This window comes from Dermochelys coriacea, chromosome 2 (assembly GCF_009764565.3).
Source record: "Dermochelys coriacea isolate rDerCor1 chromosome 2, rDerCor1.pri.v4, whole genome shotgun sequence".
NCBI lineage: Eukaryota > Metazoa > Chordata > Testudines > Dermochelyidae > Dermochelys > Dermochelys coriacea.
Genome location: NC_050069.1, coordinates 239,427,080 through 239,571,258, shown reverse-complemented (window position 1 = coordinate 239,571,258; position 144,179 = coordinate 239,427,080). Strand labels below are relative to the sequence as shown.

Below are 144,179 nucleotides of genomic sequence, written 5' to 3'. Positions count from 1 at the left end.
GATTCACCAAGGGAAGGTCATGCCTGACTAATCTAATCGCCTTTTATGATGAGATTACTGGTTCTGTGGATGAAGGGAAAGCAGTGGATGTATTGTTTCTTGACTTTAGCAAAGCTTTTGACACGGTCTCCCACAGCATTCTTGTCAGCAAGTTAAGGAAGTATGGGCTGGATGAATGCACTATAAGGTGGGTAGAAAGCTGGCTAGATTGTCGGGCTCAACGGGTAGTGATCAATGGCTCCATGTCTAGTTGGCAGCCGGTGTCAAGTGGAGTGCCCCAGGGGTCGGTCCTGGGGCCCGTTTTGTTCAATATCTTCATAAATGATCTGGAGGATGGTGTGGATTGCACTCTCAGCAAATTTGCGGATGATACTAAACTGGGAGGAGTGGTAGATACGCTGGAGGGGAGGGATAGGATACAGAAGGACCTAGACAAATTGGAAGATTGGGCCAAAAGAAATCTAATGAGGTTCAATAAGGATAAGTGCAGGGTCCTGCACTTAGGATGGAAGAATCCAATGCACCGCTACGGACTAGGGACCGAATGGCTCGGCAGCAGTTCTGCGGAAAAGGACCTAGGGGTGACAGTGGACGAGAAGCTGGATATGAGTCAGCAGTGTGCCCTTGTTGCCAAGAAGGCCAATGGCATTTTGGGATGTATAAGTAGGGGCATAGCGAGCAGATCGAGGGACGTGATCGTTCCCCTCTATTCGACACTGGTGAGGCCTCATCTGGAGTACTGTGTCCAGTTTTGGGCCCCACACTACAAGAAGGATGTGGATAAATTGGAAAGAGTACAGCGAAGGGCAACAAAAATGATTAGGGGTCTAGAGCACATGACTTATGAGGAGAGGCTGAGGGAGCTGGGATTGTTTAGTCTGCAGAAGAGAAGAATGAGGGGGGATTTGATAGCTGCTTTCAACTACCTGAAAGGGGGTTTCAAAGAGGATGGCTCTAGACTGTTCTCAATGGTAGCAGATGACAGAACGAGGAGTAATGGTCTCAAGTTGCAATGGGGGAGGTTTAGATTGGATATTAGGAAAAACTTTTTCACTAAGAGGGTGGTGAAACACTGGAATGCGTTACCTAGGGAGGTGGTAGAATCTCCTTCCTTAGAGGTTTTTAAGGTCAGGCTTGACAAAGCCCTGGCTAGGATGATTTAACTGGGACTTGGTCCTGCTTTGAGCAGGCGGTTGGACTAGATGACCTTCTGGGGTCCCTTCCAACCCTGATATTCTATGATTCTATGATTCTATGATGTCCAGCTCTGCCTCCATAGAATCATAAAATGTAACATGTCTGCTTTAGGAGGAAATAATCTGGGACAGGAGATCAGATGCCACCCAATAAGGCAATATTACGGCTCAAAGAAGGAAGAGGAACAGAGAAGCTGCTAACCCATGCAATACTTCCATTTCACACCCTTGTCTGCAGCAAAGTCCAGCTCCACTCAGCCTCCCCATTAGTAGGTTAAGTGGGGATAGAACACACAAATGGATTTACAACTATGCACAGTCCTGCTGCTGTTCCTTGCAGAGTTGGAGAGCCTGAACTAGCCACTTTAGAGTAAGTGCCCCTAGGGCTGCCTCAGATTGCTTCATTTCTTCCCCACAAAAATATCCTGTGCCAACCCTATCTACTAGAGCTTAGTGTGCAGGGCAGGATTTTGCCCTAGATATATATGACACACTCTGAGGAATTTGGAATTAGCGGAGACTCTGAGTGCGAGATGTGAATCAAAGAGCTGTCTTGTGATGCACGGACACTCTGCTGAATGGAGCGGCCCTTACGGTACCAGGAACTCTCAGAAGGCAGGGGCTTTTGTGTTGGTAGCTATACAGAGAAGGATGCGTGCAGCCCTATCTGTGTGAAGTTGCGAGGATCACCCTGTTATTAATCTCTGTGCATAGCACCAGGCCTCTATATATGAACTTTTGAATTTGCTTCCAGGACTCTAATTTTAAGCACCCTGTTCACTGATAGCTGCATCTCATTAACTCCCAGATTAGAATAAATGCTGAGTATCGGGTGTTGCCAACATCTGACAATTGTATCATGAGTCTCATGGTATTTTATGCTTTTATTAAAGCCCCAGATCCTGAAGGCAAGTGATTACTAGAGCTGAACGGTAATGGGGTTATCCACTCTGGGAAAAATTCCAAGTTTCTGATGTTGTTGCTGTTGTTCATGTTATTCTGTAGCAGCAGCAACTCAGCCAGAACTGGCAGCCTGCATAGCTGGCCAGGTGGGGAACTGGCCTTCCACAGTTCCCCAGGGAGCCAACAAGGTGGGAAATTGGCCACCTGGCTTCCTGGGAGTCCATAGGAGCCAGGAAGCTGGGGGCTTGCCTGGGGTGCTGCCCCAGAGTCTGGACCCTAGTAGCCCAAGCTGCTGTGTAGCCATGGCCCTGGGAGCTTGGGAGCCAGAACTCCCAGAGCTTCTGGGTTCCCCATTCCCCATCAGTCCACCGGGGGCCTGCAAAGGCCCTGGGCAGGCGAGCTGGCAGGAAAACAGGCTGGAAATTTTCCAAGCAGCTCTAGTAATTATGAGAATCTCAGCTTTCATTTATAAAAAAATAAGTTTCTAGCCATCATGGATGGTGAGAAAAAGCTTGAAAACAGGAACTGAAATGTGCCCAGAAAGCAAATGAAAAGTGCTTCCAGTTTTTAAAAAGCTCATGACTTGTATGCCAATTTCAAGATTTTTTATTTTATTTTATTTTTTAGGGTGGGTGAGTCATGATTTCTGAATTCTTTGGGTTGGCAATACTGTACTGGAAGTATCAGTGGGCCATGGACCATACTTGAGGAACCTCTGGCTTTAAGGAATTCATCATCTTCCTGTCTCACTTTAAGTTATAAATCAAACCTGTTTAGAACCATCTTTTCAAAGAACCATTGACCTGATACCCATAACTTAAATTTAAGAGTTAACAGTCAAATTAAAATCATACTGTTGTATGATGGCCCTTCAAATTGTATTAGAGATAGCAAATACCACTAACATTTTCTGCAGCGATTCGCATCAATAATATATTGTATTCACCTTGCTTGCCCTTGTATCCCTTTTTTGTTCACTTTGCACTAATATTTTAGCTAACAATACTCCTGGCAGGACTGCTTGTGGATACAGGGAATTTTGTTTTAAGAGAATATTGGAAATTATTGTGAAAAATTCTGATGTTGAGTATTTTCACCAGAGCAAGATGCTAATAGTATGTGCATGCACTCAGTAAACAGAAACATACAGTTCCCATTTTGAAATTCAGATGCTCACAATGACCTGCTCACAAGCAATCTGTACACAAGCCATTAGTCATAGAAATTATTTGTCAATAATTTAATACATCGAGAAAATCACAAGATGCTTTGCACCCAATTCAACAAGAGTGAAACTCAGGCCTGTGCAGTATGTTAGCAAAAGGCCTAAGTACCACTGAAATCCCAGTTAACTCCATCTGGAATTAAGTGTTGCATGTTCCTTGTGTTTGTTCCCAACAAAGAGATGAAGTTGGTCACACAAATTACCAACCACTCTCACACACACCCCAAATATATATACATTAAAATACTTTTAATCATCCTCTTTTCAGACATGTGTTGGCTTGAAAGCAATGCATGAACCAAATGCTTTATATTTATTTAATTGATTTACTGAGTATATTTATACAAGAAAAGTTCCTTGGGCTTTGGTAGCACAATTTTCAAAGAGACCCTGTGATTAAATCCCACCTGTAAATCCCCCTGCAGAAGTAATATTTGGGGAGTGTTAGGACAGGCAGATGTTCTGAAACAGGGGAACATTGTGCCTGTTTGAAAGCAATGTGAAATGTGCACTTAAGAATTCTTTTGGTGCAGAGTGTCATATCAAATGTAAGACATCTTATATTTTGGATTGACAAACATTGAGCATCCCTGGAGAACAGCAACATCTGAAAGTAGGAAGGCAAATAGTTAACAAGATCAATTTCCAGCATGGAGCAAAGATTATAAATTCTAAGTGGGAGAAAGGGAGAGGCCGAGGGAAAGCTCCACCAGAGAGAAGTTTTTGACACCATAATAATAGTACTTGGTACTTAACATGTTCAAAGGCTACTACAAATGTTAATTAATCCTCCACACCTCTGTAAGGTAGAAGGACACATACAGCTTTGTAGAAGGAGAAACTGAGACAGAGAGATCAAATGACTTGCTCATGGGCACATACTGAATCAGTCGCAGTGCCCTGGCTAGAACACAGCCAACAGTCCTCAGATTTTCGGCAAAGTCCTAAGGCCTGAGATACCCCCAAAAACCTGAGGCCAGGTCTACACTAGAAAAGGTCTGCCACTATAGCTATATTGGCAAACCCTCCTAGTGGAGACTCAGCTTACAGTGACCAAAAAGAGCTTTTGCTCCTATAGCTTATGCCAGTTCCAGAAACAAAATCAACTTAGGGTGACCAGATGTCAGACGTCCTGATAAAATCGGGACTGTCCCGATTTTTAGGTCTTTGTCCCAGGTCCCGACCAATGCACGGTCGGGACACCATTTATCCCGATATTGTAGCTTTGGCCGCTCCAGCGTTTTTGGGGTTTTTTTTGCTTCGGCAACTCCAGCCGTTTTGTTTTGGGTTTTTTTGCTTTCCCCATGCATCCCAATATTTTCTCTGTTACATCTGGTCACCCTAAAATCAACTAGGCTGGCAAAAGTGCTTTGGTGCTGATATAACTATGTCTACACAAGGGCTTTTACTGGTATAGAAATGTCACCAAAGTACCATACCCCAAACCGATGTGGCTATGCCAATAAAAGTTTCTAATGCAGACCTGGCCTGAATCTCCGGCCAAAAGCCTGACATTAGGCAGCTAGGGACCCTTTCTGCTTTGTTCCAATACACTACCAACTCTTGCAATTTTATCAGAATATTGATGTTTTTTTAGCCCTTTTTCCTGGAGTCATATTGTTAGATGAGAATCTCAGCTTGCATTAGAAAAAATTAAGTTTCTAGCACTCATGGTTACAGAGAAAGGCTTGAAAATGTGAATCCTAAGGACTCAAATCCCAGAGGCAAATAAAGATTCCAACATTTATTATTCTTAAAATCTCATGATTTTTAAGCCATTCCCGTGATTTCTTTGTGGCCTGCCTCATAATTTTTGAATGCTTGGGACTGGCAATACTGGGTAGGTTTCCTTCCACCAGGCTCCTCCGAGGATCCAGACTACTTTAGGCTGGTGATTCCAGCCTGACTAAAGAGAGCTTAGCCCCTTACCTTGGTTTAGCAAGGATCAAGACAGAAAATGCATGTGACAGGCAAAAGAGATATAAACAAACCCCAGCAGAGTAGGCTATCTGCGGTACTTATCTGGCCTCATCATCATTGTAGTACCTGAGCACCGCACAGTCTGATGTAGTTAGCCTCAAAACACCCCTGAAAGATAAAGAAATACTATTATCCCCATTTTAGACATGGGGCACAGAGAGTGACTTGCAGAGAAAGTCTGTAGAAGAGCAAAGAATTGTATCTAGGTTTCTCATGATCCATTGCTGGCACCCAAACCACTGGACCATCCCTCCTCATCTTTCTTTGATGGTGGTGTTTTTTTATGTAGGTGTATGTATATATATTTAAGTCATAACTTGGGAATTTATAGTACAGCAATGTAATGATATTGTGTGCTGAGGGTGAGGCTCACAATATATATATTCTGCATTATAAACACGTGTATCTGGCCTGAAAACCTACCCTGAGGTGCTGATACTAGACACCACATCAAACATTAGAGTGATCTGGTGCCAGCAGAAAATCACAGGAAAAGGAGATTCTAAAGCGAGGAGGAAGAGTTAGATAGCATGGCTGACTCTAATCTGACAGATCTGTTTCCACTGGATTTCAAGATGTATTTCATTCCCTGAGGTGTGCCTCAAGCCTCCTCCCTCGGGCTTGCTAATCAGAGTGGCTTCTTCCCCTTGCTCATATGGGTTGGGTCCTATGTATTTGTTGCAGCTTCTGGGGTCTCCACACAAGGTGGCTCCACTCTGTGCCTGGGACAGCTGGATTGCTGTCCCCTGGGAAGATGACTAATCTTACTATCACCGGGGTCTAATGGGGGTCACAGCTGTGAGTGCCAATATTAGCTCAGACTGTCCAAACTGGTGATATATTCTATAGTTAGATTTAACCAAACCAGCAATGTATGTGTGCTTCTGGATCTCTTTATTAGTTCACCATAAAGCCCCTTTGCGTTCCAGTCTGATTTACCATCTAGACCAACTGGACTACTCTGGGGAAAGGCTATTAAAACCAAAAGTCACCACACTAGGTTACTCCCAATCTCAAAGGACTGTTCACTCACCCCAGGTCACCAGATGCTCAGGATCTCACCAGAGATAACACTGCCAGCCAGTGACTTCAGTAACTAACTAAAGTTTATTAGCTAAGAAAGAAATTAGAGTTATTCATAGGTTTAAAGCAGGTAAGTTACACTACAAGTAAATTAAAGCTTGTAAATCCAAAATGTTAGCCGGGATGTTATATCTGCTTATTTTTATAAATCTCTCTGGATTTGCCCAAATAGCATTGCAGACCTCAGTCCTTTATTCAAACTTGTCCTTGTCAAAGTTTATCAGTTCAGAGATGAGGTATGAAAAGTAATCAGTTCTTGCCTTTTATATCTTGACCCCTTTTCTGGAAAAATCCTGACTATGCCCTCATTGTGTACATGTAGGGTTACACATATGGTTGCCACCCTCCAGGATTGTCCTGGAGTCTCCAGGAATTAAAGATTAATCTTTAATTAAAGCTAATGTCATGTGATGAAACCTCCAGAAATTCATCCAACCAAAGCTGGCAACTCTAGTTACATAGCTTCAAAGTCTGCATGGTTTTCCACCAGCCCTTCATTTGAACTGCAAATCTTTGCCTGCCTATTCTACATGGAACAGCGATGTAGCAAGGTGTCTCTGGGACTGACAAGCAGGAGCATTTGTTTATAGTTCTTTTGTTACTCCTGAAATGCTAACCTGTGGGCATTTCCCAGACTCACAATAGGTTTGAATTACAACCACATAGGAAAATTTCAAAACTCGATGTACTACGCTGATACACACATTACAATAATCCCTTGTGGGGATCAGAGACCCATAAACTGTTCTGCTTCTCTCAGCTCCAGACTCAAAAGTTCCAAAAGCAAAACTAAGCCTAGTTCCTGAGTCAGGCTGTCCTCCTCCACCAAGGGACTGAGCAAACCTGGCTCATATTGGACACACAAACTGCCAATATAAATCACCCTGTCACCCCGTCAGAACCCCCATCTCTACTGGCTGTTCTAGAAATTTCTAGTCTACTCTGTCTCTGCACCAAATTCTAGGCAGGCTGGGAAATGATGTATGGAGGCTCTGAAACTATAGTTGCTGTAGTCTATCGAGCAGGTCCCCTAGAAGCTCAGTCCAGCGTTCCAGGAACTGACAAACTCCACATGGGGTTACAAAGCAAAATAATGTATTTTTTCCCCATTTTTATAAATGTGATATAAGGGCACGAGAATACTTTGAGACACAAGCTTAAGTTTCAGCAGAGATTTTTTTTTTCATACAATTAAAATAAAAAGTCTGGAAGTAATTTACTGCCTTGAAACACAAAACAAGCTAAAGAAAAGCATCTCTATTGTAACAAGAAAGACAGACAGTCAACAATGTCTAGGTTCACATCAGAGTCAAGTAAGTGTATGCTCTGGTCATTAATTTCAATAGTTTGAGGACTGGGCTTTTTGAAATCTCTAAAAAAATACAAAAAAAATGTTTCTTAAAAAATATTTTCAGGAAGTGAATACAATATGGACATATTCTTCAGATTATCAGAGAGAGATGAGAACCTTTCTGGTTTTGATAAAAAAGCCCTGCTAGATTTTTTTCTGTATCAAAACTTTCAGCATAAACTAACCAGTTAGATAGAAATATAGAAAGATAGAAAGAAATCTGAAATTTATGCTGCAGCATCAATAATGCCAACAATGATTAATGTGCTAACTAATGTGGCATTTTTACATCTGCCCATGCTGGAAGCTCGATTCAGCATCATTCTACAGTGTCCAATGGATTGTTCTGTGGTAAGAAGAGTAGAACTGTTTCAGATTAACTGATTTTTAAGAACAGGTTAGACAAATGCTCATCAGGGATGGTCTAGTTATACTTAATCCTACCTCAGCACAGTGGGGATGGATAAAATGTTCTGTTGAAGTCCCTTCCAGCCCTATATTTCTATGATTCTATTACTCTCCTTTAATTCTTTATTAATCGAATCCTCTATCAGCCATTTCATTATTTTGCCTGGGATCAATGTCAGGATGACCTGGGTCATCCTGTTTACACTTTTAAAATATTGGCACATTAGCTTGCTTCCACTCTTCTGGAACTTTTCCTCAGCTTCAAGACCAATTAAAAATCAACATCAACAATCGAGAGAGAACCTCGGCCAGCTCTTTTAAAAGTTTCTGATGCAAGTTATCTGACCCTGCTGATTTAAAAATGTCTAACTTCAGTTACTTCTGTTTAACATCCTCCTGAATTATTGTTGGAATGAAAAGTATTTTATCATGGTATGATATGTCTATATAATCTAGCTTTTTGCCAAAAATCAGAACAGAACTATTTATGGAAAACATCTGCATTTGCTGCATTATTATTGACAATTCTGCCAATACCATTGCTAGGATTTTGTAAATACTTTAAAGAAGTATGAAAGTTTAACGTAAATGCTTTGAAAAAACTCCTGAAGACAGGCCGCGACTGGAACTAACACTCAGGACTCTAGGCACTGGGTAAGTCTGTGCAGGAAATGCCTCACTGAATTTTCCTGCCTCATTGGTTCCAGCCTGCATATTTCTCCAAATGGGAGGGGACAATCCTGCCTCTGGCTTCTGTGTATATAATTCTACTGGTTGTACATCCTTCCCTCCCCTATTTACTTTATGAAATAAAAATAAATAAATACGGAAAAAAATAAAATATATTCTGTCTATTTTATATATGCCTCTGTTTCTATATACATAGAGATACAACTACCAAGGAACACATTCCAGACCAGATCCTCTGCTACGGCTGGGGACTGCAGGGTGCTGGTGGGCATCAGAGAGTACCAAGGTAGCGTAAAGGTTCCCCATTGTACTGTCCTGATGCTGGAGCTGCCGTGTGCATGGCCAGTCCCCAGGGGGCCAAACAGCCAGAGGGTTCTTCTGACTTATACCGTCTGCTAACAGTGCCAAAGAGCTAAAACAGAACACAGGAATTAGCATTGAGAAGAGTCATCCCAGTCAAGTCCCCCTTTCTTAGGGCCACATTCTCCACACAGGCAGCAGGAAGGGGTCTGGTATAAGGCCCCTAGCTCATCTGTGCACCCTTGCACTAGGGTGATTGTCCTGGGGCAGAACAGGACAAAGATGGATATTGCTGGCAGCATGGCTATGCTGCATCCCAGAATGTAGCCCTTTGTGTGCCTGGGAAATATAAGAATTTGACCTACCATTAAAAAAAGTAAAATGTATTTCTGCCAGGCTGTGTTTAGCCCACAGACCACACACAATGACTCTTAAACCTGCGCAATTTGCAGGTAGCATTCCTATAAGATAGAACTTGCCTAGAGGCCAGCATGCAGACATCTACTGCAATCATGTATCATCTTTACTGTTAGAAATGCCCCTTCTCATTACACAGTCTCTAGAGGAACTTGACAGGGCCCAGGCTTATTCCTAAAGAGATAAAAGTTAAAAGGTCACACGTCTGGGTCACAGGTTAAAAGGCAGATAAAACATCCTGCCTTCAGAAGCAAAATCCAAGGTAAATCAAACCAGCTCCCAAGAAATCAAGTCAGGCTGAGCTCAAGCGACAGAACGCAAATGCCCTTATTTTGAAACTCCTTGTTTCTTTTTTTTTTCCCCTTCAATGTTTTATTTTATTTTTTTCCAACACTGGTTAAACAAAACAAATCTAAGCATACACAGATAAAAAACAAAGGGACATGGAACTCTGATTGCCTTCCGATGTCTGAAAAAAAACTGGATTTAAATCTGGAAAGATACAATTCTTTATAAAAATTATTACTGTAACCAGATAGGGACACAATTTTTCGACCAGATGGTAATTTTGAGGGGACTTGAAATAACAATGCAGGTAATGCCACTGGCTCACTTGCACCTAGTGGGCCAAAGGCTGAGAAAAGCACCTCCTGCTGAATTTGGACCACATATTTTTACACACAAGATATTGAATAGATAGTATTAGACTCAGTCTCCCAGATGGAATTTCTGCAAATGGAGTGGCAGAGAGATATACACAAACACAGGGCCCAATCTCTTGGCAAATACTACCATGAGGAGCATGCTTTCTTAGATCTTGTAAACCCACGCCCACATGAGCAGTCCCATTGAGTAAGGACTTCTTGGTGTGATTAAGGGTTTGCAGAATCAGCCTTCACTTTTCTCCAGTGTGATGCTATGAGCAACACAGAAATAATAGTGCATGGTATACCAGGAGCATGCCTCCCTGTGTTTGTGTCTAGCTCCTAAGGTGTTAAAAAATTAAGAACCATTCCATCTTCAGTTTCATGCATGGATCCAGCTCCTTTTCCCAGTGACAACCATGAGTGTTTTGCCATTTCAGTTGCTTCTTCGCTAGTACTGCCTCTGTACGCAGTTGAACCTTAAGGCCCCAAGCTTTTCAGCACATTACTGATATTAGGAATCAGCCAATTCTGACCTGAACATTATTGAACAGGCATATGGGAAAGAGTGAAAAGACCCAAATAACTCAAATAGGAATAAAAGAGGAATAAAATAGGAATTCTACAGGGATGCCACAGGGGGTCAGTTTGTTTCCATGTGTTGCTCTGCTGGAGAGCACCTAGAAGGGCAGGAAAAAAAGGTTCCTTAAAGGTGAAGCGTAAATGACATTTACACTTTTAATTTACTTCTGCAAACCCACATATGCTGACTGCTCCCTCTCATTAGACTGATGGTGGCATTCACCCAAATAATTAAGACTAACTTCTAAAACCACGTTGGCCAGCTCTGCTCATTGATTACTTCTTTATAGTGCTCCAGACTGGTTGCCAGCACCATAAGACTGGCATCAGGGATAGAATGGAAACCAACAAAATCTATCTACAGTATTTATATGGGCCTATTACAACAGTACCTGAAAATGCCTCACACTCTTTAAGGAGACAAAGTAGGTGAGGTATATCCTGGGATCAACTTGGCTACAACACCATGGCACATCACAGTCTTTAGTGTACGTATCTTCACAACACCCCTAGGAGGTAAGCATGTACTACTAGCCCCATTTTACAGAGGGGGAATTGGAGCACAGAGAGCCTAAGATCTGGATGTACAAAAGGAGCTAGGCATTGTGATGCTGAGCATTATAGCACCTAACCTAGAAAATCACTGGGCTTCACAAAACCTGAGTTAGGCACTCAGGTTCCCTCTACAATGAATGGGGAAATATAGGCGCCTTCTAAAGAGATCCACAAAAGCCACAATTCTAGGCAGGGAGCCACCTAAACTAATCAATGGGGTGTGGGCTAAGTCCCGCCCACTCACAAAGATAGGCACCTACCTAATCTAGGCTGCAGGGAGGAGCTTATTTTAGCAAGTAATCTTCAACTGTGAACTCTCTCCTGGAGTCAAGTACCTGTGCAGTTTTCGCACAAAGCCAAGAAAGGTTGGGGAGGAGGAGGACCTCCCTCAGAACTTTTAGCCCAGTGGATAGGGGACTGCCCTGGGATGTGGGTAAAGGGATTTAAACAGGGATCTAGCACATATCAAATGTGTGCTCTAACCACTGAGAAACAGCATATTCTGATGTGAGGCTCCCTTAGTCTCTCCTGCTGAGGGAGGGTGGTTAGAGAGAGAGAGAGAGAGAATGACTCTATAGCCTGGTAGTTCAAGCACTCACCCAGGAGGTGGGAGACCCAGAATCCAGTCCCCTTGCTCCAATGAATCTTTAATTATTTGTCCACAGCTTCACAGGAGACACTGGGGGAGGCCCTTCCCTACCTCAGAATATCTCATACCCCAGTGGTTACAGCACTCATCTGAGAGGTGAACTGAGGATCTCCCACTGAGTACCCTAACCACCGAGGTAAAAGTTATGAGGGAGGTTCTCCTCCTCCTTCCCACCCCACCCCCCTCCCCCAGCTGTTTTGTGTGAACTCTTATGGGGCTTGATCCAGTAAGCATGGGCAGAGGATTCCTACTGGATCAGGCCCCAAATGTTACTTAGGCAGCCAATGCCTCTCTTACTCTGGTTTGTGGATCATTCTGGGGCTTAGAAAGGAGATAGGCGCCTGGACACCTAGAGTGCGCATACCCAGAGGCACAAACATAGGCACCTAGGATCGTTTTACTGCAAAAACCTGGGCACCAAGTGAGTTTAGGCATCTACAGGTTCAGCGGAAGAATTATGCATTGCAGTGGAATGAAAACTGGGACTTAGGCATCTCACTCCTTTTGTGCATCTAGGCCTAATGACTTGCCCAAGGTCACACAGGAAGTCTATGGCAGAGCAGGGAGAGAGAGAGAGAGCTCCCAAGCCCCAGGCTACCAAACTACCCACCAGGTTATTTTTTTTCCCTAACAAAAGGAAGAAAAAAATATCTCAAGAGTTTTACAGAATAAGAGCAACGTAGGTTTGTTAAAACACAATACTTTCTACAAAATTAATTCTTCAGTATTTTAACATAAAAATAAGTTTTCTTTTCCAAATGTTTCCCTCACAAAGAGAGAAGCACCAGCCAGTCTGGGATGTTAAAAGAACATCTAACGTATAGATCTTCAAAAATAAGACTATATTTTGGCTCATGGTAAATGTCGATTAGAAGCAAAACCAACAAAATGATTAAAGTTTTTAATCTAGCAGCAGATATTGTGTCCTGGAAATCATTACTAGTACAGAACAAGCCCTTTGAGATTCATTTTTGGCTTAAAGATTATCATTAAGCACATTTTAAGACCCTTGAAGTTAGTCTGAAGTTAAATCAATATCTAGTTCGACTTGATTGCAGGCCTTTGTTTAAAATTTCCAAGGGATGCAGCCCAGTTTTCAAATGCCAGGAATTCTTGGGCTGGTTTTAACTAAAGAGTCTTCATTCTGAATTTTGGAATATTGGAATATTCTGGGAAAGCTCCAGAAATGATTCTGCCAGGAGTTGAACAAACAGTTACATAAAGCCCCTTCTAATCTCGGATGTTGACCTAGCTATTCATTCCTTGTTTGCTGTGGTGAGTTCTGTAAATCTAGTTTCCATGGCAGCCATAATCCATGAATAGAACTGGCTCCATCGGTGGTCAGTTACAACATGCTTTGTCCTTTCTGTGTCCTGTAACTGACTGAATTAAGAGACAGAAAACAAGTGCCTTCAGTAAACATGACCTAATGAGGTCCACAGCTTTCAGCTAATGGGGGCCTAATGGCTTGAAAGGGAATGTAGCTAAACTGCAATATGCTGGGACACTCATGTCTGCTGAAGTGTCATTTCCCACGGTATCACAAAGGTTTTTAGTCATTTATTTCGATTATTTTATTTCTACTAAACTTCCATTCACTTCCTGGATTTTTAGAGATACATTTATAATTGCGTAAATATGGTATAGTACAAAGGGAGGAATTGAAAGCATTGATTAGAGCTAAGTATAGTGTGTTCAAGTGCTATCCAGGATCCCCCCACAATTTTGCAACTCCCCTTTGTTATTGGAAGTTCTAAACCTCTACAGAACAGAAACTCACCAATTGTATGAAATTGTGCTATGGATCCTTGAGGGACTCTTTGATTCTTGAAAGATATCTTCAAGGGACTCAGATGAGAACCCCACATTTATGTTCATTTGTTAACCAATCAACAGCTGAACCCACTTCTCCAGAGGTCAAAAGAGCAGCATGTTAACTCATTGTTACTAAACTAGCCCCATGTTTCTAAAATCTATTAGCAAAAGGTTTCTGCTGATGATTTTCAAACAAAATTAAACTCTACAAAGAGAGAGAGAGAGATGTTCCATTACAAGCAACTTCTTTCATTTCATGCTGAACGATCACATCAATTCATTTCAGTATTAAAATGATTGCTTTATTTGTACTCTCTCATGGCACTTCACAACCGTTTAAGAGGATGAAGGCCAAACATTTCCAAAAGCATTTCAAGTCATTAAAACCCTTAGGAAAAAAGTGGCACTATATAAAATTCAATATGTGAAGTGCTTTAAAGTAGACATGTGAAGGGTACTTTGAGTATAAAAACTGGACGCTAAAATACTTTTTTAAAATACCACCTTTTCCCAAAAAGAAAAGGAGTACTTGTGGCACCTTAGAGACTAACAAATTTATGTGATGCTTTTGCCGGGGACAGAACAGGAATGGAGTTTTAGAACTTAGTAAGTAATCTAGCTAGATATGCGTTAGATTCTGATTTCTTTAAATGGCTGAGAAAATAAGCTGTGCTGAATGGAATGGATATTCCTGTTTTTGTGTCTTTTTGTATCTTAAGGTTTTGCCTAGAGGGATTCTCTATGTTTTGAATCTAATTACCCAGTAAGGTATTTACCATCCTGATTTTACAGAGGTGATTCTTTTTATTTTTTCTTTTATTAAAATTCTTCTTTTAAGAAATTGAATGCTTTTTCATTGTTCTTAAGATCCAAGGATTTGGGTCTGTGGTCACCTATGCAAATTTATGTGGATTTTTATCAAACCTTCCCCAGGAGAGGGGGTGTAAGATTTGGGAGGATTTTGGGGGGAAAGACGTTTCCAAACGGACTCATTCCCAGTAACTGGTGTTAGACGTTTGGTGGTGACAGCGAAAGTCCAAGGGCAAAAGGTAAAATAGTTTGTACCTTGGGGAAGTTTTAACCTAAGCTGGTAAAAGTAAGCTTAGGAGGTTTTCATGCAGGTCCCCACATCTGTAACCTAGAGTTCAGAGTGGTCTCTAAGGTGCCACAAGTACTCCTTTTCTTTTTGCGAATACAGACTAACATGGCTGCTACTCTGACACCTTTTCTCAGGACATCCAAGTCTATTTCCTTCTGATTTGAGGTTTTAAAGTCTTGCTGACCTTTTTCTTTTTCTTATATTAGATATGTTAGATACAATATACAGAAAAACATGCCGTACCGTGTATGAACATTTTGTGGAAACCCCATAAAGTCATTTATTTTGCCATTCAGAATAGAACTGATCCTGTGTTGGTGTTATTTCAATTTTGCAGATCTAACAGAATTCTGGATTGTCTTCATAATAAAGTGTCCTCCACAATGGAGATCTGATTAATAACTCCAAGACCTGCAAATAAAATGTGCAGTCTACGAATGGACAAATCCTGCAGTCCTTACTTAGGTAAAACTCTTACTGACTTTATGTAATAAATATTTTACCCACAATTAGCAGATACAGTAGATAGATTTATAGGAATTCCTCTAAAATGGAAAACACAGGCAGACTAATGGAATCTAAAAGGAAAGTAACTTTGGGCATGGCATGCTTCCCATAAACCCCTGACAGGGTAGCTAAAGGAACCTATGGCCCAAAGCCCGGTTGATTACCTTAATTTTAACCAAGAGGCAGCACTACTAAACACTCTACAAAAATGTTTCCAAACATTGCCATTGAAAAAAAAAAAAAGTCTTTAACCCTGCCTCCTCAGACACAGGTCTAGTCCTGGACAAATTGCATTATATATGGAGTAACATATAAACATAAAAGACATACCCTCCAGTGAAAAACTTGCACAACTTTCCAGAATGAGTAGAATTAATCATAAGGAATAATTATAGTTCTAAACAAGAATATTTATGACATTACATAAACCCCATTAAAACAAACTGAATGGCAATAATTTTTAGAAAGGGGAAAGGAGGAAGTGAGGCGGGAGAAAGAAAGCCAATCAAAGTTTATAGTCAAAAAGATAAAAGTCCCTGTGTGTCCGTCATCTTGGAAATCATTATTTCAACCAGCATTTGGGTCTTGTTTACCTCCCTTCCTCAAAACAGGGAGAAAAAGAATATTGCTTATAGAGCTGGTGAACACTTTTTTTTATTATTAAAAAGTGAGTTCCTTGTGGTGTTCAGAGCAAGACACCCATCAAATACATTCAGGTTGTCCTACCTCCTTTGTGTCCAGTCTGTACCCTCAGAGTTTCCAGTGCACCTCTAATAGTGAGAGACCTCAACCCACCCCTGACCCTGGCAGTAATGATATGGCCATGCCAGTTTTACCAGCGTACAGCACTAAGGGGAAGTATTTTCTAAAGAGGCCTCACAAAAGTACCTTGTACCAAAATGAATCAGTCTGTTTGGATGATGAGCCACAGGGTTCTAACTTGCTATTTTGCAGTCAAAAATACATTGTTGCTCTTGTGGGATGTCCCATTGCATCTTCTCTGGCCAGCGATCTGAGCAGGAGAATGATGGATCATATCTCGTGGAGGATATTACTTTGATCATCACTGAACTTTAGTTATTTAAGCTGACCCTCGAGACTCAAAGAATTTCCTAGCAGATAATCAAAGTGGGATTCGCTGCCCATTTGAAGCCAAGAATCAGAAACCAGCAAAGAGGGAGAAAATCCCCTTTAAACATCCCCTTTTTACAGAAGAGGCTGCTGAATGATGTAGGCCAGTTGTTTTTTGAGCAAACCACTGGCCAGAAGGTAGATATGGGACATTCATAAGCCAAAAAGAGAGATGAAGTCTTTACAAGGATAAGGTAGGACCTAATGGTAGGAAGAAGTCTTTTGCTTAGTTTTGTGATGTAGAAGACAGTGAAATACAGTGTGGAGTAATGTGAGCTACTAAGCAATGAGGATGGATATGGGGGACATCAAGTACTTTCATTCAGGGACAAGAAAATGAGATCTAACTTCTTAGAAATGGAATACTAGTGCTTAATAGGTGAACTTTACAGCATGTGACTCTGTAACAATACTGTGCTCCTTCGTGGCTGTGGGCAGGATGATAGCTATGAAGTCCAAAGCCAGATTTTCAGTTACATGCACACCAATTCTGTGTGTAGCTAACTGATGTGTGCAAACAGTAGATAACGTGCCGGCAAATCAGACACAATTACTGGGATCCATCACAGTATTCAATAAAAAAGTCGTACTTTCATGCTACAGAAGCCAGAAGAAAACCCAAAACAATTTTCCACTCTGCCACACAGACTCAGTCAGCCAGAAGCTTGTAAAAGTACACGGGACATCATAAACAGTTTGGATTTAGTTGAAAGCGTGTGCTACAAGCATCCATGAAATCCTACACAAGCTGCACCAGAATTCCTCTTCTGCAACACTGAAATGCTTCACTTTACAGATTAGTTAAATCTTCAATAAACTTCTGTTTAGAAAACCTTTTACCCTCTAGCCAGGCACATTCCACTCCTCTTTATGCACCCTGGAAACTAGAGAAAGTTGGGCCTCATGACCAAATATGGGCAGTCACATGGAAAATTGTTTGTTGCCCCTTCCTTTTTCATTTTCACCATACACCTAGTGGCAGGCGGCTGTGCACCGTGCTGGATACTTTTGTGCTGCACTGATTTACTCATCTAGGTGTCAGGGAGAGCTTTGCTTTACTAACTTCAGTAGTCAGGCAGTATTTCCTGAACCAGAATGATGGTTTAAGCGAGGTCCTTCCACTGACCTCCTCGTGACACTGTGCTCATGAATAACCAGGTCTGTTGCTACCCCTCACGCTTAATTTTCTCTGAGGAAATCTTCTGTTAAGGGGCAACAGTTTTCCATTTCAGTGTGAAGCACTACCCAGCTGCTTGTTATTTCACTTGGCTGAGCCTGACAAGCTAATGGTATGTTTGATTTGCACTACAAGTTCCTGCTATAGACATCATTACTTTTATTACAGACGTGGTTCTTGTTAGAGCCTCGGCTGTCCATACAAGAACAAAAATGCACATTTATTTCAGTCAACTTAATGTTTAACTCATTATTTGCAAGTACAGCTCTGGCATGGAGCACAGACTCGGCTTCATTTCTTTTCATTGTATTTCGCTGTCATTTGGGTGGCACACAAGGAAATCATTTTTGCGCCTCTTGGTAGCTGCTTAGGTACTCATTTCTTTAACCTGCCTAAATCCATTGAGAATGATCACATTCCTGATAGCTGGGACTCTCATTACAAGATACAGTATAATACAGCACAGCTAAACTTCACTAGATGGTTGATAAATAAAATCTTCTTGATATAGAAGAAGTAATGGCACCATATTTAACTGAACAGAGTTCAGGATGGACTTTTCCTGATGGTTTGCTTGCTCAGCAGGGGTAAAGGTATTGGATGCCAGACCTGAGAACATACATTTCTGCTGTCTTCTTGCATTGTCAAAAATAGCATCATATTTAAAACCAATATACAGAAAAAAAGGAAACGATTTTTAAAAGACCAAAAGATAATGTAGTCCTTTTAGTTGTTGAAATAGAAGATGGCAGTTTAAATGGCCTGCTGGCTAACCTGGGGCAAGTCACTTCACTGCTCTGTGCCACAGTTTCCCCATCTGTAAAATGGGGATATGTTACTGACCTCCTTTGTGAAGTGCTTTGACACCTATGAGTGAGAAGCACTACATCAGAGCTAGGAATTATTACTATTATTATTTGTATTTAAAAATTTGATTGAGCCACAACATCTGAGTGTACTCTTGAGTTCTATTCCTGGCTCTATATTCGATTCATTTTATGAACTTGGGCAAATCATTTGCCCCCACATTTTCAAATGTGCTTATTGATTTGGGGTGCCCAGTTTGACATACCTGCAATGTCTCACTTTGGACACCTCCAAATAGAAGTGCCCAAAATCAGGGATCACTTATGTTGGCCTTAGCTTCCCTCTGTCTCAGTTTTTTCATCTGTAAAATCGGTATAACACTTACCCACAGTATCACACAGGGGCTTTGGGACTTACTATGTAAAAAGTGCTTAGATAAAATTCAGCATAGAAAAGCAAAAAATAAAAAGGTAAATGTTGCCTAGTTTTCCTTTCAGATGGCTGTTGAACTGCTGGGGTGCAAGACGTTAATTCTCAATGTTAGCAAAAGACTGTTGATTTCTCATGCAGAATTTTCTTTAATAAGCATTTAAAGGCCATTGATCTCTTGATCCTGAATACAGCCAGTGTAGGGAGTGTTTCTGCCAGACTGGGTGCTTTGAAGTTCTAAAACTCATAAAGCTGGCCATTGCTGGTTGTAGGCTTGTTTTATTTCCATATCTCTCATCTCACTTTAGGACTAGACAGAAGATGACATTATTAATAGGCTGCTCACAAGCACCTAATAGTTTAGGGGAAGGCTTTATATTTCTTCTTTCAAGCAGAGATGAAAGATTGTTAAAAACTCTCTTTTTTTTCCTCAGGGAATTACAGCTCACAAAAGTTCTTGTAACTCTTCACAGCAGCTAGTTTACTACTGGAGGAGGATATTTACTGGGTCAGTTTCTTCCTGCAGCAGGCCTCGGCTTTAATAAACGGTGTCTGTGAGCTACTTTATGCTCTTCATACTTTATTTTGATCTAGCTGTGTGTTTAAGGAGCTGAGGAGAGTGTGTTTTGATGAACTACTTGCACCAGAATTCTGCTTTAGGCCAAAATGTAGACGGGGGTTGTTTTTCTGGTACACTGAAATTTGAAAAAGGGGCAACTTGCCAAGGGAGTCTGTTAGCTTCTGCTCATTCTGCATTCACATCTGTCTTCACTAAGTTGTTACTGGACTCCCTGGTATATTGCACAGAGCAAGCTCAGGAGAAATTTATAGAAGTCAGAGTTCCTAGCAAGGGGGTAAGGAGAGCCAAGAACCTACAGAACTAATAGCAGTTTGTTCAGTCAGATTAAGACAGCATCTTGTTCTGGAAATTTTTTTCACATATTTGTCAGCACTAATGCAAAGCTGCTAATAGACAAAGATGAAAAAAGAGAACCTGCCAAGAGGAACTTCAAAACGAATTCCACTGTGAAATCCACATCCCATTCAAGACGTGCCATAAAACATAGCACAGATTTTTCTTCTTCCAAACAAAAATTCAGAAACTATTTTAGTACATGATTTAAACTCAATCCACTCTTTTTTCTGTGAGGTCAATTAGCATGAAGCCTCTGTTGAGGTGTGCGATTCTTGCAGTGCAGAGCACAGTTTTAACACACACACAAATCGGCATTGGTGTGCATCTCCACGATGCAGTTTCATGGTGCTTAATCATAATCTTAGGGCCCACAAGTGAATCATTTTGTACACATATGTAGTCTCATTAATCTCAATGGGTGAAATTCATCCCACTACACACAGCTTGCACAAGATCTATGCATTAAGTCCTACATAAACCCCATTTGGAAAGCTTGCCTGGGACTTAAGTGGTGCACAGATCTTGTGCTAGCCTTCAGTAGAGAGGTGAGTTTTACACATTGAGACTATGGACTTGTCTACACTACCTGCCAGATCGGCAGGCAGCGATCGACCCAGCGGCAGTTGATTTATCATGTCTAATATAGATAGTATAGATAGGGCTCTTCCATCGACTCCGGTACTCCACCAGAACAAGAAGCACAAGCGGAGTCGACAGGAGAGCATCAGCTGTCGACTTACTGCAGTGAAGATACCACGGCAAGTAGATCTAAGTATGTCGACTTCAGCTACAATATTCACATATCTGAAGTTGCGTATCTTAGATCAACCTCACACGGTAGTGTAGACAAGCCTATGTGTTTGAATAAAGTTATTTGCACGTGTAAGTGATTGCAAAATCAAGAACCATATCTCATTCTGTAGTATATACAGGACTCACAATATCAGTGCTCAGCAAATAACTCCCCTTTGGAGGTGCCATTTTTAAATATACATCTTCACACCCTAGATGCAGATTCAGCTTTCCACAAATGGACAAATTTCTAATTCCTTCTTTGTGTGCTACCTGTGCTTGTATGCCCACTATAGAACCAGCAGTGCCCAGGTTTATGGGTTTATTAACTGTGACCAGACACAGGCTAAGTAAGTAAACAGATTAATATGTATTATACGGCATTTGTTCAAAGTTCAGAACTTGTACGCACACGTGAAAGTGGTATTTATCCAATGCTCCTACCATGGGAGCTGATTAAAAACAGGATCATACAAGGTAAGCAGGGCTGTAAAAGACAGCATTAAAGCTTTTTTTTTTCTGAAGTATCCTGAATAATTGTTACCGGATTTAATGGCTCAGCAACCCATAACTTGCACATAATCTTGAAGGGTTCGGTGGTTTTATGTTGCAACTTGTATTTTATGCTGCAAGAAATGTAAGTGCTTACAAAATTGTTTCTATATTGTATCCAAGACTAAGTATGGCAAGGAGAAGTCCTAGTGCACTGTCTATATAGTAAACAAATGAACAGCAAAGAGGTAATGGCAAGTTAATAATCACATTCTCATGAAGGAGTGTTCTCAAAACTAAGACTCTGATAGTCACTGAAAATATGACACCAGACATGAATTTTGTAGCTTGTAACCTATTTTCTATCTAAACATAGGGGACAGCACGCTATTTTATAATAGCAATATAAAGCTCCAGGTGTTTGTTAATACCATCAGACCTGCCAGTGTTAAGTACTACTGTAAGGACTGTCAGTTTACCACAGTCAAAGTGATGTCAAACAAATTATATTGGCACAGCTCTGTGGGGATCAAGAACAAGGACCCACCGTCACTGTGGGTCACATTTTAAAAAGAGCTGAGAGCCAGATTTCAGAGAACTCAGCATAGCTGGCAAGAAAATGAAAAGCCCTTCCTAAAAAAATATCCCTTCCACAGTTTTGACAAATTTTTCATTCTGAATCAGGATGAAAAGTTAAAAACATGAACATTGTCACAGAAAGGGTTTGGGGGGAACCCAAATGGAATTTTTGAGCTTGTTGACTGCCCAACCAGCAGGTTCTTGTCAATGTCACTTTCTCTGCTCAGTCTGAAAGTGACATTGACAAGAACATTGAAGGTTGGCTGCCAAAGACTGAGCACTCAGGCTCTCTGCCTCTCCTGCCCCCACCCCCATCCCACAGCTGTCTTTCCAGCTCTCTAACTGACCCACAGACCGGATTCATCTCTAGTAGCCAGGCTGAGGGGTGAGAGAGAGGTGGGGAGGCTGAGCTATAATTCTATAGGATGCTCCAAAAAGGCCAATACAAAAGTTATTACTTTCCATTAAATTCTCTACTCCTTTCCCATAAGGGTACAGTTTTAATTAAAATGAATACATTTGTTATTTTAAAGGCACATGTATTCTGTTAATAATATCTTAAACAGTGGTTGGTACTTTTCAGAACTAATTTCACCTTTAAAGTTTTGCATTAGTTTCAAACAGTTTCTCTGAACATGCTTAATGGAGCAGTAAATGTTCCTTTTCTTGAATCTCTTCCTTTTAAATAAAGAATCCATGACAGTAGCCACATTGCAAGCCATGACTTGCACAAACATGTAATGCTAAGTTGCTTTGTTTGCTTGTTTTCTTGCAGGACCACCATGCTTTTTAATAACAGTGCTGTGCCTCACCTCGGACTGATAGCTCACACGATATTCAAGTTCTGCGCCTTGTCTGAGTAGCAATTGTTGATCACACTGAGCTGTGAAAGTGAAAATGTGATGGAAGTTTGGCCGACGCTAAACACCCTAACTCCAGAAAAATTGCTTATGAGAATAGGCACTGAGATACCATGATGAGGAGCATGTGACAAACAAATGTGCTCCCCCAGCGACACGGTGCTTGCTATTAACCCACAGAAGCATAGATCCAATACACATTCAGAGAGAAGAGCAGTACCTACTGAACACTTCCTTTAAGCAGCTGGGCTTTCCTTGGAGATCTCCCATCCACTTACTGACCACTAGTCCCAGACCTTTTTAGACAGAGATCTGACACAAACACAGCCCAAGATGGAATGGCTGAATTGCCATCTGGAAATACCAAGCAGCATTTTGCAGTAACTCCATAAATGCCCTGTGACACCACTGTAGCTGCTTGGCTGTCACTTACAATTAAAACTATTGCAGGGTTTCCCAAGGGAAATATTAATCATTTAGAAAAGGAAATACTAACAAACACTAAATACACTCCAGCCCATCTGTTTAAATAGCTATCATTTCCAGTGGGGTCACACAATCCAGCTTTTTTTAGAATTTAAAAAAAAAGAAAGAAAAAAAGAAGGCAAAGCAGCTACACTGATGTCAAACCTTCCCCTCAAACACAATTTTATGTTTTTCTTTGACTTACCCTATAAATATTTTTACTACAACATTCAACGTTTATGAGATCGCTAAGACTTGTAAAAAGGTGAGTAACTGGAAACCAAAGGCTAATACCTACCACAGGGATGCAGGGATTTTTCTTTCTTTCTTTATTTTAAAACAACCCAGTTTATTCTATTAACATTAGCCAATTGTATTTTACCAGTGATCTATTAACAAAACTGGATATATATTTTTCCTTTTAATTTCACAACAAATGGCGACCAGAAATTGCATCCAAGCTATTTGTTGGTGCTGGTTCGGAGCACTGTTCTCAAATTAGAATACTGTGGCTTTTGCCCAGCAGCCAAGCTTGTACAGATTAAATACTATGGAGCCCAAGTCTGACTCAGGAGCTACAAATCACAGAATTACTGAATCACGGAAATTAGTGGAGCTGGGTAAATTATTTGTTGTGAATAGACTTGACAAGTTTAGTCCTTTTTCTTGTTTGTGACTCACTTGAAAACAGACTTTATCTTTACTAATTTATTCACCCTTCGTATTGTTTGTGCAATCGTTTATACATACAGACCTCAGCTTAGGAGTTGTTAAGGATATAAGAACGCCCATCCTGGGTCAGAGCAATGGTCTATCTAGCCCAGGATCATTCTTCCAACAGTGGCCAATGCCAAATGCTTCAGAGAGAACAGAACAGGCAATCAGCAAGTGATCCATTCCTTCCCAGCTTCTGGCAAACAGAGGCTAGTGACGCTCTGACCATGCAGTTGCATCCCTGACCATCTTGGCTAATAACCATTGATGGACCAATCCGCCATGTTCATTTCAACCTGATCCACACAACAAAGTGTTACAATGTCTAAACACAGTGGTTAACAGGCATGTCACCAGAGATGAGTCTAAACATAATATGACCAAGTCACCACTAGTGTGTTCAGCCTCATGTCTGCTATCACAGCTGTTAACCACTGTATGCCTTTGGTTAATTTGCTGTTCACTATGCTTGATGAGAAATTGGTCACTTAAGACACATGGGATTTTTCTGCTCTCTGATCAGATAACAAACTTTTTAATGAGTGATGAAAAGCTATTTCCCCAAAGATTGTACAAACAAAAAGCTTTCTGCACAAACATTCATGACTAACAAATAAAGAGATAACTTTGGTGCAACTGAACAGATATCCAGATTATTCACAAACATTGGTTTTAACATATGCAGCTGCTTCCGGAAAAGATCTATTAGCTCAAATCTACCTGCGTAAGATTGTGGTTCTCTGCAGTATATTTTCTAGTACCTTTTCCAGACTAGCTGTAAATGCTTAAAGTCATGGGAATTCCATCACTCCCTTCTAATCTTACGAGACTGCTCCACAGTCCAATAGCTCTCAGTGGCCCTGATCCAAAGGCCAATGAAGTCAGCGGGAGTCTTTCCACTGATTTCAGTTAGCTTGGGATGAAGTCCACTGTCTGGGAGATTATCCCCATATTCAGCTCAGATTTTCTTTCTTAATTTCACCCCATTAGGCCTAGGTACCTCGGAACACTCTCAAGAACCCCTTTCCATCTTTGCTGTTTATACCTTTGAAATATTGTAGAGAGAGCTCTGTCTCTTCACCCAACATTCTACATTTAGCCTCCTAAATCAATACCTCTAGATCTTTAATCAGATTAGTTGCTGGTCTCCAAACTCTCTGTAGTTTTAGATATTGAGGTGCCCAGAAATGAATGTAATGCATTATTTTTAAAATATGCTCTTTACCATCTCTCAGGGCACAAAATGCCTCTCCACATTAACTACCCAAGAGCAGAGGTTTGGGGGAGAGATCCATTTAGACGCCTTGCCACCCAGTGGTATCCACAGCCATAATTAATCACCCAGGCCCAAATCCACTGAATTCTCCGGAAGTTAGGAATCTAAATACCTGAGTGGCTCTGGGCCCCAGGATACCTATACAATGTGTGGTGAGAGTTGGGTGCCTAAGAATGGAATCCACCAAAGCCAGTACACTGAGCAGGGAGCTGCCTAGACTAGTCAATAGCAAATGCCAAGGGGGGGAGGGTGGCCTAAGCCCCACCCCCTCAGGGAATTGAGGGCCTGTCTCTGCTAAGGATTCTTCACTGTGAACCTTTTCCTGGAGTTATGTGCCCATGTTGTGGCAGTGGGGTTGCAAGAAATGCAGGAGGAGGCAGCCAAATCCCTTATAACCTTTAGCCCTGTAGTTAGGGCACACACCCAGATGATTGGAGACCCCAGTTCAATTCCCTCCTCTGTCTGATGTGTAGAAGGGATTTCAACATGGGTCTCTCCCCCAACCCAAGCATCCTGCTCTAGCCACTGGATGACAGAATCACTCTCACGGTGACTCTCTGACCCAATGCATATGTAATTATTTATACACTTTCAATAGGAGAGCATGAGAGAGACTTATCCCACAGTCCAGTGGTTAGGGCACTCACCTGAGAAAGGATGGGGAACAGAGCACAAATCACTGCTCTACATCAGCCAGAGAGGGGAATTGAACTACAGTCTCCCACCTACCAGGTGAGTACCATAGCCACTGGGCTAAAGATCATAAAGGAGGTTTCCTAATCACCCCCCTGGCCATTTAGGGTATGTTTACACTGCAATTAAAACCCCATGGCTGGCCCATGCCAGCTGACTCGCGCTCCAGCTAATGGGCTGTTTAACTGTGGTGGAGACATTCAGGCTCAGGCTAGAGCCTGGGCTTTATGTCCCTGCAAGGTGGGACGGTTCCAGAGCTCAGGTTGCAGCCTGAGCCCAAATGTCTACACTGCAATTAAACAGCCCCTTAGCCCGAGTCCCATGAGCCCGAGGCAGCTGGCACAGGCCAGCTGTGGGTGTCTAACTGCAGTGTAGTCAGACCCTTGGGGTGGGTTTAGGTGTGCTTGGAGAACCCCTCCCAGAGCAGACCCCACAGGTTGGGGGGAGGGGCAAGAAGACTAGCTTGAAAATCCCACTGGGGCTTAGGTGTGAGCAAGGTGCCCAGGCACCTAGACTGAGGTGGCTCACTGGTGCCTGGGGACTTTAATGGTGGAAACTCAATCACTGTGGGATTGTAGGGAATACCTGGCTTAGGTGGCAGCTGAGCAGGGAGTTGAAGGATTTCAGTAGAGCCCACACATTGGACTGAGGACCTAAAGTGGCAGGCGGGTGCCTACATTCTTTTGTGGATCGGGGTCTTGGGACTCTGGTAACACTATCTAGCTCACAGCACAAAATGTCCCTTCCTCGATCCCACATGCAGAAGCTGCATGAACTCTAACAACCTGCTGCCTTTATCTTTTGTAGCTTTTCTTTTTTCTGTTTGGTCTCATTAGATTTCCTTTGCAATGTGAAATATACAATTTACATTTTCAGCTACCACACTGGACTGAAGCTGCATGGCTCCCTTTAAAATCAGTGGGAGATGTCCCAGCAGAACTCTGCACAATTCCACAAGTAGAGTATGCTAACATATGCTAAGATGACTGTAAGCATGAATATGTAACTGTAAATAGATGCATTTATTCTCAATGGAACTTACAACATAGACAGTAGAGAGAAACCCCTGACATCACACTTACATTCCCCTTCACTCGTAGCATAGACCATATGTCCCGTTTTGGCTTGGACAGTCCCCTTTTTCAGCTCTGTCCCAGCCGTCCGTATTTTTTCACCAAAACTGCGCATTTATTCCAGCTGCAAGGCAAAGTGAAGAGCAGTGGCTGCTCCCCACGGGTTCAGCTGAAGGCAGCGCTGCCCGGCAGCAGGAGAGCGGAGAAATTTGCTGCTGGCAGGCAGTGCTGCCTTCACAGCTGACCCCCCCGGGTGGCGAGGTTAGCCCCAGCCCTGCTGCAGGCAGCACAGAGCTCGACAAGTCAACCTTAGCCCTAGCCCCATCCCCAGCTGTAGGCAGCACGGGGCTCCGGAACTCAGCCCCAGGTGTGGGTGGTGCAGGCTTTGGCAGGTCAGCCCCAGCCTGGGCGGCATGGAGCTCAGGGGGTCAGCCCCAGTCCTGGGTGGCTCTTGTGAACCCTGTGAAGGGGGTGGTGACTTGGGCGAGCCTCAGGCTGTCCCGTTTTTACTTTAAGAAATATGGTCACCCTAGCTAGAAGCCCATGAGCCTGTAAATAGAAGCGCTCTCAGTTTACACAGGAATGAAGCGTTCCCTTCAAGAGGTGTTGAATCAAGCCAAAAGGTGAATGACATTTTTATGTGTACCTCCTGCTGTTTCACCCTCCCTTCATTCAAATGCCATTGGGGAAAACAGGGAAGCCCCATTTTCTGGTTGAAATGCAAATCAGTATTCAAGGGATAGGAAAGGAAACAAGAAACTGACATCCACTATAAAACACCTACGTTAGAAAGAGTTACGTTGTGGAACTGGAAAAATCCATCTTGTTTTTCTGCATATTGACTCTAACAGTGGTACATTGATTTGGGGGAATGTTTCCTATGTACATCCCAGGGGAATATGGCTATGTCAAGAGAGGGTTCTCTGGTACTAGAGGAGAAAGGAGAGGTGCTGTTCCTCGCTTAGTTGCTCTAAGCAAGAAGCAGCCCTAACTGCCGTTATATTGAGAGAGAAACTTTGTTCAGCTGATGATATAAATAACATTTCCCATTTGGTAACACATGCATTGACCCTTCCTAGCAGCGCCTTTATCATAGTAGCTACTAGGCACATTTATTTATGAATTATTTATTTTGTGATTTTCTCTTTTCTGCTTTATCCTCAAAAGTTGGCTCCTACATGAGAACAAAAGAACAGCCATATTGGGTCAGACCAAAGGTCCATCTAGCCCAGTATCCTGTCTTCCGACAGTGGCCAATGCCAGGTGCTTCAGAGGAAATGAACAGAATAGGTAATCATCAAGTGATCCATCCTGTTGCCCATTCCCAGCTTCTGGCAAACAGAGGTTAGAGACACCATCCCTGCCCATCCTGGCTATTAGCCATTGATGGACCTATCCTCCATGAACTTATCTAGTTCTTTTTTGAACCCTGTTGTAGTCTTGGCCTTCACAACATCCTTTGGCAAGGAGTTCCATAGGTTGACTGTGAGTTGTGTGAAAAAATACTTCCTTTTGTTTGTTTTAAACCAGCTGCCTATTAATTTCATTTGGTGACCCCTAGTTCTTGTGTTATGCGAAGGAGTAAACAACACTTTCTTATTTACTTTCTCCCCACCAGTCATGATTTTATAGACCTCTCTCATATACCCCCTTAATTATCTCTTTTCCAAGCTGAAAAGTCACAGTCTTATTAATCTCTCCTCATATGGCAGCTGTTCCATACCCCTAATAATTTTTGTTGCCCTTTTCTGAACCTTTTCCAATTCCAATATATCTTTTTTGAGATGTATTGAATATATTGAATAGGACTGCTCCCAGTACAGACCCTCGGGGGACACCACTATTTACCTCTCTCCATTCTGAAAACTGACCATTTATTCCTACCCTTGTTTCCTATCTCTTAATCAGTTACCAGTCCATGAGAGGACCTTCCCTCTTATCCCATGACAGCTTACATAAGTCACTTTGTAATGGTTGTATTGACTATTGGAGGGGACTGTCAGTATCTGGGGCCATAGGGAGATATTAACTGAGTGATGATTTTTAAGCAGGAGATAGGTAACATTACAGACTAAGGAAATACAACCTAGATGGAGCTACTATAAAGTGGGTGCATAACTGGTTGGAAAACTGTTCCCAGAGAGTAGTTATCAGTGGTTCACAGTCAAACTGGAAGAGCATACTGAGTGGGATCCTGCAGGGATCAGTTCTGGGTCCAGTTCTGTTCAATATCTTCATCAATGATTTAGATAATGGCATAGCAAGTACACTTATAAAGTTTGCTGATGATACCAAGATGGGAGGGGTTGCAAGTACTTTGGAGGATAGGATTAAAATTCAAAATCATCTGGACAAACCAGAGAAATGGTCTGAAGTAAATAGGATGAAATTTAATAAAGATAAATGCAAAAAATGCAAACAGTTCTGGACAAGGACTGTGCCTGCATCTTGTAGGTGCAGAAAGGGAAGCCGGGCTTTACAGACTGAACTAATAAATTTCATTGTTTTTTATTAGTCAGCGTTATGTATAAGATTAACCAGATCTCAGAACCAGCCAAAAGTTATTCAGAGATGAGTGGTGGTTGCTGATACATGCAAGTGTAGACTGGCTGATGGGATGTACAGCATTGCTCATTGCTCCCCTAGTTTTAACAGAGGAACAGCAACCAATGAGCAGGGAAGAGGGAAAGAGAAGGAAGAACTAAAATAATCTTAATTATGGAAGGGCCTGATAAGGTCATGTGGCAAGTGGGGAATGTGAGCATCATTGGCCTGGCATTGTTAGACCTGCTGCTTGTTTGGGAGCATGTTACATCTGGCAAGATCGTAATGAGAACATCATGATCTGAAGGTGTGATCTCTCCATCTCTGAGGACATCAGTGTTGCCAACTCTCAGGATTTTATCATGAGTTTTGCAATATTTGGTGTTTTTCTTAAAGGCCCAGCTCACGAATTCAAGTGATTACATGAGAATCTCTGCTTTCATTTTAAAAAATAAAGTTTTCTAGCCTTCATGGCTGCAGAGAAAAGATTGAAGATGCAACCCAAGTGCACCCTAAAGACTCAAAAAGGAGAAGGCAAATAAAAAAGAAGCCGACATTTATTCTTTTATAAAATCTCATGATGTTTGAAAACATTGGGGTTGGGTAATGCTGCAGAAATAAACAGGAAAAGCTGGAATCTCAGCTTTCCATGGAAAGAAATGCATGCATAGGATCCATGGGATATTAGACCTTAAGCATGTCACCCTCCAATTAACAGTGCTTTTTGGCATTGGCCCAGAATTGAATATAGCAAATCCTGGACCTCAGACCTGTGGACATTTTCTGTCCTTGTTCCAACTTCTCTCTCTGCTCGCAGAACACAGCTTTCCTCAGAACAGTCCCTGTGGGTACGGTCAGAGGGTGTGCCCACACTGCCAAGGAAGAGGACCAGTTTCAGCTCCTCATTCTAATCTCTCGCCCTGCAGCTGAAAGTGTTGCAGAAGCAGTGCACTCAGCCACAGGAAGATCCAGTACCTTACGTCGCTCAACAGTGACCTCTGTACCCAGCCGAGGAATGGTACCAATTCGTTCCAAAGGCAACACCATCTAGTTCCACTCCTTGACTGCAGGAATGGTGGCTGCTTTGCAGAGACATGAGATGATGGCTAGAAAATTTGGTGGTTTTTTTGGAGCTCCTGAGCAATGTGATGGAATATCCACTCTGCCCCTCCCCGAAAATAAAGTTAATTTAACATTACTGACCCAGGGTGGAGGCTCGGTTAATACAATGTGGGATGATGACTTGTACGATGTTTCCAGAAAAGAGTAGTTCAGGATCACTCTTCATCAATTTAGTTCTTTTCCTGTCTTGTAGAAGGAAGACAATCCCCACTTAATGAAGTTGTTTTTACCATATGCTGAACAATAAACAATTCAAGGAGCAACTTCCAGCTGGGACAATGTTCGCACAGCTCCAACTACCTCACCCGGGAAAGGCTGAGTTTTGGCTCACTTGGCAAGAAATGATGCCTGTGGAACACAGGGTCCCATTTTGAGTCTGGAGTGTGGCAAGACCATATGAGGACACGAATGTTTAGCCCAGTGTTGGGAGGCAGGCAACTCCATTAAGTGACTTCGTGTCTGGACCCTACTTAAGAGACACAACCAGGTCAGCATCTCTCACTGGTTCCTTACAAATCAGAGTGGGCTAGTTTGGTGCTTCTTGGCTGGTTCCACGTCCTACGGTGCTGGATGTTTCCCTGTGCTCTTCCTGGAGTTCTTCTGATTCTCTTAATCTATTAGAGCTTACATGATGGCTAGTCAAATTAATAAAATTCACTGGACTTTCATCAGAATATATCCTTCCTTTGTCAGTTATTGTAGCTCATTGGGAACAATCTAATGCCAGAACGAGCCCTATGGCAGGTTGCAGTGACAGATGTCATCTCCACTTCTCCAGCAATCATAAATAACCACCTTGGGCAAGAAAGGCCATCTTGAAGTTTAGCAGGGGTAGGATGTGCGAAATGTACCAGCTGTCTTGTGTTTTCAGCAAGGCCATGTTAAATCTCCTCTCAACACAGTACTTGCCAAGTGTGGGGAAAATTCACCCCGGCACAAAGTCACCACTTACTTTTATATGCCCCGCGTTCATTCTGCATGGAGAGGATGGCTTGATCCAAGAAGCAGTGGATTCCTCACCCCATTCATGCCCCCTCCTATTTACCCCCTGGGCTGGGATTCCCAGCCAAGCTGAATTCTTTGCCCTTTCTTCCTAATCCTACCAGCTTGCATGGCAAAACCAAGTCTACAGAGGTAGGGAGCAACATTTATCCCTTAAATAATATAGTTAACAAGTGGTATAAAGAGATAGCCCCAAACCAAAGGCCTGCATCTGACCTTTCCAAAGCTTTGGGGAAGTTTGCTCCTGGATTTTGCAGGAAACCCCTATTGCTATAATGGGCTGAACCAGAAGCCTGTATTCAAACACCCTAGAGCTTTGGGAGATTTTGAATTTAGACCCAGTCTGTGCACATCATCAACTCAACTTGGAATGATGGTGCTGTAACCATGGCTGTTTAGTTAAGGTTGTGGCCAGCTCTATATTCTAAGCCTGAGTTCAAACACTGTCTAACCTTGCCACCAAGCATAAAAATCAAAAATCTACTTTCAGTTTGAAGTGCTTTATGCATAATCTGAGCCAAGGAGAATTTTTTTTTTGGAAGTTCAAAAAAAATCATTGGCAAATCATCCAAGTGAATGTGAAGTTAAAGGGCAGTTGAAACCAGACACATTTCTGACTTTCCTAAAAATACTGTTTCTAGAGAGGAGTGGATTTCAGCAGGTTCATGACAACCTCACCTGGAATACTGTGTGCAGTTCTGGTCTCCCATGTTTAAGAAGGATGAATTCAAATTGGAACCGGTACAGAGAAGGGCTACTAGGATGATGCAAGAAATGGAAAACCTGTCTTATGAAAGGAGACTCAAGGAGCTTGGCTTGTTTAGCCTAACTAAAAGAAGGTTAAGGGGAGATATGATTGCTCTCTATAAGTATATCAGAGGGATAAATACCGGAGAGGGAGAGGAATTATTTAAGCTCAGTACCAATGTGGACACAAGAACAAATGGATATAAACTAGTCATTGGGAAGTTCTGACTTGAAATTAGACAAAGGTTTCTAACCATCAGAGGAGTGAAGTTTTGGAATAGCCTTCCAAGCGAAGCAGTGGGGGCAAAAGACCTCTCTGGCTTTAAGATTAAACTTGATAAGTTTATGGAGGAGATGGTATGATGGGATAACATGATTTTAGTAATTAATCGATCTTTAAATATTCATGGTAAATAGGCCCAATGGCGTGTGATGGGATGTTATATGGGGTGGGATCTGAGTTACTACAGAAAATTCTTTCCTGGGTATCTGGCTGGTGAATCTTGCCCATATGCTCAGGGTTTAGCTGATCGCCATATTTGGGATCGGGAAGGAATTTTCTTCCAGGGCAGATTGGAAGAGGTAGTCGAGGTTTTTTGCCTTCCTCTGTAGCATGGGGCATGGGTCACTTGCTGGAGGATTCTCTGCTCCTTGAAGTCTTTAAACCATGATTTGAGGACTTCAATAGCTCAGACATAGGTGAGAGGTTTTTCGCAGGAGTGGGTGGGTGAGATTCTGTGGCCTGCATTGTGCAGGAGGTCGGACTAGATGATCATAACGGTCCCTTCTGACCTCAGTATCTATGAATCTATGAAATTCAGCGACCCTGTGAAGAGAACATCAAGTCTCAGAGGGAATATTTTAGGTTTTGATTTGTAAACAAGTTAGCTGTGCAATGAGACCCCTACTTTGCTCATATGGTCATCACATTTGGGCATGCAAATTGCTAACTGTGGTAATTTGCACACACATTTACTGGATATGTGCATATAGTCACAGTAATTATGTCTACAAATTAGGGGTGAACCTCTAAGCAAAGGGCATGCAAAATGCCTAGCCACCACTTATGTCCCACATCAGTCCTCAGAATAGAGCTTATGTGGGATTTGAAAGGGACAGTGGAGCCTATTCCAGCACTTCCTATGTAGTAAGGTTCTGCTTTATGTAAAACCTCTGCAGCTGGGTGAAACTCATAGCACCAAATCCTGTCCTCATTTACACCCATTAAAACCCACGGATTTAATTCTGTGCAACTAAGATCATAATTTGAACTATTACCTAAAACTACAGTAGGGTTTGGGTTCCATACAAGGCACAGAATACTCCATGCTATAGCAGTGGGTCCTCTGAACACCCTGGTTCAGAGTGACATGAAGTGATCATATTAGAAATGGATGAAATTTTTTCGCCAAAACTCTTTTCAGTGAAAAATGCAGATTTGGTGACACCAAAATATTACCCTAATTTCACTTTTGCCAAATTGTTTATTTGGGGGTGGTGGGGAATTAAAATCAAAACATTTCTCTTCAACATTTTTTAAATGAAACATTTCCATTCAAAACCACTTTTTGTTTCAAAATTTCCTTTAATTTTATGTTTTAAATATTCAAAACCATTAAAAATGGTTAAAATCAATATGAAACATTTAGTTTGACCTGAAATAAAATTGTTTTTCCACTTTTTGAAATTTCCAACTAACAAAAAATCCATAATTCTCCCCAGTGCTAGCTTAGTCCACATCAATATAGTATAAGATATGGTGGTTCATAAAAGAATACAGATTGCAAAGGAAAAATGAAAATTGAATTAGCCACTGATTTTGGTCCTGAATCCCACTCATCTACCCATTATGCAGGCCAGAAAAGCTTAATTAACCCTTTGAATGTTATATTCTCCCCTCTGTTGAATCCTCTTTGCATTGCCCGTGGCACCGATGTTACCCCAGAATGCATCATTCTGCTACATTATAAAACATTCTAGATTACACAGGTTGCTATGTAACTCTTGGGGTGCGTGAGGTCAAGTTCTGGGAGATCTTAGGCAAACCAGGAAATTTCAAGAGAATTTCACAGAGGGAAAGCTTGTTTCTGTGCTGTCTCCCTCACCTACACAGCCTGAGTAAAGAGGCGTTCAGTATACACACTTACACATCAATTTTTGGTTTTGCTTTCCAGTGCACAGTTAAAGATAAGCTCTCAACTACAGGCAAGATGATAAAAGATTAGTGCAAGAGCTTGAAGTACATGTTCATTGAACTTCTCTCAGATTGGCAAAAGCTTATATTTAGGCAACAACTCCTGACAAGCTTTTAGTATTTCATACAACTAACTCAGGCATTGTCTCTAATAGCAAATCATGTATTAGTATCCAGAACACGTTTCCAATTCCAATAGATATAAAATAGAGATTTGATCTGGTTTCCACTGAACTCAATGGCAAAATTCTTATTCACTTCAGTGGGAGGGGGATTGGGCCCTAAAGGAGTAAATAGCACCGCTAACGTAAAGCACAGAAATTATTAATCAGGAAATTTTCAATGTATTTAAAAACTAATTATGGCATAACATGAAAGGTGACCTTTGGGGGGGTTGTGCAATTGTAAATAGAAGCAGAATTTAGCCGTGTACGTACATTGCATTTACTACTATTCCAGAGGCAATATTTGTAACTATTTCAGTGTTAAACATAAGCATACTACAGGATGTCTAACATTTTAGATTGCGTCTTAAGAATTGGCGAGTGAAACTTGTTTTGCTATATTGAAATAATTCAGTTCCACAAGTCACCTTTGAAAACCCTGATTCTAACTTAGATTTTCCTAACCAAACGGAATTGGTTTATTTAATTTTTTAAACATGTGTAAAATCTACTTTACAAACTTAGTCATGCTGTTCTCCTGCAGCCACCTTGTTTGGAGGGGCACAAAACAATCTAGTGATATATTGAGTTTGGATACCGCACTGGAACACAACTTCTGTCTTTCAGAGAATGTTGTCCCTCAAGGCGGCAGTGAAGGGGTTACGGCTTTAGCTGACATTCTCAAAAGAAAATACATATGTTTCAAAACCAGATTTACATGATGGTTAAAATCCTGATCCCGCTGATACCCAGGGCCAAACTCCAATGGGGCCAGGATTTCACCTTCTGTCTTTAATGGGTCCCCATATTCTCAGGTGCTGCAGCACAGTGGGTTAATCAGGTAGGATTCGGTGAGTTCTGAAATAGCAGCACAGAACAGTGCGAGTTCCAGATGCAGTTTCTTCAGAGAGGGTGTGTGCGCTAGTGCCTAAACCAAGGAACTGGCACATCGGACTGGAGCTGCTCAGACCCTGCTGCAAGGTCTGGTTTGTGCTGGTATTCACAGACCAAACCTGGGGACTCGTTCTGTGAAGGGTGGCCATAAACTAGTCCCTTTGTGTTCTCTTGGAAGCAAAATTTCAACAAACCAAAAGAATTGGTCACTTTTTCCTGCCCCAACCCTTACGTGCCCTAGGTGCCTCAGATACCACATTACACATACTTAGAGGGCTCCCAAGTGCTAGAATGAGCCTCTATTTATTGTTGAGCCTCTACTGATTGTTGGTATTGTCAAGGGCAGGGTAGTGTCCTGTTTCTCTGTCTTCTATCTTGACAGTGCCAGACAGGGCCACTGTGCTTCCCAAATACCACAGGGTGTCCTGAAGGCCCTGATTCCTCCCTGCAACCACTTTAGTCAGAGGGAGAGACACTTCCACTACTGCCTCTAAGACTCTGTACCATGCAGCATGCCATAAAGCACAGTGGCAGGGAATCTTTAGTGGTTCCCTAGCAACTGCAGATTAAGCAGCAAAGCCCTATAATGTGTAACGCATATTATAGCTATGAGGGAACTCCTAGGCTATGGCTGCACTACGAGCAAGAGGTGTGATTGCCCTGCTGATGTATACATATTCATGCTACACATGCCATGGCTACACTGCTATTTATACTCACACTAGCTTGATGAGAGCTAGTGTGACTATATGTACATGAGGAAGGAAATCACATCCCTAGCTCGCAGTGTAGACATAGCCTTATTAGGAGCTTCCATAAGCCTCCAGAGGGGAAACCTGCTTTTACTATTACTTTTTTCCGGTTTGGTTTGTCTCACTGAAATCAAATGGTTTCTTTGCAATTATCTGAATGGGAAGCTATGAGGTTCTGTAATACTGTTCTTTCTCCACGGTGGATATGTAACAGATAAGCTGGTTGGGTAAGCTTCTGTTGGGAACTGTAAACCCTTAGCCACTTTCTGATCAATGAAAGTGTCAAGTTAAAAAGTGGAACAACATAGTAAGGAATAATATTTCCACCAAATCTTCTTGTACAGTTTGCACCGAAATCAGGTCAGTTTACTTCAGTAGATTTTGGATTCAAAAGTTTCTGCAAAATATTTTAAAAGTAATAATTGATACAACAACTAGCATAGCCTCTCCCTGTTAGTCCCATTGGGATTAGATGTAACAGGTCATGGCAGGCTAGACTGGCAGCTTTTATTTAAAATAAATATTGTTTAAAACTCCTATGTAAAACTCCAGAGAAGTGCACAGACCTGCTCCTACACTTGGGAAAGAGGTGAAGTCAGTACCCAACTTTAATAAGTGAAAGTGAAAGTGAAAGTACTTTGTTTAAAAAACTGAACATGCACTGATTTGGGGACCTAATTTGCAGTCAGTGATGACCATTATGTTGGGGGGGAGCAAATAACCATTCATACACATTCTTACTTATGTGGAGATTTGGTACCATGTGAAGATCTTGTATCACACAATTTACATATTCATTACATGAAAAGCTATTTTCAGATATTTGGAACCTTGCTCTCACTGCAAACAAGATCATTGGATATCTTGGACAAATTCATCTCTGTTGTTACTGCACCGTAGACCATGAAGTTATACTCTTATATCAGGTATTCTTTAAAAAGTCTGTATTTCATCCTATCAGGCAAATTCGCCTAGCATAATCCCAGTGGAGACAACAATATACTTTTTTTTAGCAGACCTTTTGCTTTTTTAGTAGGTGTATTTGCTTAAATGAGTCCACCTCATTTGTGGAATCTTCTCTTCAGTTCCTTAGGGTTTAACAGGTCATAGGAAATTGGACACTGACAAAAACAAATATCTCCTGGATAGTCATGCTGAGGGATGTAAAACCACATCCTAATGACAGATATACACTGAACACCAACGATACCAAAGGTGATCTCAAAAAGGCATTCAAGTAATAATTAGAATGAATGTCTGCCTACGCCAGAGTCCATTTCTAAGCCTGAAAATAATCAAGAAGGCCCATCTCCAATCACCTACCTTCTCAAATAACCTTTTGATAGCTGCTACTTGTTTTCAAAGGGTAACTAAATAGGAGTTATTGATATAATACTTCAAGATTTCATATGATTCTGTCATTAAAATGAGATCTGGCCCTGGGAAAAATGCCTCCTGCCAAGAACAGGACCATGAGGAGACAATGGCCATATCTGTGCAGTATATGTCAGCATGCTGCCTTGCCATTTGTCAAAGAAGAGAACATAACCAATTAGGCCCAAACAAAAAGGTGAAACTATAAGAGGCTCGTTCACCTGCGCATCTACCAATGTGATATATACCATTATGTGCCAGCAATGCCCCTCTGCCATGTACATTGGTCAAACTGGACAGTCTCTACGTAAAAGAATAAATGGACACAAATCAGACGTCAAGAATTATAACATTCAAAAACCAGTTGAAGAACACTTCAATCTCTCTGGTCACTCGATCACAGACCTAAGAGTGGCTATACTTCAACAAAAAACCTTCAAAAACAGACTCCAACGAGAGACTGCTGAATTGGAATTAATTTGCAAACTGGGTACAATTAACTTAGGCTTGAATAGAGACTGGGAGTGGATGGGTCATTACAGAAAGTAAAACTATTTCCCCATGTTATTTCCCCCCAGCCCCCACCCCTCACTGTTCCTCAGACGTTCTTGTCAACTGCTGGAAATGGCCCACCTTGATTATCACTACAAAAGGTTTTCTTCTCCCCCCCCCCGCCCCCTCCTGCTGGTAATAGCTCATCTTAAGTGATCACTCTCCTTACAGTGTGTATGATAACACCCATTGTTTCATGTTCTCTGTGGATATAAATCTCCCCACTGTATTTTCCACTGAATGCATCCGATGAAGTGAGCTGTAGCTCACGAAAGCTTATGCTCAAATAAATTTGTTAGTCTCTAAGATGCCACAAGTACTCCTTTTCTTTTTGTGTATTCAGAGTTAACTATAATAAACAGTCATAAAAAAAGAATAAAAATATAGATCCAAAGGTGTCAGAATCTCTTATTTAGTAAGATAGGGTTATGGGTCTGCTAGTACTTTGACTTCTTCCTCAAGCACATTGATTTACATTATATTGCTAGAAGTCTCTCACACACAAAGGCCTAATATTTATTGCCTGTGCCACATGCAGCTCACACACTGGTGCTCCAATGAATGCCAAGAGAAAACACAAATCTGAGCTGTCAAGGCTTAGCATTGGACAGTCTGGACACATGGATGCTGATCCAGCTGACAGCCTGCGGTCCAATCCAATCCTGTAACTCAGGCCCATTTGGACCCTGGGTCCTACGTGTAGCTATATACTACCACTCCTGAAGTTGTAAAACCCCCTTCCCTGGATACCAGGGAGGTGTCATCAGTGAAGCATTGCATGCACTCAGTTCTTCACTCAGGCGTCTTCCTCAGTCAGGAAGGGGATGATCTCAGCTGACAGTTCCAAAATGGAGCTGTTGCTTGGGAGAGGCAAATATTAACTCTGTGTGTCCTTTCCTTGTAATATAACAACCTATCACCCTCCCCCATCAGCTGTCTCACCTTCTTTTTCTACCCACCTCCTGACAGGGTTCTTTACACATTGGGGACATATCCTGGCCTTCCACCCATTCCTCACATAGTCATTTCATGGGGCTTATTGAGCCCCCAGGCAGCAGTAGCTGCAATGGTCCCTATGTGGCCAAGTGAGACCACTCTCTATGGAGTGGTGCTGGGGGCTGCTCAGGATATGAGGATCTATATTACATGAGGTCCCTGCTCCCTCAAGCAGTTCTGCAGGTCCCAACCATGAAATGGTCATCAAGGAACTACCTTCCCCTGGCACTCTGAGCCTGACTGATCTAATGTTTTAGGGTCTCACAGCATGTTACACAGACACCATATCCGGAGAAGATACATTATATTCTTTATGCAACAAAAGGAGTTGAAACCCTATTTTGAGTACAAAACAGAACCCAACCTGAACACAGAAGTACTACTGTGGCTCCATAATCTCACTGATATATAAAACTATAGAGTAAGTCTATTCATAGTTTGTCTACTCCAGACTTTTTTTTCCCCACCACTGAGGCTACTGGTTCTGCTCTAATAGTGGTAACAAAGGTGGAATCACCAGCAGCTTCCCATGTTTTCACCTAGACCTGCCCTGAACAGAACAGGGTGCTTAAAATGCCAGCAAATCCTTGGAGTTCTCGCTACACTTGTGCTTCCACTGTTGTTACCACCAGTAGAACTGAACCAGTGGTAGCAAGGGTGGGAAACTTGTAGCAAAAAAGCCTGGAGTAGACACAACCTGTGAATGTATAGCTGTAAACAGATCATCTCATATTTCTGAAATCCTCTTCATTGATTTTATCTATTGTAAGAAAACCTTTGTCTCTCGAGCCATCATATCAAAAGCCTTTCTGTTTCCATGAAAACAGACTTGTGTTTTCTGTTGTCTTTGGGTGATAAGATCAGGCTTTGAACTTAGATACTCTGATGTATAGCAATGTCTGGTAATTCCCTGTTCTAAAAGGAATAAGGGGCACAATAAGAAACGCAGCATTAGTTTTGCCTACATTTGCTTCCTCTGTGTCTCGTCAGGTGCAAAGGAGCAAGGACCTAAATATGGACCTCAATGGACCCATATTCCATCTGTAAGGGGTAAGTGTGAACTGCAAGCCAAATTCATTTAGTTCCCTTTACATAATTGTCAGCTTCACTCAAAGCAGTTTCTTCTCCTTGATTGCAAGGGAAGACAGTCAATTGTACTATTCACTTCGTCACATAAACACATTTGACAGGCATGACAGCAACTGCTTGCTAATTATGAAGCAAAATTTGCAGTGCAAGGTTTGTTGTGTCAACGTTCCCCGGAACAATCCTGTGATTGTTTTATGAGAAGATTGGGCAGTCAGGGTTGAGCACTTTCACTTCAATTATCCCCATTTGCTGTCATGGCTTGGAGCTGTTCTAGTGGAATGAAGAGAACAAAATAATGAGCTCTGCTCCTACCCCTGGGAGCAGTATCTGAACCCTGAAGAACTTGGCTGGTCGTATCTTTGCTAGCCACTATTCAAAATATTATTAGAGTGGTGCCCAGTAGCAGTATTGAAGCTAACGATCTGTTAGCACTTCCATGTTATTTCCAGGGTCTTATAACTCAGCTGCAAAGATTTGTGCCAGGGTGAAATTTGACATAAAATCTCAGTCTGGGAAGAGTTCTATTTATTTTACAAAGGATCAAGTAATCTAAAAATAACAATGTGGAGATTACTAGTTGGTTCATCTGTTTGTTCAAGAATTGCATTTTTTCTAATTATTCTTTCAGGCTATTAAGATAAAATAATTTCTCACACTTGGGAGGAGAAAAAAACCAAGGACAGAATTATTTCATTTAGAAAACAAGATAATTTGAATGTGTGTTTGGTACACCAGAAGGATGTTCTTGTCGCTAAAGCAGAGGACTGGGACTCAGGAGATTAATAGGTTTTTAAGGTCAGAAGAGATCATCATGATCCTCTAGTCTGACCTGTATATCACAAGCCATAGAATTTTATCAACTGATTCCTGCCTCAAGCCCATAGTTTCTGCTTTAGCTAGAGCATATCTCATTGAGACATGCAGTCTTGATTTAGTTTCTTCAAGTGATGTAGATTCCACTACTTCCCCAGGTAAATTGTTCCAATGATTAATAACCCTTAATTTAAAAAGTGAACCTTATATCAGATCTCCATTCATCTGTCTTCAGCTTCCAACTCGTTTTGCCTTTGTCTGATCAATTAGACCCCCCTACTATCAGATATTTTCTTACCAATTCCAGAGATCTTGGTTCTATTCCCAGCTCTGCCAAAGGCTTCCTGAGTGACATTGGACAAGCCACGCTAATCTCTATGCCTCAATTCCCTCCTCTCTAAAATGGGGATTATAATATTTCCTCGCTTCACAGTGATTTTGGGAGACTAAACCCACTATGGGCCCAATTCTGTAAACGGCTGCGTGCTAAATTCCCATTAGAGTTACCACCTCAGAGGACTGGGCCATGTGTGGGCCTTGGCAATCCTCAAATGGAAGTTCAAAGCATTATTGTTTTCTGCTCACATCTCATGAAGATTTTCAGTATGTGGACTGAGTGCACTCATTTTGCTGCTGTCCTGGCATAGCAACTCAGAGTATATTGAAACAGCTAAACTCTCCCCAAGTGCACTCTGACAGCACTAGAAACACCGTAGTCTTTTCTCCCTCTGTACAGAATCTATGCAGATGTACAGATTTACAAGGTAGATAACTACACTGCAGGAAGCGGGGTATGTCAATAGTCCACATAAATTACCTGAAGTCCCCTCACTGCACTTGGATATTCTAAAATAGATATTAGTGACAAGTACCCATGTCCATGATAGTCTATAAAGACTTTATTGTCAGTGATTCATGTACTGAGGTATATTCTAAGTGCTCATTGACAGATTGTGTCTTTTCTCCTTCCACAGAGATTGTGGGAGCTTTGACTGAAAAAACTCTTAGGTTTATAGATGGGAGGAGACCTAGGGAAAACATGAGGTTTTTCCAAAGCTCTAGAATATCTAAGCGAGTTCTGTTTATTTTGCATGAACATTTCAGAAGGTTTTTCCCCCCAAAAAATAAAAAAAAATTTCTTTCCCCCCTCATCCTTGCTCTACACCGGGGTCAGCAAGCTTTCAGAAGAGGTGTGCCGAGTCTTTGTTTATTCACTTTAAAATAAGGTTTCGTGTGCCAATACTACATTTTAACGTTTTTTAGAAGGTCTCTCTCTATAAGTCTATATATTATATAACTAAACTATTGTTGTCCGTAAACAAGGTTTTCAGAATGTTTAAGAACCTTCATTTAAAATTCAATTAAAATGCTGACCTTACGCCGCCAGCCCGCTCAGCCCGCTGCCAGCCTGGGGTTCCATTCACCTAGGCTGGCAGCAGGCTGAGCGCGGCCTGTGGCCAGGACCCCAGCTGGCAAGGAGCTGGCAGCCAGAACCCCAGACCGGCAGTGGGCGGAGCGGGGCCTGCGGCCGGGACCCCAAACCAGCAGTGGGCTGAGAGGCTCAGCCCGCTGCCGTTCTGGGGTTCCGTCTGCCAGCTCTTGCCAGGCAGGGTCCTGGCTGCCGGCCCCGCTCAGCCCACTGCCAGTCTGGGATCCCAGCCAGTGGTGAGCTGGAGCCGGTTATTTAACCAGCCAAAAGTGGTGCCTTAGGTGCTGATTCCATGGGTGCTCCAGCCCTGGAGCACCCAAGGGGAAAATTTGGTGGGTGCAGAGCACCCACAGGCAGCTCCCCTACCCGATCCACCGCCGGCCCCAGCCCCAGCCCTGGCCCCAGCTCACCTCCACCTCCTCCCCTGAATGCGCCGCCCCGCTCTGCTTCTCTGCCCCCCCACCCCAGGCTTCCCACGAATCAGCTGTTCATGCGGGAAGCCAGGGTGGGCTGAGAAGCAGGCCGCGGCTTCCCGCTCAGGCCCAGGGAGGCGGAGGTGAGCTGGGGCAGAGGGGGCGCGAGGATGGCCACCCGTGCCACAGCAGGTAACCCGGGGGGGTGGGGACGCACAGGGGAACCGCTCCCCATCCCAGCTCACTTCCACCACCCTGGGCCTGAGCGGGAAGGCGCCACCTGCTTCTCAGTCCTCCCCGGCTTCCCGCCAAAGAGCTGATTCGCGGGAAGCCAGGGGGCAGAGAAGCAGAGTGGGGTGGTGTGTTCAGGGGAGGAGGCGGAGCGGATGTGAGGTGAGCTGGGACCAGGCGCGGGGCGGGGAGCTGCCAGTGGATGCTCTGCATCCACCAAATTTTCCCTGTGGGTGCTCCAGCCCCAGAGCACCCAGGGAGTCAGTGCCTAAGGCGTCACTTTTGATGTGATCAGCTCCCCTCCAGCTATGCTCCCCGACCCCTAGGAGACAGAGGGACCTGCCGAATACTTCCTGGGAGCTGCCCCAGGTAAGCACTCCGAGACTCCTCATCTCACCCCCCGGCAGGTGCCTCTGGCTCTTAGGGGTGGAGTGGGCACCCACTATGGTGACCCATGAGACCCTCCTGCCCAGTTCTGGGGGAAGTCAGGGGACAGGGGAAGGGGGTGGATGGGGCTGGGGGGGCGTCAAGGAACACGGGGGGGGGTTGGATGGAGCAGGAGTCCCAGGGGGCAGGGGTGGGCAACGAATCCCTCATGGGGTGAGAAGGGAACCTGTTGTTAAGATTTTGGCAGCTCATCGCTGGTCCCGGCCCTGTCCGCATAGAGTAGGTACCTACTTTCTCCCTGGTTCTGGCCCATTCTCTTCCTCTCTCTGCACAGAGATGAGGGTGGGAGTGCACTGAGCACAGGTCTGGGGGTGAAGGAGCAGGCTGGGGGTTGGGCTGCAGGGTCTGGCCAGAAGCTAGAATGAGGGAGATGGCTCAGGGTTGGGGAGGAGGTTTGGGTGTGGAGCGCTTACCTGGGCAGCTCCCATTTGGTGCGAGGAGTGCAGGTGGGAATGTGGGGGTGTGTGTGCAGGAGCTCCCAATTGGTGCGAGGGGTGGGGGTGGGGATGTGGGGGGTGCAGGAGTCAGGGCAGGGGGCGGGGGTTGGGTATGTGTGGGGGGTGCTGGAGTCAGGGCTGGGGTTGTGGGAGTGCAGGGGTCTGGGCATGGGGCTGGGGTGTGGGGGGGATGCAGGGGTGAGGGCAGAGAGCTGGGTGTGTGTGAGGAGGGTTCAGGGGTCAGGGCTGAGGGCTGGAGGGTGTGGGGGGGTTCAGGGTCAGGGTAGAGTGCTGGGGGCGTGTGAGGGGGATGCAGGGGTCAGGGCAGAAGGCTGTGGGTGTGGGCTGGAGTTGTGGGGGTGCTTCCAGCCCCCTGCCCTGAGCGGCTCACGGCAGGGGGCTGAGGGGATATGCCCCGATTCCACCCCCTTCCGCAAGGTCCCCGGAGCAGAGAGCGCGCTGCGGCTCCGCTTTTCCCTCTCTCCCTCCGTAGCAAGGGCCTTCAGCTGATCAGCCGCAGGGAGGGAGAGGAGGGGGGGCAGGAACCCCAAACGCTGGGGGAAGAGGCGGGGGGAGGGTGAAGCTTGCCTGCCCTGCAAAGAGAGAGCAGTGGGCGAGGGCGGAGAAGAGGGGGCCAGGCCGGGCAGGATTTTTAATGGCACGCTGCTGTCCCCGGCAGACAGCAGCGTGCCATTAAAAATTGGCTCGCGTGCCATAGGTTGCCGACCCCTGCTCTTCGCCCCTTAAAGTTCACTGAGGGTTCGATTTCCTCAACCCAAGAACTTCTAAAGGGTTAGAAATGATAGGTTCTCCTATCTACCTGCCAAAGGGGTGCAGGATCAGACAAGGACAGGGGAAGGGAGAGGGGATAGAAATAGGGCAAACAGCGACTCTGAAAACAGTTGGTGTGCAATGTCAGTATCAACCTCAGGGGATGCTAATTCCACGCATCTTACTGTGCAAAGAAAGGAAGAGGCATAGGAGGGCATAGGCATTCAGAGAGGGCATACGAGTCCCCAGCTGAATGCCTACACATTGGGGCCTAGATTTTCTTGCACCAGTCCTGTTTCTATTTATAATTATAGAAAATAATACACTTCCTTTATTTGTTCATATTTATTTTTAATTTTTAATTTAATATTTCATTGTGGTCTTTAGTTGTTTTACCCACTAATCAAACGTGAAGAATTATCTGAAAATCATTTATACCACCTAACACCTGAATACTAACAGTTTGTTTCCCATGATGTGCAAATGCAGTTACAATCCACATATGAATCCAATTAACAACACAGGCATTTGCATAGCAGATACAACTTCCCAGGGGATTTAAATACCTACATAGGGAGAGGATTTGACAGTCAAGGGCTCTTTAGTCTAGCAGACAAAGGCATGATGAAAATCAACAGCCGGAAGCTGAAGCTAGGTAAATTCAGGCTAGAAATAAGGCATTAATTTTTTAAACAGCAAGAGTAACAAATCAGTTCTAAAAGACATGTAGCAGTTCAACCAGGAGTTACAGCCTTGATACAGGAATTGCCGGACAAAATTCTGTGGTCTGTATCTATGCAGGTCAGGCAACCATAGCGGTCTCTTCTGGTTGTAAAATCTATGAGCCGTTTGACAGAAAAAAGAGCATTTGCAAAATTCACATTGAGACTCAGTCTCTGAATTATCTCAAAGTTCAAGGGTGTTTGTGCCAGAGGATTTGATTTAGGCCCATCTGTAACAGGAACCCTTCACTGCTTTTCAGTTGTAGCTCTTAAATTATTTTGCCATTGAGATAAGGTCACTTAACCTTACAAGGCTAGTTTAGACCATGGGGCATGTCTAAACTAGGATCAAAGATGTATTTGTCCAAAATCACTTAAATTACCTTTTGTCCTATTCTAGACACACCCTTAGGCACAGACCCAGAAGGTAAGTAGTAGTACAGAATCACATCATCCCAAGGGGAGCATTAGGAGGTATTCCCAGTGGTGTACCTCCTATACCTTTTTGTAAGTTGCTCCAGTAGTGAGTTACTCATTGTGCAGCTGAGGAGCTCCATTGGGTGGGATCATAAGCTAACAGTACAGACAGGTCTGAATGCACAAGCCAATAGTCACAGAGATTGCAGTAGTCAAACATTGTCACCAGCCAATCCAATGCCAGACAGTAGATGTCAGGAACTAGGGGCTGTAGTTGAGCCCGTGATTTAGCTAGCAGACTAATGAACCCAGATGGGCTACAGCAGAACCGCCCGATTGGCTGACCTGCCTGATTAGTTGAAGGGAGCCATTAGGCGTGCTCTTAAGCCCAGTAGCATCAGCAGGTCACCAGCGGATCAAAGCTTATGCCTGCAGCTATGATTGCTCCTGTGCCTGCTTTGTTCCCAGCCTTGCTCCTGACCTGTTCCAGTCCTCTCCAGCCCAGTTCCTCTGCTTGGTTCCTCATTCCAGCTCTGACCACTAGGCCTGAATGTCCACCACTCCAACCACTAGGACTGACCATTCATGCCCCAGTCTTGGCAGTTTGAGCAGCCTAAACAAATATGAGAAGGGACAGGTTCTACTACTGAGATGGATCCCACTAAAGATGACATCTCCTTATCAGGGCTAGTGGTTGCTTTGCAGAACCTATAGACCCAGATCAATGCCCTGTGGGCACAAACCACACCATCAATGAGGACCAAAGATTCCCCAGCTGGACAAGTTCAATGATGACCACGGAAAGTTCTGTAGATTTTTAAACCAGCTCCATTCCTGTTCTCATTGCACCCACAGACATATCCTACTGACCAGTCCACAGTGGGACTTACCAGTCTGCTGACTAGGGAGGTGTTGGCCTCTCCACTTCTAGAGAAATCTAGACTCCTGCTGAGCCAGTTCAAGGATTTTGTCCAAGCCATGGCAGTGATTTTCAATGACCCGAGTCATATGCGCACAACAGAAGCTGCACTCGAGGGACTGAGGCAGATATGTTGGCTAGTCAGTAATTATACCATTGAATTTTGGTGCCTGATGGCAGATGCTGCATGGAATGAGGCCACGCACACTGTCACTTCCAGCTTGGTTTAAACAATGAGTTCAAATATGAGCTGACCTTGGTGGAAACCCTCACCAGTCTGTATTCCCTGATCAACCTATGTATCAAGATTGACAAATGCCTATTGGAATACCATCAAGAAAGAAGGGTGGCTTCTCAATCCACACCTGTCTCAATGGCACTTGCCTGCCAATCTCCCACTCCCAGGCTAGAATCTGAACCCATGTAGCTTGGCACAGCACAGCCCCGCTCCTCTGAGGTGGAGAACAACCAATGCCAGGTGTCAAGGTAACTATGTCTGTACTGTGGGGAACGTGGACATTTTGCCTTGAGCTGCCCTTCAAAGGCCCATCTGTATCTTGGTCGGAAAACATGAGACACCAGTCCCAATAGAGGGATTTGGGTTGGGCTGGCATTCCATCCCTCGCTCTTGCCTGCAACTCAGGCATTTGTCGATTGGTTCTCTGGCAACATGTATTAGTGCTCTGGCAACATCTAACCAGTGCCTGATGGACCTTCAACTTCTGCTTCACCTACAGCACCTCACTATATCAGGGGTCAGCCTGGAAGCACTAGTGGACTCCAGAACCTTCAGTAATTTTATGGATTTGGAGATCACATGAGCGCATAAGATTCCAATGCAGATCAAGATTTTCCTATAGATCCCATTGACAGATCCCTCCTTTCATCAGGGCCAGTCATGCAAGTGACTGTGCCTTTGGAAATCACCACCCTTCAGGGACATTGTGAAAACCTTTAGTTCGGTTTGGTCCACACCCGACATTTTTCAGTTATTCTCAGCATCACCTGGCATACCACACATGATCCACACATAAGTTGGGGAGCACGCACGGTGCACTTTAGTTCACCATATTATCAGCAGTCTTGTCTCCCTGAACCCAGTGCCAGATCAGAAGTTCTCTGGAATTTGACCCCAGTTATGCCCTCTGCCCTGGGCTTGTTAGCTCCCAAAGCCTCCCTAGAAGTGTCAGCTATGCCAATGAACTTCCAAGACTTTTCTCACGGTTTTGATAAGATGGCTGACATCTTGACACCTCATCATTGCTATGACTGTCCCATTGAGCTCAGCCTAAAACTGAGGTTCCCCTTGGCTGTATTCCCTTTCATCACCTGAGTTGCAGCTGCTCTGAAAGAACCTGGAAAAGTGGTTCACTCATCACTCCATGTTCCTCCATCTTCTTTGTGACTAAGAAAGACAGTTCCCTCCAGCCTTGTGTGGATTACCAGGTATTGAACAAGGTAACTATCAGGAATCAGTACCCCCTACAGCTCATCAATTTGCTCTTTAACAGACTTCACTCCACCAAAAGTCTTCACTGAGCTGCACCTCTGTGGGACCTAAAATGTAGTCCAGACAGGGGAAAGAGACAAGTAAAAGACTGCATTCCACACCCAATATGAGCACTTCGAGTACCTATTGATGCCTTTTGGGCTGTCAACACTCCAATGACATTCCAACAATTAATTAATGATATTTTTATGGATATATTGGATCAGTTTATTGTTGCTTGACAAAATCCTCAATTTTTCCAAGAACCAGGCCCTTCATGACCAACATAGTGCTGAGTTTTGGAGATGCTCCGCCAGAACCACCTCTCCGTGAAACTCAAGAAGAGAAAATTTGATCAGAACAAGATTGAGTTCCTTGGATATATTTTTTCTCTCAAAGGGCTAACTATGCATCTGTGGAAGGTAACTGCCATCTCCAACTGGATGGCTCTGTCAGACACACAAGGGGTACAGCAATTCTGCATTTCGCCAACTTTTACTGGCATTTTGTCCAGGAGTTTTCACATATGGTATCCACAATGTCAGTGCTCCTTCGGAAAGGAATCTGATTCATCTGGTCCTTGGAGGCCCAGTGCACCTTCAACCAACTGAAAAAGGCTTTAACCTCAGTCACCATCCTATTCCTCCAGACTCACCAGGCCCTTTAGAGTAGAAACCATGCATCTTACTATGCCATTGGAGCAGTGTTATTTCAGCATACAGGTGTCAGCATAATCAACTTCACCTGTTAGCAATTAAGGCAGCTTTTGAAAAATGGCATCACCCCGTGGAAGGGGCTCGGTTCCCACTTCACGACCACAAAAACCTAGACAATCTCTGCACAGCCAAACACCTCAATCAGCACCAGATCTGTAGCTCCCTCTTTTTTGCCTGATTCAACTTTGGGGTGGCCTTCAGCCTGGGGGCAAGAAATGGAAAAGTAAATGTGCAAAAATGAATGGTTGAACCTGGCACTGAACCTTTTTTTCAAAGTTCCTAAATCATCCAAATTTGTTAATGTAACAGTAGATAGTTGTCTGATGCTTTCCATTCAGTCCCTGTTGCCTCAAGATCCATTTGCCACCAGATCTGTCAGACATTGGGTAATGTAGATACCCAGGTAAGCTTAGAGTTCCAGCTGCAGGATAGGATCCTCTATCACAAGGAGTGCATTACATCCCAGAAGGGCAGCCTAGACTTAAGATTCTAAAACTGTGTCATGACACACCACTTGTGGGTCAGTGAATCTAAAATGCTGATTTCAGGGAATTTCTGGCGGCCAAACCTATGCTCTGATGTCAAGAAATATGTAAATTCGTGTGACCTTTGTTCTTGATCCAAGACCCCATTTCAAAGCTGCTCAGTCTCCTCCAGCCCTTGCCCGTTCCTCCCCAACCCTAGTCCATCATGTCTCTAGACTTCATTGTGAAGCTGCCCTGTTCTCCTGGGTGCACAGTGCTGCTGCTCACAGTCACCTCCTGAGCAAGATGCAGCATTTTGTTCCTAGCAGCATAATCTCTACTGCCCATCAAACTAGGCCATCTTTTTTTTTGAAAATCTCTTCCAGTTGCACAGATTGCCAACTGGTATCATGTCCAACTGAGGTCCATGGTTAATTTGCCACTTTTGGCATAAGTTTTTCAAGCTCCTGGATGTGGAGCTCCTTACCTCACTGACGTATCACTGAGAGACCAACAGGCAGATGGAATGGGTCAATCAGATCCTTGAACAGTATCTCTGTGGTTTCCTGACTTACCATCAAGACAACTGGGTCCCGGGCTACCATATGCAGAGTTTGCTTACAATAATTAAACCCATGCCTCCACCCAACAAAGCCCATTCTACACCAATTATGGCTTCCATCTATTCCATCTTCACCCAGCCCCAGGGTTCCCCAGTACCTGCAGCCACAGATCTGGTTACCCATCTGCACCAAGTACAACACAAACTCAGAGAACATTTGAGGCCTGCTAAAGAAGCTTATAAGTGCCAGGCCAACCAGGATCACCAGACTGTACCCAACCTTTTAGTAGGGGACAAGTCTGGTTATCAACACGGAACCTCAAATCAATCCACCCATCAGCCAAGTAGGATCACCAGTACTTATGCCCATTCACAATCCTGGAAAAAACTTAACCCAGTGACATTTAAGTGCAGCTACCTGAGTCACTGAAGATTCATCCAGTATTCCGTGCTTCCCTCTTTAAATTATACACAGAGAACCCACCCCCTATAACCATCCAAGGGCAAAAAGAATACCTTGTCCTGCAAATTCTCTAATCCAGCCAAGTTTGGGGTAAATTCCAGTACCCGGTGGAATGGGAAGGCAATAGTCCAGAAGTCCAAGCCTGGGAACCAGTGGAGAATATCCATGAGTTGGACCTGCAAAAGAAATTCAACCAAACTCATCCCAAGAAGCCGGGTCTGGGGGGCACTAGAAAGCACCCTTGAAGAGGGGTATTGTCGGGAATGCTGGCCTGCAGCTGAGCCTGCTGGCCTAACTAGTTCAGTCTCCCAGTAGACTAATGAGCTCAGGTGAGCTATAGCAGAACAGCCTGATTGGCCGACCTACCTGATTGGTTGAATGGAAGAAGTAGGCATGCTCTCAAGCCCAACAGTACCAGCAGGTCACCAGCTGCTCAATGCTTATGCCTGCAGCTGCAGTAGCTCCTGGGTCTGCCTTGTTCCCAGCTTTGCTCCTGTCCACTCCATCCTTGCTCCCCAGCTTGGTTCCTGACTTTGGTTCTGATCCTCAGCCCTGTTCCTGGCCTCTGACTCCAGTTCCAACTATTAGGCCTGACAGCTCATGCCTTGGTCCTAACAGTAGTGATTTATAGGCATCATGTCAAATATTGGTTTTAAGGAAAGGAGAGATTTAAAAGAAAATAAAGTGGTGGCTTTTCCAGTTTTGCCAGGACGTTCTCCTCAATGGTAAGGTAAGCCTGGAGAAAGCATAAAAGAGCTTGTGGGGAACAGAAGGCAAGTTAAACCTGTATCAGTGCAGAGTGAAGGTGGAAGCTAATGTCATGATAAGAAATGGGATTTGAAAGTTAGGGTGGAGCGAAATGATCAATGTTCTTACAGATGAAGATAAGAATTTTGTGTAGAGTGCAATGGAGAAAAGGAAAGCAGTAGAGAGACACAAAGAGGATGGAGGTGGTCAAAACAACAGGCCAGAAAGAAAGCTCATACCTAGCATTTTGAACGTACATGAGGGAGCCACAGTTGGAGTCAGCAAAGCCAGAGAGGGGGAGATTACAGTAATCAAGATAGCAGATAAAGGCCTGGGTAAGAGTTAAGCAAATAACATGTTGCAAGAAATTTATTCAATACATTTAATCTCCTTTTCTGTTTGTTAATTGTCTGAACAGCTTATAGTTTTCACATAGTCAATTCCTTATTCAAAGTTCATTGTGGAATTAATTCCATGAGTAATTCTTGGCCCGATAATCATTCACAAGCAGGTCATTGCAAGCAATTGATATTTGAAATTCAAGATGAGATGATTAATTTTGCTTTTACACGTAGGGTACCCACAGTAACTATGTCACACACAAAAAAGTGATCTTTATTGCCTGACACAAGTCATGTGACACAAACCTTGGTTACAAAAGACTGCTTTATCACATGGTAGGGGTTGTACCCACTGACTCTAGTGGCTACTGTTACAGTATCGTGTCACTTCCCTGATTACATGAGTGTAACCCTTAGCATCAAGCAGCAGGTTGTGTGCATACTTGCATTTACAAATTCAAAATTAGATTTCAATGGGTATTCTTCCTTACAGGTCACTTAAGTGAACATTACTGCCAGTAAATTTGTTTGCTAGATTATCTATGGAACATGAACACAAAAAAGGGCTATGAACAGAGCAAAATGACTTCAATTTTTTAGTTGAATGAAGGCTCAGGGAACAAGTGTGCTGGCAGGAACACTTAGGGAATTACTGAAGGATTTTTAAAGTATTTGCTCAGTTCTACTCAAGAGGTGTGGACAGTTCAGAACTGATTCAGATAAGGATCTATATTTTAGGTGCTAGTGCAAACTGCATTGAAAAGTTAACTATCCTTTCATTAAGTGAAACTCTGCCTATTATAGTACATATGCAAATCATAGTCAATGGACCCAATCTCATAGAAATGGGGATATTAACATTAATCAAAGTTAACACAACTTTACTGTATGGTAAAATACAAAGAAAATCAAGCAACATATTCTGTTAGTGCACGCTGTTTGCAGCTCCTGTCACCAATGCCATGCTTTATTTTGAAGTGCCACCTCACACATGCCTCAACTATGAAATGCATCTTGCTTTCTGCACATGGAAACAAATCAAAAGAGCAGAGTTTCAAAGCCAGGGCAACAAGATGAACAATAAACTGACTGAACGAAGAACAATCTCCAGCGTAAACAATAGATTTTGTTTTAGAGGCAACTTTTATGATTGCTATTCTTTGAAGAAGTGCCTCATTTCAAGTCTCAAGAGCACCCTGAAATCCGGAAAGCAGTCCAAAAGCTGTTCCATTTCAGTGAACTACACGTCTTAACATGACAACTTTATTGCATTTCCTATCCTGGTGGGGATCACTGGAGACTGGAAAATGCATGCTGTCTATGAGGGATCATTAGGAAAGCATTTGGAAGTTGCACAATATCCTCAGAGTTGTATCATTAATAGTTTCCTTTGTGGTCATTCTGAGGAAAAACAGGTTTTCTTAAGCAAATATAAAACTGTTTGAACAAATATCCCCTCCAGCAATGGACAGGCAGACCCTTGGGAATTCTGAAAGCTCCTTTCTGCCTCCTCTCTCTCAAGAGGAATTTTTCTAGATTTTTATAGGCAGCAGCATGACATCTGGTGGTGGCAGAGCCCAGAGGTGGTTGCATGAAAACAAATAGAAACTAACTGGCACCACTTAAACAGATTTCCGGTCTTCCCAGTTACTGTCCTGTTATTAAGTCTGCCACCTCTGGGTTTATTCCCTATCCCCTAGTGTCCAGTCCTATCTACTCACACCTCTATGCTCCTCCAAGGGTGGTGAGCGAACAACTTTTCATAGCTTTGTGGTGGTTGGTTGGTTGTTTTAGTCATCTCCTGTTATGCTCTGCCATGCAAGGAGCCTGTCTATACTCTGGTCGAAGCCCAGCTAGAAATAACTGTAGGTTTGGCAAGATTTCCATAAGCAGTGTGGGAAAGGATTTTGTTTTCTCGAGATCCTTCAGTGCCAAACCATGCTATTCACACTCCCTTGGTAACCTGCTATATGATTTCCCAGAAGGGAGCGATCTGTATCCACATGGGTCAGGGGAACTATCCTAGACCCATGCTATAAGCACAAAATAATAATAAAGAAATCTTCTATTGCTTCTCTTTCCCCTTGTGTTTCCATGTTGTCCACATAGACTGTAAGCTCTGAGAGACAGAGACCTGTCTTATTTTCTGTCTGAAACGCTTAGTGCACTTTTGGGCATTGTATAAATAAAATACATAAATAAAAATATATACTAATATTGTTATTGGTAATAATGAGAATTGGTTTGCTCATATGGTTTTAGACACAGGGTGGACAAAGCTTAACTAGCATGACTGCACAGTTTAGCAGTTATTAAAATAAAGTACTATTAATAGATTTTTAAGGCCAGAAAGGACCATTATAATGTCTAATCTGACCTCCTGCATAGCATAGGTCAGGGAATTTCATCCAGTATTCAACAGTGTTGTTCCAGTGCATGTCAGAAGCAGTAAATATATATTTTAAACAAAAGGTGCACCAAAAGGAGCTCTGTAGTCTGAAAGCTCCTATCCAAAGCTCATTAAAACCAATTGGAATCTGTCCATTGACTTCCATGGGCTTTGGAGCAGGCCGCTGGAGAGACGCATTTCTCGCTATTTAACAGAGATCATCTTCATTTGAAAGAGTTTTTAAAATTAAATTTCCATTGACTCCTTTGGGTGGTCCCTGCGCTGTCGAATTGGGACCTCATCAAAGCCACAGGGCCAGCTCAGAAACTCTGTGCCAGGTGCCTCCCTGAAATTAGAAGACTAACTTTACACTTACACCTGAAATCAAAACAGGCCTTTGCCTTTGACAGTTTATTCATGGTTAGAAACGCTTCCCGCCACAATGCTGCCTGGGTTTAGGGAGCTGAGTGAAGCTTTCTCCTGCCACAATAGGTGAAAAATCTACCAGTGTAAAAGCTCCATAAATCCTTTGACACCATCACCCCCTGCCGTAGTGTGAAAGGCACAAAAATATCCTCCTAACACTTACTAATACAATCAACACAGGCAGCAAAACACATTTTGCTAAAGAATCCCAAAACACTATAAAACCCACAATCAGTGGCATGGTCTGAATCTACCCCTGTGAGGAATCACAGTCTTTCTTCAGGATGGAGGTAAAGGCTTTACAGTCCACATTTACCTATGGGCAGTGGAAAAAATACCACTGACCAACAAATTACCAAAAGAATTAGGTAACAAAACCCTGACTTAAATATTTGCAGGTGACAGACTGAAAGGTGCCAGCCTGTAAGCTTGTCATGACTTTTATTTCTGGCAAACTTCAAATATAGTTCTAATAATAACTATTGGCACGCAGCATGAGTCAAAAAGGGGAGGGAGGGAGGATACTGATTAGTTAAAAATTAGATCAACCTGGCTACAGCATTCAGGGCTGTGAAAAATGTCGCTCCCTGAGCACCATAGTTAGGTTGACCTGACTCCCGGGGTAGACAAGGCTAATTCAGCTGAAGAATTCTCCACTTCTCGGGAGGATGGATTAACTACCTCAACGGAAAAACCCTGCCATCAGCACAGGAAGCATCTACACTACTGCACTACAGCTGTGCTACTGTAGCGGCTATAGTGTAGACGTGCGCTTCTTTCCAACAGCGGGTGAGGCCAAAGGAGGCAGGAAACATTCTAAGGAGTGTGCATCCAGGTGCAAAGAAAAGGCTGCAATAATGGGGCACTGGAAATACATGGCAACATTGCCAAAAGGGATGGACAAAGTCGTGGCTGCTACATCCAGTAGTTCAGCCAGTTTAAAAAGACTATATTGATAACATGATTTCTGGAAGAAAGGGACCTTGCTGAACATTTTCCATGTAGAACTGCAGGGCTCCAGATATGTGATAAGACCCAGTATATTCCTCCCAGCACCCAGAGGCATTATGGGCCTGGCTCTGAGCCATTGCAATGCTCACTGACTTCAGTGTTGAGCACCTTTGAAACTCACACCATATGCTCCACTCAGGCACTGAACCTTTCCCTCCCCTCCAGTGGTGATTTGAGCTGTACCTTGGCCATAAATGGATTACAGCAAGGCTTCCCAAGCTTTCACCATGAATGAGAAAGTGGTTAAACTGTATTCGTATGACACACCAGGAACCACAAATTGTACAACAATTTCAGAAGAGCTTTTCCAAAATTGTTAGCAAACAGCCACAGAATCCTTTGGGTTGGAGGAAACCCCACTCTGCCCCTACACTCCATAATGTAGTGTGCACAAAGCAGTGGCGTAGGACTGATCTCACTATTCCTAAACCCTGGAGTTGAAAGCCAAGGAGAGCCAGTGTTTGGGGGCAGGGACAGCTCTGCCTCCTCTTCTAAAATCACAGGGATAACTCACCCTCCTTTCTCTGTCCTGGGACAGCAGCATCCCCCGACAGCTCTTCCTACTTAGCATTTGAAGTGAGAGCCCCACCACTTGTTAGGATCTCCTTTAACCACCACCGAAACTGGCCTCATTAGATAGCTGTCTCGGCTGGCGTTGCCTATCCAATGCTTAATTTGTAATGAAAGAGGTGCTGGGTTTCAAGCAATTAGGTGCTGGGGCGTAAGCAATTTTTTTACTTTCATAACTGATACAGCAAGCCCAGAGGTGCCGGGGCTATGAACTGCCAAGCCTAGGGGTGCTGGTGCTCAGCCCTGGCAAGCCATGGTACAAATTAAACACTGTGCCTAACCCCATTAATGTCTGTACATACACACCCTCCTTAGCAGCTCAGTCCATTGTTTGCCTATTTCTCTAGTTAGAGAATTCCTCTTAATATTTCACATACATTTCCCCAGCGACAACACTCCTGTCAGATTTTTAACATTAATTACACAGACAGCACACTGCAGTCCAGTAATTTCTATATGCCCTTTATCCTCATGTCCCAGAGATCTCTTTGGGGTTAATTTCTTTTATTACCTGAAAAAATATATATAGTATATGACATAGCACAAATAAAGTGGCTGTGAATATGCCAGTACACGCCATTTACAATACAACTTACCAGTAAACTCGCTATCACCAGATTCCTGTTTGGACATTTGTGCAAAGTTTATCTGAACTTGCCCACATTTCTATCATCTAGGAATGTGGCTAGAACATGTAAATGTCTGATCTCTTCTGTTTCTGAGCTGGAAATCCCTTTCCCACAATATGTCGCTATTTGCCATCCAGGCCTAGCAATACAAAAGGCGGTACAGAAATGGGAGGACATCGAAGGGTGCGCGAACTGACTCATTTCTTAAAGGTTTGTTTACATTGCTTAACTGAAAATCAAACCCAAATCCAGATTTTAAGCAAAATTTCAGGTTAAACTTTATTTCCTGCCAACGTTGCACTGTCCTCACTTGGGCAAGGCACAGTCGAGTCTGCGGTGGTCAGCCTAACATCCCATGCAAGTGAAAGATAAAATATCATAATAATTATTGCAATGATTTGCTACACTGGAAGGAAGTGGTCTCAGCTGAAATGTATGGAATGTACATAGTACTGCTCTGTCTGGGTCTTTATGTGCCCTCTTTCCCACATCACCCTTTATTTAAACTACTTACAAATATGAATGCAATTTATTCTCACAACACACTGGTGGGATAGGGAACTGTGATTCTCATGTGGCTGATGGGTGGCATAGAGCTGGTCAAAAAAGGGAAAATAAAACCCAGGCAAAATTTTATATTAAATGTCCATATTTTATCAAAATTTCAAATTATTTCACCAGCCATGGGGGAGCTGAGGCACAGAGGGGAAAAATTTCAAAAGCAACTAAGTGACAAACCCAAATCCCATCTTCGAAAGTGACTTATATGTCTTGGGCGCCATTGAAAATTTTACCCCCAGAGATTGAGTAATTTGCACGAAGTCACAGAGGATATTCGTGGCAAGAATCAAAGCCAGGTCTTCTCAGTCCCAGTCTCCTTTCTTCACCAGAAGAGTCTACTTCCACAGGATGCATGCCTGCATAGTTTGCATGCAACTTTGCCATTCAAAATATTCTGTATCTAATAAGATTGTTTTAAACCAGTGGTTTGTTAAAGCAGCAAAACAAGATACACAGTATTAATTCTAATTGTCATAAAATTGGATGCATATAATTCTCTATATGAACCAGAGGAAGCACTGTTTGAACTTTATGGTTCTTATATTCAGTAAAGTTTAACCGTCAAGTCACTCATTTACATCACTATGAATACAGACTAGATCTCCCCACCTATCTACAGCAAAATGAAGCTATATCTAATCCCAAATATTCCAAATGTAGAAAAATATGAACTGGAACAAGAACAGTTCAGCATGGTGCAATAGCAGTGGTACAAAAACAATAACATAAGAAGTGTTTTCCATTTTTACTGCTCAGATTAAACAGGACACAGGGCTAATATGGTGCCTTCTCATTTCAGCATTCCCAGGTGTGAGTTTATGAACTTGGAATGGAGACGAAATCAGTTCTACCTGGGTTTTGTTTAATTTAGCTATTTAAAGGTGAGCGTGTCAAAGGAACCTAGGGGAGTTAGGTACCCAAATGCCATTGAATTTCATTGGATTTGGGCACCGCACTTCTTTAAGCTACTTCAAAAATCCCAGTTTACGCGGCTAATTTTTTCTAGTTGCTGTTATACCTATCCCATCTTTGAACATCTCTTACCTGGTATCGTTACATGGGAAATGTTTGGGACTTGAATATTATAAACACACATTGATTATGACCTACAATTATTTTTGTAACATCCATTTATCTACGCTTGTATGCACTCCATGGATATGTCTACTTTACAGCTGCTGTAACTCTGTATTGCTGTAGTGTAGATGCTTCCTACATTGACAGAAGAGGTTTTTCTGTTGATGTAGTTAATCCACCCCTCCAAGAGGCAGTAGTTAGGCAGATGGAAGAATTCTTCTGTCCAGCTAGCCACATCTACATTGGGAGTTAGGTTGACCTAACCATGGGCTCTCAGAGTTCAACATTTTTCACAACCCTAAGGGTCGTAGTTAGATTGATCTAATTTTTAAGGTTAGACCAGGTCTATATATTAGTTAACAAACTTATCAGCACAAATTTCAGATATCGGGGGGGAGGGGGAACGCATTGTGCTAATGGAACAACAGATATTTTTTCAGGCTGCTTTCTGAGCAAAGTCTCTGAAATCTAAAATGTTAATGAACTCATTTGATTGTATCCATGCCAACAAAGAGATATAAACAGCTTTAATCATTGTTTCATGTCGCTTTTGACCCCCTGCTTGGCTTCATTATTCTCCTTTTAGCCACATCAAGGCATAACACTCCAACTAAATCATTCAGCCAGTTTGTGAAGACCTGTCCATGTAACAAGATTATTTTTTTTAATCACCCCATGTTTTCTTTGCACTGCTGTTTAATAAACAGCAGGCAAGCTGGGTGTTAGTTTGAATGAAGCATCTAGGTAAGGAATTAGTGCACAATAGCTCTTGCTTGGTACCATTGTTTCCAGCTGAATTTCTAAACCCGTTGCCTTAAACTAACTGATCCTCCCAGTGATAATGAACAGGTTGCTAAGCGTTTGGTGATCTGCTATATTGTCAGTATCATTACTGAAGAGCAAACAAAACACTAAAGTAAAGGAAAAAGGAAGTGTTAACAATTTGATTTGCACAGTAAGTGCCAGCTTGCTTAAGCTAATAATATCAGACAAGTTTCAGAGTAGCAGCCGTGTTAGTCTGTATTCGCAAAAAGAAAAGGAGTACTTGTGGCACCTTAGAGACTAACAAATTTATTAGAGCATAAGCTTTCGTGAGCTACAGCTCACTTCATCGGATGCATCCGATGAAGTGAGCTGTAGCTCACGAAAGCTTATGCTCTAATAAATTTGTTAGTCTCTAAGGTGCCACAAGTACTCCTTTTCTTTTTGCGAATATCAGACAACAATTCTCTATAATCTAAAATGTCCCACTGTTCTCCTACAGAGTTCCAAGTACTCCATGATCAGTCAACCATGCTGTAATGACACATGCTCTTGTAGAGTTTAAATGTTTGAAATATTAAAGCTTTTCTCAAACATATGCTAATAGTGGACTAGTCTGCTACCCATCCACTAATGAATTTGGCTGTCTCTTGATCAACATAACAAGCCAACAACACTTAAAAAAATAAAAAATAAAAGTGTATGGAGTGTACCAAATGTGACACAAAACTACATGTGCAAAAGGTCATTGAGGACTGAGGTAGGATTGCATGAAGAAAATATTGTATCCTCATCAAAAGTAGATCATTTCTTTCCTCTCTTAATAGACTCAGGAAATTGCTTATACACACTAATCGTTACTGCTCTTGAATGAAAATTGCCAAAAGTTTATAAGAAACATATTCATTCCTCTTGTTACTGGTGTGGAAAAGACAACATCACTCACAGGACCCTGGGGAAATACCACTAGATCCAAATGAGTCTAATCTCTCTTTGATACCAACTTTTATCTCCCATTAGGAGTTAGAAGAGCACATCAAGTGAAGAATAAATGCCAGTGACCTCTGACTTTTATTATAATGGGTTCATATTTCCCCTCAGAAATGTACCTCATTAATCTTTTGAGCTGTTTTAGTGGATCCTTTAATTTATTTTCTAGCCAAGTCATAGTTTAGGACTCAGTTGTGGCTTTTCCATCCACATGGAGAAGGTCGTATGGAGCAGAACCAGCCCAGTGAGAACTACAAGAGACAATGATTCTGAATGTGCCATAGTGTCTCTCCGAGCTCAGGTGAGCATTGCTACTGAGCAAGTCTTTCAAAGAACAACTTAGTCCCTAAAGCCTAGAACCAGCTCTGTTGGCCGTCTGGTGTGCGTACTAGCCTCTCTGTCTGCCCCTTTTAAGATCCATGGGATGAAAAGTGTTGTATACAGTTAACATTACCAAGGAGATGTATTTCACACTCCTCGGGTATGTCTACATTACAAGCCTTACAACAGCGCAGTTACCTCTACACTGTTGTAGCATTGTGGATAAACAATTGCTACAGTGACAGAAGGGGCGTTTCTATTGCTGTAGTAAATCTACCCCCTCAAGATGTGGTAGCTAGGATGACAGAAGAATTCTGCAATTGTCTTAATGGTGTCTACACCACGGTTTAGGTCATCTTAACTCCATCTCTTAAGGGTGAGAACGTTTCATCTAAATTTGACCTAAATTTTAGATGTAGATCAGGCCTTACTCAGGCAAAACCTCACTGAGGTCATTAGTAATAATAACAATTACTATTAATAATTACTTGTATTGTGGTAGCACTTAGGACTCCCTGCCATAGACCAGGGCTACATTGTGCTAGGTGTTCAGCAAACACAGAACAAAAAAAGATTATAATTCATCATAATAATGAGGCAGTTGGAGAGTGAATGGAATATTTAGAGCCTTTTGTTATTTAGACTTTAAGCATTTTATTAAATCGTTTATTGGTTTGCTGTTAGAAAATTTCCAATTGAGGGTTAATTGAAAAAATGTTTTCCCGGCATGTATAATTTGCAGTTGCAGCTGAACCAGAAATGTAGGCGCTAAAGCTCCATTGTTAAGATTCAATCTGTTGCTGCAAAGATGCTTAATCGGGAGGTTATTAAATTTCTGATAAAGTATTTTAGCTAAAGAGTAAAACGCAACGTGGGGCTTTGCTGACTGGCTTTGTTGACTGGAAATTAAAGCCACAAGAACACTGAATACCTAACTAGAGTACAATATGATAAGCAGAATCCAACATGAGTGCGCAGACATTACTATCCTGCATTCCCCTTAGATGCTCTTAATGAAAAGTTCATTTTTTATGTATTTTGCATCCTAGCAGCAGAGAACATACACAGTCACATGGCACAGTAATGCAGAATCTATGGGGATTTTTCATATTAAGGATCTGATGCTAAGAGGTGCTGAGTATCCACAATAGACTTCAGAAGAAGTTGTGGATGCTTAACATTACTCAGGATCAGATATGAATGACAGATTTTTCTAACAAACAATTTTTTATCTGGACTACACCTTTTGAGGGGGTGGAGGGAAAATAGAGGAGGTATCGTTCCCTTTCCATTTTTGTGGAAGAAACAGACCATTGATTAATCTTCCTTTTCTCCCCTTCACATGGCAGTGGGAAAGGAACTGGATCTCAGCCATTCAAAATAGTTAAAGTCTCCAAGAACTGAAGAGGCTGCTATCTCCTAGTATCTTCCAATTAAACTGAAGAAATGGAGCCTTCCCGGAGAAAGTCTCCCTCTGAAATGATACAGTCGTAACTAAGGATTTCAGTCCACTGGTCTCACAGAAACTCAGTTTCATCACGTACTGGCCAGCACAATACACCCAAGTTGTATAAATAGGAAACCCAAAGGCAGTGGGCATTTTTGGGACTTCTATTGGCTAATGGAACAGCCAGAGCCCTACCTTTTCAGCCTTTAAAAATAGCCTATTGCACAGTTTAGTGCAGCATGACCTTTAATAGCCTGGCAACCATATTTAGAGCATGACAAAGTCGATGGCCAAAATGGGACTCTAATATGATTTGATCATTCAGTATGTATGAAGCTAAACTATGTTAGAACAGTATTCAAGAAAACATGCTCTAGACTAAAGCAAACACTTTCAAACATGGGTGCCTAAAATCAAGTACCTAGGGGACCTAATTTTCAGAGGTTCCAAGCATTTGCAGCTCTCACTGACTTCTTTGAAAGTTGCAAGTGCTCAGCAACTCTGAAAATCATGCCATTGTATTTAGGTCCCTCTGTATGGACCTTTGCTTAAATTAGGGCATCCAAGTTTGGAAATTTTAGCCCACATTCCTTCAAATTCAAGCTAGAGCACAGTTGTTTTAATATATTTTGGCCCCATTGCACTGGACAGCAAACCAATTAGTCCCCAACCTTTTGTCCCCAACTTATTTAAGCTCTTCTTAATTGTGATTTTTAAACTGTTGTAAAGTCAGTATAGATTGGGCCAAACTGTTTATGACTGTTATTTGCTGGAACTGTTGTTGAGGCAGTGCACTGCCACCCCACCCTCAGTTCAAGGCATAAGCAAACTTCATACATATTGCAATATGGGTTTGAACTTGCATCCAGAGCCAAGCTTTCTTATATTTTGTTTGGTTTGGATCTAGAGTTTTGGTTTAGGTCTATCTCTACTGTAATGTTCATTCAAGAAAGCCTCATATTTCTTCAATAGAAATATTTATAACCATATGAGAAATATCCTAGCTCAGTATGTTCATAACCTCATAGCTATAAACACCACAACAGTATTTCAGAGAACATTATTACAGACACACAAGTCCCAATTAGAAGACAACATTCCAGAACAACGTGCTTAATGCTATTGATGTTTAAAAGCTGTGCCACTTAGAAATAATGTAGAGCTTTGATTTTACAACAGGGAAACTACCAGCTTTTGTCTAATCTCCATGCTGCCATCCCTCAGGGAGTGACCATATTTCAAACATGTCTGGCTTAATGAAATTCTTTTTATTTCCCTGTTTTGGTGTCAGATTTATTTTTATCCATCACACAAAAAAATGTCAGATTCATGGCAAGCTTCAGTTCTACCTCAGGCAAAGCAAGTGGAGTAGAACTGAGCCAAGGGAATCTGTATTACTACTGGAGTATTAGCTAGATTAAACATTAATAATGACTTCTTTCTGCTTTTGATCAGTGAAGTAGCAATGAAGTGGCAGAAGGAAAGTCTAAGATGTTGACGTATGTTTTTATTATCTTGTGGTCAACTCTTTTTTGAAGTCTTGGGAACTAACTCCACAAATACTTCCCAGGTCAAAGGCAGCAAGAAGGAGAGAGAATTAAGTTATTTAATTTCAGCAGTTAGGAGGTTGTGTAGTTTATAAATAAAGATATAGTCAAAAGTTAAGCTTTCAATTTTTATCAAGAAACCAGTCAAATAAAAATTGCAATAATCATTCTTTTAAAAAAAATTAAGCCCAATTTAAGTATTGCTAATTTCGGGTTACAGACATTTAGAGGAGTTCAAATATCATTACCCCAACCAACTTTTCAGCACCAAAATTGAACAGAACCGTTCAGCTATATTTTATTTGAACCTCACTTTTCTTTTCCATTTTTAAGCATCTCTTCAGATTCTGGTTTTGCCAGGACTGGAAGCAAAGTCTCCTTAATAAAAAGTTGTGATAAAAAGTTCCTCTCCTTTCCATTCAACAGACCACACAAAAGTATCAAAGAAATCTCACAAGAAAGCCATATCCTCACAAGATTTCCAGCTCAGTTTTGCAGGACTTGAGGTATAGATAAACTTCAGAAAAGCATCTGAACTTTGTAGTGCTTATCTAGAACAAACCTGATATTTAAACCTTTTGAGATTTCCCTGTCATTAGTAATGGCTGCAATAGACATGTTTCTGGCAGCAAACTTCTTTTTGACAGGGTTTTTTTGTTTGTTTGTTTAGGGGTGGGGGGGTTGTTTGTTTTTTGCAGAAATTTTTTCAGGTTTAGTCAAAATTTTCCAATATGCTGATAAAAATCTGAAAAAATTCCAGATTCATTTGTTTCTTTGTTTGTTGTTTTGGTTCCCCTGAGAAATCTTTCATTTTGTTTTTTAAAAAAATGAAAAATTTCATGACAATGTTTGGGGGGGGGGGAATTTCATGGAAACATATAGCAGTTTTAGAACAATTCTAGTTAGAACTATGAAATGCAGAGGTTTAAATAAATGATAAATGGGAGGGGGGAAGAGGGGAAAAGTATCCATTTTTTTTCCAAATCTCAAAGCAGACGAGACATAGAGGCAATACTAAATCCTTTCCTCTTTTGCACTGAAAGACGGAGAATGATCTGCTCTTAAGTGGTGTCTAGTAATGTGTCTGTAGACTGCAGGAACCACTGAACTACTCAAGTAGCACTAAACTACTACTGAACTGCTCTATTAGTACTTATATGGCAATTCAGTATTTCCTGTCAACCATAAACGTATTCTTAGAGACCAGTTAATAGCAGCTCTTTATACTGAGAAGCATGTCAGTTTCTGGGCGGAGTGGGGCGGGAGTTTCTTCAAAGTACAAAAAAATAAACTGAAAGAAAGAAAGAACAAACATTTATCAAAGAGTGTCATACTGCTTCAACATCTCCCCTGGTCAATAACATCCTTGGAACAAATCCTTGCAGAACAAAATCCCAGACATGTCCTATGACACAGATTGTTGACTATGGATAATGAATGATCAGCATGTGAACAACTCAGTGTTGCTCTGGATAGACTTGACCCATGCATGGAGTTTCCACAAACTTTAATTTTTTCCCTTCCTATTTTTCACATTTATATAGTGTATAAAGACTACTTTATAATTATGTTTTATTTTCTATACCCTCAGGGCAGCACTTTATCCTGGTAGAGTTATGGGACAGCAAAATGTGAAAATTCATAAAAATTCACAAAACAGTAATGAAAATTACAATACAATTGTGATACTGAGGCTTCCTGTTAGCATCAGTGACTTCCAGCTCATGCTCTTTAGACTACTGTGCAACCAGCCTTGAGTGCTGATAACACAACGGTTAGAGAGCACGCTCACACTCCCCCCACCACCACTAGTGGATGTAGAGCCTCTCTGGTGCCAGGGATTACTGAGCAAAGTAGCTATCATTATCATAACTCGAGGCTCCAAAACCACAGCCAAGACTTGGTGTTGTCACTTATCTCAAATAGTTCTTGAGGAGTGAAAGATGTTGACAGGGGCACTGCATCAGGCAATATTCAAGTGTTTGCCTAAGCTTGCCACTTTTGTATTTGGGCTCATTCCTTGGCTTCCACTTGGTCATATTGTCACTGGTCTTTGCCACCCCAGCTCTCATGCAATTTACAGTACTCCAGTATTTTGGTTCAAGGCTAGTGCCTGGAGAGAATTGTTCTGAAGGAACTAAGTCTTCAAGCATCATTAGCGTTTCCCACCATTTAGTTACTCTGTAGCCTTCCCCTGTGGTATTCGGGGCTAAGAGATTTTCATAGGTAAGGCTCTTTCTGGACTTCAGCTGTTTGGGTGGTAGAATGTGTTCATGCAGTGGATGGCTTGGACCAGGCAACTGTTTTTGTCTTTTCCTGTTACTGAAGGCAGCCAGCCTCAATGACGGTGGTGTAATCCCAGCGAGGCAGTATTGAGACATTGTGGTATCCCTTTCACAGTCCCTGTGATGATCCTTCAGGACTGACTGAGTTCAGTATCAAATGTGTATGCGTGGCTCGAGCATGACCATACCGGGGCACAGTACTCCGCAGATGAGTACCTCAGAGTAAGCCAGGTTGCTCGGGGTGTCTTGGAGCCAGAATTGCTAGTATGGATACCACTGAGGGGAGTTCATTCTTCATTATTATTCTTTAATTTTTATTCCAATAGTGCATGCAGGCTCCTGTCTCATTCTGCTAGGTGCTCATCCCTGTCCTGAATATTTCACAATCTAAATCAGAGGTGCTGGAACGAGGGGTGCTGTCACACCCTGTGGCTGGAAGTAGGACTAACACACGCCAAATACATGGTTCTACAAAGATTGTTCCAGCACCCCTGGTCTAAATAGATTAAAAGTGGGGAAAGAAAGGAGCTATATCTCCATTTTAACAGGTGGGGTACTGAAGCACAAAGATGAGGTGGCTTGCTCAGGATTGCACAGAATATACCCGGTAGAGCCAGGAACTGAAGACAGATCTCCCAAATCCTACTCTAAAGCCTGAACCTTGACACCACCCTTTCTCTTGATTCTTCACATGCTCTAAAACTATAATATTCTAACTCTCTCTCCATTGCCTCTCATGTAGCAGCAATTTCTGGAGGGGGCTTGTGGTGCAGAGGTTATCTCCCAGCTCTGCTTCCCCCTTTCCTCATTGGCAGGAGCTGATTTAGCATTTGAGAAGTGGCCTTTCCCTATGAATGGGAGTTGGTTCACATGGTAGGAATTAACTTCTCTGTGCACAGGAGCTTGGTTGAGGGAGGGGAAGAGAACTGTTCAGGGGTGAGGGGAGGTTGGTCACCTGCCATTGAAACCACAGAAGCACCCACTCTTGCAAAGTCACTTCGGGACTGACATGTTTTCTAACCTCAGCGTTAATGGTGCTCAGGGTTGGTGTCAGACCGGTCAAAGGAATATGGGAAGTAGAGGCTGTGATGCCACTGGAAGCTAGCATCAAATTCTGGGTCACTTTCTACCGAAAGGCGTCAGGATCAGGTGGATTTGGGTTGCATCTTCACTTTGTCTTCATTGGGTTTGAGGCCAAGTCCCCTACTCTCTCCAAAGAGCTTCAAACCTCTCCGACTTGAAGGAGAAAGCAGCCTGAACTCAGGGTTAAGCTTGTGGAATTTTATTACCTTTCTGTGGCTCGCTCCACAAGAAGAGGAAAATATAGCCCATACCAATTACGTTCCACAGGAACATGGGATTCATCCTTCTTGTCCATTCTGCCACCAATGGCACACAACCCTTTATCTAAAGCCTTTTTATGACCCATTTTAGTGTTGGTAACTTTAACACCATCAATTTAAAAGCAGTCTAGATCTGAGTAGCAAAAGGACTTTAATCACTTTCCTTAAAATAAAGTGAAGAGTGTTGACAACTTATGCTGTCAATGAAATTAAAAGGATAAGCCACTCCTCCTCCAAGCAAAATGATGAACGCAAACAGCCTTGTGAAAAGAGAATATGTGAGTCTACATTATTAAAAGAGAGCTACTGTGTGACCTTTATCTGAGCACAGTCTATTTACAGCAAGGGGAGACAGGAAACTCTTCTTATACATCTGTCGTTCCACAGGTGCCAGCTCCAGTATTGTCATCACTCTATTGTCTGCTGAATTACTGATAATTTCATGTAATTGCTGTAACCAAGTTCCCTATTTGCTTTTGATGTAAAGTGTTCTTGGCACACAGCCCTGTTATAAAATAGAAGAGGGAGGAAGAAGAGAGGCTCATGTGCAGGTACTGGATACCTCAAAGTCCTATATATGCAGTTCACAATCCATTCATGCTCTCACACTTTCACAAACAACAATAACAATTATATTCTGCATTTTATTTACTGTAAAAAAGATCTTTGCTATTGTAGGAAAATGGCAAAATTTATATTGACAAGCTGGCCATTCAATGTACCCATAGAAGGCATTGGTATAATAAAATAAACCAAATGCAGGCACTCATTACCTGGAATTGCATGGTTCATTATCACTGTGAACAATTAATTTCATTTGCTTTTATCACATATCATCATGAGATTTGGGGACAGTGAGGACAGTTCCTTTAAGCAGTGCATACAGCATGCAGAAAAAGGCAATGGAATAAGGCCAGCACATTGTTAGTTGCATCCTAAGTAAACAACGTTGATTTCAATCGGTACCAAGTGTCTATGACAAGATAAGAGGCCAGGCTTTTAAGAATTAAAAACTTTTGAGCGCGCAAGGAAGCAAGGGACCAGGCATAGCAGTGAAGATTCTATGCAAGATTCCACCCACAGCTGATTCACCTCATAATAATCACTGTTATTTCAGCAGCTGGCTTCTGTGGAATGGAGACAGGTAATCATGTGGAGATGATTTTGTGATGAGAACTAGGATAAAACCTCATTTTTCACTTGGGACCTATACTAGTATTTTTAATTTCCATGCCCATCCCAGTTACTCATGCAGTAATACATTATAGTTATTCTTTCATAAAGGAAAAAAGAAATAGCAAATATTCCATAGGTGGCATTTTCAAAATCACTCAGCACAGGTCTAACATTGCTCCCATCCTGACTTCCATGGAAATAGATTTAGGACAGCACTGAATGCTTTTGAAAAATCCCACACCAACCATACAGGGTAGCTAAGAAATGTTGCTGGACAAACCTTAACCATTAGTATTTCCTCACACTTTCCACACACAGAGGATTAATTGCGGCCTACAGTTGCCAGCCAAGCACTATAAACCCTGATCCAGGAAAGTATCTCTGTTCAGGATAGCATTTACACAAATGCTTAACTGTAGGCATGTGCTTAAGTGATGTTCTGAATAGGGATGAACTTAAGCATGTGCTTAAGTGATTTCCTCTATCGAGGCCATAATTTTGTATTAATGCTAGTTTTTGTATTTACATTTTCTCTTTTTTTTTAATCTGAGCAGTTTGGCCTGTAAATTCCTTGCGCCATACTTTGGTTATTCAGCTCACACACTTTACAAACTTAAGATTTAAGTTCCTTTTCCCATGGTTCTTCATCTTGCACTGGCAAAGCAGTGAGCTTCTTTGAACCAACAACTGCACATGTACATTTATTTAGCTGCCCCCTCAGGAGTCTACCTTTAAGAATCTATTTTTATTTAAAACTTGGCCTAGGAGCTGAAAGTGGGGAATCCAAAAACTAATGCACCCAAAATTAGAGGCCAGTAATGAAACTCTGGGCTTTGACATCTCTCCCTCATTTCCCCTATCTGTAATATGCAGATCGTAATAATTATTTACCACACATGGGTGCAGTGAAAATGAATTAGTTAATGATTCCAGTGCCTCCCAGTTGTAACTTCATTGCTTTCAGTAATGAAACTGGTCCAAAATCACTGAAGTACTTTGAAGTTGGAAAGTGCAATATCAATGTATAGCATTAAAGTATGACAGCTTGGGTCAGCCTTCCATGAACCCAAGGAAAAATAATTTACTTTTGAGACAGTACATGACTAGATTAGTGCTGTTCATAAATTCTGATGGAATCATAGCATAAACAAATGTGTGAAACTGCCCAGCAGTGACCAAAGCACAACTCAGATTAATTATAGTCTCATATTTGTAGCAAACATCTATAGGTTTTTTCCACAGAAATAATAAAACTTTCAACACAACATGCTCATTTTATTCCTATTCACTTTTATGTTGGATATAAATTAATTTCATGGGGGAAAAAAGCTGAGGAACAACAAAGCAATTTGCTCATAAGAGCAAGGATCTATGGCTCTGTCTACCCTTGCATCCATTACTGAGTACTGGATGATGTTCATGCTCCCCATATTCACACCCCAGGGTCCAGGCATAACACTGTGTACATGCCTAAACCTTAATCCACATTGTCGCTGTAGGTACATGTTATTAGTGTGACTGTTTCGGGAGTGGTACCCAGGTTCCTGTGCATCAGAGAGAGACATGCTATGAATCACTTTGTTGTATGTTCTTGGTAGCATTCCCGTGTTTACAATTTGCCAATGGCACTTCCTGATCATGTTGCCCCTCACTTCTATTCCCTACAGAACTGGATCGAAGTAAGAGATCAATTGGATGATGAGTTCTTGCTCCTTATTGTGGGAGAAATATTTATGCAGTGGATGAGTTGCTCGGTGAGAGAATGGATGGAATTTGGGCAGAATTTACTTTCATGTCTGAGATGACTGACCTTGATGGATGTGTTGAATGCCGGTATTGGCACAGTATGCTTTTTGGTTGACTGTCAATTCTGGAGAATCAGCACAGTGTGGCACAGCCACATTGTCTTGGAAACCTGGGATAGTATCACGTTGCAGGGTGTAATCCAGATCAGTGAGGGGTTGTGTCACCACCTGTCCTGCAACCTTGAGTGACTCACAGTGCTTTGTTATAGCTCCCAACATGGGCCACTCACAAATAGCCAAACAGCATGCAAATCACACCCTGAGCATATGTGTATAGCTGTAGCCCTGGTCCAGAATTTCAGACCTCAGCAGCCCGCAGCAACGCACCAGTCACACTTTGGCTTCAACTAGCCTTACAGGTCGATCCCCAACAAATTTCCAGTCCCAAATTTTTCCAAAATGTGTGTTCTGCACTGTTCAGCCCTCTCCTGGACTTTTCAGATATTCAAGGTCCATTGCCCCTGTGAGGGGTCAATATCCAACAGTTTGCTACTTTAACTGGAGTTACCAAACAGTGGTAAACACAACACTGGGTTGGTTTAGATTAAAAATAAAACAAATGTGTTTAACTACAAAGAGACAGGTTTTAAATGACTACAAGTAAAAGGCATTAAAGTCAGAAACGGTTACAAGAAAAATAAAGATTAAATGCTTCCTAGTAGCTAAAACTTAACAAGCTAGATTTGGTTCAAGGTAAAATCCTTACCACAAGTTCCCAGCAACAGGACTGACCAAATTCAAATGGCTAGTTCCTTTGTCTTCTTAGGTAAAAGAGAAACACTGAGAGAGAATACCTGGGGTGTTTTAACCCCTTACTTTTATAGTTCAGCCACCCTTTGGAATGCATTTTCTTAAGGGTTACCCCTGGATAAAGTTCATTGCAGTTGTGAGGATGGAGACATGGAGTCTCGTGATGCAAGATGTTCCATGTTCGCTAAAATGCAGATTGATCTGTTCCTGCCCCCCCTTAATTCCCAAAGAATGGCCACTTGACAGGTGATTGCCAATCAACTTTGATGGCCCCTGCCTAGAGGCATCAGTGTGTCCTTTGTCTTTGAGAAACCAGTTTACGCACTCCCCAGACTTGTCAGGTAAACACACTGTAATCAATTTCATCTTATGTTCAAAAGTCTTTATTCACATTTTGTACATACATTACACAAAAATATAGATCATCAGTGTGTTATTAGTTTTTAAATTATACCTCAAGGCATATTTTGCACAAAGATTATTATAATAATGTGTAGGGTGTGAATAAAGGGGTGCTTTCAGTCACACATGGAGAGCAGCAGCTTCAGAACTGCCGCATGAGGAAATAAACCTGCATGGAGTTGTGTGAGGAGCTGGCACCAACTCTTCGGGACAAGAACACCCAAATAAGGAAAGCCACACCAGTTCAGACATGGTTGCTATTGCCTTGTGGAACCTGGCTACCCGAGACAGCTATAGGTCCATTCCAAACAGTTTGGGGGTGAAAGTCCTCCACTGGGGCCCTGGTTGTGAAGCGATTAAGTTTATGGTTTACCCACAGGTGGTTGGCATAAAAAAGTTCAAGAACGTATAGCTGATTTTCAAAGGATGACATTTCCAAACTATGCAAGAGCCACTGATGGCACCTGCATACTTATCCACAAGGGGCAACTGAGTAAGTGATCTGAAGAGGTTACTATTTCATCATTCTGCAAGACTTAGTGGACCACAGAGGCAGATTCATGAATACTAACATGGGGAACACTGGAAAGATTCATGATGCTCAGGTGCTAAGGAGACTGAGATTGTACTTGAAGGTGGGAGAAGGAGCTTTATTTACCAGAAACAATATAGCTCTGTACCATGTACCTGTGCCAACTGTTATTTTAGGGAACTCCATTTATCTGCTCCTGCCTTGGCTCATGAACCTGTATCCTGACATCAACCGTGTTGCTGAAGATGGGCAAAATGGTCATGGAATGTGCATTTGGTTTACCAAAGGCTCCTTAACGCTGCCTATGCACACCTCAGGATGCCAGTGTGGCAAGCACCATTCATATGATCATTGCCTGTTGCGCCCTGCACATTTGTGAGGGTAGAGGTGAGAGTTTTGAGTGGGCTCAGGACAAGACTAGTTTGCAAACTCTTTACAGGCAGATAGATCCCATGCACATGTATGCTGGTCCTGGGTCCCAGCAGGCAAGGGAAATTAGAGATGTCATATACTAGGGATTTTCAAACTGGGGGTCATGACCCCTCAGGGGGTTGTGAGGTTATTACGTGGGGGTTGCAAGCTGTCAGCCTCTACCTCCAAATCCTGCTTCGCCTCCAGCATTTATAATAGTATTTAATATAAAAAATTGTGTTTTGAATTTATAAGGGGGGGGGTCGCATTCAGATGCTTGCTGTGTGAAAGGGATCATCAGTACAAAAGTTTGAGAATCACTGCCACATACGAACACACTCTGGTACAGCATGGAGGCAAAGGATGACCTCTGCCTTGCGTTTTTGCCAAGGGACATATTCACATCCCTTCTGTGAGACTGTTTTGCATGTACATGAGGTAACACGCCCACATACTTAAGAGACTTTATAGCTTTTTAAGGGTTTTGTTCCCTTTGATGTGCTGTAGCTGAAGTGCATTACCCCTTCCTGCATGACACATTGTACATATTAAAGCCTATTACAGGGCACCTATGCTATGTTAAGAGTTTGAGGTTGGGTTTCTACTATAGAAGGTGGGGGCCATGTTATGCATTCAGTGTTTTTGTCCTTCTCACTAATCACACCTGAATGTAAGCCAGTTCATCAGTTGTGACTCAGTTTTGAAAAGTAATGGGGTGGGTCTAATGATAGCAACAGTTTCAGGCATTGTTACACGAGTTGGTTTTTATTTTGCATCTCCTTACTCCCATTACAACTGTATGGGGAGCCCAATTTGACACAATGGTTTCCGGTTTCGCTTTGGGTGGGTGAAGAACCCGTTTGTACTTTTCTGAATACTAGGTTGCAAAGTATTGTACTGAACAGCACAATTCACTGCTGGACTGAACCCATAATGTCAACCTTTTGAGACATGTTTAAGGTCTGGGATTTTCCCAGTGATGGAGAGAAATGACATCATTGTGTGCCTGAATAACTATTTAATGCCTCAACAGCCTGGCACAGTTAGCTCATCTTTAGAAACCCATTACCACAAGTAGTTAAATGTTTTTAAAATGTTTATGAGGGTTTCCTGGGTGGGTGGGTGTGTTGCAGCCACTGTGTTCAGTAACTTAAAATTGTCACTAGTGCCAAGTGCATTTCACAGTTATTAGAAACCACTAATTCCCCGGTCTGCTTGAAAATGCTAAAGGTTTTGGGGATGGATGGGGGCAGGATGTACAGGGTACTGGCAGATGCTGTGTGATTGCTGTTATGTTCCCTTTTCTGTTGTTGGCTTTGGTTTTTCATTTTCAACACATTCAACAAAGGCATTAAGAAAGACATTGATCAACTCTATGCAAGGCACCTGCTATGTTGAAAAGTGCTTTTTAAAGCATCTATAACATACACTTCACTTTCCCCAACCCTGCTCTGTATCCCTGGGTCTTCAGATATTTTTTAATTTTGTGGGAGACTCAGAAATATTTCCATAGTCATAGCACCAGAATTTTATACATCATTTGTTTACATGAGGTAGGAAGCTTGAGGTCCATTCCCAAATCAAAAAACACCCTCAGTTCATCATACTCAGAAAGGAGGTGCCAGATACAATTGAACAAAACGTAACATTTAATAAAGATTTTAAGGAAATATTCTGAAAACAGAACATATTTTTTTAAAATTAATGGCTTACAACCAAGAATAGCACCCACAGTTTAACATCTTTGCACCTGTCTCCCATCAGAAGGGGTGAATGATAAGAGATAATGACTCACAGTGATAATAAGGGACATCTCTTCTGAGGGGCTTTAGGGGCCAGTACATGATGGCATTCGGGAATTCCTGCAGGCCCAGCATTGTTCTCTAGACTGTTCTCAGTGGTAGCAGATGACAGAACAAGGAGTAATGGTCTCAAGTTGCAGTGGGGGAGGTTTAGGTTGATATTAGGAAAAACTTTTTCACTAGGAGGGTGGTGAAACACTGGAATGCGTTACCTAGGGAGGTGGTGGAATCTCCTTCCTTAGAAGTTTTTAAGGTCAGGCTTGACAAAGCCCTGGCTGGGATGATTTAGTTGGGGATTGGTCCTGCTTTGAGCAGGGGGTTGGACTAGATGACCTACTGAGGTCCCTTCCAACCCTGATATTCTATGATTCTATGATTCTCCTGGGTGGTCATTGGAACAAGATCTACAGGCTCAGCAGCACCCTGGGTGGCAACCAGAGAAGGCAGCAGCAATGGCAGCTGATGGGCTGGTTCTGGGGCCTCAGCAGCAGACAGATGCTGCAGTCTGTCAGCCACCAATCCTCGAAGCCTCTCCATTAGGGATCGTTCCAGTTCCCTAGGGCGTGGCTTACCTCCATCTCCAGAGGTCTCTTCTCCTGCTGAAGACACTGCTCCTCCCTTCCTTTAAGGAACTCAAATTACTCCTGGCTTCTCCTGTCCATCCCTATGAGCAGGCCCTCCAGGCCCCTTCTCCGTCTACCCCTGCACTCTCTGGGGTGCTGCTCCTGCCCTCTTGGGGGCATGGTTTCCCTCTCAGGAGCGCAAGGCCCTGCAAATTCAAAGACAAAAAGAAAATTATATTTTTGGCCTTTGGAGCAAGCTGAGAAATCCCCCCCACCCATAACTTTGCTGCTGAAGGCCATGATTTTGATACTTCTGAGCATTCCAGGAAAGTAACTGTCTCAACATCCTTGCTTCACATAAATATGCTGCCACCCCATGAGGCAGGAGCAGATTCACATATTGGGGAGAAACATTTAGTAGTGTTTGTAACCATTGAAAATGTTCATTCTGTCTGAAGAGGTAGCGGAGAAGTGGGGAAATTCCTTTCCAGAGCTATGTTACATATGTACAATTTCTTCCTTTAAGGCTGGGCAACATCTGGAGAAAACAGCAATTTTTGAAGTACCAGAATGGAAAAGAGAAGTGGCTTTCCTGTCCTCCCAAGGAGATCCAGCAATCTACACCAGAGAGATGTTTTTGCTAATAACAGGTTTCAGAGTAGCAGCCGTGTTAGTCTGTATTCGCAAAAAGAAAAGGAGTACCCGTGGCACCTTAGAGACTAACAAATTTATTAGAGCATAAGCTTTCGTGAGCTACAGCTCACTTCATCGGATGCATCCGATGAAGTGAGCTGTAGCTCACGAAAGCTTATGCTCTAATAAATTTGTTAGTCTCTAAGGTGCCACGGGTACTCCTTTTCTTTTTGCTAATAGTCACACCTCCGCTGAATGGAGGGTTTTGGTCAACTATGCAGGTGGACCAAGCAGATTTGCACTGCTGGTGAACCTCAAGAACCAGGAGGAGTTCTTGCTTCAACAGAAGTCTCCTGAAATTATGCTTGCAGGATTGGGAGGAAATTTCAATGGAAATTGACAACATTCTCAGCTAGGATGTGGAGATTTCATGCAACAGGAGATGTGAACTATGAACCACACACACATACCCCAGCTGTAGCAGAAAATCCTGGCCCTGTGCCTGCCTAATGATGGTGAAATGGGCAGGGAAAGAAAGAGACACACTGCAACCTCATTAAGTTTCCTGAAGATCAAACTCAGTACCACAACCCCTCACCTCAGACAACTGGAAAGGGACATAGCAATGTTTTTCTATGACCATGGGGGTGGAACATCCCCCTTCTCCCCCCAACCCACTTTATGCAGCATGGCTCTCTGTAGGGAGAAGGCAGAGACCAGGAACAGAGACTTGGAGTCTGCAAACTTCCAAGGAAGAAAACAGTGTTTCCACTAACTTTTCCTTGCACAACCAACCATACATTTTCTACAACTGTGTTCCCCCCCCCCCCCCGGAGACCTACACACACACACACACACACACACACACCCTCAGCCCTTGCTGCCTGACAGGTGGCTGAGAAGTACAGACACAGGGGCATGCTGATTATTACTTTTTAAAAGTATTTGAAAAATTAGCTTTACAAGTCAAGGCACAGGCACTAATTGTGGTTCTTCAAAATCAATAAAATCATTGATTTATAACTCTGCCTTGCTTGAGGCCAATTTTGGGATGGAGCAGGGCAGGAACTGAATGGAGGGGAAAAAGCTGGAGAAGTTTGGTAAGGAGATGGAGTATGATAATGGCATGGCTACAGCACTGCAGTTCATACACAGACACAGAGCAATGCATGGTATATTTTCCAGAGAGGAACAATAAGTGCACATTACTTCAAATGCCCTTGAAATTAAAATTGGGAATTTAGTACCAGTGCAAGAGAGATATTGGTGGGAAGCTACGGGGAGCCACTCTAACTTACCAGCCTGGGGTTCTGGTTCGTGCACCATATCAAAGTCCTCCTCAGGTTCATCATCAAAGTCTTCTTCAACTTATACTTCTGGGTAGACACACAATCACCTCTTCCTTGTTTCAAGCAATTAGAATATCCAGGACAGACCTGACATTAGAATAATGGTCTTGTGTCATTTTAGTGTAGATGTGGGATGCATAAATGTCCCACATTGGAGATCAAGTGGTATTATGGTGTCATGCCATTGACAGATACACTATTATATATGTTGTCCCTGGCAAAACTCAGAACTTTAGAAGGGAAACCCTCCCTGCCCAAGTTTCTTGTAGTAGGAAGGGACACCAAAGGAGTTTCACCCTATCCTGCTGACCTATTCCCTTCCCTCAAGACCAAGTGATGACAATTAAAGTCTCACTCACCATCATGTCATCAAATTGGACGGTACTTTATTCTCCCAGATAGTTCACCCACCACTAAGATGGAGAAGCGCTAACCCTTTTGCTTGTTTACCTTGTGACTGAAGATCCACTGAAATTTGCACCAAACCTAGTGAAGACAAAGATGATGCTTAGAGGCTACCCTGAAATGACACCGTACCTAATTCTGATTCATACAAATCAGCAGTATAGTATTGTCTCTAATAGATTTAGTAAATTTATGGCTATTACCATTATATATTCAAGCTCTAAACAACATGTCTATGAGTAAATTAAAAACAAACAAACAAGGCCACCGATTCAGCAAGGTACTTTAACACATGCCTTACTAAGCATATAAGTAGTTCTATTAATTTTAGTGGGACTTCTTACCTGCTTAGGATGAGCTGTTCAGCCCTGCTCCAGCCCCTGTAAACCATGTAAAAGGGCCGTCACAGAATAAGGTGGATCAAAAACCCTAATTCCACGTGAGAATATTCTCGTGGTGCAAGCACTGCAGAAGACAGCTGCAGGCTGGCCTTCCGAGGACCCCTTCACAAGCTCCTTAATAGGGCACATGCTGGGAGTGGGTGTTTTGGGGGCAGGGCAGCCTAAGGCTTTTAATAGATTTATGGGGAAGAGATCAATAATATAAGACATTTCCGGATTTTTCTTGATGATTTGTCCTATTTCTTTGTAGCATTACTACTTGTTTATGTCTTAGGTATGTGAAATACAGAAGATAGGCCTCTTTTGTTTCCTTTGCCTTTTTATTGACAGCATCCACTGTATCTCAGATGTTTTTAATAACACAGTAAGACAACATATGTTATATGATACAACAATCTCTTTGGGGGGAAGGGGATTAGTTAACTGAGGTCAAGCAATATTTTTGAGGTAACAATTATGATATTATAAATAAACAAACAAACAAACAAAAAAGACATGACTGGTCCCACATCAACTTTTAGTAACTCTTTACACATCTGCTGCTTTTCACTTTTATTATTCAACAGTCTTGATTTAAAGGATTGTTTTGTTCTTTTAATAAAAAAAAAAGGGCGAGGTTGTGGCTGCTTATGTATTATTCTAGACAGAATATATAGGCCCAAAGAGTCACAGGTGTTAACATGATCCTGTCACTATCCAACATTAAACAGTGTTAAACAAGGTTTGTGCTATAGCATACAGAGAGCTCAGCCTGCTTAGCACCATGGCAAACATTAAACATCATTTTAATCTTTTATTAGAGATACAGAAAAGAAGGGAAAAAGAAAAGGAGTACTTGTGGCACCTTAGAGACTAACAAATTTATTAGAGCATAAGCTTTCGTGAGCTACAGCTCACTTCATCGGATGCAGCTCACGAAAGCTTATGCTCTAATAAATTTGTTAGTCTCTAAGGTGCCACAAGTACTGCTTTTCTTTTTGCGAATACGGACTAACACGGCTGCTACTCTGAAACCTGTCATTAGAAAAGAAGGGAAAACAGTTAAAGCACTCTAAATGTAAAGTATGAAGTAAGGCTTTCATTTTAACAGCATCTCTTGTTCCCTTTCCCTTTAGGCAGAAAGAGTCTTTAAAAGGGGGAAAAAACCTTGCCTGGCAGTCTTTTAAAAGGTATCAATGATGGTAACAGCTGTCCTTTTGGGGGAAAAGAGACGAAGTTAATTGAGATGGGCTGGAGCTGTTGTTAAAGTCTGATCCTGTTTCCTAAAAGACAAAACAACACACACAAGAAAGGAGAAAAAAGAACAGCAAAGACAGAAAATGCAGCTTCTGTCTCTGGTGTTGACTTTCACTTGCACTCTCGCTGCTGGAAAAACACAAGCACAGCACGTGATCTTATCAGCCACTCCGAGATCTGGCAAACTTATACCAGTGTTAGCCTGTTTAGGGTATTGCATTTAGCTGCCTCTTCTGGTCACAGAATTACACAGGCGTTGTAAAATAGGCCGTCTTGGCTGGCTAAGACAGATTCTTATTAGGGAGAAAGAAAAAGGAGTGAGATAAGAAATAAGGTGGGGAAGGAAAAGGACACATTTGTGGAGGAGAAGGGAGAAAATCTCATCACATTACATGTAGTGTTTGGGATTTAACCAGAGCAAACGGAGGTGGCGGAATCTTCTGGGCCCTCTCTCTGGCCCAGTTTGGCTAGGACTTCTCTCAGGATTAGGACATGAAGACACTCTGGTGTCACACTGAACCCCAGGCTCCCAGGAAGTGGTGGGGGTGTCAACCCTGATATGAAGCTCACTCTATCCCCTTCTTTCAGGCAGCAATTGTTGTGCTCGCTTCCATCTGTCTGTATTTTTCCCCCAAGTCTCTCTGGGTTTTTTTAGGGACCCCCTAAAGGGAGTGATCAGTGGAATAAACCATTCCCTCAATATTTTGTTCTTCAATTAAGACTAATTTCCAAAACACCAATATTGGTCCATTGATTTCCAGTCCCAAACTTCTCTTGTTTACCAGGCACAGTCTTGACATGGGCCTTGAGATTTAGCAGTAGGCCTTCTATTTTAGACTAATTGAGTCTGTCTCCCTTTTGCACCTTTTCCCATCAACATTTGTTATGCAAGGCTATTGTGATGTTTTATGAACTTTCACTCACTTTTCACACTTGAGCTCACAATTAAGGTAAATCTGTAGGCCCAATTATCACAACTATCAAGTACTAAAAATCAGAGATAGAAAATAATAGTTCAGAAAAATCTTGGAAAAGCCAGCTCACACAACAAATAAACCAAATTAATGTCATGTATCCAGAATTTACCAAGTTCTCAGCCAATCTATCCCCAAAATTGTTTGTGTTTATTAAAAGGAGAATGCACAAGAGTGGGAAAGAAGAAAAGGAATCTTTTCTATATAATAAATCTAATACCACAGTATATTTATACCAGGTGATCTGTATTCCATGAGGGCATTGTTTTATATGTAGTGGAGGTGTTGCCTTAGTTAAGGACTACAGGATTTAGCCCTGTAGGTGATGCTATACATAAAAACATGTACATCATATAAAATATTCATATTTGTAAAGATATTAACCAGTTAATACATGTATAACAGATCATCAAGTGTCCTTTTTCAAGTATATTAATTACTACTGGCTACTTTTAGCCAATAGGAGGACAGAATTTTCATAGCCCATGTTATAATGGGGGATAATCTTCTACATTTGGTTCTGGATCATTTACAGAGAATGAAAAGATGGGAGAGGGATTTGGATAAAAACTGATCTGGATGAATGGGTCTTTATATGGGAAAGGGGATATACATCTTCAATTTGTGTAGTTCATAAAGAAAATTTTTATAAAATTACCATACAGATGGCTCCAGTTAAGATCCACCATATTTTTGCTACTAGGGAGGCACTCTGCTGGAGGGGTTGTGAGGAAAGGGGAACATACTTACACATATGGTAGTTGTGTCCAGGAATTAGATGGTTTTGGAAGGGAATTATTAAAGAACTTAATTTTATGACAAAATGTAGCTTCCTAGAGGTCCCTGACCTACTTTCTTAATGCTCCGAAACAGGATCTACATTTTTAACAGGATGACAAATTAATTTCTTTTGTATTTTATCTTTTTTAACGTCTTTCTTTTTAGCAGCAATACTTTGTATTGCACATTACTGAAAAAATGTGACTTCTCTTCCTATGAAATCTTGGTATAGAAAATATGGACCATCCTTATAATGGAAAAACTTTCACACCAACTATGTACACAAGACAAGGGCCAAAAATAGGTATTTAGAAATTTGATCACTCTTTCTAGCATACTCCAAGGAGGAGGACTCCCCAGCCATCAAGCCAGGATCTTTAGCCAGGTTCTTTGAATATTAACCTGATCCTGAATAAGTAATAAGTAAAGTATGATGTAGTATTGTAACATTTTATTGCCACGTTACCTTAATAAAAAAAGTTTCAAAGAATAAGTTAATTAAAGAGTTCCAAAGGGCAGCCACAAAGGAAACAGACAAAAATCCTGTGCAGCATCACAGACCTGTCGTGACAAAAACCTGAGACGAACTGGGGAAAATAACTCCCTCAATTTCAGTACACTAAGGGACAATGACCAATCCGTACAGTAAAGTGTGTAAGTCACAGTATACATTAGTCTTACTCCAAGAAAATGGAAGTAGAATAATGCGTTTATATTTAAAAAACAGGAATTTTTGCATCTGTAATTAAGTTAGACTTATCTTCAATTTAATTTTCCTGTTCAACCTCCAGCAGCATTTTAACTGTAAAATGTCCTGAATAAATACACTGTCATAGGAAAATATGGTACTACTTTATGAATTAAGGGGTTATTTTTAAGAATGGGTATAAATGCTTCAATGTATTGACATGTTCCTGCTAGTAGTTTACTATGTCCCATGGCTAACTCCAGTAGCTGAAGGGACTAGAAACAATTGGAAAAGAGAGCTCCATTTTTAACAAAGTATAGCACCAATTGAGTATCATACTTTCTTTGTTTGCCTAGCCTGAGCAGGTGTTCTTTAGCAATTAACTTCAAGCATTTATAGCTGTGAAGTACACGAATGACAGCATCAGACCAAAGCTGTCATCTTTCCAAAGAGCTCTAAAAGTTCAGACCACAAAATATTGGAACGGATCTGGTGCTGCTCATTGAAAATTTTCCAGTGATATTTGATAAAGCCAAGAAGCAGCTGGTGGAAAGAGGGAGGGAGGAAAAAGAAGAGGAGAAAATAGGAAGGTTAAAGGAGAATTTTGGGGGTGCAAGGCAGTGCTTCTTGCACCACAGTGATAAGTGAACTATCTCATCACAATGCAGCAATGGAATAAGGCAACCAGTTATAGTTAATGTATCCACCTGCAATCATGCTGATCAGAGACAAGAGTTCCAAGCCGGGTGATATATACCCTGGAACTTTGCAACAAGCTCCCATTGACTAAAATGAGAGCTCCCTGTCTGGTGCAAATGTACAGCATTTCTCCATATCACTGAGGCTTCAGCTTCAAGAACAAGGAATCCAGAGACAGCACAAAGTCCAAGACTGTGCTTAACCCTTGCATGGGAGTATTACCACTCATCCCAAAAGTATTCAGAGCTTCAAACCTATGGGAGCTGCACCCAAGAGAAGATCTGATCCCTAAGGAGATTACAGCTTTTGTACTTGTAAGTACACTCTCTAATCCCAATTGTCCATAAAATCACGATTGCCTTAAAAATCTTGAGGGTTTTTTAAAAAACAACAATATGAGACTTAGAATCATAGAATCATAGAATCATAGAATATCAGGGTTGGAAGGGACCCCAGAAGGTCATCTAGTCCAACCCCCTGCTCAAAGCAGGACCAAGTCCCAGTTAAATCATCCCAGCTAGGGCTTTGTCAAGCCTGACCTTAAAAACCTCTAAGGAAGGAGATTCTACCACCTCCCTAGGTAACGCATTCCAGTGTTTCACCACCCTCTTAGTGAAAAAGTTTTTCCTAATATCCAATCTAAACCTCCCCCATTGCAACTTGAGACCATTACTCCTCGTTCTGTCATCTGCTACCATTGAGAACAGTCTAGAGCCATCCTCTTTGAAACCCCCTTTCAGGTAGTTGAAAGCAGCTATCAAATCCCCCCTCATTCTTCTCTTCTGCAGACTAAACAATCCCAGCTCCCTCAGCCTCTCCTCATAAGTCATGTGCTCTAGACCCCTAATCATTTTCGTTGCCCTTCGTTGTACTCTTTCCAATTTATCCACATCCTTCCTGTAGTGTGGGGCCCAAAACTGGACACAGTACTCCAGATGAGGCCTCACCAGTGTCGAATAGAGGGGAACGATCACGTCCCTCGATCTGCTCGCTATGCCCCTACTTATACAACCCAAAATGCCATTGGCCTTCTTGGCAACAAGGGCACACTGCTGACTCATATCCAGCTTCTCGTCCACTGTCACCCCCAGGTCCCTTTCCGCAGAACTGCTGCCGAGCCATTCGGTCCCTAGTCTGTAGCGGTGCACTGGATTCTTCCATCCTAAGTGCAGGACCCTGCATTTATCCTTATTGAACCTCATTAGATTTCTTTTGGCCCAATCCTCCAATTTGTCTAGGTCCTTCTGTATCCTATCCCTCCCCTCCAGCGTATCTACCACTCCTCCCAGTTTGGTATCATCCGCAAATTTGCTGAGAGTGCAATCCACACCATCCTCCAGATCATTTATGAATTTAATAAACTTAATAAATTTTAGAGTGCTTCTTATTTGCCTTCTGGGGTTTGAGCTATTAGGGTTCATGTAATCAAGTTTTTCTGTGCAGTCCTGAAGGCTATAAAGCTTACTTTTTAAAAAAATGAAAGCTGAGATTTTGACACAATCACATGACTCCAGGAGCTGGGACTTTAAGAAAAACAGTAAATATTACAAGACTCATAAAAACAGAAAGTTGGAAACTGTAATCAGGAAGTACAAGGCTCCATTTTTTAGAGCTGTTAAATTTCAGACAGAGGCCAGGATAAGTTGCTGTGGTTTACACTGATGCCTCAGGTCTACAACCAGGGGTTTTCACCAGGGCAGCTTTATGGCTGCAGCTACACTGATGGCAACCCTTCCTACTACCACCCAGCATAGACAAGTCTCGCAGGATAGCTTTCAGAGTGAAAACCTGCACATAATCCCACTGATTTCTCACTACCCTTATAGCTCCTTTTCAAATACCTTGCAAACCTTGGAGCAAGCCCGTGGCCTTTCTGGAATGGAAGAAGAACCCCATCACTATAATGGGGAGGGAAGTCTTACAGAGGAGATGCAGAGTCCCAGCTGCAGATTGTACCATGGATCTAGACCTACATTAGAGAAGAAACCTGCCAGGAGATTTCCCCCCCGCCCCTTGCCTTTTAACACAGAAAGGGAACTAACAGTATATACTATAGAATTGAATTTGACTGGTGGAAACAAAAAGCAGCAACAGCAGTACGGCTAGAAATTTTAGAATTAACCTAATTGAGTCTTTGAATCTACCCCATTTCCTGTGACACAGAGAGAGAAAGAAACTAACACCTAAGAAGCAGCATGACAGTTTTTAAAGCCATGAGGCCTCACACTTATACTACCAAATCCTCACCAATGGCCTTGTCCCCCTCCTCAATTATGATGCTCTGCTGCACTAAAACATCCCTGTCAAAAATATGGAGGACAACCGCTTCTCCTCTATCCTGTTCTCCCTCATTTCTTTGCCTTCCTCCCTGCTTCCCTCCCCAACTCATGTTTTTCATCATTATTCCCCTCTTCCTTTCTTAGTGTCCCCTTTTTATTTTGTTCCCTTGTTTCTAAATTTCTCTATGGTCTGGAAAAACTGAAGGCACACAGCCACTTTTGCCTCCAGTATATATTGGTGGAGCCAAAAGCATAAAATGTAAATTTGTTTTAAAAGAAAAGAAGATTTCATTTAGTATCATGACTGTCTGGCATTTGAAAATACTCTCTTGAGACATATCCTGGAGATTCTGCAGAAGGGTTATATTTTATTCATTTGAAACTGCTATATGGTATATTTAATAATACCTTTAAATATTTTGCAAAAGTAACACACATTAGCTCCTTTTCTGTAACTTGGAACTGGCACACAAAAATAATCTTTGCTCCAAAACAACTTACAGTAAAGTTTAGAGCCAAAGCTAGCATATTTTCTAAGCTCCATGTTAATTTCCCTTTGCTCATGTCAGCTTCTGTTTCAATATAAAATAAGTTTCTAGGACTTGAGGGTTTTTTTTAAAAAGTCATATATCCAAAATCTTATATAATTTTGCATCTGAAACAAGGGGATTACAAGAAAAAGAAAAGGAACATGTTTTAGGACTAGTAGGCTGCAATACATTTAGAGGTTAGTGAGCTGTTTCCTTGAGTAACAGCATAACAGGTAATATTCATACAATGGAATCATGCTTGTCTCAAAAAGGCACAAATTCCAGAATACAACATAACCAAGTTGTCAGGCTGATGCAGCTGGGCACCAGTTTTAGGCTAGTTACAAACAGTAGCCACATATAAGCTGGTGGAGTAGGGTGACCAGAGAGCAAATGTGAAAAATCAGGATGGGATGGGGGGGTAATAGGAGCCTATATAAGAAAAAGACCCAAAAATTGGGACTGTCCCTATAAAATCAGGACATCTGGTCACCCTGTGGTGGAGCAACAACGTCCCCACCCCTGCCCCACCAAGTCTCTTCCCCTCCTCGATGTTTGACTCCTGAAGATTAGAGCGGTCCTGTACAACAACAAAATAATTTCACATACCTGAAAAGCTTCATAGCTTGACGTACAACACACATGTGATCACTGGAGCATTACCTCTTCAAAGACCAGGATTCATCCTGCAAGGGCAGGTTCAGCTGGGGGAAGTGGGGGCAGGTCAGGGCAGTCCTGAGGGCTGCCTTGTCTTGCACTCAGCTGCCCCTAGGCCTTGAGGCAGCCAGAATGCAGGACTGCTCTGGCCACATATCCTCAGACTCCCGCTGCGGCAGGGCTGGTGCAAAGGCTTCAGAAAGTCTTTTGTGACATGAGCATTCTGGGAGGCACAGTGTGGGACTGGGAAGATGTATTAGCCAAAATGAGTCACAGGACAACCATGAACCAGGCCCACATACATTGCCCATTCTGATGACCACAGAGCTGGTTTTGTCTAGTTCCTGATATTCCCTCTGAGAGCCTACTGGGCCTTCAGGCCTGCCTCATTATTCCACTCTGTACGCCTCCATAGGCGAGGATAAAATAAGCAGGGCCATTTCACACAACAGTGCATTGGAGATGGAACAATCTGGGCCTAAGTGACTTGCCTAAGATCATCTAGGATATATGTAGTAGAGCAGGAGCTGAAGCCAGGCCTTCCACCATCTAGGCTAACAGTTCTATCCCTTGGCCTATTCTTCCTCTCAAAATCTCACCCTTTCCCTGACAAACTACTGAATCATTATATATTGTTTGGAATTAGAATCATGTCCCCCTCTGCTGATTCCTTTTGTTCCCAAATGTTCTGTTTGCTCGACCCTTCCAGCATCTTTATTTGTGATCCTCCAAACTGATTTTCTATCTATGGCAATCATCTAAGTGTGGATTTAAAAGACTAAGCTATAAATCCCATCATGGAAATATAAACAAAAATATATTGTCAGCTTATATAGACCACTTGGAGAGACCATTTCTTGCATTTAATAGTTAAAATTAATAATCTAACAAGTTTAGTTCTTTTCCTCTTCAAGAACAAACGAATTTGCAAGTCATAACTCAAGCAGAGCCTGATCTAGGGCTCACAGAAGTCAATGAAAAGATTCCCATTGACTTCAGTTGGTGTTGGATCAAGCGTTAACTGCCATCCTATGAGTAATATGCTAACTGTTCACTTAACTATTTACCATTCATGGTATGTAATTGCTCATCTAAGACACATGACATTGTCAGTGAAGTCCTGCCAATAGTTTAACAGGGCGCTTTTACCAAGGAGTGTGTGCTCTTGCAGAATGGGAGAGATAAGGAAAAACGAGGGAATTCATTAAGTTGTTTTCTCATGTAAACAAAAAATGCTTTTTATAAACATAACCAAGGAAGCAGGCTGCACCATTAGAAAAACAAGCAGATTAAAATGCACTTGGCTAGAAATGTTTATCCTTCGCCCCTTCCCCCCGCCCCGAACAATGATGTACTGATAGTATCACACTGTATTCAATGTGTGTAGTCTGAACAGTATGGGATGGGGTTTGAAGATTTCTTTAGGGATATCTGGAAATATTCTCATCTAGGACTTTTCCAGAAAACAGCTGGCATTTGCTGCTTTCTTCTTTATTCCAAAGGGGAAAACATTGCTCTTTATAAGTATTTTGCTGAGCTGCAGGGTTAAAAGAACTCCAAAGAGCATGTGCCTCCATCACCAACAGGGAAATCATTCCTTTAAATCCAGTGGCTTCCTGGGAGCTGTTTGCTTTGTTTCCAAGCCAAATTAAATTAGAGAAAATTCCACATTTGGGGGAAAAGGAGGAAACATTTTTCTGGAAAGTTTTTAAAAAGTGTCCGAAACTGCTCAGACATGGTGTTGCACATTGATCTTCAGATCATTATCTGATTCATGGCAGTTTGTGAAAATATAAGAACATTATTGTTAGTAGCAAATATAGTAGTCAGATAGGGTGACCAGACATCCCAATATTATTGGGACCATCCTAATATTAGGGCCTTTGTCTTATAGACACAACTATACCCCTCCCCCCTCAAAAAAAAAAAAAGTGTCCCGATTTTTCACACTTGCTATCTGGTCGCCCTATGGCCAGAGTCCTCAGTCAAGCTCAGTATCCCTTTGTGCTACGGTATCTTTAAAATAACTATATTTCCTTAATCATATATATTTAGATTATGGAAATATCAATATTTAAGGTAAGTATACCTTTGTTACTATCTCATGTTTACAGATTTACAATCACTATAATTTATTATAGTATTCTTGTGAGCAGGGCCGGCTCCAGGCACCAGCGTTCTAAGCAGGTGCGTGGGGCGTCAGTTCCTCCGGCCACGGCGGCAATTCGGTGGCAACTTCTCTGTGCTGCCTGCCACGGCGGCAATTTGGCGGCGGTTTCTTCCCTTTGACGCCACGGCAGCAAATCAGCGGCAGCTTCTTCCTTTTGCCGTCCACGGCGGCAGTTTTTTCCACTGTTTGGGGCGGCCAAAACTGTAAAGTCGGCCCTGCTTGTGAATATATTTCTCTTGTATAAGCTTTCTTGTTTATACAAAAATATTCTAGCAGCACAATTGGGCTCTGATTCTGATAGAAGGCCCTGGACACTACAATAATGCACACAACCACAACCATATTTACACACGACTCTCTCTATCCATACACACACGCGCGCACACACACACACACACACACACACACACACACACACACTTTAGAAAGGTATCATCTCAGTTAATCTGAGCAGTTGCTTTTCCTTTGAAGCATTGGTTTTAAAGGGATGTGGTATCAGTAATCTTGACAAACATTTCAGTTTACCCACTGACATCCAGGGACTGTGCATACAAGTTTGCTTTTACTAACCTCAGAAATACAAGCAGAACAGAATTACAGTAGGTATACAAACAATGAGGTCACAAGGTTAATGTATGACTAATACTAAATGACTTTTTTTCAACCACTCACAAAACACGGTATCAGAAAGAATTTACTAACAACAAAGTAAAGATAAACAATGAAATAATCACAACCAACTCCTTTATACACTAGTCTCTGAAGCTGTATAAAAGATTTAAATTACAAAATAAAAATATCCTACTTTTATAATAGATGTAACTTTATTACTTTCTTCTCCAATATATTTGCAATAAGCTGTTCCTAGGTGCCAATAAATGTCAGAGAAACTTACTGGTTCATATATATTTGGAAGGAACAGAAACTGTTGCTAAAATAATCACTGTACAGAGAAAAAAATAATCTCCCTAAGAATCTATAAAACTGGGTTATTGAACTCATCAGGAAAAAAACCTCACACTCCCCACCCCAATTTGTATTACTTCTCTTGAGTTTAAAACAAAACAAAAACAAAACTTTCCTATAATTGGACAAAAGTTAAGTTGCTTGCTTACAGTAATATTTCCAAACTGTAACAAAGCTAGTTTGGATCCTTTGGTTAACTTTTCAAGTGATATTAAATATAACAACTTTATTACTGCTAATAAAAATCTCCTGTCCAAAAAAAAAAAAAAAAAGTACTGAAAGGAGCCCTAGAGCTCAGTAAGCAAGTCCAAAATGTAGTGCGTGTGGTTTACAAAAGATATAAGTGCTGGCAGTAAATAGCTTCACATTTCTTCTCACAGATAAATGCAAACCCTTATCAGAAAGTAGTTATATGCCCAGAATTTTTTTTTCCCAGTTTCAGAACAGTTTACTTTGGCAGCTCATTCAGTTTTGCATCTGTAATTAAATGATGATGTTGAGACAATGTGGCTCTGGAGAGATCATAGGAAACCCAATCTTATCTATTTGCCTTTTATTTACATAGCTCTTCATATTTTGGCCTCCCTCATGCATTTTTCATTAAAAGCAGGAAGGCAAGTTTAACCCACACCCTTATCCTTCAGTCCACTCAGGAAGTAGTACACAAATCCCAAATTCAGCACTTTCTATTGCTCCAACTCACTCAGCTTTTTAATTATTCACCCCTACTGTGAAGAATGATAGCTGCTTCTCCTACCAGCACTACAGGCTGGGAATAGCAATCAAACCTGGAAATAAGCAGGCAAACTTATTTCCACCCTCCCAGTTCTGCAGAATTGGATTTTAATAAGCGCCCAAAGAGTCCTTGAAAGTAGTCTCTAATTCAAAGTTACATCAATGACTGTGTAATATGAATGTGTAGTTTCAAACATCATAATACTATGCACTGCTATAGTACCTCCCAGCTGAGGTACCCACAGTGTTTGTATACAATATGCAAGTCTCACACTCCTGTGAGATGCTGTTAACCCCTTTTTGCAGACCATGGAAATTGAGTGACTTGCCCAAGGTCCCATAATGAGTCAAGCAGCCGAGCTAGGAATAACACTGCTGCAGTGTGCTGAGGAGTGGAGGGGCACTCATTTCCCATCTTCCACCAAAGATTATCTGAGCTAGAGGGGAGGGGAGTACTGATTAGGTAGTAGCTGGCCCTGAGTCCTGCTCTCCCTCAGAAGACACCACCAAGTTGGGAGGGTGGCAGTTTTAAGTGCCTATATACTGTGATGCTGGGCACAGTACAAACACTTAGCTAGAGAGATAACTTTTAGGCGATAGTCAGTCTCAGGGCCTGTTGGGGGAGGGAATTATGAGAAGAGACGGGACCTGGCTGGCTCCACAGCCTTGAACATTCCAGATTTAGAACCCAGTACTCTTGGCTGCTCATATGAGCCAAACTCCAAACCTTTTTGAGTTTTCCCATCACTAGGTGTAACATTTCGTTTTGCTATGTTGAAGACTTTTGCATGGCAAGGGTGATCTGTAATTCATAGATTCCGAGGCCAGAACCGACCAATTTTGATCATCTAGTCTGACTTGTGTAACACAGGCCATAGAATTTCTCCAAAACTATTCCTACAGCACATCTTTTAGAAAAACATCCAGTCTTGATTTAATAATTGCTATTGATAGGGAAACCCCCAAGACCCTTGATAAATTGTTCCCATAGCTAATTACTCTCACTGTTAAAAAGTGGCAGAAAATCTTCAAAACGGTAAGAGTGAGTATGGAAGAGGAACTGACAATGAGCAGCTACAAAAGCAACGGGAAACAGATTCTACTATGCCCTAAATCACTGCCGCAAAATCAACAAGATCCTTTGTAATATCATAAGTGGGCGGGGGGATGGGGAGAGGAAATGTCTGCCAATAAGACATTGATTTTTTTCAAAGTAAGCAAAGACATGTTTCTAAAAGAACCAAGGTTTGGTTTCTTACCCTTCTCAAGCCAACCTACAAGTGCATGTGAATGTTTGTTATATTCACAGTGAAGCCACCCTTTAAACTGTGTGTTTCTTGGCCAAAGTGATGTTTTCTCCTAGATTTCTCCTCCTGTGTTCCCGCTGCCTTAAAGTTATCATGGGGATTTGGAAATGTTAGTATTTTGTGGCCCAGAAGCATCTCAGGCACCACAAAATCCAAATCTAATGAGGGGAAACTTCTTCATAAATTTTATTATCTCTGTGCGTGTGTTAGCATTAACCATTGAATAAATAGGCCATCAGTCATAAAATACATTTAGTTTACAAAACACAGAGATTAATCAAAACCCAAAAAGCCATAAAATGATAGAAACAGGCTTCAAAGGATGAAGGTGAACTACTTCAATTTACACTGGTGAAAGTCTGCCTGCAGATCACCACTGGCGACAAGCCCAACTGGAGGTTAAGGGGAAATACAGCAGCACAGTCTCTTCACAACCATCTGCTACACCAGGAGATGGCACTGGCTAGAACACAAGGATGCCCTATGTACAGAGATGCAGATCTCAGTAATCAGCTCCTCCAGCAAGGCTCCCATGCTTCTCTTCCCTGGCAGAGCCCCAGGAGAAAGGCATGGGTAAAAATCCCTGGGAATAAATCTTTCCTGGAGTGCAGCTGCTCCGCAGAGCCAGCAGGCTGCACTAACCAGAATTTATCTCACTCCTAATATGAAAAATAATTGCAGAAAAGAAGCAAATTTCTATGGTTTGTTCTCAGGGTCTATTATCCAGTAAGTAGCTCCCTACCCCATAGGAGCAATGTGGTTTACCTTTGCTCTGGGATAGGCCACTATACATCTGAAACTTAGCTAGCAAGCGTGTGTAAAGCTGGGGAATAGTCCCGCTATTGTGGCTTCTGCACTACCCCGGTGAAGTGGGTTAGCGAAAGGATCCGAGTCCTCCCTCCCACTTCCTTTACCCAGTGGCCTCCCTGCCCTCGAGGAGTCCCCTACCACTCTCCTGTCTGGCAGAGTCCTCATAACCCCAACAAGGCTGGGCCCAGGATTCCTGGGGGGCTCAACCCCCAACCCTGCTGTGGTCACCTAGGACAGGGGCTAGGGTGTCCCCACTCCGGGGTACTCTGTCTGCACTGGGCACTTCTCTGACCCACTGACCATTACATACAAGTTAAAGCAAATGCAAGTTATTTAATCAACAATTAATTTTAAAAAGAATAAGGAAAAATGGGAAAGGTTAAAGGAAACACATCAGCCCGTTCTGTGGCAGGGAACATCACAAACAGTGTCTCTGGAATGTCCGGGCAGTTCACAGTCTGTTCCTTGGAAGTCCCAGGCCTTCTTCTCAGGCCCTGGCTGTGCTGCAGGGATGCTGTGGGTTGGACACTTGCTCTGATGGTGGCCACACGCTCTCAGGCTCTAAGTGGCAGGGCCCTTCTTCCCAGTGTTGCCCCTGCCCTGTCAGGGTTACCAATCCCCCTCCGAGTCTGGCCTGCAGAGCCTCCTGGCTGAGGCGTCTCCCTCTGCTGCCCAGGGTCCCTCCCTCTCTCTCCCCAACTGCTCACAACACCCAGCTCCAGACTGCTCCAGCCCCAGCTCCACTCTATCTCAGCACTGCTGCTGCTGCTCTGCCTCCAGCTCCCTGGGCTGCTTCTTTGGCTCCTCTGCCTCTGGTTGCTACAGCTCTGCTCTCAAGACAGGTCTGCTCTGCAGGCTGCTTCTGTGACTCTGCTCCCAGCACTGACCTGCTTCGTGGGCTGCTTTTCTGGCCCCTCTGGCTCTGGTTGCTGCAGCTCTCCTCCCAGGGCAAGTCTGCTCTCTCTGGGCTGTGCTTCTAGCTTTGGGGCTGTAGCTCTGCTCCCAAGACAGGGTCTGCTCTCTCTGAATCTGGCACAGCTCTGCTCCCCAGCTCAGCTTGGGCCCCTGCTTTCTCCTTAGCTCTGCCCCACTCTGTCTGACCCAAGCAATTGCAGATCACATGGAGGATTGGACCTCTCTGGCCTCCTGACTCCCTGATTAGCCTGCCCGCCCTGTCATTCAGGCTGACCTGGAGCATTGGCCTCTTCCCATTGCTCCTAGGGACTGTCAGTCTCAGAGTCCTCATTCCCCGTCGACTCTTCCCCCTTTTTAGTACTGGGAGCTAGCAACTAAAACACCCCCACTGAATGTTAGTAAGGGGGCAACAGTCTACATGCACAGGAATAGGTTTTCTAAAAAAACCAAAGGGCATGTCTGCATTTTGCTATTGTAATCTAAGATGTGTCTGGTTTATTAATTTTGTTACAATACTGAAGCCAATTGACTGAAATAAATTCAAACTGAAAAAGAATTAAAATTATTTTTAAATGTACATTAAACTAATAAGACTGAGAAACAGACACTGTCATATTGTCTCTGATTTAGAGCTGAGCCAATCCCCCGAAGAGCTGAGTGAAGCCAGGGGCTAGAGGTAGTATAAGGGGAGCACCATCTCCTCCTCGGGTTGGCATTTCTAACTTTCCTTTGCTTTTAATTTTAAAAAAGTAGTTAAAATTGCCTCCAGTCAAAACAATTTTTTGTTTCCAGCAAGAAAACCAAAAGAAATTAATTGTGCATCAATCCAAAATTAATCTTTTTTGCTTTACTCAGTGAACCAAAAAACCCAAACAAACAAGCAAATATACACACAGCATTTACCACAAGTATGCAAGAAAGTTTCAAAGTGAATTTGGTTCAGCCATGTTCATGGCCCTTTTACAACCTCTTCACTCATCCCACATGCTTGTGGAAATCAGCCCTTTAGCTCACACACTCAAGTATTCCCAACGGGAATTGTATATGTTTCATGGGTTGGGATGCTTCTTGATGCAGCAAGAAGACTGCATTCCCACCATTCCTTGCCAGAGGCAATCAAATGAGACAGAGAAGGATCTGACCACATCCTTCACAGCCCTACCCACGCAGAGCTCTCATTTGATTGTGATGACAAGACAAAACTCAAACTTTGCATCCAGGCAGTAAGTCTCACAATAGTCTAATTTTTTAAAGAACAAGCATATGTGGCCCAGAAAGATAAACAGTTAATATTTTCTAAAACTCTCTAGTTGCTACTGCACCTCTCTCTAAATTGATACCTCTCCCTGACAGTTTGAAAGACTGGTCTATTCTCTGAGCCCTCCTCCTAGCCCGTACAATTCCAGCAGTAGGGCTGAATTTGGATCAGCTGGTCCGGCCCTTGGGTGAGGGAATCCATGAACTCACTCCACTCAACTGATACGCCACCAGCTGACAGACACAGAAGTGCACAAGCCAAGCTAAACTAACTTTCCATTGTTTGCCTGTACTTACACTGTATACTGTATACCTTAGAATAACATGAATTGGCCTTTAAAATTCAAGACACAGTCCTGTTGCGTAACAACAAACTAAAGATGTTGGTGGATGTGTCCCGTTAAAGCATATTTGTAAATATTCATAAGGCATAGATTGTGTCTAGCCCTACCCAGATGGGCAAGATAGAACGTAACAGCTCCTACCTCTTCCTATGCTCTGACCTCCTCCTAACCCCCAGGATAGTCTGTGGAGGGGAGGCAAAGCCTAGGGGCCCTCTGGAAAAACCCAGCTGCTGGAATGGTTGCTTGGATAGTCCTGAGGTCACAATAAATTTCACCAGGTGACCGGATGCATCTGCATGGGCCACAATCCACCTCTGTACCCCTGGTTGAGCTGTGATGAGCAAAGCTCTGGTGTGGCCTACTCTGTATCTCTAGGTGTCTGTATCTACCTCACTACATTCCAGGCCATTTTCAAGTGACAGTGTCCAATGATTCTCAGGTATGCTAAGAGTTTGCAAAAAAACAAAACCACCACTGATAAGTGTGTTTTGATGAGTATTCAAGGCAATGTGAGCTACTGAAGAAGGTATAAGTTATTTGTTGCAAAGATTTAAACATTGCTGGTCATGCAGCACTTTGAAAATGTGCTGACTGTGTTTGAATGAGCCTCTGAAGTTTTATAGCTAAAGATCATTAACATGTTGTACAACTGTGTGATAAAACTTCAGGTTTCCAAGTTTCCTATTTGCCTAAGTCAATAGGAATGGATATTACAAGACATCAGAAACAAGAAGACCTCTCACTTACACAGTACCTTCCAAAAAAGGATCTCAAGGCTTTTTGCACCCACTAATTAAGTCTCAAAGTTCTTCTGTGACATAGGCATTATCCCCATTTTACAGATGGTGAAATGGAAGCACAAAGAGGATAAAGACCCAGAGCCTCAAAGTTATTTAGGTGCCTAATACCCATTGAAATCTACTGAAGTCTAAGTGACTTGCCCAAAGTCTGTGGTGGAGTAGGGTACAGAGTTCTGATCTGACTCCTCAGACCTACATATTAACCACTCTACCATCTTTCCTCTCTCTCCAGGATTCCTCATCCCCTTTCTCTAAGCTGTTTACTGACCGTAGCAGGGTGGTCACCCACTCCGGCCTTAAAGGGCTTAAAACAACCCAGGAGAAGGCTGTAGCTCGGAGCAAGCAGTTCCCAGGCTGACTGGGGGAAGTAGGCTCAGCTGTGGCCATGCCCCAATCAGGGCTCAGCTGGCCCTTATAAGAGGGCAGTGGGCCAAGCATAGAGTTTCCTCTAGCTGTGGAGGGAGATGGGTCTGGCTGCTGGGGAGTGTACCTGAAGTGGAGCAGGGCTGGGAGACAGCCTGGGGAGCTTGGGCCTGGAAAACCCCCAGGCTGCAGGCCTAGTGTAAGGGGGTAGCCCAAAGGTAGGCTGAGGCAGCAGGTCCAAACCCCCCTTGCCTGTGATGATTGGCTTATATGCTGCAGTCTGCTCCAGTGTGGGGGGGGGCTCAATGGTGATAGGCAGTAGCCAAAAACTGAGGCAAGGTGGGGGTTCCCCAGGGAGGGGAGACCCAGAGACTGTGGGGGTACTGCCAGGGGCAGCACCCTGGATAAAAGGAGCACCAGGGTCTGGGAAAGACCCAGGGGCAAGCAGGACACTGGCCTGCAGAGGGTGCTCCCGAGTCTGGAAGAGCTAATTCTGTGAGACACCAGGTAGAGGCGCCGCAGGGCTGAGTCTTGCACCATGACACTGACAAATGACAGATTTTTCTCCTTTTTAATTATCTCAGATTTTAGTAGCGCTGGAGCGTTCAAAGAATGGCTCATATTTTTATAATTGTTTTTACAAGATGCTTAAGCATACTACATAATTTACTTTATAAACATCACGCTATCACGATACAAACTTAGTTAAGCTTCAGTGAGAAGTAACTACATTGTCAAGTAAATGCATTATTAAGAAAATGGCAACCAACTTGGTTCTTGGCTCCTGTACCTTAGAATTAGATTACTATAGATATATATGGTCATACACACTGCCAATACTGTACTTCAATGTTTGTTCATAAATGTAATTTGAAATGCATGTAGGACGGTACAGGCTTTTGTAAAAGGAAGTTATTATCTGTGATAAAAGCAGTTGTTGACATTAGAAATACAGAGTTGAAGATCCAGACGGGAAATTTAATAAAAAGAAAACAAATATAGAAGGGAAAAGGGAGGTTAACAATATTGCAAAGCAAAGCCAGATGTAGCAGTAAATATCTGCCCACAGGCAAAACCTGGGTGACTACCTTTCAGACTGGCGATGCAGCTGGTTTGCTTATTACATTGGACATGGAAGATTGTCAGACAAAGGGGGAGCATACATTTCAGCTGAAGAAATGCAAGGTTCATTACATGTTTCGTTCTGATTGTATCATGTCAACTCAAAAGAGGGAAGGCCCATTCAAAGATGTAGCAGGCACATTTTTCAGCTTGTGTGGCAGGATTCATGTAATCTCTCCCCACAATTTACATGGCTTCCCCTCCTCTCCCTTTTCAAAGGGCCTTTGAACCCAAGGTTTGTAAAGGCAGACTCCTACCACGCAGTAGTTTGTTGAAATGGTTTTAATTATATATCCTCCAATCCAGAATAAAATATACCTCTCCAGCACAGAATAGCATCTAAGTATTTTATTTGGCTAAAATAAACACAGTTAGACGTAAAATGTTCTAAATAATAACAAAATATATACTTGAATTTTTTAATACTGGCAATAATATTGAATGGGCATAGAAAATGAACTACCCTCTCGTTCCTAGAGGGGACCTGCAACAGGGACTCTGCAGCACCAGAGCAGCCAGCTGGCTGCAATCTGAGCCTTCCCCCAGCAGCGGTATCCGCTGTGCAGTTTGCCCAGCATTGGAGGCATGCAGGGGCCCTGCTTGTGGGGGGAAGGGCCGGAGCTGCTGAGAAGCAAGAGGCTCCTGAAGCTGCCTGATGCCCAGGTAAAGCCATTCACTTCCAGACCAGTCAAGTGCCCTACCCACCAGGTTATTGGCTATTACGGGGTGCGCGCTCGCTCTCTCTGGTTTTGTTGCAAATAATTTTGAAAGGTCTTGTTTTCATTCTTCATTGGAACAAAAACAAATGTCAAACCCTCCAAATTTTTCACAAAACAGAATTCTTGTTTTCTGGCCAGCCTTAGTTCTAATCGAACACTTTTGGCTTCCTTAGGCATTTATTTCACTATAGGATCTGGATATACTAAAGTTAAGCCTATTAAGGTCTAAAATAATTATGCACAAAAAGAGAAGTCCACAGCGGTACTTCAGACATCCACTTTTTAGGAAGATGGCATGTGAACCAGTAAATTGTGGGAATTGCTGCTTTAGAGCACAGTCCAGAGAGGGGTTGACAGCTACCAGAAGTCCTGCTACTAAAATACCTGTGAAAATTACTGTACCACACCCAGGAGGAACAGGGTGTTGCACTGCAGGCACCACAGTGGCTAGGTGGGAAAAGCAGAGCATGGGCTGAGGTTGAAATGGCAGAGCACTCAATTTCCCAGTTCAGATTCTGTCAGCAAAATATAACCAAATGCTAGTAGGCTCCATGCACTAGATGACTTAGGATATGTCTGCACTTCACACTGTATTAACAGCTTCTTCACTAAGCAAGTTTACATCTAATGCACAAAGGGCCTGATCCAGAGTTCACAGAATTTCAGCGGGAACCTTCCTTTTGATTCCAGAGGCTTTTGATAAGGCCCTAAATTCACTTTGTATGCTACTTTTTTTTAATACTCTATGGGACAAATTCTGCTTTCAGATAAGATTTCTAAAGGGAGTTGCGCATATGTATCAGAGGTCAGAATTTGCCTTGCCTCTTTAACCCAGCCTTAAGCTTACGTGCAGTTCTGCTCAGTGGCTAGAATATTATCCCTGCATTATGTTAGTGGCATACCTGCACCTTTTCAAAAAACTTGTGCCTACATTTTTTTCCATTTGAAAAATCTTAGCTTTGCACTGTTTTTGAGTTGCATCTCTAGGGACTGTCTCTTCCGCTGTGTTTATACAAATCCTAGCAGAATGGTGTCCTGAACTTAGTGTGGACCTCTTGGTGCTGCCATAATACAATATTTAATTATAATAATACTTGCATTGAAAATAGTGCACCTTTTGAAAGTTAATGCATTATGGGTGCTTTCATGAAAACCTTAGCTTTGTCCTTTCTTGTTTTGTTGTTCTCCAAATAGAATGCCATTCTAACAGAAAATACATTGCTGCTCTGTCTCTGTAGACAGACAAAACAAGGAGAAACATTTTTGTATTTCAAGTCCTGTTAGTTACAGTAGAGCTTTTCACCAATATCCATGGCTGAGGACTTGACTACTCTAGAAAGGATTTATTGATATAGCTATGCCAGCAAACCCTCCTAATAGAGATGTAGTTTATACCAGCACAAGAGTTTCTTGCTTAGATAGCTTATACCAGTTCTTTCAACAAAATAAGTTATACCAACGAAAGGGCTTTGTTGCAGGTATAACTGCAGCTACCATGGGATGTTTGCCATCATAGCTATGTCTTGGGGTGTGTTTTTTCACACTTCTAACTGACATAGCTATGTCAACAAACATTTTAAATGTAGACCAATCCTGACTAGGTCAATGGTGTTATACCACTGAACACTTCTTAGTCCTGACCAGATTCCCATTCAGTGAATAATAAGCTTTATATATTCAAAGTAATTTACTAATAATATAATTACTCCTCTCACCATCTTTCTGAGATAGGTAAGAAAGAAACTGAGCACAATACAATTCCTATTGAAGTCAACTGAAGACTCCCACTGGGAGTTGCATTGAACCCCAAGTGAGTTCCCACTGCCACAGAAGTTGTTTTTTAGATTCCAGGAGTTCGTTATTCCCATAACTGAATTCAGACCACACCCCACTTAATAAAGTTATTATCCCACCTATGCACACCCCAGGCTATAGTGTCACTCACCATTGGATCATCCTTTTTTTCCCTTTTCCCTATTGCTCTGTGAGCGTAGAGCATCAGACAGCATGTACACAATCAGGAACTGCTTTGGAATCCTTCAGGACAAAAACCATTATATACATTCAATATAACCTCACCACATACCATGGGGGACATTAAAAGATTCAGATAACTATGATTTTAGATAATCAAGGGAATTTTCAATAAAACTAAAGTTGGGGAATATAACCCTGTTTTGCATAATAGGAAGTTTTGGATAATCTAGGTTGTATTGTAGGACTTTTCAGCATTAAAAAACACCAAGAGGATGTTACCAGCAACAGACAAGTTGATACACAGCACAATCTGATTTGCATTACTCTCCCCTAACTTTGTACATATTTGCATGTAGTATTGCACAGTTATATCAGTAAATAGCAACAACCTGCTGAGCGACAAGGTTTTATGGTACTTTATTGTGGTTCTTGGAGTGTTTTTGTTAGCTGCCATTGCAGAGTTGGCGAATTTTTCATTCCAGCTTTTAGAGTAAACATTTTCTGCTTTATTTTTTAGTTTACCAGTGACAAGTGTGTTAAAAGTGCAAAGTGCAGGGGAGGGAAGTGGTATTTGGAATCCAGAACTTCCATCTGCACTATATTATAACACTTCTTAGATAAGCCTGCTTTATTCCAGCAAACTACTTACCATGTTCCTTTAATTACTGGAAAAGCAATAATGATGTGTGTTTGTCTATCAAAAACCTGAAGCAGAAACAGCCTCAGTAGAAAGCTAAACTTCAACCTTTAAGAGCAAAGATGTATAGAATGAATCCGGACCATAGATGCAATATTGCCTAGAGTACAGAGCACAGGACTGGGACTTAGACCTAGGTTCTATTTCCAGCTTGACCAATGGCCTGTTGGGTGACCTTGGGCAAGTCACTTCCCTCCCTGTACCTCAGTTTCCCCATCTGCAAAATGGGGATAATGACTTCTTTTGTAAAGTGCTTTGAGATCTGCTGATGAAAAGTGCTAGGTATCATAGGTAACCAGTTCATCTCTGAAAGCTATGTAGCTTTTTAAAAAAAATAGTAAGGCAAAGTTACAATAAAGTATTAACACACTACATCATACATTACTTGTTCAGGATCAGGGTAATATTCAAAGAATGTAGCTAAAAATTCTGGCTTGCCAGGTGGGAAGCTCTCTTCTGCGAAGTACGCTAGAAAGGGTAATTACATTTGTAAATACCTAACCTCTTTTTGGTGCTTCTCTTGTGTACATACTTGGTGTGAAAGCTTCTCCATTACAAGAGCAGTCCAAAATTTACTATACTGCAACTCCATAGGACGAGGGGGTCACTCATTCCAATAATATGCAATACAGAGTCTAGATGCTCACAATAAAAAAGAAATTAATTTGTCATTCTGTTTAAAATGTAGGTCCTTATTATTAGTAGGTAACTGAAACATCTTTGAAACCTATTCTATAGCTAAAGTTTTGTTGTTGTTTTGTTTTAATTAACCAATTTTTTTTTAAAAACCGCACAAAAAAAATCCATAGAAAGAAATATGTCCCGGTCTAGATGACAATATCCTGCCTCTGGTCATTCATCTGTGAGCTGAGTTGAAGTGTACAGTGTTTAGGATAATTTCTCAGCAGATAAGTGTGGTGATTCATATCCAAGTGGCAATGGTAAAACTAACTAGTTGAATAAAATGTAATTTTCATGTATATTTTGAGAGGAACCTATGTGTTAGGAAGCACAGCAAGAAAGTAGGCTACACTGAACAGAGGCATTGGACCAACTTCAGGAGGAGAAGTCTTGTATAGCAATTATGTTGGTTAGTTTAGTATTTATTTGTCAGATAAGGTACTAATAGGAATAGAGGTTGGGGGAAGAGAGAGCAAAAATGAACTAAAAGGGGATATGCAGCGTGTTCACTTTTTGTATTATGTACAAATGCTAAATAAAGAGGATCAGAAAAGGCAAAGAGCAGAAGTGAAATGAAAATGCACGTGGAAGTGGCATTAACGCCAGTGAATCAGCATTCCTAGTGCAAGTATTTCCAAGGAATGGCTGGGAGAGATGTAAGTTACACAATCTAGCACTAAGCAGTTGCAATAAATGGTTTCCATCCTGCTTATTACTCAGATTTTTGAAGTGTGCGCAAGAACGGTCAGGTGACTTGTCCAAGGTCACCCAGTGAGTTCTAATCTCTCAACACTATTAGACCCTTTCTAGCTCCCAGTCCTTTCAGCTGACAGTGATACTGTGCTTCAGAAGCAATATTCAAAATGTCTGAGCACCCTGAATGATGAGAGAGGCTGGAAAGTAAAGGTGTAGAAGTTTGGGGTTCTGTTCCTTATTATAGACGGTTGAGTAGTCTGACTTGCCTCTAAATCTTAAGGTTTTATTTATTTGTTTTGTTTACAGACTAGATTTATCCACACCAAGCAAAAATCAGAGAGAAAAATATGTTATATCTATAGAAAGTAATGAGGAGCAGCGGAACAGAGCAATGAGGCCTCCAGAAGACCATATGCCTCAATGGCTTTGGGGTATTTAGGTGGGCCTTGGCCTTTTCTTTATTATTGTTTATATGTAGATAGCACTGTGCAATGGCTTTCTAAATTTAACCTGAGGTCCCAGAGTCTTTCTGGCTGCTAGAAACGCTTTTGAATTCATGAGGATTTACCAGATAGAGAAAAATTAGTTGTTTTACAGTTGTACATTCCAGTGCCAACTGCGATTGGGAACCATACAGACCTAGTGAGAGAGAGTGCCAGCTCTAACAAGCTTGCAGTCTAAATAGGCAGGACAGACAAAAGTGGGAAGAGAAACAGAAGCACAGAGAAATGCATCCGATGAAGTGAGCTGTAGCTCACGAAAGCTTATGCTCTAATAAATTTGTTAGTCTCTAAGGTGCCACAAGTACTCCTTTTTTTTTTGCGAATACAGACTAACACGGCTGCTACTCTAAAAGAAGCACAGAGAGGTGAAGTAACTTGCCTATGGTCACAACAGGTCAGTGGCAGTGCTGAAGAGCAGTCATGTCTCATGTATCCCCATTCACTGCCCTATTCAAAAGACTACACTACTTAAAACGTACACAGTGGATAGTTGAGGCTATAATAAAAGAGGAGGGTTCCTCAGATAATGGCAGTCCACCAGGCTTACAAATATGCCTCCTTTGGCTGTGAAAACTAGCTCTTTCTCTCTGGATTTGCCAAACTCAGATCTATGCTCCTCATCACCAGCAATCTTACATCAGAACCTATTTTTTAACTTGTGGAGCTTCATCTCAATCAGAATTCTGAGGTTTTCTCTTGTCTCTCAATACAAAATATATTTAGCAAGGGAAATAAAAAATGGAGAAAACATGAAATAGTGACTCAGGTTCTAATCATTCCCGTTTATCTGCATATGAAGAGGACTCTGTGCATGAGTCTCCCCTTCTCCGTAGAAAGTGTGGGACGGGGAAGGTCAGCTGCCCCTGTAGTAGTGTTCCCATTCTTTCCCTGAAAACCTTGTGCTGGGTTCTCCTGTGTGGAGTTGCACTGGGGTCAGTGGAGAAGTGAGCTGGGTGCGGGGCACACAGACACGCGCACACACTTTCTTTCCACTGGGCCAGCAGACATTCCCCTAGAAATGTAGGGTTATCCCTTTAAAGGAGAGTCCTGGAAGCACTGGGCTCCCATTGGCCGGGAGGTGGGAGAGGGTATGGCTGCTAGCTGGTGAGAGTACACAGGGCTTCTGACAGATGGATCTGGTCTCCTGTGGATCCCTTGGGATTCATGCACTTTGAGTTGTGGCCTATTTCACAGGGTGGCAAACACCTCTAAGAGAGCCTTGTAGGTGACTGGCTGTGTCTCAGGAGGTTTGATCAGCTCCTCAGAGATATTTGGAGTCTTCATCATGGTAGTGACAAAGCTCACATTTCAGGGCTGAATTTTTTTGGCCCAAAGGAAGTTACTAGCCACATCTAAGCCAAACAAACTAGGGGATTTATATCGTGGATACAGCCAGGGACACCAAATAAAGAAAAACAGATTTGTTTTGATTTGTGAAGGAACATGTAAAAAGTTTTGAATTATCCAGCACAAATTGCCTTACCTAATTCCATCAAAGAGCTGCCTAGTTTTGCTTTGGACTCCAAACACATTATGAGTGCTGCTACTTCAGGAAGTGCCATTTCTACTTTGAGTGGAGGTATCAGTCATGTCAATGGTATCAGTGTGAGCAGGCTCCAGCCCCCATAGCTTGTGCATTTGGTGTATGTTTGAGGTAAATCTGCCCCGGTCTAAAGTCTCCAAGATGGTTGCTGTAAAAATTTACTTATAAAAGAAAGTCCTTGTTTGTTTCTGGTGCATTTTCTTAACATTCTGAAGGTTCACAAAGCAGGGGAAACAACCTACCAAAACAACTTAAGTTGCAGAAAATAAACTTGTTCCATTTTGTATACAAGTGTTTACTGTACAAACTTTCAATGACTCAGACGTGAAATATGGTTCAGGTTTATTATGTTTTTGTTTCATTTTTTAACTCTGCTTTAGAGATCATAGGCCACATTTCAGGCTGACTTACATCCTGTCAAAAGGATTCATGGGGTGCACAATAAGATCTTGATCCTGTGAATGGTTTAATTCATGCATGAGTGGGCCTGCATTAGATGGGCCTACTTGGGTGTGTTGTCATTGTCAGGATCAGGCCTTAAGGCACAGCATGGAATTTGAGTCCACAGGTTTATTTGGGATTGGAATTGTCACATGACTTTGACACAAAATTGTATGATTTAAAGAATCACTGTCCAACTCATGCAGCATTTTTCAGTGTACAATAATGTAATTTAAGAAATCCCTAGGAAACTGTCACTCTCCCATCATTTCCTTTCCTGTCATTGCCAATCACCAGTAAAAGAAGCTGTCCCCTTTCTAGTTAGCCGGCTTCTCCAACACAACTTTTTTCTATTAAGTCACATTTCAATTTGTGCCAACAAAATCACTTCTATGATAATGGCTTGTGTTGTCAAGACACTAGATCTTGGCATTAGTGACTGAATCAAGTAGAAGATGCCTATGTACTTACAAGTATCTGCAAACTATTTAATAAAAAATTAGCTTCATGCTAGTTTTGCTTCTTTACAGTGCATAAAGAGACAGAAAATGTTTTAAAAAGTTTGTTCAGTTTGTTTGTTTCTTGCCTAGAAATATAAGGAATGAATTCTGGTCTTTCTTACTTTTGCTGGAGCACCAATGAGAAATCTCCAGGAAGTTTAATATGAGCTCTAACTCCTTAAATTAAGGTGCGAGGGTGTTAAACCTTTAACAAAGACTTCCCTTATTCTAAAGCGTTGATTCGTCATTGAGGGTAAATAGCATGTTATTAAAAAACACCAAAGCCAAAGAGTTTTCAACGGTCTGAAAGAAACCCCCCTCTTCTTTCCTTCTGAGTTGCTCAGCTTTCTTAGGGCTTGTCTGCACTTGAAACACTACAGCGGCTCTGCTGAAGTGCTGCAGCTGTGCCACGGTAACATTTCAGCGTAGATAGTACCTATGCCAGAAGGAGGAGTTAACCTATACTGATGGGAGATCTGCCTCCCTGAGAGACAGTAGATAGTTGGGCAGAAGAATTGTTCCATCAACCTAGCACAGTCTACACTGGGGACTAGGTCAGCTTAACTACATCACACAGGGGTGTGGATTTTTCATACCCCTAAACTGGGTTTAAATTCTCAGAGATTATTTCCCAGAGACCCCCACATACAAACACCCATCTGGGGCTCTAAGCTTCAGCTGCGGTGCAGGGGGTCTCAGGGCTTTAGCCCTGCAGGGGAGGGGTGTGGGGACTCAGTGCTTCAGCCCCGTGGCACACGCTGGGGTTATCATGGTTTTGAAAATATTTACTAGAGCTCCACTCCAGTGAGATCCGGCTGAATTTAAGCCTTGTCCCTAAGTGATATAGCTGAGTCAAACTAACTTTCTAGTGAGACCAGGCCTCAGGCTATGTCTCCACTGGACAGCCTATGCCAGCATAACTATGCTGATGTTAGGGGTTTGTTGCCCCCTTACTAACATTCAGTGGGGGTGTTTTAGTTGCTAGCTCCCAGTACTAAAAAGGGGGAAGGGTCGATGGGGAATCAGGACCCTGAGACTGACAGCCCCCAGGAATAATGGGGAGAAGCCAATGCTCCAGGTCAGCCTGAATGACAGGCTAATCAGGGAGTCAGGAGGCCAGGGAGGTCCTGTCCTCCGTGTGAGCTGGAATTGCCTGGGTCAGACAGACAGAGTGGGGCCGAGCTAAGGAGAAAGTAGGTGCACAAGCTAAGCTGGGGAGCAGAGCTGGGCCAGATCCAGAGGGACTAGAAAAGCAGCCCAGAGAGAGCAGACTTGCCCTGGGAGCAGAGCTGCAGCAATCAGAGGCAGAGGGGCCAAAGAAGCAGCCCAGGGAGCTGGAGGCAGAGCAGAAGTGCAGAGACAGAGTGGTGGAGCTGGGGCTGGAGCAGTCTGGAGCTGGGTGCGGTGAGCAGCTGGGGAGAGCGAGGGGGACCCTGGGCAGCAGACCCAGCACAGGGAGATGCCTCAGCCCAGGGGCTCTGCAGGCCAGGCTTGGATCATAACCCCAACCGGGCGGGGGCGACACTGGGAAGAAGGGTCCTACCACTTAGAGCCTGAGAGCATGTGGCCCCCACCAGAGCAAGTGTCCAACCCACCGTATCCCTGCAGCACAGCAGGGCCTGAGAAGAAGGCCTGGGACTTGCAAGGAACAGGCTGTGAACTGCCCGGACATTCCAGAGACACTGTTTGTGATGTTCCCTGCCACAGAGCGGGCTGATGTGTTTCCTTTAACCTTTCCCATTTTTCCTTATTCTTTTTAAAATTAATTGTTGATTAAATAACTTGCATTTGCTTCAACTTGTATGTAATGGTCAGTGGGTCAGAGAAGTGCCCAGTGCAGAGAGAGTACCCCGAAGTGGGGACACCCTAGCCCCTGACCTAGGTGACCACAGCAGGGTTGGGGGTTGAGCCCCCCAGGAATCCTGGGCCAAGCCTTGTTGGGGTTACGAGGACTCTGCCAAACAGGAGAGTGGTAGGGGAGTCCTCGAGGGCAGGGAGTCCACTGGGTAAAGGAAGTGGGAGCGAGGACTCAGATCCTTTCACTAGCTCACTTCACCGGGGTAGTGCAGAAGCCAGGAAAGTTCCCCACAATAGCAGGACTATTCCCCCTGCTTACACTGACATAGTGCCCTAGCTTAGACACAGCAGACACTGACAGGGGTGGTTCTGATGCTGTAGGAACACCACCTCCTCAAACAATTTTAATTATGCTGACAGAAGCACTCTTTTAATAACATAGTTGTATCTATACTGGGGTTTTATCAGTATAGCTATGTCATTCAGGGGTGTGAAAGTCACCCCCAACTGACACAGATATGCCAGTATAAAATTTAATATAGATCACGCCTTAGATTTGGTGGGGTCATTGTTTCACTAGTTCCTTAATCACCTAGAGTCTTCCAACCTAGACAGGACCTGAATTTCTAATGTAAAAATAAACAAAAGAAAACTTAGAAAACAAATACAAATTAAGAAAGAAAGGAAGAGAAGGGAAAGAAAAGAGAGAGAGAAAGCACAAGTTCAACATTTTTCCCCCTTTGCAGGTCACCCTTCAGTAAGAAAGCTTGTATTACACACAAGTATGTTGGTGACTTATGCTGTTGGGAAAAGAAATACATGAGAACTACAAACCAGTTTCATAGGATCTTGGTAAAATGTTTAATTTTTGCCTGTGTAGCAGTGGCTCTTGAAAGCAGATGGTATCTGATGATTTACGTATGAATGATACGAGGGTCTGTATTTTAAAAAATTGCAAATGTACCCACTGTGCATATAAACCCTATTTTAATGCACAGGAAAAGGTATTCGTGACACAAAATTGGCAGTTATGCTTATACTGGTGCACAGCAGTTTCAAGCCAATTTTGCAGATGCAGCTTTGGCATCATCTTGGAAAACATTATTGGATTATTGCATTACTCTTTCCTACATAGGTGTGTTAACATAGTAAATATATAGGAAAGAGTAATGCACCTGTTGTGAATGACTCAGCACTAGGATATGTAAAAGTCACAATCTAAAAATATGTCCTGGGATAAATTTAAAAGCCATTTTTATAAATGAGAAAACATAAGATCTAATAGGATACTGTACTGTTGCAAACAGGACCTCTATGTCACCACTGTATAGACTCAAAGATTAAAGTCAGAAGGGACAATTAGATCACCTAAAATGACCTCATGTATATCAAAGGCCATTAAATTTCACTGAGTTACCCCTGTAGTAAGCCCAATATATAATATAAATCAATTTCATACTATATTACTGTATACGTTTAGATTATACAATTTCACTTTAAGGGCTACTGGCCCTTTTGTTTTGTTAAGCTACACAGATGTATTAGAGTCATAGTTAATCATCACATACTTCTAACACCAGAAAAAAATGACTAATTTGCTGATTTACTAGGTAGTCTGATAATAACAAATACAGTTTGTTCTGTTTACATACTAACTTTGTAACCATGGATGCAGGGGAATTTTCCAGCATATAGCACAGCTAATTTTGCATATAACTTAAATTTTGCAATCAGAAAGGAATATTTTAAAGAAACCTGCAAAATCCCAATACTGTATGGTAAGACTTTACAATATTTAGTATTACAACTTGGTATTATTTTAAAATCCAGGCAAATATGGAGATGCACTATCTACTACAAATCAAAGTCTGACAAAAGGAAAGTACCAAAAATACTACAAGGGACATATCATTTGGGGAAAATTTTCATCTGCCCAAATTAGTCCATGTTGAGTCTGCCATCTTGGCTGGCATACGGGGGACTGAACTGGGAACTTCCTGATCTAACAACATGAACAGCTATAGGCTCTCTAACTAGGAACTGTAATAACACAGACCCTATATTGACAGCACAGAGGAAGACCTCTAACACACTCACCAGTGGGTTACATATCTGCAAACTTCAAATTGCACATGCTCGGGCTTGTGTGAGCAACTTGGACATTTGAAAAATCTATCCCATAGATCTAATATATACATTCTAATCCCACAACAATTCAGAGCATAAAAGATCAAATACATTTAATTAATGCTTTATTTTAATGGAATTCCAACAGGAAGGAATGTTTTTTCTACAGGAACGTGGCATGAAAATATTTCAGGGGAGATGTCATTATCAAGAATACCAAATCAGTTATTTAAGTACATGTCTTTTTCTAACTAATGTTGAAAATCAACATAAAGTGGGATGGGGATTAATGCTGCCATTTTCATACATGGGTCTACATTATACACAAAATTTGGATTTGGTGGAGGAATTGCATCGTTTTTTTTTAAATATTTCAGCACCTTTCCAAAAGCAGGTCGATCATCCAAAAATGCGGCTAAGCTTTCCACTTTATTGTCATGCATGATGAATAGTCTAATGCAATGATTCTTAACTGTGAAACTGGGATCCCAGGTGAGACAACAACTTCAAATGGGATGGCTGTATCTAGTGGTCCCCCACAGGACTCAGTCCTGGGTCCAGTACTATTCAATATTTTCTTTAATTATTTGGAAAATGGAGAGGAGAATATACTTCAAAATTGTGCAAATGACACCAAATTGGGAGGGGTTGCAAGTACTCTGGAGCACACAATTAAAATTCAAAATGACCTTGACAAATTAGAGAATTGACCTGAAATCAACATCAATTCAATAAAAGATAAGTGCAAAGTATTACACTCAGGAAGGAAAAAATCAAATGCTCAGTTACAAAGTGGGGAATAACTAGCTATGTGGTAGTACTGCTGAAAAGGAACTGTGGGGTATAATGGATCACAAAGTGAAGATGAGTTAACAATGTGGTCCAATTGTGAGAAAAAGTTAATATAATTGTGGGATGTATTAATAGGAGTGCTGTATGTAAGACACAGGAGGTATTTGTCCCTTTCTACTTGGCACTGATGAGGCCTCAGCTGGAATTCTGTAGTCAGTTCTGGGCACCACGTTTTAGAAAAAATGAGTTTAAATTAGACAGTCCTGAGGAGAGCAACAAAAACCATAAAAGATTTAGAAAATATGACCTATGAGGAAAAGTTTTTTAAAAATTGGCATATTTAGTCTTGAGAAAAGATGTGGGGGGCTGGGATTTGATAACACTTTTCAAATATGTTAATGGCTGTTATAGAGTGGAGTGTGATCAATTGTTCCCCATAACAACTGGTGGCTTAATCTGCAGCAAGGGAAATTTAGGTTAGATATAAGGGAAAACTTTTTAACTATAAGCAGAGGTGATGCATAACTGTTGATAGTGGGGGGCACAATTTAAAGGTTCTGGTGGTATGCAATGGGGTTCAGAGCAGGGCATAACAACCCTGCCAGAAATCAAGGGGGGGTGTCACGTGACCCCATGTGCCAGTCCATGTGTTACCTCAGGGTAGGTAACCTCTGCCCTAGGCTTCCAAGGGAGGTTGTGGAACCAGTGGTGGTTTTTAAGAACAGATTGGACAAACATCTGACAGGGATGGTCTAGGTCCTGTCACAATGCAGGGGGCTGGACTTGATGACTCTGAGGTCCCTCAAGCCCCATATTTCTATGATTCTTCCAGAGGAGACCCAAAAAAGCCCAAGGAAGAAGGGTGTGGAAGGAATAAGACTTGTTTTCATTGTTACTAGGACTAAACCAGAACCTGGTAGTGTTCATTGATTAGTTCAAACTGAACTGTAAGAATCCAGTCCTATGATGAGTACTGCACAGGCTAATATCTATACCAAAATGGAAGTCAATAGGGCTCTGTACAGATATAGGGGTCTGCTCCCATGTAGCTCAATGCATCACCAAATCTTAAATATTATACACACAAACTCACCAAGAATACACAATTCCCTATTCGCTGAGCCCCAGGTGAAAATGCCTCAGCCAAAAAAGAAAAATTAACAGGCTGCCTTGTGCATTACTTTAAAATATACTTCCACCATTTTAAATATAATTTTTCAAGGAAGAGCCCCTGCCTGCTCTTTTCTTCTCACCCCAAGCTTGCATCTCATTTTTAAAAACATTCTACGATTGGAAGGCCAACATACTGTCTCTTCTTGGGGCTGTGACAAAGTAAGAGGTCTGAACAAAGTCTAACAGACAAAGGTTGAGAGGGGCTAAAAAAGTCTTTGAGCTGAGTCATGGTAGACTGGGTCAGTTATAAACATGTATAACCCAGAAGAACAAAAAATGTCATTGGTTTATAATTTAGCTGGATTAAATGGACTCATGCCTGATGATAATGGTTAATAACTATGGCTAAAATTTTTAAAAGCAATTTGTGATTTTGGGTGCCTCCATTTTTAATTTTCCAGCACGAGACATCTTAGAGAGTCCTACTTTCAGAAAACAGGTGCTCCATTCTTCTGAAAAATCAGATCCTTTTTTGGTCTTTCAAGATGCGCACCAAATTCGTGCTACCCAAAATCACTGATCAGTTTTGAAAATCTTGGCTTCGCAGTCTTTTGGGGAATTAAGGATAAAGCAGCAGAAAGAGATCTGATCAGATACACCCTTTGACCATTCACAGTATAGTCCACAAATGAACTTCTATCAGTGTCAGCTGGAGGTACCGGTAATTGAAGATTTTCACAAAATGCCTATGGCAAGTATTTGGCTGACTTTCCACAGAAAGTTCACCTCTTACACAAACATTTTGGACATCTCATTTACAGAAGTACAAATTCCACAAAGAGCAAAGAAATAAATGTTACATCTTAAAGAACCAAGATGAAAAAAAACCAGAACTCGTTAGCCAGAGTGATGACTTCTCATCTGCTCACAAGTTGCTAAGAATATTTTAATCAAAAAGAAAAGAGCCATCTCCCTGAGATTGCTGTCTCCTTGATAATCCTGAATGGGAGTTAAAAACTGCCTCTCAAATGCTCCCATGCTTTCAATCCAAGCAATGGTTTTGGCAGCTGTAAGCCCAGAGTGGGTCCATTTAAGATGATCAGAGGAAACAGGCTGACAGTGAGCTGATTAGAAAGCTCTTAGAGCCCCCTCCGCTGAAGAGGGAAAGGAGTATAACTTGCTTCACGTGCTGTCAGAGTGAGACCCCAGAGCGCTGTTAGTTTGACTTGATACCCTTGGTGAGCTCGTGCGTGTATATATATATTTAAAAAAAGGCCATTTAAAAAGCACAAACAAAAACCACACGGCAGCCAGCCCCTCGCCAGCCTTCCTGTTCCTGTCAGCTTTTGCTCTGAAGGCATGTTTGAAGATAACAAGGGAGGAAATAATGAAACAATATGGCAAAGGCTAGCTGAATTTGAAGGGACAACTGCAAGCTGTTTCCTGACCTCAGCCTTATCTAAGGGCTCCCAGAAAATAACCCTTGCTCAGTGTTCTATAAATAACTCATTGTGATCAGGGTGAAGAATTTAATTTTATTTTCTCAATCAAGTGCTGGGAAATGGGACAAACTTTCCACATGGATGAAGGCTAGTTTTATTTCTAGTTCATGCATGGGATGATGGAGAGGGGTTCGGTACAGAGTCCTTTGAAATATTTTCACAGAGAGTGAGTTAAGCAGCATTTAAGCACATTTTAAAGTACTGAAGTATGAAAATACAGGTTTGAGGTGGGAAGGGAGCATTAGAAGGCAAGAGTCCAAAAGCCTGGTAGAGAATTTTGAATGTACAAAGCAACAGGCATTAAAACAAATTCAGCTGCAAAATAAAAATAAATAGAGAGGGAAGTTACCTTGCTGTAGCCTGAGCAGCTCTTACCAGCAGAAAAGCTTTGGGCCCAGGATTTTCTTTCCAAAATGGCGGAACACAGCTGACCTTCGCTCACAGGGAAAGTGAGAGGACAGAGGGGGAAGGCTCAGATCTTGTGAGAAACAAAAAAGTATTTCATAGATTTTAAGGCCAGAAGGCACCATTATGGTCATCTGGCTTGACTTCCTGCATAACACAGGCCAAAGATTTCTGCATCAACTTCTGTTTGAGCTAGAGCATCTCTTTTCTGGGCTGCTGCCCAGCTGTCCCTTTACATACAGTAGTTTAGATTCAGACCCTGAAGCTGACAAGAAACTTCATACATCACCATAGTTTGAACAAATATTGCTCTACAGGCTACAACCAAGAGTGACTGTAGAGCTGCTAAGGACATGAATACAAGTCAGGCACTATAGAGGTTTTCCTTTCATTCAGGGGTCTGCTGAATGGCTGATTTCAGAATTACAATTCCCCACTATTTTTGTTGGTTCTGTGTTTTTATTAAACTTTTTTTTAACAACTTTCCATAAGTATGACCATAGATAGTAGTGAAACTTGGGCAAGAGTCCACTCTTATTAGGCATCTGCCTGCCTTAAAAGACCACCCCATGGTATCCTCAAATGTTCTGGGTACAATTCTGTTCCTCTTCATTTAGAAAACCACTCCATGCAACAGTGGATTTTTTCTGGTCTCTTGAGTGGTCACTTAAGGCAGTTTCCACTGCAATTCATTGTTGCTACTTTTATAAAGCAAAATAATAAATAATAAAAATAATAATGAATAATTAATAATATCACTAGTTCAGAAGCCTTTCACAAGCACAAAAAATCCAGTTAGGCACAACCCAGCTCAGTCTTACAATGGTATCTATAAAACCTGCCACCTTAGATAAGAGTTTTCTGTAGAGTGAAATAAGTGGGAATAATACTCATAAAATCTTTGATTGAGTTTGCTGGGGTCTGAGAGGCATCTGGGAGAATTATGGGTGTGATAGTGTATATGGTAGCCAGGCTAAGAGCAGTCCTAATTTATAGCCCCATTCTTAACCATTAAACTTAGCCCGAAGCAGATACTGAAACAGAATTACATAAACAAGTAGAGAGCATTCCAGTTCCAGTTTAGCCATCTCAAAGCATGTGGCTAGGACAAATAAATGATTGTACATTAGCTGCTGTTCTTGAGGATTCATGATTTGGATATAGTATTTCTTTTTCTATAGCCTTTTTTTAAACAGGGGCAGTATGAGCAAGAATACCACTTACGAAGGTTGCCTTGGGGACATTCACTTTTTTGAAAGTCATTCTGTCTTCAGTTGTATATACGATTTTGAATAGGATACTGCAGCTGTGCCATGAAGAGGCCACATTAGATAAGGCTTAACCATTTATATATCCAGGATTAAAAAGACAAATGGAGAAGAAAGGAAGGCCTTGTGGTTGAGCTACTGGGACTTGGGAGATAAGAGTTTGGCTCTTCTACACACTTCCTGTGTGACCTTGCGCAAGTCACGTTTACAAAATGGAGATAATAATACTTCTGTACATCACAGCAGTGACTGAAGTTCTCTGATTCTACAGTGAAGTGGGACATTTAATAGAAGAAGAGAGAGAGAGGGCCGAACAGGCCCTGCTCCCCAATTCAAAGCATCACAACTATGCCCTATTTCAAAGGCTTACTTTTTTATAGTTTGGCTTATTTTACAAATATCACAGCTTTCCGGGTGAACTGTTCTTTGCTTGCTTTCTCATATATGTTAAATACTGTGTATCATGTAGTCAGAGGTGACACTCTAACTGTTTTATTTTCCAGTCTGTCTGAAAATCATGTCCATAGTTATAGTCACTTTCTCCAACATGTGATGAACAATGTATTGTCAAGGAACTGTGTAGATTTAGGGTATGTCTGTACAGCACAAGCTGTGAATGGGTTAGCCTTTGTGTGACTCCAGCTAGTACAAGAAACAATAGTAGTAAAGACAATGCAGTGCAGGCTTCAGCATGAGTGGCATGAGGATGTACTCATAGAAGTAACTCTGAAGATGTTGTTTTCCATTAGTTGCCACATATGATTAGTAAACAGTTTTTAATGCTACCATAACAGAGTTCTGTTGAAAGATCTTCCAGGTTTTAAACACAGATCCTGGAAAAAGTCAGGAAGAAGGAGAATGCTTCATCAATATAGATGGACACATTTTTGTGGAAGGACCTGACCAGTTTCTCATAAACCATCTGGAATTTTCTCAAGTATTCCCAATGAATTTATATGCCCTGTATTGACTTCCCAGAAAATGCTGTGGGGTGTCTGATTTCAGGATAAATTTCCTTATAAAAAGAGGATCAAATAACAGAAGTCAGGCAGAATGCTTCAGAATACAACACGTAGCTAGTCAGAGACTGGCCAAGCTTTGAGGTTCTGTGCCAGAGATTGTAGACTTGGTTTGATCAGTCATGTGGTTAAAACATAGAGCAGAGCTTCTTCATTTGGGTAGGTCAAATCAGATATGTAACACCGATTGTCTTATGTGACTGGTGAAAAAATTCTGTAAAAATGACTAAGACAAAAAGGAAGGATGATGTCTTAAGAGCCATTACATAACTAAAGCACCAGACTCCTTTGTTATATGCAACCAAGGTTCTTAAACCAGAAACCCATTTAATATTGGTTTCTTGAGCCAGTTTAACTAGAGGAGTGCCACAGGGTTCTCTAATCACCACCAGGCACCTCCTTAGGGCTGCATCTGGGGAATAGTTCCACCCAAACTGACACCCCCTCCTGTCTCTTGTTTATGCGTGGCCTCTTTCACACTCCAAGAGTTGCAGTGCTTCCTCTTTGTGGCTTAGTCCTCTGGCCAGGTTACTGTACAGTCTTCTCCTTCTGGGGTAACAGAGTCTCACTGAACCAGCTGTCTGGGTGCCATTCCAGGCAGTCTTCCAACTCAGGAATGTGCCACTTTCCCAATGGCTGGTAAGGGAACCTGGGCCTGTCCACTATTCTGGGTTCCAGCCCAGGGACCCTACAATCAGCAGCCAATGTCTGCATCATCTCAATCCTTACTGCTGCTGCTTCCCTGGGCTTCTTCCTAATCTACCCTCTGCAGGCTTTCTCCACCACCCCTCAGAGTAAACTCTCTCCCTCAGGGTAAGGATCCCAGAGCTCGGGCTCCTCAGGGGTTTCCTCCTTCTCTCCTCACTAGTCCCAGAGATTGATTGCAGACCTCAATACTACAGCACTTTCTGTTCTCAGTTCCAGGGGCTTATACAAGCCCCTGCCTACTGCCTAGTTGGGCTCTATCTTCAATTAGTGCTTGTCAGTCAAGCCTAAATCTTCCCCCTTGTGCAACCTCCCAGGTTAATTAGCCCTTTCTGAGTCAGCTTAACCCCTTCAGGGGTGATTTGGGGTGAACACCCCATCACAGGCAGTCTTAACAAATTCTGTAAAAAGTGGAAAGGAATTTAAATATTTGATACTTCATTGGATCTTAACAGAGTCCCAACTTCCCAGTCAGCACATATGTCCAGACTTTCATACTTTAAAATATATGAGTTTAGCTTAAGGTATACCAGAGTTCTGGCCATGATAGTTTGAAGCTAGCCCAAGTGATAACGACATGAGAGAGATGCGAGTGACACTAAATATAAATAAATGTCCTGGTATTCTGAACTCATGTCTATTGCTGTAATTCCTCCAAATGGAGGAATGATGGGCCCAGTTATACAAACTCTTACTTATTCAGTCCTATAAACTTAAATGAGAAATGCTTAAAGGTTTTCCCAGGTGGGGCCCAAAGATATTAAACCTTAAATCAGCCTGGAAAGCCATGTAATCAAAGGGCCTGATTCTCTTCCCTCTTACAGACTGATGTCAATGGATCTCTTACAGATTCACACCAGTGTACATGAGAAGAGTTTCAGGCCACAGTTGTGTAACTGTGCTACATGCTTCCCTGAATTATCCCAACAGGCAGAGAAAGAGAACCAACTATATATCAGGCCTTGCTATTGTCTGAAATGTTGCTGTTTATTCATGAAATGTAAATAAAAACACACAATCTCCTCTGATGTCTGAATAAATTATTCAGCAATAATAGTGAAGCAAGACACTGAACATTTTCAATCTACAGCTGAAAAAGGGTTGGATTTTTTTCCTAAAAGGCCCACAGGCTACCCAGCTCTTAGAAACAAGAGGATAATACTGCAAAGTGAAACTTGTAGGAAGTAGGTGGAATATTGTTTGCTAAATGTTACTGGTTTGTGGAAATCAGAAGGCAAAATCTATTACAGGAAGCACTGAACTGGTGATGAGCAAAGCTGAAAAGGTTTGGTTTGAATACTTTACCCAAGGTTATCTGAACAAGCCTCCCAGGTCCTGAGCCAGCAGTCTCTCAAAGGTAGACACTTATGAGATTTGCAAGACTTCCTGCTTTTGGCTGGGTTGGAAACACTGAAAGGGAACTTCTCTCATCATTTTTGGTACATCTACCTCCACTCCTAGTAGAAACTAGGAAGCGTAGTGGTCATCAACAACCCATAGGACCCATACTGTGGAGGAACTACACATTGTGTAATCATCTGAAAGTCCCAATTATTTTTATATTAGTATATTATTTTGTATTAAAAAAATAAAATAATAATAATAATTTATTTGTATGATGGCAGCATGCACCAGGGCCCCATCGTGCTAGGTGTTGTACAAACAGAACAAAAAAAGACAGTCCCTGCCAAGAGAGCTTACAATTAATATAAAAGATGAGGGAATGGCTACCACCAATCTCTGAAGACTCGTCAGGTAGCAGAAGCTCGTAGGTGGCTATTAATGGCTTTCCCTGCAAAGAAAGAAACAATAAGTTGGGTTGGTCCTAGTGCTTAGTGGAAGGGGTGGATGATGGAGCCCCTGTCCTGCATGGCAAGAGATGCCCATGGAGGTTTGGCTTAGCAGTTTCAAACCTAGGCATGAATCTGAAGGGGCAGGTTTGCAAATCCAACCATAACAAGTGCCAGTGAGAAATGGACATGCAGAATTCACATAGGATTCTAAATACAGAATCAGGTCTCATCATCACTGATAAGAGACTTAGGGTATGTTTATACTTAAAATGCTAGAGTGGCACAGCTGCACCAGTGCTGCTGTGCCACTGTAGCACTTCAGTAGAAACACAATCTACATCAAGGGCAGGGGTTCTCCCATTGGCATAGGTAATCAACTTGCCTGATAGGCGGTAGATAGGTTGGTGGAAGAATATTTCCATCAACCTAGCACAGTCTACACTAGGGTTAGGTTGGTTTAGCTATAACTTTCAGGGATGGATGTTTTTCACACTCCAGAGAGACGTAGCTATACCAATTTAAGTTTCTACTGTAGACCAGCCCTTAATTAGAAAAGTAGGAAATGTGTGTTCAATGGCACCCGCAACTTTCTTGTTTGCCTGATGTTACAACACCACCAGACAAAAAGTGTCTTGTGTTTTATGAGCCACTCTCGTTTAAAACATCCAGAAACCTGAGAAACGGGCTGCTTCCAGGATGGTAAAAAAGGAGAGGCAGAGTGGTAGACAGGAGGCACTGTCTCGGACATGGAGTCTAAAGATTTTTTTTTAAAGAGGCATTGAATATACATTTAGTAACAAGCAAAAGAAAATCATTAATTCACCAACTTTTTATGGTGAAAATTACTTCAAGATTTATTCCATGTCAGTGTGCAGAGCGTACTCCTGATATAAACTTTCACAGCAACACACACACACACACAGGATCGAGAGGACATGCAGCTGGATGCATTCCAACAGTGGCACTAAATAACTTATGAAAATGATTAGCTATGTTTTAGCTGGAACTAAAACTAAATCTGGAGGTGAAAAGACAATCAACAAAGCCACAATGTTGAGACTCCTGAAATAGAAAACATCTGTCTCTGGAGGAAGTATTGGTTGGCCTTATACTTGAGGTAGTGTGAAGAAGCAAATATTCCAGCTCAAATTCTCAGTAGAAGTTCAGAATTAATGAGCATAGCAAAAGATACTCATCTAAATAGGCAGGTTAGCAGTGGTGCATGCTGGAGGACTTCCCCATATCTTGTTTAAAACAATAATTGCCCCTTCTTCGGTGTTGGTCTTAAGTCTTCATCAAGTCAATATAGGATGCACTTTGTCCCACATGTCAACAACTATCATGCAAAGCATCATACACTGTGGCACAAATGTATGATTGTTATATTGTGCAGCACAAGTATAATATTGTGGGGTGCTCTACTATACAAGTAAATGTTGGCTTGTATTTTTCGTACAGTTATTCTTTATTTCTGTGTAGCATAGGTAATAACCATAAGTGCAGGAGAGTGGGAGAGAGGATGACCCAAGATGTGAGAAGAATCATGCTTGCACTGTTGAAATGATGTAAACAAAGTCCTAGTATGCAGTATGGGAAAGTGTTTTTGGTATTTGGTTGCGGTGACTCTTAAGGGCTTGGGAGGAATCAATATGGTTCCAGCTAGACTGGCAAAGAAATCTGGTCAGCAGTGAATGACTCTTTAGTACTGTATATTATGACCAGCTGGAGAAACTGTTCAGCTGAAATTCACAAGGTTTGGATGGCTCTCAGTTAAGACTTCAACATTTCCAAGTCTAGTTAAAGTTAAAAAAATATAAAATACAGAAAAAATCATAAAACATAGACAAAGCAACCATGGGAATATGCTATAGAACACACAAACACAAAGCCTGAGCAGAAGGAATGAAGAAATTTGTGAGTCTTACTTTTGACTGTATATTTTATTGTAAAGACAGAATACCACACAGGCACGCTACAAAAATCAAAGCTGACTGATACTACTAGCAAAGTCCTCTAAATTTTAAGAGAGTTTTGCAAGATACACAAACACAAGAATGACAAGCCTTGTACACACTGCAATCCTGGCCTAAGTTAAGACTAAAGAGACAATTACCATATAAAGATACATGTCACAAAAGACCTTCAAGATAACGAAGTGAAGTAGAGTATTGTAGGATCCCATGACTTCATTCATTTCTGAATTCAAGAACCAAATTCTGTCCATATAGTCACATAACTCAATGGGAGCTGTACATAATTATCTGAGGGCAGAAACTGTCCCATAATGCACAAGAAAATTGTGCTTTTTAAAGCCAGTAATTGTTTCCTATGGTTTCATAGAGCTGTGCCGATTAAGAAGAGCTTCTTATGTTATAACAGAGGGTCACGGAAACCATAGTAAAGGAGAAAAATGCAGGAAGATTACATGTTGTAAGAAGACTCAGAGGCAGTAAAGATGAACATTAAAAGAAAAACTGAATACAGATCTAGAATTTCTAAATTACCGTTGGCCCAAATGTCTGGCTTACCACTGAAATAGTGTAATTATAAAGCTGGCATAAAATAGGCCATGGATCTAGTTACTAATTTCTTAGTACCAATAGCAGCAAAACAGTTTCTGCCAGTAGCGGGTCTCTTGACAAAAACCTTGTGTCTTACACATGATGTGACCTATAGGGAAAACTGTTTTTAATCAGGCAAATCTATAAATGGCATGCAGTTGTGGTTTCTTGTCTCAGATGTCAAAAGGAACTGAGAAGAAAGTGGGGGATGAAATCTTCAGTGTAATTTTTGTTTTAAAAACTTAACTTTGTCTTTAAAAACCCCTTGTATTTCGAATGCAATTTTTGAGTTACCTTTGTTAACTAGTTTAATTACAACCATAGTATCTCAGAAATATGCATGGAAAGCTTCCCGGTAGACTTATGTTAGCCCCAATTATGTTTTGAGTCCCAATGAAGGTTTTTTTTTTCATGGTGGTAAGGCAGTCACTAAGGACTTCATACTCCAAAATACTTAACACTCCAATTCACACCAGCAAAGTACATAAACACACATTTAACTTTAAGCACATGAATATGATCCCACTGAAGTCACAGGACTATTCTCCAAGTTAAGCATGTGCTTAAGTGCTTTGCTGGATCTGCCCACAGTGCTCACAACCATGGAGCATCAAACCCTAAATAATCCTAAACTGAAGGTGTTTGTCATTTTTATTCATGACTACCGCAGTGAATGCGCTAGCATCACTGAATTATCATCTAGGAATCTGGTAGCATGTACCTATTGAGTAGAGCTCATCAAAAAGTTTCGGTGCAAACTGTTTTGGGATGCAAAACTGGATTTTTGACAAAACTAACTTTTTTGCCAGATGTTCTGGCTTTCAACAGGGAAATTTGCATTTTTGATGAAAAACTGAAAACCCCAACATTGAAAAATTTTTGCTAAAACCCAAACAAAAATTTTCAGTTTTTTGATGAAAACTTGACATTTTCCACAGAATAAAACCCCATTCTCCAAGCAGCCCTGCTACTGAACAATGTTCACTCCCTGAGGCAGCACATGATATTCAGATTTGAATGACCAAAACACATTCCTACTGATATAAAACAACTGGCCTTAACTTTATAGCATTTTCAAATCTTCAACCTCTGCTTAAGATTTTAAATGCAGAAAACATGTGCTTTGTTTCTTCATAAATATTCTGTCTGTCTATCCTAGGTATATGTAAAGCACCTATCACCGTGATATCTAAGGGCTGCTACAGTATTTAAATGTGTGTTACATGTGGTTCATAGCCTGACTGAAAGTCATAAAAAGTTGGGTGCAGAAGCAGGTCCCAGGGTAGCCAGTTCAGAGCCTTCAGGATAACTGTTGCAATGTAAAAATATTGTGAAATCTCACTTTTAAGTTCTTTTCAATATACAGTGACTATGTATAGTAATGAAGTCCATTGTAAATAGGCATTTTAAAGCACACACCTCACAGCACTGAGAGTATTTATGGGCTCCCAGATTTCCTGCTAATGGTTTCCTGAGTAAAATTGCTACTTGTCATTGCAAGGGGGGAAAATAGTTGAGAGGGGACACACAAAGCTGGTAGCTAATTATTTTAAAAAACAAACAGAAACCTGCAAACTGAAGGAATATGTGTGTCTGTAAAAAAATTTATTAGCCACAAAGAGGTCAGAGTGACTAGTGCTTATAAAAATAGTTAAAAATACTGCTAGTCAGTGAAAAACGATGACCATTCCCTCCACTCAAGAGTGATCAAAGTGGAGAACGTTCTCTCCATAAATGTAGGTGTAACAGTTGCACAGATTATCTTGCAATGTGGTGTGATTTTCACGAGCAAGTGCAGCATGAAAACATAGCTAGGTTGGGACCAAGAATGGTGTGTATGGAACCTCACAATAACCCTTCAACTAGACACAAAAAGGTTATACCTAATAGTTAGTTGATTGCTAGGTTGTTATTTTGATTCTCTTTTGTATCATTGATCCCTTCTGAATGGCTACAATCCCTTAGGGACACATTGTGCCATATTTGTTTGTGTTGAGTGGTAATTTACCGTTCAACTAGTCCCACTGGGTAAATTACCACTCAGCATGAGTTTGGGTGTCAATGGACTCATTAGGACTACTTTGCAGAGTAAGGCATAATCTGGCACTGAATGGGTTTCTCCTGCATGGCAATTTCCTCCCTCTTTTCACCTTATGAGCTATTTTCTTAAAGCTGCAGTTTGTATAGGGCAGATATGTTTTCACCTCAGTTCCCTTCCTATTTTCCAGCCAAGTATTTAATTCATGAGGTCAGAAAGACTAGAGCTGGTCAAAATATTTCAAACTAACAACTTTTTCAACAAAAAATTACCTTTTTTCTAAAAAAAAAAAAATTCATGCAAAACTGTTGAATTTTTTTTGTTAAAAATTGTGTACCTTTTTAAACAATATTTTATCAAAATTATTAAAAACATTTTCAATAAAAAATGTCCCAAAATGGATCCACTTTAGCAGCTTCAATTTTATTTTTTAAACATAAACAGATTTTCTAAAGCGTGGCATAATAGTGCTTATCGATTTATTTGCTGTTATCTTTGAAATACACCAGTAAAAATAATCAGGGTCTAGAAATATTCTCTGTCAGGGCTGGAGAGAGGAGGGAGTTAAGTCCACCAAAAATAATGTTTGTTTCCACAGGACTCAGCCTTTTATAACTTACACTCAATCTTCCTACTCCAATTATTATGTACATAAATTATAAGGTGAGCTAAAATATTTAGCTTTTTTTTTTAAGAACAAGATGCTGGAGTTAGCTTACACTGAAAAATAAATTGTATCAATTATAGCTTTCTACTGGGTCTTGTTATTTTGACTTTTTTGACTCACTTTGCACTCAGATATATAAATTAGCAGCAGTCTATACAATGCACAACTGTATTTGTTCATGAGGAATGCCTTGGTTCTTTTGACTTTTTCCTTTCCACTTCCTAATGGTTTACAAGTAGAAGTATAACTTGAAAAATTACCTACCTTATACTGTGTTTAATGAGTACATTAAACATACTTTAGCTACAAATCTTATCAGTTGATTACTTAACCTTTGTGGATAGGTTAAATATTTTCTATGGTGTTCAAATAAATATGATATTTGGTTTCAGGAGAAAAAATAATGAAAAGGAAGTTGTTTTAAAACTGAAATCACTGCTTTTCTTTTCACTTATTTTATCTGCATTTTTTTTAAAATGATCAAAGAAAAAATTCGCATAGCACATCTAAAATGTTAAAAGACAAATTAAGTATGAAAATATTCATTCTGCTGTAATTTTTTCTGGGGTGGAGGTTGCATACCTTCTGAAATCGAATTTGAGATTTTACCATCTGATGCAACCACAGAAAGTAACCTACAGTAGGCGACGATGAAGACAAAGTTCCATCCTCCCTTATAAAAAATTTTAAAAATGGAAAACAAGATTAATTATCTAGATTTAAATAATAAGACACTTATACAAACACTCTAGTCACTCATTGCAACATAATATACCCAGCAGCAGGGAGGGTCTTTCTAGGTGGTGCCCCGTGGCAGTCCCCACTGTAGAAAAGAGGCAGGGCCTGGATGAAATGTAGTTGTGAATGAATTATAGATGAGATGACCATGTCCAGCCCCACCTTCCAATCTGGCTGGCACAAACCTCTGCAGTGGTTGCTGGCTGGCAGAGTGGACCCACACATTCTTGTTCAGGGAATGATGCAGCAAAGCATCATCATCACAGTGTATGATCTCCAGTCTGCCCTGTGGAATCCTGCCCTGGCCAGCAAGATCTCTGTGGCACCTCACACACAGAGTCGTATCCCTGCAACCCATCATCCCAATGGCCAGGGCAGATTTGGCCTTTTACTGTGTACTTCTTTTTTCCCCTCTAATAAAGAGTTTCTTATTTGACAGAAGGGCTCCCTGCCCCTGCCTCTAGACACACAATGCAAACTTCCAGCATTGCCAACTCTTGTGATTTTTATTAAGACTATTGATTTTTGGGGTGGTTTTTTACTAGGGTTGCCAAGTTTCTATTCACACAAAACTGAACACCCTTGCCCCGCCCCCCCTGCTCACTCCATCTCCTCCCCCCACCCCGTCATTCACTCTCCACCATCGTCACTCAGTCACTCATTTTCACCAGGCTGGCTCAGAGGGTTGAGGTGTGGGCTGGTGAGGGCTCTGGCTGGGGGTGTGGGCTCTGGTCTGGGGCCAGGGATGAGGGATTTGGGGTGCAGGAGGGAGCTCTGGGCTGGGGAGTTCAGAGGGTGGGAGGGGAATCAGGGCTGGGGCAGGGGGTTGGGGCAGAGGAGAGGGTCAGGAGTACAGGTTCTGGGCAGCGCTTACCTCAGGGGCTCCCAGAAGCAGCGGCATGTGCCCCCGTCCCCAGGCACTACCCCTGCAGCTCCCATTGGCCTCGGTTCCTGGCCAATGGGAGCTGTGGAGATGGTGCTTGGGGCGGGGGTTGTGCATGGAGCCCCCTAGCTGCCCCTAAGGCTAGGAGCTGGAGCGGGGATATGACACTGCTTCGGGGAGCCACACAGAGCAATGGCAGTCAGGGAGCCTGCCTTAGCCCCGCTGTGCCACCAACCAGACTTTTAACGGCCTGGTCAGCAGAGCTGACCAGAGCTGCCAGAGTCCCTTTTTGACTGGGCGTTCCAGTCACAAACCAGACACCTGGCAACCCTATTTTTGACCCTTCTCATAGAAACATGATGAAAGGCTACCATCTAACAAATTTTTCCTTATTCAAAATGGTCAACATCTCCCATTATTGTCAATGGGCTGCCATTTCCCTACAGTCTATCTGCATGTGGAAGTGAGGATGCCCTTAATAAAGTTGGCTGCCACCCCCTACTGTTTTCAATTTTATTTAAGCCAGCCTATAGGTAAAATGGCTGCCACTGTATGGTTCGGGGGGCTGGACAGGACATAGGGAGTGTGAGGAGCAGCAGAGACAATGTGAAGGTGCATGGGGAGAGTGACAGGAACAGGAGACATATTTAGAGTGGCAGGGGAATGGGGTGCTGGGGAGGTGGGGGGACAAGAAGGAGGAGTGGTGGTCCATAGCAGCAGGAGGGGAGTGCTGCCCAGTCTCAGTCAGAGAGAGTGGGTAGGGTAAGGTAGGGCAAGGTTCAAGGAAATGTTGCTTCTTGCAAAAGTCTAAATCAATTCCATATTGTGTTTGCTGTGACACCGCTGCTTCTATGGATGATTGCTATATCTTTAAAAGTTCTTTAGTATGTATAGTCATAACTCATCACCCTAAAAAGGAATATAAATTCTATGTGCGAGTGTGAAGCATGATACATTAATTAGGTCAGTGGTTCTCAAACTATTTACCATCCTGCCCTTCTTTTAAAAGGAAATAAACTAGGAGGGGAGAGAGTCAAGCCGGAACAGGAAATGGATGGCAGTTATCCTCACCTTATCACAGCAGTGAGGAAAGTGAAGTCTCTATCTCAGCAGTCAGGCAACGGGGCATATTTCTGTATGCATCAAAGGCTGACTTTTCAACCTACAATTATCTCATACATACTTGCAGAGGAGTATAAGGGAGTTACACAGTCAAAAGACTAAAAGCCACATGAACTTATGGTTTTAAAATCTCACTATTTTGGTGGTCAGTCTCGTGATTTTAGGGGTGGGAGGAAGAGGACTGATGTATGATTTTTGGTTGATATCTTGAGATTAACAATACTGAACTCCCTTTGACCACAGACAGAGGGTGAGAGTCCTCCCTTTGCTGAGGGTCAGCATAGAATCTTCAGTGACTTTTGAGTGGTGATTAGGCCCTAAGCATGGGAGATGGGGGACTATTTCACCCAGAAAGTGCTACTCATTTTGGCATGCTATGCCTATTCATTTTGATATGAGATTATTCCTGAGAATACTTAAAGGGTCAGATCTTTACCGCAGCCCCACCCACTCCTTTATGCCAGGTAAAAGGGCTGGAGTGGTGCAAAGAGACTAAAAGCCCCAATTTCAGCTGGGGAGGATTGTCCCAGTGTAAACACTACAGAAGACAGCCAGGAGCCCCAAATGTAGGGTGCATACAGAGGCAGGGCTGGAGGGGCATATCAGGGACAGGGCCACAAAAGGCCTCGCTACAAAGATCTTGGGCGTCACTGGGCCCAAAGGAGGCCAGGGAGGCTGCTGTAACTGAGACTACATCTCATTGTAAGTGCTACAGTGGCATAGCTGCAGCCAAACTGCTGTAGCGTTTCTATTGCAGGTGTGACAGGCTGGATCACAGAAACCCCCTTGGGACTGCAACCTGATGTGTCAAGACTACTTCGGCCCCTGCTTTCCCTGCCAGCTTAGGACTCCAGCACCCTGTCTTGCTGAGCCGAACATGCCAGTCTACTCCAACACAGACCCAGGGTCTGAACCAAGTCCCACAAACTGTAAGCTTACCTGAGAGCAGCTTACAGAAGTGTGCCTGTCTTTAACACTCGGATGCCCAACTCCCAATGGGGTCCAAACCCTAAATAAATCTGTTTTACCCTGCATAAAGCTTATACAGGGTAAACACATAAATTGTTCGCCCTCTATAACACTGATAGAGAGGTATGCACAGCTGTTTGCCCCTTCTTCCCCAGGTATTAATACATACTCTGGCTTAATTAATAAGTGAAAAAAGTGATTTTATAAAATACAGAAAGTAGGATTTAAGTGGTTCCAAATAGTAACCAACAGAACAAAGTGAATTACCAAGCAAAATAAAATAAAATACACAAATCTAAGCTTAATACAGAAATAAAACTGAATACAGATAAAAACCTCACCAGTTCCAGTAAGCTTTCTTTTACAGACTAGTCTCCTTCTACTCTGGGTCCAGCAATCACTCACACACCCCTGTAGTTACTGTCCTTTGTTCCAGTTTCTTTGAGGTATCTTTGGGGGTGTAGAGGCTCTCTCTATAGCCAGCTGAAGACAAAATGGAGGGGTCTCCCAGGGATTTAAATAGACTTTCTCTTGTGAGTGGAGACCCCCTCCTCTCTCCTATGCAAAGTCCAGCTACAAAGGGAGTTTTGGAGTCACCTGGGCAAGTGACATGTCCATGCATGACTGAGTTCCTTACCAGCCAAGCCACATTCCTGGGAAAGCCCAAATGTGGATTGGCATCTCCATGTTCATTGTTGGTTTACGGGCTTCTTGATTGGGCACTTACTGAGAATAATCTTTTCTGAGCCCTGGTCTAAACTAGGCATTGAGGTCGAATTTAGCAGCGTTAAATCGATGTAACCCTGCACCCGTCCACATGACGAAGCCCTTTTTTTTTACTTAAAGGGATCTTAAAATCGATTTCCTTACTCCACCCCCAACAAGGGGATTAGTGCTGAAATCTGTTTTGCTGGGTCGAATTTGGGGTACTGTGGATGCAATTAGATGGTATTGGCCTCCGGGAGCTATCCCAGAGTGCTCCATTGTGACCGCTCTGGACAGCACTCTCAACTCAGATGCACTGACCAGGTAGACAGGAAAAGGCCCGCGAACTTTCGAATTTCAATTTCCTGTTTGGCCTGTGTGGCAAGCTGCAGGTGACCATGCAGAGCTCATCAGCAGAGGTGACCATGATGGAGTCCCAAAATCGCAAAAGAGCTCCAGCATGGACTGAACGGGAGGTACGGGATCTGATCGCTGTATGGGGAGAGGAATCCGTGCTATCAGAACTACGTTCCAGTTTTCGAAATGCCAAAACATTTGTCAAAATCTCCCAGGGCATGAAGGACAGAGGCCATAACAGGGACCTGAAGCAGTGCCGCATGAAACTTAGGGAGCTGAGGCAAGCCTACCAGAAAACCAGAGAGATGAACGGCTGCTCCGGGTCAGAGCCCCAAACATGCCCCTTCTATGATGAGCTGCATGCCATTTTAGGGGGTTCAGCCACCACTACCCCAGCCATGTTGTTTGACTCCTTCAATGGAGATGGAGGCAACACGGAAGCAGGTTTTGGGGACGAGGAAGACGATGATGATGAGGTTGTAGATAGCTCACAGCAAACAAGCGGAGAAACCGGTTTTCCCAATAGCCAGGAACTGTTTCTCACCCTGGACCTGGAGCCAGTACCCCCTGAACCCATCCAAGGCTGCCTCCCGGACCCACCGGGGGAGAAGGGACCTCTGGTGAGTGTACCTTTTAAAATACTATACAAGGTTTAAAAGCCAGCATGTTTAATGATTAATTTGCCCTGGCATTCCTGGCTCTCCTGGATATACTCCCAAAGCCTTTGCAAAAGGTTTCTGGGGAGGGCAGCCTTATTCCATTCACCATGGTAGGACACTTTACCACTCCAGGCCAGTAGCACGTACTCGGGAATCATTGTAGAACAAAGCATTGCAGTGTATGATTGCTGGTGTTCAAACAACATCCGTTCTTTATCTCCCTATATTATCTTCAGGAGAGTGATATCATTCATGGTCACCTGGTTGAAATAGGGGGACATTCAGAGGTGCCTGTTCCTGCTGGGCTGTTTGCCTATGGCTGAACAGAAATGTTCCCCGCTGTTAGCCACACGGTGGGGGGAGGCAAAATGCGACCTTGGAACGAAAGCACATGTGCTGTTTATGTAATGTTAACAGCAAGGTTTACCGTCAAAGAGTGTACCCATTGTTCTATAAAATGTGTCTTTTCAAATACCATTATCCCTTTTTTTTTCTACACCAGCTGCATGTGTTTCAAGGATCACAGGATCTTCTCCTTCCCAGAGGCCAGCGAAGATTAGAAGGTGAAAAAAACACACTCACGATGAAATGTTCTCTGAGCTCATGCTGTCCTCCCACACCGACAGAGCACAGACGAATGCATGGAGGCAGACAATGTCAGAGTGAAGGAAAGCACAAAATGACCAGGAGGAGAGGTGGCGGGCTGAAGAGAGTAAGTGGCGGGCTGAAGAGAGGGCCGAAGCTGAAAGGTGGCGGCAGCGTGATGAGAGGAGGCAGGATTCAATGCTGAGGCTGCTGGAGGATCAAACTAATATGCTCCAGCGTATGGTTGAGCTGCAGGAAAGGCAGCAGGAGCACAGACCGCTGCTACAGCCCCTGTGTAACCAACCGCCCTCCTCCCCAAGTTCCATAGCCTCCTCACCCAAACACCCAAGAACATGGTGGGGGGGCCTCCGGCCACTCCACCCCAGAGGATTACCCAAGTAACAGAAGGCTGGCATTCAATAAATTTTAAAAACTTTTAAAGTGCTGTGTGGCCTTGTCCTTCCCTCCTCCACCACCCCTCCTGGGCTACCTTGGTAATTATCCCCCTATTTGTGTGATGAATTAATAAAGAATGCATGAATGTGAAGCAACAATGACTTTATTGCCTCTGCAAGCGGTGATCGAAGGGAGGTGGGGAGGGTGGTTAGCTTACAGGGGAGTAGAGTGACCACGGGGTAAGGGGTTTCATCAAGGAGAAACAAACAGAAGTTTCACACCATAGCCTGGCCAGCCATGAAACTGGTTTTCAAAGCTTCTCTGATGTTCACCGCACCCTCCTGTGCTCTTCTAACCACCCTGGTGTCTAGCTGTGCGTAACCAGCAGCCAGGCGATTTGCCTCAACCTCCCACACCGCCATAAATGTCTCCCCTTACTCTCACAGATATTGTGGAGCGCACAGCAAGCAGTAATAACAGTGGGAATATTGGTTTCGCTGAGGTCTAACCGAGTCAGTAAACTGCGCCAGCGTGCTTTTAAACATCCAAATGCACATTCTACCACCATTCTGCACTTGCTCAGCCTATAGTTGAACAGCTCCTGACTATTGTCCAGGTTCCCTGTGTATGGCTTCATGAGCCATGGCATTAAGGGGTAGGCTGGGTCCCCAAGGATAACTATAGGCATTTCAACATCCCCAACCATTATTTTCTCATCTGGGAAGAAAGTCCCTTCCTGCAGCTTTTGAAACAGACCAGAGTTCCTGAAGATGCGAACATCATGTACCTTTCCCGGCCTTCCCACATTGATGTTGGTGAAACGTCCCTTGTGATCCACCAGTGCTTGCAGCACTATTGAAAAGTACCCCTTGCGGTTTATGTACTCGCTGGCTTGGTGCTCCGGTGCCAAGATAGGGATATGGGTTCCATCTATGGCCCCACCACAGTTAGGGAATCCCATTGCAGCAAAGCTATTCACTATGACCTGCACATTTCCCAGGGTCACTACCCTTGATATCAGCAGATCTTTGATTGCGTTGGCTACTTGCATCATAGCAGCCCCCACAGTAGATTTGCCCACTCCAAATTGATTCCCGACTGACTGGTAGCTGTCTGGCGTTGCAAGCTTCCACAGGGCTATTGCCACTCGCTTCTCAACTGTGAGAGCTGCTCTCATCTTGGTATTCTTGCGCCTCAGGACAGGGGAAAGCAAGTCACAAAGTTCCATGAAAGTGCCCTTATGCATGCAAAAGTTTCGCCTCTACTGGGAATCATCCCAGACCTGCAACACTATGCGGTCCCACCAGTCTGTGCTTGTTTCCCGAGCCCAGAATCGGTGTTCCACCGCATGAACCTGCCCCATTAGCACCATGATGTCCACATAGCCAGGGCCCGTGCTTTGAGAGAAGTCTGTGTCCATGTCCTCATCACTCTCGTCACTGCACTGACGTTGCCTACTCACCCAGTTTCGCTTTGCCAGGTTCTGGTGCTGCATATACTGCTGGATAATGCATGTGGTGTTTAATGTGCTCCTAATTGCCAAAGTGTTCTGAGCGGGCTCCATGCTTGCCGTGGTATGGCGTCTGCACAGAAAAAAGGCGCAGAACGATTGCCTGCTGTTGCCCTGACGGAGGGGCGACTGATGACATGGCTTACAGGGTTGGCTTACAGGGAATTAAAATCAACAAAGGGGGTGGCTTTGCGAGAAATTGAATGGCCGCCTCAAGGATAGAACTCAAAACCTCAAGGCTAGAACTCAAAACTGGGTTTAGCAGGACATTGATTTTCTTCAGTAGGGTTTGACTTCCAATTTTTAAAAGTCTTCGTCTCTAACTGCCTCTTTTGCTCTGTTGTTTGGGAGGTTAGCTCCCATTTAAATACCTAAATAAAAGCTGGATTTCAGAAGTGGTCAGCCTCACAGTAGCTACTGTTGTGGCCTTTTTATCACAGATTTTCAAATGAATCTGGCATCCAACATGCACCTGGCTCTTTTGAAAACCCGATCACTTATTTTGGTGCCTAAATGGGAGTTGATGTGAAAATTTGTCCCTGAATGTCTTGGACACTTTGGGTGAGATTCTGTGCGGTGCCTCTGAGACGGTACAGAACTCACAGCCCAGAGGGAGCTAAGGACTGGAGAGCTCTCTATATAATAGTCCTCTGGTCTAGTCTAAGGCATGGTCTACACTCAAAAATTAGATTGACCTAGCTATGGTGTTCAAGCCTGTAAAAAATTTCAAGCCCTGAGTGCTGTGGTTAGGTTGAACTAACACCCAGGGTGGATGCAGGTAGGCCAATGGAAGAATTCTTCTGTCAACCTAGCTACCACCTCTTGGAGAGCAGGATTAACTATAGTGTTAGAAAACCCCTTTCTGCTGATGTCAGAAATGCCTACTGTGATGGTGCCCCCCATAAGGTTTTATGGAAATATACTTATGAATGTATACCTGACATAAGTAAAATGTGTTTTATGATACATACGCCATGTAACATATGATCTATGGTTATGATCTACTGAATCTATTCATCCTATTTGTATGCATGTATCATTTTTGTATTTGAAGTTATGAATATTGGCTGCATACTTGTTTGATTCTGAGTAGGTTTTAGTGAAGCAGTTGGTCAGCTTCCTGAGGGTATGTCTACACTACGAAATTAGGTCGACTTTATAGAAATTGGTTTTGTAGAAAGCGTTTTTATACAGTCGAGTGTGTGTGTTCCCACACAAATGCTCTAAGTGTATGTAGTCGGCGGACTGTGTCCACAGTACTGAGGCAATTGTCGACTTCCGGAGATTTGCACTGTGGGTAGCTATCCACAGTTCCCACAGTCTCCACCGTCCATTTGAATTCTGGGTAGAAATCCCAGTGCCTGATGGGGCTAAAACATTGTCGCGGGCGGTTCTGGGTACATATCATCAGGCCCCCGTTCCCTCCCTCCCTCCGTAAAAGCAAGGGCAGACAATCGTTTTGCGCCTTTTTTCTTGAGTTACCTGTGCAGACGCCATACCACGGCATGCATGGAGCCCGCTCAGCCAACCATCATCGTATGTCTCCTGGGTGCTGGCGGATGTGGTACTGCATTGCAACACAGCAGCAGTTTATTGCCTTTTGGCAGCAGACAGTGCAGTATGACTGGTAGCCGTAATCGATGTAGTCCTGGGTGCTCTTTTAACCGGGCGCCTGGGCAAACATGGGAGTGACTCAGCCAGGTCATTTCCCTTGTTTCATTTCATGGCGATTGAGTCCTACTGGCAATGCTAAAAAAGAATTACATAAGTTCATGGAGGCTAGGTCCATCTGTCCATTAGACAAGATGGTCAGGGATGCAACTCTATGCTCTGGGTGTTCCTAAACCTCTGACTGTCAGAAGCTGGGACTGGATAACAGGGGATGGATTATTCAGTAAATTGCCCTGTTCTGTTAATTCCCTTTGAAGCATGTGGCTCTGGCCACTGTCGGAAGACAGGATACTAGGCTAGATGGAGCATTTGTCTGAGTAGTATGGCCATTCTTATGAGCTATTTTGAAAAGCTGGTGCTTATTTGATACATTTAAGAGTATTTGACACATGCCAGCACAGCACAGAGGATTCTTAAAAGCAATTAAGGTCTGTACATACAATTGTATGGAAGCTATTCCATATATTATCTCATAACATAACAACTGCAAACAACCACTAAAATACTTTTCTTTCAGAATTAAATTTAAATGAATGTTTAAGTATTACTATCTCGATTCAATTTTAAAAAGTCACATGGGCAGACACCGATCTTTTCTGCAAGACAAAATAGGCACAGCGCATGAATGATCAATGAGCAGGGGCTAGTAGATACAGCTGTTTGGAAAGCAGCCTTTGCATTCTGCAGGAAATTTCAACTTTTTGATATATGTTCTTGTTCTGAACTGGAACAAAAAGTTGAAATGTCAAAATATTTCAGAATAGAAATTTTGAAAAAAAATTATTTGGAACCATTAAAATGTTGTGATAATGTAAAAACCTTTCATTGTGATTATATAGAAACAATATTATATATAATCATAATATTAAGTTTATTATAACATACAAGTCAAAGTGAAAAATGATAATGTTGAAACAAAACATTTTACGCTATCAAAATGAAATATGTTTATATCAAAAAGACAAGAAACCTGAAATGACTCGTTTTGACATTTTTCTGTGGAAAATGTCTACAAAATCTTGCAAAACATTTAAATTTTGACAAAACTGAAGTTTCCAACAGAAAACTGTTCTGTGAAAAATGTTTTGAACAGCCCTACTGGTGGTTTGGCCTCCACCAGAGAGGTCAGGCCCCTTCACCCGACTCTAAGAGAAGTTCATGGAGCACTGCCTTCCCCAGGACAGTCAATATGTCAGTCCAGCATGCTCCCAACTGGAGTTCGGAAGGAACTGTATCAGAGTCTGGTTCACAGAGATGCTAAGCACTTGCAGCTCTCCTTGATTCCAATGTTATGGGTGCTGAGCACTTTTTGAAAATCAGTGCCTATGTATTCAACTGTGGATTCATGCATTTTTACAAATGGCCAAGTGCGAAAAGACTCCATTTACATGGAGCAACCAAGTGGATAGTGACAGTTTCATCCAGAAACTATTCATAGATCTATATTGCAAGTAGAAGTTTTTCTTGGGGTAATTATTACCTTCTTGTCTGCTCTGTGCTTGCATGTGACTGGGTGATGCCAGAAGATGGAGATGAAAAAAATCTCCTCTCTTCCCCCAGCATTTTTTTTTTCAAATTTATTTTTATTTAGCAGTCATAGCTCTCACTCCTGGAATCAGCAGTCACATATATCAATGTCACGTTCTGGGTTGCAATTCAGACAAGTAAGGAGTTGTGTCACCATCCATCCCTCAACCTTGGGTACTTCAGAATGCTTTGCTCTTGTAGCTCCCAGCCTGGGCCGCTCACAGCCTACCAGCATGCAGGTCAGACCCTGAATGTCCATATATAGCTGCAGCCCTGGTCCAACAGCTCTCACCCCAGCAATCTGCAGCAACACACCAGTCATACTCTGCCTTCCATCAGCCTTGGTTACTACTTGCAGAGTGACCCCAACATACTCTCAATCCCGAATTTTCCCCAAAAGTGTGTTCTGCATTGTCCAACCCTCTCCTGGACAGTTCAAATAGTCAAGGTTAATCGCCCCTGTAAAGGGTCGATATTCAATAGTTTGCTACTTTAACTGAAGTTACCAAACAGTTCACTTTAAACGCAGCACTGGGTTGGTTTTGATTAAAAAATATAACAAAACAAAAGAAGATAGAACTTTAGGTAAACTCAAGTATAAGAAATAAAGTTAGAAATGGTTATAAGCAAATAAAAGTGAAAACACCTGTCTAGAAGTCTAAAACTTTATCTACCAAGTTTCAGTTCAAGGCTTTTTTTAAGACGGCCTTGCTCCCCAGAGTCTTCCAGCAACATGGTAATTGACACTTTCCTTGGTCAGGATCTCTTCCAGAAGCCTGAGGGCACTGATTCCTGTGTCTTCTTAGGTGAAAGGGAGATATTGGAGTTCTCTGGCCCTTTCTATTATAGTCCAGTGAACCTTTGAAGTGGATTCTTCTGAGGGTTACCTTTCAAAGTAAAGTTTATACAAGCAGTAAAGAAGGCAATATGGAATCTGGTGATGAAGGAGCCTTCATGCTCTTTCTTCCCTCACTTGTGTTTGCTGAAATGTAAATTTGCTTTGTCTCCTGCCATTTCCTCCTACTGCTGTCTTGATGACCCTGTTTGCTACTTATATGTAAACTGAGGTAAAACACATATTCCTTTGTTTAGGATAGACCTGTTTAATAACTTTTGCCCAAGCAGGGCTGTGTAGTTTTGAACATGTGCTAATAACATCATACATGAGGATTTCATAACTTTACACATAATACTGCTTCATATATTTCACCATGATATTATTAACCAGAGAATTATTAGTTTTCAAATGATACGTCAGAAGGCATATTTTTGACAAAGATTATTACAATAGAGCATCAGGTGTGAATACAGGAGTGCTTTCGATCACAATCAGACCCGCATTTATGTTCCTTTAGTTATAGAACAACATTAATCCCTTCAGTCACACAGCAGATATCCATCATTCCAAAATCTGTCTCCAGCGAGATTTCTCATGACTCCAGCTACAACACTAACTTTAATTATTCATTTGGCATGAAAATCAGACATGGATGAAATGACAAAAGCAGAGAGACACAGAGCCCCGTGAATGAGAGCATGTGATAGGCTAGGCCTTTTTCTGAGAGTCACATTGGGGCAGCTTCAGAGTCTATTCGCCTTCCAGAGTCCTTTCCCCACTTGGGAACCTTACTCCATCCTCTCCAGTTCTCAGGTGTGTGGTGGGGAGTGGGGCGATCTTCCACTTAAGGAAATGTTCACTCTCTGAGTCTCTTATAAAAGTGTAGTTTGTTTATGGAGGGTCCAGCACAGGGGTCTTTAACCCCTGTCCCATAGTGATAATTTTGTCCCAGGTCTATTAAGTTCTTGTGGGTGGTGGAGGCTCGTCAACTTAGCTGTTTTTCTCTCAGCAACTCTGTAGCAAGTCAGCTTTCCTCCTGAGGAAAGCTTTCCTCCTGGTTGCCACTCTTTCCTGCATCAAACTCTCCTTTTTAAGCTTGGTCCTCCAGCTGGTTATTTAGTACTGGTTTAACCCAGAGGAGCTCATTAGTCTTCTCCTGATTGTGATGGGGGCATGCTTTATCCCAGGGTATAACACGGTTTGTCACATGCCACAGTAGGGCAACAATCATCTAATGTTTTAGGCCCAGATAAATGGCATTGACAATTAAATAAACTACTTAACCATATAATGTAGGGAAGGTTGGGGACATTTCCATGCAATCACATGATGTTAATACCTAGTTTAATATTTGTGAGTCAGTGCTCTTAGTCAGGTCCCGGGGACCAGCTCAAAAAACATCATGTAATTGACATCCTTGCCCTTCCAGCAGAAAGCTCACCAACTCTATGAACATGGACAATGAACAGCCAACTCACTGAAACAGGTCAGAATTGAGGCATCTGGATGAACCTGTGATGCTACCACTGCCCATGCTATAGCATCTATTCTGTAGATATGCAGGCAGCATCATTTTCTAGTCGTGTCAGTAAACCCTAGCATGAGACAGCAAACTCACAAAGAACATTAAACAAGTCGTGTGACATTCTAAAACAAAAAAACACGTAAGGTGGGTGCTGAGCACCAGGCAGTATAGGGACATGAACGACACTGGAGAAATTTCACACATTTCGGTATCAATAACAGTCTGAACATGGAGGGCATTTGATGCAGTCACAAATATGTGCAAGAATTCAGAAATAAAGGAAAACAAGTTCATACAAATTGGGTAGTTGGACCATGTTAAATTCCATCATCACAGGGCCACATTACTGCAAGAGACTAAATTAAGAGTAATTTCAGTGAAATCAGTGGAATTAATCTGGAATTATATCAACGCAACTAAGAGGAGATTAAGACCTGTATCTTATAAAGGTGAAGATACTGATCAATAACTAAAGTAATTGTAACCAAAAGTGAAAATCCAAGCTATGAAGAAACAAGATCTAAAAACCAAAAGTAGTGTATAATCAACCACATATAAGCATAACGAGGAAGAGACAGTTCAAGAAAGTAACACGATAATACACAAACAGGGAAAGTGAATGGAAGAATCTTGGATTTTACACTGGGAAGGAAGGGATAGGAAAATGAAAAAGGCATTGACATCCTGAAAGAAAAAGAAGGATGATGATGTCAAGGAGTCTCTTAAACAGAAATGTGAGCATAAGAAATGAAGAGATGCACAAGAATAGATTAAGGGAAATTGTATAAATAAATAGCTGAATGGCACAAACAAAAGGAATCGACAGCAGTGTGAGCAAAGCCTTACTCTAGAGAGAGAGTTCTTTCATAATTAAAGATAAGAATAGGAAGCAAAACAACATGACAGAAGTGAAAAAAAATCAGCGAGTTGGGATGAATACACACCACTGTTTCAGACAGCACTCCCATGCCTCACATACACCAATTCATTTATAAGACAAAAAGAAAAGGAGTACCCGTGGCACCTTAGAGACTAACAAATTTATTAGAGCATAAGCTTTCGTGAGCTACAGCTCACTTCATCGGATGCATTACGGCTGCTACTCTGAAACCTGTCATTTATAAGACAGACAGCAATGAGGTGACTTAAAAAGTAGCTAAAATAGCTGTTAATAGTGGATGTAGCTATTAGCAGTGGATCAGGTCACATGGTGAAAATAAGAGACTACAGTCTAGTGACATGGTCTTATTAATTTTGCTTAACTCTTGCACGTTAACTTCATCTACACAGATGGACTTATGTTCTTACACTACTCTGGGCAGACATGTAGAAACATCAAGGAACAGGTTTGTATCCTTTTTAAGCAAGGTATCTTTTTATTTTAGGTTATATTAATATAATGATGTCCATTTAGAACAACAACATTTTTTAAAAACCTGCACACCAAGAGCAGAAAGAGGCTGATGTTCTAGCAGTGCATCTGAGAGAGAGCACGTTACACCAGTGGTCTGTAGTTTACACTCACTCACTGGGTGTAGGGCAAGATGCGGATGTTAACCTGAAAGCCTGGGGTCCTGGCTACCTTAGACACTACCTTCTCATGGGATTTTTCACCTCACAGTAGGTAAGTCAAAGGGAATATCCCATACTTGGTTGTGACAAATGTTATGGCTCTCATGCAAGCTGATGTCGCTATCTGTCTGAATTTGGAGATAATACATGCTGTCTGGTGATATGTTTTACTATTGCTCTGCTCTTTGGTCAGAGCTCTCTAGCTGACCTCCACTCATTAACTTACTTACACACACACCATGGTCACATTATGGGGGTTCTAGTGACTCCCCTAGTCTGCACTTCTGTATCCAGAGTGATCAAAATAAAAATTTGCTCATAAACTGATAAAAATCCACTTCTGTATCTAGTATGACTAAAATGGACATATTCAAAAGAAAATATACAATTTTCATGTTTCTTTACAAAGGAGATTCATAAAGGGAATTTCTCCAGTAAATGCTGGCAATTAATTTGAAATGGGACCTAGGACAGATAAACTTCAGAAGGCATATCTCACATTTTCCATAAATCTCTCACTGGTAATTGTAAAAACAGACCAAGATAAATTGGGCAGACACCTAATAAGTCCCATAATACTTCTGAGTGTGTCATAGTTATTCTCCTATAGAGATATAGCTGCATATCCTCCTAATCAGCTTGAACTTTGCATGTTCTTACATTTACCCGGGTCATAGCTATTAGTTCTTCTCATATCATTATTTGAAGTAGCTGCAATTCTTTTTTAGACTAAGATATCTACAGATCATCCCCTGCTCTCCTGTCAAATTTCCCCAGCGCTTCCAAACAACTACACATACAATTAAGAACTCCAGCTTTCTGACATGCAGAGGATCCCTCCCCATTCCAGGGAGGAAAGGTCACATTTTTTCTGTTGTGTAACCAAAAGTTATAGATTTGTTCATTCCTGAGGAACTGACATACAAATAGATTAAGCTGCCTGAACTAGCTTCCCCCTAATCATTCCACTGCCATATCTCACGGGTCCTGGCTCTCAGAGGTTACTTTATTATTTGTTTCTACTAGCATTCTGTGACAGGGCCTGTCTCTATGGTACTCCTCATGGTGCAGTGTGGCACTGCTTATCCTGTTTCAGGGTCTCCAGTGGCCAATCCCCACCTCTGTCCAATCCACTGGTGCTTCAGCCCTCCAGCTAAGACATATCAGTCCCACCCTTTCCACGGTATTCAAAAAGTCCAAAAGTACAAGAAAATTAAGAACTCAAAACAGAGTCCTCCAATATGTCTTCAGTGAGACCCCACCCTTCTGCTAAGGGCCTGTCTTCAAATAGCCACTTCTTTGGTTGGTCTCCCTGCACCCGAACATCCTATGCACCAGGAGACTAGGCCAGCCAGCAAGCTGTCTTCGAGTCTTGGCTATAACCAGGTATCTCTCACTGAGAGAGAAGCAGAACTCTCCTCTCCTTCCCAGTCAGTCCTGAACTGTGCTAGGCCTTCTCCTTTTAACTCCCCTCTACACACTTGAGATCTGCTGCAGCTGTAGCAGGGTGGGGCTAACTGGGGTCAAAGGCCCTCATTAACCTACTCCTTGCCAGTGTAGGGCCTATATGCCCAATCACACACGCACAGTACATAGCACTATACAGATGCCCCCCACAAAAAAAGGCTCAGTCCCTCCCCCAAGAACTTACAGTCATGTGGTAACCTATCCAGCCAAATCACACACAATGAATAATTGCCTAGTTGTTCAAAGATAAGCGATTAATTTCCCATGACACCCAGGCCCTTGGCTGACACACCTGATGCTTCACCTTCTAAGCCTGGGGTGCAGAAGGAGGAAAGAAAGTTGCATCTAATTTTCTCCAGGACAATATTTTGATTAGAAGAATTTCCTGGGTGAGAGAAATCATTTTATCATACACTCAGCAAGAATCATAGAATACCAGGGTTGGAAGGGTCCTCAGGAGATCATCTAGTCCAACCCCCTGCTCAAAGCAAGACCAATCCCCAATTTTTGCCCCAGATCCCAAATGGCCCCCTCAAAGATTGAACTCACAACCCTGGGTTTAGGTGGCCAATGCTCAAACCACTGAGCTAACCCTCCCTACAAATCTTTTGTATTTAAAATCAGAGGTCCTGGTTCTCCTTTCAGTTAGAACAAATTTACATTAGTGAGACAGGGGAATCACACCCCAAATTTTAAATGATCAGTCTCCTACATTGCAGTCACCAGAGCATAGAAAAGTGATATTTAGGCCACTGCCTTTATTGTGAGTACATTTCAGAAGCTGCCAGCCTTTTTCCATCCTCCTATAAAATCTATCAGGAGAAAAGTGCTATTTGACACTCATAGAAGAAATTTTCCCACGTCGTTGGGCAGCGACAGGTGTAATCAGATATTTCCTATGTATGCTGCAGTTACCATTTTTAATTTCCTAGAGGCAATGTACCCTTTTCCCTTATGCCCAAGTTGCCTGCATGGCTGGGTGATGGGTTGTTGCCATGCCACCAACCAGCCACTGATCTTTTTTGAGACCAAATATGTACTATGATTGATTATCTTTAATATTAAATTAAATATTATTTAATATTAAACTAGCGATGCCATTTATCCACATGCCAGGCATGGACCATACAGCTTATCCATGATCCCTTTTGTTGACATTAGCCTGACTTGGGCTGACCATATTCTCAAGAACTGCTCAGCTTCGCCTTAGCCAACACTGGCACACAAGAAAATCACACTTTATTCACTATAACGCCTTGGGATCTCAGCTCTCTGAAACAGTAACTTTTTAATGTTTTCCCTAGGTTTCCTGTAAGTTTTCCTATTCTAACATTACAGAAACAACTGTATGAAAGCAGGCAAGATCCGGAATCTTCCGCAACCACTAGAACCTTTAGCAACCACAGTATCTATCCATCTAGGTGATTATATATACCTCATCAACGCAGCATGTGCCTGACCAAGAGCCTCGAGGTTGTAGAGTCTTTCCACTGACTTCACTAGGCTTTGGATCTGAGTAGTGTACAATATTAGTGACTGTATCCTCAATACTCCAGAGAAGTAAAAAGCATTATTAAGTTTATACAATAAGCATCTTTATACCAGTATAGTTGCAGCCACACTAGGGACTTGTACTGCTTTAATTATATCTGGTTCTAAACTATATAGTTATAGTGGTACATAAACTGTGTGTAGACAAGCTCTTAAGCTGTAATGTTTTTGAGGCAGAGACTGTGTCTTCCTATTCCCAGAACAGTGCCTGTGCCTGTGGGTACTACCATAATACAGACAAGTAAAAATGGTCCCTTCCACTCTCTCACTCTTTTGGGAGGCTGGGAAGATCTTGGGTGGGAGGCGAATATAGAAAGCAGAATTGCTCTTCCTCTTCCTTCTTCCTTCCTTCACCCTCCATTAGCCTCTCACAAAAGTCTCTGCTGGCACCTCTTTCCGTTTTTGTCAGAGTAGCTCACCATTTCCATTCAGATGGGTTTCTTCTCCAGCTCCTGCAGCTCTTTTTTAGGGTGGGGAGAAAGGAGGCTACAGGCCAAATTTGAAAATGCACAGATGCAACTTCAGAGCCAAGAAATACAAGATTCTCCCACCCTATGGATAACAACATAGTTAGCAATAGAATCCATGCTTTGTCATAAAAGTGTGGGACAATGCTGTCACGGGTTCCCCCCAGGGTGCCACCTGGAACTGGGGTACCACTGAGCCCTCTGACCCTCTAGCCTGGGCTCCCTCTCACACTGTGCTGCTGTGACAAGCTGCACAGCCCTCCAGTCTGCACTTTCACCAGCATACATACAGGTAGTGACATACCCAGCTGCAGTTACATGCAGGCTCTCTGACCAGCCCCTGCATAGGGAGGCTACAGCTAAGGCAACTCTCAGCTACCCAAGCTCACACCCACCTCTGGAGTATAAACCCAAAATCATACCATCTTGCGCTGCACAGGGAAGTGTACAGTGTAAGCCAGCGGTTCTCAAACTGTGGGTTAGGACCTTAAAGTGGGTCATGATCCCATTTTATTGGGGTTGCCAGGGCTGGTTTAGACTTCAGCCCTTGGCAGCATGGCTCAGGTTACAGCCCTGGCTTCGGCTTGGGGCTTAGTTCCCAGCCCAGTCTGTGGAAAAATACTGACATCCCAAGATGGAGTCAAGTGACATGTGGTATCATCACATATCCTTGTAGAGTCATAGTAATTATTACTTGGAGGCTGTCTATAGTGTTCACAGGAAGGATCCCCAGGTGGGAGATAAGCTTCTGCTAAGGCCTATTGTTTTTTCCTAATGGCCCATTGCCCTGAATAGGCCCTTCCCCACACACTAGCTAGACTGAAAGCATCTTATGTGGGCATTACTACATGTGAAATATGGATACATAGTCAATATTAATAACTTCAGATACAATAATGATACATACATATAAATAGGCTAATAATATTCAGAAAATCATAACTTTTCCAATGACACCTCACATGACTTATTTTGCATACAATACAATTATGTTACAATCCTAGCATCATAATATCACTGTGAAGAATATGGGTTGCAGTGTCACAGATGCACTTCTTTGACCAAGTCTTTCCACAGTAGCCCCACCAAAACCACACTTAAAACATAAACTGCATGCAGAGCAGAGAGAGGAGGAGAGATATACAGGCATCGTCTTGTGTAAGCTGTCCCAATATCACAGTGATGGGTATGGGATAAGAACCAAAATAGATTAGATTGGGTAAACCGGATGGATCCTTTCTGGGTAATGCTGTAATAGAAGGCCCAAGCATTCTCTCCCACACTGAAACACATTTGAAGCATTATTAGTTCCCACTAAGATTTCTGATCAGGAATCTGCAGGGTCACATGATGCAATGAAGGATGGCTAGTCCCCAATCCCAGCCCTATATGCCCGCACCAAAACCTGCAGACCTTCTTCCTCAGGACACCGCAAGACAGAGAGGCTTCCACAAGATTCTCATGAAGGGGAACAATACTGCAGATATGCAGCTCCCCATCTTTCATGCCTTACAAGAGGAAGGCACTGGATTTCTGTCCCCTCCATTCACAGGAGTGAAGGGGACAATCCAGCCTCTAAATGCTAGAATTATAGGCAGCATCAATCCAATCCAAGAAGTTATTTATAACTCAAAACAAAATGACAAGGGGCATACATTGAAATGAAAGAAAGATTCAGAGCGGATGTCCAAAAGCTCTTTTCATGCAGAGCAATATGAATGTGCAGAACAGCCTACAAGGCAGGACTGTGTTGTGTCTAGGGTGACCAGATGTCCTGATTTTATAGGGACAGTCCCAATTTTTGGGTCTTTTTCTGATATAGGCTCCGATTACCCCCACCCCCGTCCCGATTTTTCACATTTGCTGTCTGGTCACCCTAGTTGTGTCAAACCATCGGGATCACATAATGACCAGTGTGACAGCATCATGCAGGCAACGGAGTAAGGAACAAAAGAGAGGAATGAATCTTGCTTGCTAGATTAGAAAGGAGGCTATTGGGATTGGACCCAAGTCTTATTTCTACAATCTGTACTGCACTCAGCACATTTTCAACAAAACTATAACAGTAACAATCACTAGCACTATCAGTCCTGCATTGTAAATTTCTCTGTGAAGAGGCTGTCACTTCTGCCAGTTACACTGGTGAATCCACTATATTCAGTCGCTCCATCTGCCACATTTGCTAGATCCACTGGCTCTAACGTGTGCTCACATCACCCTTTGTTCTGGACCCCATTCCTCCATTGGCTGAAAATGCCACCTCCACCAATTACACCAAACATGAGTTTTGTTACAAAATGACACTATTGCACATACTTGCCATATGAGGTGGAGCAGTTCTCCTAGTTCAATACGCGCTCCTTATGCTTCCAGTGTCTACAAGGAATTCAAAACTCTCCTTACTGTTGCTGTTACTGCGAGACCAGTTCCACAATAAATGCATATTTCCAGTGCTGGAAGAGATGCACTTTGCCAGCAAGAGTTTTTAAACACTGCATGCATATAATTGTATTTAATGGAATTAAAAAGGCAGATCCTCAGCTGTTGTAAATTGGAGTAGCTCCACTGACGGCAATGGAGCGCATACCGATTTGCACCAGCTGAAGCTCTGGCCCAAAGGGTTTAATCAAAGGGCATCTGAACACCATCCCATAAACCCAATACAAAACATGAAAACTAAGAGACCAGTTCCTACTAATAAAAAGAATAAGGAAGGGAAGGGGGTGGCAAACAGTAAAACAAGAAAGCGAGGAGGTAGCTAAAACAGGGTTGAGGATAAGTCTGCTGAAATAAATGGGACTTGCAGCACCCTCTATAGACAGCCAACAAGAGACAGTGATGAAACTTGTCTGAGACCAAGGTTCATAAATAAGGATATTTGTCCACTAAAATCCTGTTGTCAGCCTAACCCCACCAATGCCAGTCAGTGAGAACAGGCCTGCCCTGACTGACCAGAATTGTCTCAGGCAAGATAAAGGGTAAGAGGTGATTGCTCAAGAACACTGGGCACAGACAGACTTTATGTACAACTCAGGTATCCAGCACAAGGATCACTGAATCTTTTGCAAGGTGTAAACATTTGGTCGTGTTGGTTGTATCGTTTTAGGGCCTATTCCAAAGCTCAGTATAGTCAACAGAGGTCTTTCAGATAAAATTAGACATAATTTACAAATGTCCATACAATAGAATTGGAATCTTTTCAGGAGATTTGGAGAAGTTCCATTAATCTTGTGTTTCTTTAATTTTCATACCACTCTGCACTTCCCCTGTTATTCAGCTAGATACAGAGATAGCAAAATTTTTCTAAAAAACTGTTTGCAATTTAGACAAGGGATTACTGGGAATCTCACAAGGAAACTTGATCTTTCCCAACCAATTTCCAGCCCAAAGAGGCTCAGATACCTTTATTCAAATTTGTTGGAAGATTCATCTAGTTTTGCAGATGTTCCCTTCCTCCTTCTAGTTGTCGGTTCTGTTCAAAACTAGGTAAACATGGCTGTTTCAGCTGAATTTGGCAGTTATTTCAAAGCCAAAGTGAAACTCACCAGACGTGAGCAAACCCAAACTGAAAGAAATAAAGAGCTAATCCTCCTGGCAGAGCAAAACTACAGAGCTGCACCCAAACCCTTTGAGGTTCACCCATCACTAGTGATAATGCAACCCAGTTTGAAGAAACATTCACAGGTTTGGGGGAGAAGGGATTTTAAAAATATACTACAATAAAGCAACTCTCCTCCATATACAGCTATGAATTTTTCAGATTCATACTGAATATTCATTACCCATAGGAAATGGTGTTTCCTGACTGGATAAAACCAATGGTAAGTACCAGATGTCTCAGAGAGGCCACAAGAAATCCCATAAAGGATAATTATGGTGCAAGCTATCCGTAGAGAAAGTTTCTTCCAAACCCCAGGTAGTTAATGGTTCACTTTTTCTCTAAGGCATGCAGGTTTATATGCCTTGTACATTTTTATTCTGTCTAATGTAACTGGATAGGGTCATTATTCATAGAAAACTCTAATCCTGTTTTGAATTCTTGGCCTAAATAGTATCTTGTGACAGTGAGTTCCACAGGTTAAATATGAGTTTTGTAACAAAGTGTTTCTTTTGTATCAGTTCTAAGTTTGTTGCCTTTCAAGTTCATTGAGTATCCCTTGCTCTAGTATTAAGAGAAAGGGTGAATAGGCGCTCTCCTATCTTCTCTTTCTTCTCACGTGTAAATAGCAAGGTGAACAATGGGTGGCCTCACAAT

General features: G+C 42.3%; 2 long non-coding RNA genes across 3 annotated transcripts; both read right to left on the bottom strand.

The window, feature by feature from the left end:
- Positions 1-3,636: 3,636 nt before the first annotated feature.
- LOC122458542 lies at positions 3,637-13,813 on the bottom strand. 2 transcript variants are annotated; one of them, XR_006278586.1, is made up of 4 exons: positions 13,764-13,813; positions 6,338-6,418; positions 5,254-5,412; positions 3,637-3,931 (listed from the first exon to the last, which is right to left on the bottom strand). It is a non-coding gene; the product is annotated as an uncharacterized LOC122458542 (long non-coding RNA). The 2 variants fall into 2 exon arrangements; XR_006278585.1 differs by having other exon boundaries at positions 5,316-5,412.
- Positions 13,814-74,237: 60,424 nt separating this feature from the next.
- On the bottom strand, positions 74,238-142,359 carry LOC122459031. The gene is made up of 5 exons (XR_006279450.1): positions 142,241-142,359; positions 111,276-111,404; positions 76,851-76,886; positions 76,350-76,487; positions 74,238-74,624 (listed from the first exon to the last, which is right to left on the bottom strand). It is a non-coding gene; the product is annotated as an uncharacterized LOC122459031 (long non-coding RNA).
- Positions 142,360-144,179: the final 1,820 nt, after the last annotated feature.